The sequence below is a fragment of the Takifugu rubripes genome, chromosome 3, assembly GCF_901000725.2.
Source record: "Takifugu rubripes chromosome 3, fTakRub1.2, whole genome shotgun sequence".
NCBI lineage: Eukaryota > Metazoa > Chordata > Actinopteri > Tetraodontiformes > Tetraodontidae > Takifugu > Takifugu rubripes.
This window is the reverse complement of record NC_042287.1, coordinates 15,054,543-15,188,343: the sequence shown is the minus strand read 5'-3', so window position 1 is coordinate 15,188,343 and position 133,801 is coordinate 15,054,543. Positions and strand designations below refer to the sequence as shown.

Sequence of the window (133,801 nt, the reverse complement as noted above, 5' to 3'; positions counted from 1 at the left end):
CGAGGCTGAACCCCCCCCCCCCCCCCACAAAGAGTCTGTACTAACGGACTCAAGATGTCCAGTAAACTGACAGAGAGGGCAGAAAAAGGCAAAACTCAGGAAACTTAATGTTTCTGTTCTGTTCCCCCTTCAGCTCCAGCGCCCGCCGACAGAGTCGCCCATTCTGGCGCAGAAGGCGGACGAGCACCACATCGTGAAGAGGGACGTCCACAAGAACCCGCTCGCTCACCTGACCAACCTGGTGAGATGCTGACAGGTTTGGGCGTCGCGTCAGAAAAAGCTTTGAATGGCGCGTTTCTCATCGCTCGCTCCGTTTTGGGACTCCGAGCTCCTGGGATTGGGTAATTAGGTTATGATGTCATTAAACGGGAAAGGTCAGAGGTGAGCGGTCGCTCCCTGTGGAAGCCTGAGATGTGCTCATTACAGCCTGGCTGCTCTTTCATTCTGCCCCCCCCCAGCTCCTCCACACACTGGCCTTATTGATGGACACAGCTGCAGGTGGCCGCTGTCGCCGCCGCCGCCCGTGGCTACCTGCCTCCACTGAGGAGCTCTTTGTCTGCACGCTCGGCGGCGCTCGTTTATCACGCTCGCTCAGACGCGTCAGTCTGAAGGAATCCTGCTTCTCTTGTGTCAGCACTTCTTTTTGCTTTCACCCAGGAAGCGTCTCCGTTGCTCCACTCTATGGATTGTGATGGATTGAGTGGTGGTTTGGGCACGTGTACGTAGGTTTGCTGCTCCGGCTGTCAGTCGGGTCAGACTGTTGTTCTACCAAGCTGTGGGAAAGGCCGCCACACCCCACACGGTCCAGTTTATCCCCCTGTGGAGGAGAGACGGGACTCTTGATCCACATTCATTCATGTCACCAAACCGCCGTTACCCAAATGCCCCCCCCCCCGGCGTGACGAGGGTCTGCTGGGAGGAAACGGACCGATAGCGCTTCCTGTCTGTCTGAATATCCTAATTAAGTCTGAGCCTAAAGGAAACGGCGCTGTCTCTCCTGAGCTTTCCTCAGAGATCTGCGCCACGTAAACTCGTCCTCTTCTGCTGAATCACCAAGCGCCCGTCTGGTTGGTGGTCTCAAGACAGCAGTAGCTGTGAACTAAAATGTTCTGAAATCCAGAACACACCAGGCTGTGTGATGACGATGTAATTAATGCTGTGGTGTTGTACATTGGGAAAATGGGCTGGTTTCTGTGGTCGGGTAATAATGTGACAAGTGGTGCACGCAGCATTTTTACAATCTCGTGACATTCCTTTAATATAATTTGAAGCAGGCCTGGGATCGGGATCATAACATTGGCCTCTTTGTTACATTTATTTGACCTGCAACATTAACAAGGCTGTTATTTGTCCTCCCCATTTGTTCTGCTACTTTTCCATTTTCCTTTTATTTTGTGTGCCCATCAACAAGATTTTAAGAATGACGGCAGTTATGAGCAGAAGCGTGTTTAACGTTTTTCCAACGCCCTCCTCTTTCTTCCTGCAGTCCTGTTCCAATTCAGACTGCTGGACCCTCCGGTGCAACGTGGGTCTCCTGGAAAGGGGGACCACAGCAATCCTTAAAGTGCGCTCCCGCGTCTGGGCCGAGACCTTTGTTGAGGTTTGTTGCGAAAGAGCTTTGCCTTCCAAAGTCGTGTCATTGTGTGCAAACATATGTTCTCACCAAGCAGAGGAGAGGAAAGGACTGCATGCTCCAGATTAGTCCATTCCCACTGTTGCCTGCCATGTATCTCATGTCAGTGTTTTGGCAGGAAGCACACAACACACGTCGTGGCGAAAAGGAAATGTTACTTTTTCAGCTTTAATGCTGATAAATCCTGATAAATTGTTGACATTAGTGCAACATCAGCAGTAGATTCTGCTTGTGTATGCAGAGAGGAATCTGATTCCCACAGAGAAAACACACCACAGTTCCTAGTTTTACACGTTTACTTAAATCTATCACATCTGCACGACACACTGCTGCTGTACAACAATGCGCTCAAATGAGCCTTTACATGTACTCTGTCTCCGCCTAGCGGCCTTTCGGTGAATTACATATTTATTTGTTTGTTTCTGACCTGATTTGGTTCACAGAGGGCGTACAAGCAGTATGTGTTGGAGTGTCTGGCCGGATACAGTGTGAGGAAGATGCCTTATCTCATTCTACCCAAGTATTATCCCAGTGGGGAGGAAAAGGTATATACGCTCAGGCTTTCCTTAATCCCCAACAGACACACACACACACACACATACACACCTCTGCCTTTGTCCTTAGGTGGTGACACCGTTGCTGTGGAATAAGCCGGATCTAGAAAACTCCGTCCCGCTCTGGATCATCATCTTGGCCATCCTGGCTGGTTTACTGCTCCTGGCTCTCCTCATCTATGTCCTGTACAAGGTGAGTTAAACACACCCACCTGAAATATCCCCTTTTGAAAACCCCCCCGCAGCCGCTGCTATCGTCTCATTATGACGTGGGACCTGTTTTTTTTAAAAATATTTGTAGATTGGATTCTTCAAGCGATCTGTACCCTACGACATGGCCATGGAGAAAGCCCAAATCAAGCCCGTCTCTGAAGCCTAGAAGACGACCGCGATGACGATATCCGGCGAAATGACTGCAGCAGAGGAGGGCGACGGAAGCTGAGGAGCAGATCAGAAAGCAGTCGTAGAGCGAAGGAGAGACCACTGGAACTCCACTGTGCTGCACTAGATGAAGACAAAAACATCCCAATGATCTCTGAACTGTATGAATGTTTCTTAATTAGTTCTCTTTTTTTTAAAAAAAAGTCTTCTTTTTTTTTGCGTCCCGTACTACCCCTCGTTCTGGTGCTATTTAATAGTTCGTTGTCTGCTCACATGGACCGTGTGGCAGCCGGGAATGCTGTGAATTGTGCAGTCTGCCGAAGCCGGACAGCATTTCTTTATTGACGGACGATCGGTAAACAGGTTTCAGGTGAAAACGGTTCTCTGGCTTTAGAAAAGGCGACGCCTGTTCCACATAGTAGATCCAGCTGAAGCCTGTCTGATGTGCTCCTTTAGTTCTGTCTAATGCATGCTGGGATAGGATAACCTATCCTGGAAAATGGATGGACGGATGGATGGATGGATGGATGGATGGATGAATGGATGGATGGATGGATGGATGGATGGATGGATGGATGGATGGATGGATGGATGATCTCCCTCTCTGCCTCAGGTTGGTGGACAGGGCTCGGCTGACTTAGTTTTTGCACTCAAAGGAAATCTACTGATATAAATGACACCAGGACTGACGGACTGACTGACTGACTGACGGACGGACGGACGGACGGACGGACTGACGGACTGACTGGCCTTCCTTTGGGGTTTGCTTCAATTCCTACTGATCACTTTGTTTGAATCTCCGTCCGGTCGCCCGCGGCGACGCTCGACTGGGACGGGAACGCCACAGATCTGGGAGACCGCGCGTTGTGGTTATCCGTCCTTCGGTCCCGCATCCTCGTGCGCGTTCTTTGGGTGCGCTTTGAGTTCCGTGGCGATTTTAAAAACCAAAGATGGGACAATCAGCCTCATTGTAGCCGTAGCAACGAATGACAAAAGGCCACAGGGACTGAACGGTAAAAGTATTATCTTGGTTTTATTTGTCGTGTATACTGACTTCTTGTGCCTTTAATGTAAATAGTGCGTGCGTGCCGCAGCGAGGGCCGCGTGCTCGCACGCACGCACGCACGTGTGTGTGTGTGACCTCACGCATCTGTATGAGCGGTGTATTTATGAATGTTTGTTATGAATGGATCAGTTGTTAGCTTCTCGGAGGCTCGGCCACCTTTATCCCCGTTACCTCTTTAGATTGAGACAGTCGAGGTTAAACCCTTCTGGGTTGTTCTGAGTCGCCATGGCGACAGAACTGTGGGACTGAGACCACCAGGATATTTTTATACCTCCACTGCAGGGATGAAAAACGGCCCCTGGAAGCTAACCGGTGTTTGGAAGTGCAATATTTATATTCACTCTTTTTTTAAGTGCTTTTCATATTTACCTTTTTTGTGATGAGTTTTTGAGTTTGATGGACCGGATCCTTCGCCAGGTTCTGGTTTTTCACTGTCAGTTGCTTTTCTCACAATTTTTTTTCCTCCTCACTTCATCGCTGGGCCACTTTTCTGACGTTTTGACACATATTGACACAGAATGATCAAATGCAAGAGAACTTGTGCGAGTTGAACGTGTTGCCCGTGTGTGACCCGTCCAAACAGCGCCATTAATCGTCTTTAGGACACTTTTCTCATCTGTCGCTCTGGTCCGATCCTGATTTACTTTTGGTCCCACAGAAAGTCCCTGTTTGAACATTTAACAGTGTCCATCATCCCATAATTCATCAAGTTGGGAACATTTCATGACTTCTTCAGTGGTTGCATCAGGAAAAGACGCTGTTCCTTATTTTATTATAATTATTTTTCAAAAACCGTGACCCAGTTTCACTCCAGAAAAGTTGTACATATTTATGAAATGGAAAGTATTTCTGCATCAGATTGCTGATTTGTGAGGGTTTTTTCTTCACCCCATATTGGGGAGAACAGTTTTGTCAGTGGGGAAGGTTGGGGGCCAAATTTGAGGTCAATTTTTACCTGTTATTGTTTGTACTTTAAATAAAATATTTGGCTTTTTACAAATTGTCACAAGTTTGTTTTTATTATTAACAAAAACACACATTAGAAGTAATATTTTAGGCAATTCATGTCCCAGTTTGTGGCCCCAAGGCCCAAAAATATATGCTCAATTTACTTTAATGTGAAAGAAAAGTGCAAAAAAACTGACCTAAGTGAGTATCAGTGTCAAATACATGTGCTGGTGGAGGGATTCCCCACAGACGGAGTACAAAAAGGGGATTCTTGCCCCAATGTCCGCGTTGATGCCCGACATCCGGCGGGCGCCGAGTGTCTCTCGCCATAAATAAGAGTACGAGCCCCGAGCGTTCTCTTCCTCCACCTCGGTCAGCAGAAGGTGCAGCAGCCTAATCTGTGTTTGGGTTTTCCAGCGGGAACGCTCGCTAACATTCCAACGTCCGTGAGAGCTGCGTGAGTTTGCGCTGGTTGTCGATCACCTTCAGGTTCTGGACGTAATGCCTGATGTTGCTGGGGCTCCGTAGCAGGAGGCCGTGCTCCGAGCCTGGAAGAACAAGGACCAAGTCAAGCCCCACCCTCCGCTCAGATTTTACCAGAGGAGACGCTGCGACTCACAGGTGGACATTCGGGTCGTGGGCCCGTCCAGGAACATGCGATCCGCCAGGCTCCGCTGAGGGGACGACGGTGCTGCAGACAAACAGAAACCCTGAAGCTGCGGTTCGAAGCCGGGAGGCGTTAAAGACTGCTGGATGACTCACTGTAAGGATGACTCCTGCACCCTCGCACGACCTTCACCGTCTTGGCGATCATTCGCTGCGGGAGCACAGAGACAGAGCTGGAATGGGTCTCGGGCGGCGGCTGATATTCGGCAGAGATCAATGTTTGGGGCTCACCATTTTCTCAAAGTTGACCAGTTTCTCCAGGTAGTTTGGGTTTCCCTCATTGATGAACGTCATGTCTTGGAAGAGACCACAGAGAGGACGTCAGTGAGGATGAACCTGAAACCCACCTGGACCCTTTTGGGACACTTCTGTCACCTTTGAGCAGCAGAGGCATGAAGGGGATGTACGGGGGGCCCAGCTTGGCCACAGTCAGCCTGTAGGCCCTGTGGTTGCGTGATGGATCCTAAGAGGAGCAACAGAGCAGCGTTACAGCGCTGGAAAGCTGCAGGGAGGTGTATTCAGAGTACGAAGCCTTTACCATCAGCCTCTCATAGGAGCAATAGATCCTTTTGGTCTTGCTGGGAATCCTCTGAAACAGACCAAAGAGGGTGAACATCTGCAGCGGGCACCAGTTAACGTGCGCTGTGGCTCTCACCTCCCAGGTTTTGTAAAGTCTGCGCACCGCACTGTTGCTCAGACCGAACATCACGGCGAAGAAGGAGTTGAGATTCTTCTGCTCCTTTAAGCTGCGACGGACACGGGTCTTATTCGGAGCTCTGTTTTCGTTAGTAGCCGTGTTATTATTGTTACGAGCTCTTACACTGAGGCGATCTTGATGAACTTCTTCAGCAGCACCGCCCGTTTCACCAGGTCTTCACACAGGCACAGCTCGGTCACCACCCAGTGCTGCACCTCGTTGAAGCGACGCACAAACCGCTCCAGGTTGGCCGTGGTGGCGCCGGGGAATTTGTGGCGGCCAAATACGTAGTAGATGAGCTCCGCCTGCAGGCAAAAGACTTTGTTTGCCTCCAAAGAATTGAAGTTATTTTGGTGGAACCCTGTGAAACAGGCAGCTCACTGCCAAGATATAGCAACAATTTCACCAAAATCCAGACTCTGACGGGCACCTCGTGCATGGCGGCAAAGAGCTCCCAGTCGTAATTGGTGAGCTCGGTGGCGATGTCTTTAGAGCCCATCTGTCCCAGGATGTCAGCTGTTCCTCGCTCTGGCCCCTGCTGTTCCTTCAGAGGGAACTTGGAGAAGAACGCGTTGTTAACGTGTGTTTGGAGTCGGATTTTCTGTCTCTGATTTGAGGAGAGAAAAAAAAAGCGCTTCTCACCAGTTTCTCCACTTGGCTGCTCGTGCAGATGAAGAGTCTCTCGTTGACCCCCAGCGCGGTGTAGACCGCAGCGGCGTCCAGCTTCAGCTGAGCTCTTTCTGTGAGAAATGAATCCACAAAAAATGAATCTCCATCGCGCCGGACTGACGGAACGCTGGAGCAACTGCCCGAGCACCGGTGACAACGTGCAGACCTCCTGCAGAGTTCATCTTGACCAGGACGTGGTCTCCTCCGGGTTTCACCACCGCTGATATCACGTCCTGGACGGTGGTGTTGACGGGCAGCATCACTGTGAGGGCTTTGCTGTCTGCTCGGCAGATCTCGTACAGGACTGCAGGTGACATACAGGTCAGTGCTGATGCGCCTCGTCCGCTAACACTCGTTTAAGGCGGCGTTGCTCACCTTTATCGTGCGCTCTGATCGGCTGTAGCCTCCCCACCGGCTCCTCGCAGTGTAAAAACCAATCGAACTTCTGGTTCTGTTGACGGCATCAGAGTGACTCAACATGTCAGTCACAAGTGGCAGCAGCATTTGGAGTGTTTTGGGTTGTTTTTTTCCTAAAAATGTGTCTGTGCTGTTAATATTCTGCAGACAGGAAAAGCAGCTTACCCTGCATAGAGACTGATACCCATTGTCCAGTCTGCAAACACATTTATGCATTAAAAACAAAACAGACTGAGACGTTTAGGGCATCTGTCTTCTTTTATACGACCACTATCAATCATCTTCTTACATTCTTGTTCTCCTTCTTTCCCGAAATTGTTCTTTCAGGATGCCGGAGAGGCGATAATCAGCTGCCACCTCTTTCTTCAACCTCTGTTGGTCAGAAAAAAAAAATCTGATTAAATCCTGAAATATAATCTACATCGTTTTTTTTTTAGTGGAGACTACAATCTCACCTCCAGAAAGTCCAAAGCCACGGGGTCCTCTTTCAGGAGAAGGTCGTAGAGCGCCACCCAGTGGCACACTAGCTTCACTACCTTTCGTTTTGCTGTGAGAATGTAGGAAGCTTTCTCCTGGTCTGAGCCCTTGCTCAGCTCTGCCTGGTATGTGCGGTCACGGTTAAAAGAAAATAACAAAATATGATGCAGCACATGCTAAAAGAACTATTGTTTGCTAACTAACTGTTCCGTTTGCCACAGGATATTGGTGCAGGAGCGCCGAGCACAGCTGACTGGAGGACATGAACACTTTGTGGGTGAGCAGAAAGTCGCTCACGCAGGGATCTGCAGGGAAATGTGACAACAGCAAACACGGTCAACAAAGAGGCGGAGGGAGACACGCCGCGAGGAGCCACAAATGTGCCCACCTATTCCGTCGTTTCCATTAGAGTCCAACTTGATGGTTTCCAGGAGGTGTTCCAGGATTTTCTCAGGCGTTCCTGACATGACGGTGTACCTGCACAGATGATGACACCGTTCTTCCTCTGCCTATGTGTGTTTCTGGTATCATCTGATGTGTTTTGTTATTAGAATTTGCCACAACGAGCTCTTATTTATGTTCACCCATGAGTGTTTTTAGTGATTTTAAGTGACGTGAAGCCTCTGTTGCCTCAGAGATGTGCGCCTCCCTCACTTGCTGTTGTTTCCAGCTCCTGTTTGTTCAGCCCTGTCGGAGCTCTTCTCCAGCACCAGCACAGTTTTCCCATGTTCTTCAAGTCGCACTGTATTCGCTTCAACATCCTGAAATGGACAAAAAACAGTGTGTGACGACCTGATTGTTCCTTTCGTCGTGCACAGAATGGCCTTAAATGACTCCACACCTTTAGGATGCGTATAAAGTCCTGTTTATCAACGCGGAGGAAGTGACAGTTGTCTTCTCTCAAGATGATGGTGGCAGCTCGAGGTGCATCGTTCAGCAGGGCCAGCTGCCCGAAGTCCTCGCCCTCGTGCAGCGTTGTCACCAGGCCCTGTGCAGACCCCACGACGTGAGTCCAGCTCCATGACAACAGGACAGTGTACACATGCTATTTTACTCCAAATTACCTTTCCGTGCGTGATCACGTTTACTGAGCCTTTCCATATGATGTACCAAGAGGTGCCTTTGTCCCCCTGACTGAACACTGCATCACAAAGACCGTCAACACCAACGGTGGTCATTAACACATCTATGAGTGAATAGTGGATGCTACATGCACAGATCATTTAAATGAAGAGCTACAGTGTCGTTGTGATGAGTATTCATGATGTTACACGTGATCTAAATGCAGGATCTTAAGAGGAAATTTGTGCAAATGCAGAAGGTGTTGTAATAACACAGCAGATGTGTGTGTGTGTGTGTGTGTGTGTGTGTGTGTGTGTGTGTGTGTGTGTGTGTGTGTGTGTGTGTGTGAGAACACAGAGGCTTCTAAAACTGTAGAGCTGTAACGTCAGCAGATCTGTCACACTCACAGACTGTTCCGGCCTTGGCATGTGATTCAAAGACCAGCACGGCTGCCAGCTCCTTACGCACCTACAGACACAACAGGACAATAAACCAGCCCGATAACGACCCTCTGTTTATGGCCGATTGTTAAGAGTCACGTCTTTGAAGCAGGGTCTCTTTTATTCATTTACTCAGATTTAGTGTGCAGAGTTTTAGTGACACCTGGTGGTGACTTTCCGAACTGCTACCAGCTGGAGTCTTGATTCTTGCCTAGGTTGTGGTTACATTTGAACAGAGCCCAGAATGGCTGCTTTAATGCGTCCCAGGTCACTGTTTCTTGCTTTTAGACGGACTGTTAGAGCAGCTTTAATCATTTGTGCAGTGACTGACCGAGGTGGAGAGATGAGCAGCAGCCTTGACGTGGAGCAGCTCCTCGTAGATGACCTCCAGATCCTCGGCGCTCCTCTGACTGGGGCTAAACACACAAATGTTTGTGTAACCGAACACAGATGTGATTTCAATGACCCCGACTTTGCTTGTTCACACATCCAGCAGATGCTATTTACCATTTGCGCAGAATCATAGTGAGCAGAGCATCAGGGCCCAGCTGAGACAGCAGCGACAGGCCCTCCTGGAGCTCATCCTCCGCATCTCTCTCGTTAGTGACGTGGTTGAGGCCACACTCGGAGTCCCGGAAGCGGAAGAACTGGGTGTCCTTGTCATGGAAGTTCAACTCCTGTTTTACTTGATTCATACGGAGCATAGAGGAGAGAAAGAACCAGTACGTGACCTTGTTATTCTTAAACTGACACAAAACTGTTGGGTTTTTTTGTAAAAAAAAAAAAAAAAAAAAGAGCAAACGCATTCCAAATGATGCTCTTCATTTGATTATGAAGCACTGAGATCCTGATTGTAGTGTTCTCTTCTAGGAAAAGAATGTCCTTACCAGAGGGCACTCGACAAGCAAACAAGTCGAGCACTTCTGAGAAAGTCTGCAGTTCCAGACTCCGAGGTCGGAATATTTTAGCTTCTGCTGGATCACGGCAGAATTTCTGGTGCGTTTCATTTCTTATGATTTCACGTCTTACCATGAACGAGGATTCCTTCGTCCACCAAGACCTGCCACATTCCCACCACCTGGCTCCTGGATTGCAGGCAGTCGCTCTGCTTCATCAGCCAGTCGACCAGCTCTTTCCCGGAGCAGCACTGCCTGGTGGAGACATTCACTCAGGTCGCCTGTTTGAGCTTGTCAGTGTGCACGTCGCGGTAGCGCTGGTACCTGTAGGTCTTCAGGTGATACTTCCTATCCCGGATCAGACCAGGGTTCTTCTCAATCATAACGCTGTAAACTGATCTCGCGGCCTTTACGACGCGGTCTGAAAGAAACTTAATAAGAACAGCGAGAAAACGCAAAAAGTATTATTTCAAACGGACCAAACAGGGAGAGAAACTGTGTGTAGTAATAAACTATGAAGGCGCTGGACATTAAAGAAGGAGGAAGTGTAACAGGTGCGCCGGTGGGCTGGAGGAGTCGAGCGTGTTGGGGGAAGAAGCGAGTTTATTTCCACTCCATGTTTTGCCTGCTGACACGTCAGCAGCATGAGGGAAGATTCCTGTGGGCGCCGAAGTGTAATGTGGTGGTTTGTGAGTGGGTGTGGGGGGCGGATTGTTGCAGGGAGGTGAGACTTAAAAATGTTTTTCCCACACCTCGCTAAGTTTTCAGCACCTACAACTCAGACTTTCACTTTCCGACCACCCGCGGTGTGTTTTCCTTCACTCTTTCAGCCCCCTCGCCGCCGCTCGCTCACCCCCGGACACGTGGAGCTGGTCTAAACCTCCAACTAGACCAAAACCCATGCAGATAAAAGGGCTTATGCAACACTTGCAGCAAGCAGCACGTACAGTATATCCAGGCTTTAACACCTGCTGCTTTAACATTTATCATCTAAATCTATTTCATTTTGCCCCCTCCCCCCCCCCACCTTGTGATCCCACGAGTGACTCAGATGTTCTCTGGAGTTTCCAGCTATTTGCCTGAGGTGGGAGCAAATAGCAGCGACGACCATCTCCTCTAAGTTAACAAATGACTGCTAACAGCAACGCACCGCTACAACTGCCAGAGCATCGCAGTGCAGGACCCCCATCGAGAACTCACCCTTATCTTGGGCTGTTCCCAAGACGTCAACAGGATAAATGTGCCCTCAAGACGTCTGCAGTGCCGAGCTGGATTTATGTTGGCACGAGGTCGCCGCCGTTCTCAGGGGCCCATTTCCCCCCCTGGGACTCCCACAGCCACGTTCCCAGGCCTGACACACACCAAAATGCATTTTCCATGACCTAACTCATTATGAAAACAGCACCGTCATTCTGAGCCCCCCATGACTAAACCTGTCAAACACAGAGAGGCTGAGACCTTCTCTACTGTCTGCAAACTGGACTGATCTTCTCTGCATGTCGGTTAGCTCATTACCTTCTCAGGGAACTGGAGTCCACATGTGACCTCCGCTGACGCTTGAGTTCATACACACAGTAAAAACCCTTTTTATTGCTTAAGTCAATGGCGCTATGAGGTCATTTTACGATCAGGAGATCCGAATGTGAATGCGCTGCGCCCTTTTTTGCAGAGCTACTGTCGCTACTGAACATCTGCTGCGCGGTTTGCTCAGACACATGAGAACAAACAAGGCTTTCGCTTGGAAAACAGCTGTAATTGTCGAGATACCATTACAATATGTGTTTTTCTATGACTATTTTTAGGCTAAAATACGACCAAGACAGTGAGTCAAATGCTTGTGAGGCCGGTGTGTGGTTTGAATGTTGTCTAGTGGGCTCTAGTTATCCGCTCTGCGTCTCCACTGCAGCAGAGATATTTCAGTCTTTGGTGCTCTCGCGTCGACCTTGGATGGTCTGAGCTGATTGAGATGCAGAACCCGGAACTCTCATAAGTGTGTATAGAAGTTGGCGCCCAGGCGAATTCTGGATATTAAAAACAATCTGTCTTGCGTGTGGACATTAATGCCAGTTAGAATCTTGACTGAACAAAAGCAACAAGCTCTCTTCCTCTGACACGATTCCTCAGCATAATTTAAAATGATTAGGGGATATTACTCAGCTTGTTTTTGCACTGACCCCTCGTGTTAAAGACAAGGTGAAACCAGCCCCTACCTGTCCCAGGGGGGGCGACCGCTCATTTTCCCTGCACCGTTATCGGGGTTTTAAAAGCTTCTCTTCTCACCGTGCTGTCAAAGAATTTGAAATAAAGCTGTCTAAGGAGGCCTGAGCTGGGCGAGGCAGGGCAAGAAGGGGAGGGTCAATTAACTGTGTGCCCGTGAGCAGCCTTTAGACTCCCTGTGACTGCCTGCCTGGCCAGGAATGTGTTTATAAGAGTCGCTTGAGTGGTGATGCAGGGCATAATGGCAACAAAAGAACAAGTTCAGCACTCCACCAGGATGTAAACACTGCAGCTCAGAACCAGGGTCAGGTGTCAACAATGTCAAATTATTAACAGAGACTGACATGAGCATGCGGGGCGAAGGAGCAAACTCCCCCAGACCACCTTCTGCAGCAGAAGTCCCCCAACACCCCCCCACCACCACCAGGAGAGCAGCGGGGTGAGTCAACAGAGGCTACACACCTGCTTCATCGTGTCTTTGGAACCCAGAGACTCTGGCAGCGGAGTCTGCAGGAAAGAGGGAGAAATGTTACAATCATCTCTGCATATCTGAAACATACAAAGACAACAGCAGACGGCTGACTTTGGGGCAGCATTCCATAGGAACTAGCCGGACTAGTCACTGATGGTAATCTCGCTCAGCAAAGAACAACCAAGTGGCTTCTGAGAGGAAAAATGATTTTTCTTCCACTGGGATGAAGGTCAACGCGCTCACATTAGCCCAATCTGCGCTCCGTTACCATTGTCTCCGGTGCGTTGTGGGTGGGTGGGTGACAAGTGTGCGTAATGAAGTGGGAGGAAAAGAGCGAGGAGCGGAGGACAGAGCAGAACCGGCCACCACAGTTCCTCTCATCTTTTGATATGAAAGTCAGCGTTGATGGATGGCCCGACTGACGCATGCTGCTGGGGCAATAGAGTCAGATCAGCACTTTAACTTGCTGGCAGGCACAAATCAACATCCCCAAGGCTGCACTGTGGTCAAAGTTCCTCTTTCTGGCTTCGTTTTGATGTTTTTATGATTCCCTCTCCACAAACCGTTCCCAAGAAAGTCGTGTCATGTGAAGACTGTTGTTGCTCCCTCCTTCATCCAGAAATCCCTCTCGCCTGAGATGATGCCGACACTGGGAGTGAAAGGCAAACAGAAATGTTTGCATGTGCTCAGAAAATGGATTAGCTGCCAGTTCTGCGATATCACCCCTCACTGAACAGACACAGGACTCCATTAGGCAGAAACTTTGACTCAGCATCTCTAGCGGCGCTGATGAATACTGAAGCTAGTTAGACAATCAGTCCTCCTTACTGGTGCTGAGCACCCTTTCCCAGGATGTCCTGTAGAACCAGCTCCACATCCAAGTCTCCTGTCCCGTCCCGTCCTGTCCTGTCCTGACATTTTATGCATTTATTGTGTCTTTTATGATAAGGACACTGTTGCCGTCGATGTGAACTTTACACTTTGCGTAAATCTTGGTGAGGACACATCTGTGAGCGCTTTAAAGCCTGACTGAAGCCTTTTTACGTAAACTCTTTTGACATATGCGTTCGGCTCGTACCACCGGGAAGTTCAGGATGTCGCGTGTGAGTCGTGCAGCTGTGTTTGACCTCTTGATGCTTGACATTAAACTCAAAGCAGCCTTGGAACTGCTGTGACCTGGACACCAAACCCTGACATTTACATTCTTCTACAAACTCTTCTGTAAACTCCAGGGGTGTACTGGAGGACAATAAACAATGCACTATTTATAACCCCGTAAGGTTGATGTGGCACTTTCATGTGACCTCCCCACACCCAGTCTACTAAAACAATACAGAACAAGACCTGCAGACCGGCAGTCACATTCAACAGCTCCTGCAACTCCAGACGTTTCGTCGAGCATCAGCACAACACGTTTCCTCTCGCGCCTGAGCCTGGATGTCATTTTAAGGAAAGCTCTGGACAAACACAAGGCCTGTTTACACTGGACAGAAACTTCTGTCCATGCTGCCCTTTCAGAGGAAATTATCTTGTAATAACAATTTCACAGCTTTTGTGCATTTTTGACGTTGACTGGACATTTTTTCGTCTCTATTTCTACCTTATATGTTATATTGCTACTGCTACGTTTAGACATTATCCCTTAGGTGCAATAAGGCATAGTTTAACTTAAATGAGTGGACCTAGTCAATGTAAATAGCACAATAGTCCAATGTTTAGGTACATTAGGTATTTTCATTTTGGGTTCTTCATATTTCTATTTTTGATTTTACATTACCGAGGTAAAAACATCATAGGCTAATACGGGTATTATTATATACATCATATACAATTCTACATTTAGCCCAAACTACATTTACTATAGTTTGATTACGTATATTTTTAGTGATTATTTCCCCCAAGATGATCACGTTTCCTTTTTTGAAACGGAGGAGTTTTAAGATGAAAACAACGGCATCATACCCAGCTGATGCCTCTGATGGTCGGGGTCTCCACTGACAGGCGGTCCGGGAAGACTTGGTACTGGTGACTCCGAAACAAATGCATCTCGATTCAGCTCTGTTCACCTTGAACAACCGGGCAACTTTCCGCACACGGGCCTGGTGGGTTCCAGGCATTATTCACGGCGCCATCAGCGGCTCGTTACCAAACGCCGCAGCGGCACAGTCGGCTCAGGGCTCCGCATTGTGGCACTCCAGAATCGGGCAAGGTTGTGAGCGGCGCGCCCTGGATCCAAACGCGCACCTCGCCGGACGCGCCTGCGACGACTGAACGCGTAAATGCTCAGACAGGGATCCCTCACGGAGCTGACGCGCGAGTGCGTGCGTCCGTGCGCGCTCCTCCGCTTTGGAAAGGAACTAGACGGGCAGAGGTCCTCCCCGCCACTTTTATGTCATAATTAAACACGTCTGATTTATCGTGTTTGACATGGAGCCCCGCAGGCAGGTGCATGACCGCAGGCAATGACGCAAAAAAGCGCAATTTAAACAACGATTTCACATCAATTTTGCCATTTTCCAATAATAATATACGCCGTCATTTCAAGCGTTAATCCCCTTAAAACATTTATGTTTATAAGGACATCATAACAACAATAATATAGTGGATTTTTCTCTATGTATTCCTAAGCTCAGCGACGCCGCACAACCGAATCACAACCCCCTGAATTTTTCACCAATTCCGCCTCAGCTCAGACATAGTAAAGGTTAATTTCTCGGAGACATAATTTGAATTGGATGGTGCTTTTCACAGGAGCAGCAGAGCCCTAAAAACACACTTATCAGGTTGTCCAGCTGTGTGGCTGGACTGTGGACACCGAGATAAAATGTAGACAACAGTTGAGGTGGGACGAGAGTTGCTGGTCCGTGTTTAATTGGTGGTTTAAAACTGCACATTAAATGCACACATGCAGCAGTAAATGAATTATTTTATTTAACTGCGTGGTTATTAAATGATGTTAGATTCTAAGGAGCAGATGACTTACTTCCCTCATCACTGGTGTGTATCGTCTTGGTGGATAACAGATGGATTTGACAATGTTCTCCATAGCTGTGCAGAAAAGGGACAACAGTTGCTTTATTTAAGAGTCAAGGAAGTAAATAGGAACTGTTCTGTATCCGTATCCACAGTCTAATCGATAAAGACCAAGCAACAAACATGTAAACTGTAAAAAGGGGACAAGGGGACCTTCTGTTTAACTGTGCACTTCATGCTAAACTGTGTGCTGCAGGCTGGGCCAGTTATGTAAGAGTTGTTTTAAATCCTAGCTATTGTTCCAGTGCAGAGCTGCCCTTCCTGTACTGATGGCAAAGCTTGTTTTGCCATGGCGCTCCTCGAGACACAGATCAAGATGTAAACATCTGCTTTCTTGAAGCACCACGACGAGCTCTGCATCGCAACTCTGCTTTCAACTGAATGGCACGATGGAGGTTCACCTGCATGCCCGGGGATTTATGTCAGGCATAGACAGAACAGAGGTCAAAACAGCTTCTCACCAAGTTTAAACCTCCATGGGTTCATGATGGCCAGATAAAGAAAACTGTAGGGAAAAAAGAGCAGTCAGGAGGCAGATGATGTGTTTGGCACTCTGGCCGGGTGTCTCCTGAAAGGCTGACAGTGTTACAAATCAAGAATGTTCGCTATGAAAGAGCCAGTTTTCCTTCTTATGACCTGAGAGGATGTAAATATAATAGTGTGGCTGATAAGAAAGCCAGCTTTGTGTGATTGCTAGAATCTTATAGAATGAGTATTGGCTTTGTGTAAACGGTCCCAGCATCACTGAGATTAATGCTAGTCATATCAATAAGATGTTAGATAATTGGGCAACATTGCTTCAGCTTCAGCTCTGAGCATCTGAGAATGGAAATCAACTCCGCATAAGCAACACCTCCACCTGTCCGCTGATTCCTGCATCGCCGCCCTGTCCAGCAGTTTGAAGCTGAATAGCGCCCTCTACTGAGAACAAAGATGAGGTGCGATCCGTATCAATCATGGGGAGAGAATTCAGTAAATTCCAGAAGCAAATATTCATCTAAAATATTTAAATGTATTACTTACTTAACTTAAAAATGAAGTAATTAATTAATACTGCTTTTGCTTATCGTGTGTGTGTGTGTGTGTGTGTGTGTGTGTGTGTGTGTGTGTGTGTGTGTGTGTGTGTGTTTCTATTTGGGTCCTCTGAGGATGGGAGTGGGATTTCCTGCAACACATCCCCAGTACACCCATGGAATGTGTTCTTTACCAAGCACTTTGGTGGCACACACACACACACACACACACACACACACACACACACACACACACACACACACAGACACACACACACACGAACAAATACACCTTTTCCTTCCTGTCCCCTGACAGGCTTAAGTATGGTTTGTATGGTCTGTTGACTGACCCCATGATCAAAGCAAGCAGACAAACACTAAATCAGACAGTATTAATTGTCAACCTTCCAAAACTTCAGTTCCAGCACATCCCTCTGAAAGAACCTTTTCCTGACAGTTGTCATTACGTCATGGTAAACAGTAAAATAAACCACCCGTTCATGATTGTGTGAATGTGGGGATGCAAAGAAGCGACCAGTTGGAATAACACACTCAATTATCGGGGCTGTAAAAGTTGTTTTTTTGCCCCTAAATTTGCATATTTTATGAAAACTAACTAAAATGTCTATATTTCATGTGCATCGTCAACCATTTCAAGGCATTAAATGATAAGTGGTCAAGTGTTCTGTCTGAAAACCAGAGTAAAATCATATGTAAAACAAAGCAAAGAGAACAGACTAAACTTACCAGTTGAGGATTTCCACTTCTGGGCTTTCTGCTGGTTTCCAGCCTTTCCTCTGGTCATGTGTGAGATGGTGAGTTCTCAGACTTTGCAGTGACTGAGCTGTGAGCTGTGTTGCTGGCCACTGCCTCCTGTATCTATCTGGTCGGTCATGGTGCCTCAGGACATGGGCTGAACATCGTGATACAACAGTGTTTATGCATGTGTGAGAGAGTGGAAGGACAAGGATGGAATGCTCCATGGAAACTACAACTAGAAAATTGCATGCATGTTATTTTTACTTTTGATATACTGTTTTTTTTTTATCTTCTAGTCCTGCTGCACAGTTAATTATTAAAACCATATGTATGTATTCACAAAGGAGATTGACTTATTTTACTTACATATGACCATGCTTAATTGGCTATTTCATCTGATGAGTAATGAGTGAGGTAATACGCGTAAATAAGAATGATGCAGTAGTAATATAAAGCATTGAGCACCTTTTTCCCCCCCTTGCAAATTTTTTTTTTCCCCATTACTAATTTGAATTTGGAGGTTTCTAAATTGTATTGGGACACTTTAGATGACCAACTAAGCAATAAACTTTTATGGTTATTCTATGTGTTTATCATTCCTTTGACTCCTAATCTTATATCAGTTTATATGTAAGAGTGTTTCGCAGAGGCGCAGTTCCTTCTGGCGCCACCAGGGGCGGTATATGAAAAAGTTGTCGGTTTTCTTCTGTACAAAGATGTTTTATGTAAGATAATGGACTACTGTACCGGAGAGACGTGTTTTAAAATGAGCTAGCGAATTTAGAAAAGACCTCATAAAAATATCAACAACTTAAAAAATGGACTGAGTGCTGTATATTTACTTAATTTATATCTGTATATTAATTATTTTTTTATTTTACCAACAATTAATGCTTCGACTACGGACGGGAATCCGTTGTGGTGTTGCTTCTTTTTTTGCCAGATGCGATCTTTGCGGTACACAACAGATAAACATTCATGTCGCTGTGTTGTTGCTACCTGTTGGCTTAAAATATATAATTGTGTGTCATCGGTACTTATGTTTAAATAGAGATCTACACCGGTGCATGTTGAGCTGTTGTTGTGGGTAGATTGGCTGATCGTGTTGGACATATTTATTTTCCGCAATTTCCTTTTATTTCCCGTCAAGGATATTACATAATGTGTCCATAAGCTAAGCCGCTGTTAGCTCGACTACATTACCGTTTGTGCAAACACTTTTATTATTTAGGCCCAGTACAAACTTTTGGACAGCCCGTCTCGGATTTCATAATGGGAGTCAGCAGAATTTATATTAGCATAGGATATGCTACCTTTGGGACCCTGGTTGGACTCTCAGCTTTCTTGGTCTGGAATATAGCCTACAAACAGCCGTGGACGGCGGCCATGGGCGGCCTGTCAGGTACTTTTATGCACTTTAGCGTAAACCTCTGGTTTAAATGTAAGATTATCGCATTTCCAAGACCAGGCCTTTATAGTCTAACATGACATATTCAAGAAACAGTTATAAGTCCCACACCTGCTGAGTTATTCAGATTTTTGTTCTTGAAAAATGATGGTTCTTCCTCTTCTGGGTCTGTACTAGCTTCTTGTGCTGTCCCATGTCCACCAGGTTTTCACTTGTCCCCAGTCAGAATATAGGGTTGTATTATTTATCACTGTGGCATTCCCCTTGATGGGGGGGGGGGGGCAGGTAATGCCACCAGAAGAACTCCTGTCCCATTCGACTGTGCCTTCACGCCTTCAGTTTTACCAGTGTTTCTGTTTTGTAGGGATATTCCACTAATTGTGGTTTTGTTGTGTATGAACGTTACTTGATGATGTCTCGTGTCTGGCAGGGGTTTTGGCGCTCTGGGCTCTTGTCACACACATCATGTACGTGCAGGACTACTGGCGCACCTGGCTCAAAGGCCTCAAGTTCTTCATCGCCATTGGTGTGTTCTTCTCAGCTTTGGCAGTGGCCGCCTTCATCATCTTCCTCACTCTTGCCATCACAGAGAAACAAAGTAATTCTATTTCCTATGCTCCTAGTCTATGCTGCATTCGTAAGTAGAAAAAAAAATAAAAAATTCAATGTTGTTTTTCTTTACACAGCTCCTACCGACCCACGGAGCCTCTACCTCTCCTGCGTGTGGAGCTTCCTGTCTCTCAAATGGTCCTTCCTCTTGGCCTTGTACTCGTATCGATATCGTCAGGAATTTGCCGACATCAGCATCCTCAGTGATTTCTAGTTCTGTTTCTATATAGAGGATGATAGACTTTGAGAGGCGTTAGGCACGCTGAAAAAGCCACTAAAATAGCATTTGTAACAAAGAAGAAAGGCAGGCAGATTGAAGTCCTCTGACGTTCACCACATGGAGTTGCACTTGTTTAAAAAGCTCTGTGTTTGTACTGTTACTTGCTTTTGCTACCTTTACCGACCTGTGGATTAGTGTCTGAACCTCTGATGACTGGAGCTGCTTTTGAACAAATTACTAAGCTTTTATTGAAGACAAAGTTGGTGTTCAGAGTGTTTTTTTTTTTTTTACTGTGGCTTTGTTAAAGACTAAAAGAACTGTGAAGGAGATTAAAGAACGTGGGGATAGGCCTTTAATTCATTTTCTGCCAACAGGTGAAAACTCCTTAAAAGTAAATCTCCTTTGTGAAACCACTTAGCTCCTGCTGTGTCAATAGTGTTGGGATTGTCTGAATGTCTATCAAAACTGCAGTTTTGAATAACTATCTCAGAATTTGTGATGCCGACCCTGGTAGTTAGCATTTTCACTGTAAAACATTTAACTTGAGCCCTGGAGATTTCTTCCTTTTCATTGAGTTCCACCAGGGGGCAGTTCCATCCCTTCTGAAAGTCATGACATTCCTCCGAAGAATTGGACAAATAATGCACTTTAGTCTTGATGTTTTGCACACAGCCAAAAAAGAAATGTCATGCTATGAAATGTTTTACACTCCCTCTCTGTCGCGTCCACTTCTCTGTTCCTTGTTAGGTATTTATATGCTTTGTTTATTTTGCCAGTACGATTCCTGTAAATGGAGTTTAATTGCGCTTTCTAAGTGTCGTTCACTTCCTGCCTGACTTTTACAGAGGCACATTTTGCAACATACTTGTGCTGGTGAGTGAATGGTTGTGTAAACTGCCACATCTATGTAGAACCTTAACTTAATAAAGTTACATTTATTGTTAAAAAATCATTTGTTGCTGTACTGAATACGTCTTTAGGTTGTAATGGTCCCACATACAGAAAAGCATAAGAACCATGTTTGGGTTTGGAAAAAAATGAAGGAATTCTGACTTTAAACGCTGAGTTCTGACTAGTTTTTCCAAAGGATAAAACCCAACTGGTCTAACTGTGCTGTCCGTGGGATGGCTGAGAGGAGACCCAATGAAGATCTGACAAAGGAAATAAAAGCAACATTAAATGATCCTTCTTCTCTTCGGTGGCGCTTCATCTCCGAGCGGCCCTGACGAAGCTTTGAGGAAAACAGAAGAGAACCGACCCAGAGTCTCATCCAGAGCCACTGAGACGGTTCTGGTCTGTTAGCGGCAGTGCTGATGTGGTTGCCTCTGCGGTACGACAGGATGAAATGGCCCCAAGAGTTGAGGCGGACTTCTATCAGAGGCAAAAAGGTTCTAGTTGTGTTCTGAGCTTCACTGCAGGGTCACTGTCAACAGGAAACCAGTCCATGTATGACCCGCTGGGATTTCTGGGTTCTTCCTGATGAAAAATCTTTACAGCAGTTCGATAAGCAAGGACGCGAGTGGGACGAGGGACGTTGCAGTATTGGACCCTAAAGTGCAGCTTCATGTACAGATGATGTAAAATGTGATCTAATCACTGAATGAGTTGACCAAAATTAGAGGAAAAGAAAGTTTAGCAGATTTTTGTTTCATATCATTCAGTTTCAGTTCAGTTTGAGAGGTGCAAACTTGGATGATGCAGCTTTATTCAGTTTTACAATTGTGCATTTATTATAAACAAGACAGAGAACGTTAAGAAATTTCAACTGGTCCTTAAAATATAAAACTAGACGATTTTTCCTTGCTTCTTCAGAGTCAGGCTGTTTAGTTCTATCAGGTTGAAATCGAGCGCCCGTTCTTTCTCATGTAGTCCGCTGAGCTTAGTTTGGATTTTTTCTGCATTGATTTGGTGCGAACACAGCAACTTCTGCACATCTTTCAGCTGCTCTTTCAGTAACTTATATTTCTTCTTGTCCTTACTCATTTTCCTCAGCTCATTCTCGTGGGTGCTCTGTCCCGGACCGAAGAAATTAAGGTACCTTTGATGAATTGAAGGACGGGTTTTCTCGATGATTTCCTCGCTGGTCCTTATTTCTTGTCGGAGCTCTAACAGTTCTTTCTCATGGATGTCTTGGATGTCACGATGAATGGTAATGATATTTTTAACCACATTCAGCTCATTTCCCAGGTTTCTGGACTTTTTTAACACCTCCTGTTTCTCTTGGATAAGAAAATCGATTTTCCCTTTATTAATCTCTAGTTCTGAACGGAACAAATTCCCAATTTTTTGGAACAGTGAAAACTGCTTCTTTTTCTTCTTGTGTTTGATCACCTTAACTGAATCCTGAAAGCTGTGGAGTTGCTTTTCAAGCTCGCTGATCAAATTGGTGTAGTTGCTGAAATCCTTCATCCTCATCAGCTGCTTGTTGAGATTGTCATCCAGACCTTCGACTTCCATCCTCTCTTCCAGGAGCGTATTGAGCTCCTCCTGATATTTGTTCCTCTCTGCCTCGAGTTCGGTCTGTGCCATTAAAAAGGAAGTAATCCTGTAGCTGATGGGGGATTGGTTCTGCAGTTCGTTCTCCAGCTGCTTCACTTTCTTCTGAAGGGCTTTCTTTTCAATGTTTATTTTCTCTATAACAGCCTTGTTTAAATGGTTACGTTTTTTAAGCTGTTTCTTTTGATTTTGGAAATCATTGATGCGCTGCTCAAGGGCCTGAAATTTTGTGAGCCTGACCTTTCCCCCACCCTCCTCCGTGTCCTCCTCCATGTGCCCCCCCTCCTTCGTGTCCTCCTCTTTCTCCATGTCCTCCTCCTCCTTTGTGTCCTCCTCCTCCTCCATGTCCTCCCCCTCCTTTGTGTCCTCCTCCTCCATGTGCCCCCCCTCCTTCGTGTCCTCCTCTTTCTCCATGTCCTCCTCCTCCTTTGTGTCCTCCTCCTCCTCCATGTCCTCCCCCTCCTTTGTGTCCTCCTCCTCCATGTGCCCCCCCTCCTTCGTGTCCTCCTCCTTCTCCATGTCCTCGCCCTCCTCCATGTCCTCGCCCTCCTCCGTGTCCTTCCTCTCCTCCATGTCCTCCCCCTCCTTTGTGTCCTCCTCCTCCTCCATGTCCTCCTCCTCCTTTGTGTCCTCCTCCTCCTCCATGTCCTCCCCCTCCTTTGTGTCCTCCTCCTCCATGTGCCCCCCCTCCTTCGTGTCCTCCTCCTTCTCCATGTCCTCGCCCTCCTCCGTGTCCTCCCCCTCCTCCATGTCCTCCCCCTCCTCCGTGTCCTTCCTCTCCTCCATGTCCTCCCCCTCCACCATTGGTTCATGGTCGCTTACATGCGGCGTCTCCTGGAGTTCATCTGCCTTCAAGATCAGCTCCTGCTGATGTTTCCCATGTGATTTTTCTATGTCCTGCATGTCTTCAAAGAAGTGGGCAATCTTTATTTTAAGATGGGCGTTATTCATCTCTAGCTCCTTAATCAGTCTGGGTGAAGACTGAGCGAAGTGTTCAGCAAGCGGAATTGCATCAAAATGTTTGGCGATGCATTGATTTAATAGCATTTTTGCCTCGTGTGGGTCTGTTGTAAGTTTAGTTTCATTGTTACAACCAACAATGCGTTTCTTCATGGCGTTGCCGTTGTTGTCAAGTGACGTGTTTGGTTCTTCAGGGCCTTCAATACAGAACTCAGTAAGCATATTTACGCTGCTGCTGTTCAACCTATAGGAAATATGTTAACCGTTTGAGTCTGCTGATGGTATGCTTGCAGAGACATAACTGTTTTTTGAGTTCATAATCAAAGCCACACAACAAAGGCTTTTATTTTGTATTTTAGGACCTCTGGACCAATTAGTACCTTTCAAAGCATGGGCCGTTGTTGTGTTGTTTCCTTTGTTCCTTTATATACCGGCCGTTTTATCTACTGAGGGAATTTACGGCAATTCTGCTGGTCGCTGTTTACATCCCACCCAGCTCGAACACCAGCGACAGTCAGCGTACTCTTTTAATCCATCAATGACCAACAGACAGCGCATCCAGGTGGGTTTCTCATCGCTGCTGGTTACTCCAACCAAGCAGATTTAAAGGGTTTCCTGCCTCAGCTGCATCATCATGTGGACTTTCCCACTAGGTGAAATAATACACTGGTGTACACTAACAACAAAGGAGCATACAAGCCTCCCCCCCCCCCCCCCACCTGGGTCTCTCTGACCACATTACCATCATGCTGATACCAGCATAAAGACCAACCCAGAAGGAGGTACGGGTGTGGCCAGTGGGGGCCTGTTCTGCTCTTCAAGACTGCTCCAGTACAACAGACTGGGACATCTTCAAACAGGCCACCGCTAACAACAACCGTGCAGACATTGAGGAATACACGAAGGCAGTCACAGCATTACAAAGTGTTTCAAACCACAATACAGCAAAAAGAAAATATCAGGACCCTCATAACAAACCATCACCATCCGTGCTAACCAGAAACTATGGTTGACATGAGACGTCCACAGGCTCCTGAGGGCCCGAGACTCAGCCTACAGGGATGGAGACACTGTAGGGCCAGCAACAGTCGGAGCCAACCTGTCCCTTGTGAGCCTGACCTTTCCCCCATCCTCCTCCGTGTCCTGCTCCATGTCCTCCCAATCCTCCATGTACTCCCCCTCCTTCGTATCCTCTTCCTCCTCCTCCATGTCCATGAGATTGTCATCCAGACCTTCGACTTCCATCCTCTCTTCCAGGAGCGTATTGAGCTCCTCCTGATATTAGTTCCTCTCCGTCTTGAGTTCGGTCTGTGCCATTAAAAACGTTGTGCGTATCGCCACCGTGCTGGTCCCTTTTTCTCCACTTTGTGGGTCAAAGGGATGTTAAAAGTCAGAGGGATCTCATCCATGTTGGTGATGTGGCTGGGCGCGGTTATCTTGTCGCGGCTGTAGGTGCGGAAGATGGCCACCCTCTCCTGGTTAGGGTTAGGGTTAGGGAAGATGGCCACCCTCTCCTGGTTAGGGTTCGGGAAGATGGCCACCCTCTCCTGGTTAGGGTTACGGAAGTTGGCTGCCCTCTCCTGGTAATCCGCGGGCAGCCGCTGCGCAACAGTTGTCCTCGCGCGTATGGAGAGATGCCGCCTCCTCATAAAGCAAAAACAATAAGATTGCTCAATTGCCATTTTCAGCCGCATATTCAATGTCTTGCAGTTTAAAGTAAGCATCATTCATGCGCGTCTCACTTGACTGGCGCCATTTTAGGGGATCGTTACGCGTAGATGTGCCGCTAATCGATTGGCGGAGCGTTTAGCATAGTGCACCCACCAAAGACGCACAGCAGATTTTGGAACTCAGTCCACACACAAGGCGCACCATATTATAAGGCGCACCGTCGATTTTTGACAAAATCTCAGTGTTTTAGGTGCGCCTTATAGTCGGGAAAAATAGCATATAGCTATTGCATATAGCAATAGCATTTTTGCCTCGTGTGGGTCTGTTGTAAGTTTAGTTTCATTGTTACAAACAAGACAGAGAACGTTCAGAAATTTCAACTGGTCCTTAAAATATAAAACTAGCCGATCTTTCCTTGCTTCTTCAGAGTCAGGCTGTTTAGTTCTATCAGGTTGAAATCGAGCATCCGCTCTTTCTCATGTAGTCCGCTGATCTTAGTTTGGATTTTTTCTGCATTGATTTGGTGCGAACACAGCAACTTCTGCACATCTTTCAGCTGCTCTTTCAGTAACTTATATTTCTTCTTGTCCTTACTAATTTTCCTCAGCTCATTCTCGTGGGTGCTCTGTCCCGGACCGAAGAAATTAAGGTACCTTTGATAAATTGAAGGACGGTTTTCCCGATGATTTCCTTGCTGGTCCTTATTTGTTGCCGGGGCTCCAACAGTTCTTTCTCATGGATGTCTTGGATGTCACAATAAATGGTAATGATATTTTTAAGCACATTCAGCTCATTTCCCAGGTTTCTGGACCTTTTTAACACCTCCTGTTTCTCTTGGATAAGAAAATCGATTTTCCCTTTATTAATCTCCAGTTCTGAACGAACAAGTTCCCAATTTTTTGGAACAGTGAAAACTGCTTCTTTTTCTTCTCGTGTTTGATCACCTTAACCGAATCCTGAAAGCTGTGGAGTTGCTTTTCAAGCTCGCTGATCAAATTGATGTAGTTGCTGAAATCCTTCATCCTCATCAGCTGCTTGTTGAGATTGTCATCCAGACCTTCGACTTCCATCCTCTCTTCCAGGAGCGTATTGAGCTCCTCCTGATATTTGTTCCTCTCTGCCTCGAGTTCGGTCTGTGCCATTAAAAAGGAAGTACAGTGATCCCTCGTTTATCGCGGGAGTTGCGTTCCAAAAATAACACGCGAAAAGTGAAATCCGTGAAGTCGTCAGCTTTATTTTTTAAAATTATTTTACAATGCAATACTGAACTATAGAATGAAACCAAAAATCAAAACCTGTTTTAAAGCCCAAAATGTGTTTAAAACAATAATTTTTGGAAACATTGTTACTCGCGTATTTCACAGTCCCAGCTGTGCCTCTTCGTCCTGACTCCGCTCCGCTGTAGCGTCTGTTTCTACTGAAGGCGCAGGAGTCTTTCTCCGAGAGAAGAACATTGTTATGGGTAGTTGTTGGCGCTCTTTCTTTTTCTGAGCAAGAAGATTTTTATAAACGGATATGCCACCTTCGATTATATTTGAGAACTGCAATGAACGACTCATCAGTACAACAGCTGCACGGTACAACAGTAAAGCCCCTGAGCCAATCAGGATTCAGAGCACAATGCACTGTAAAAATATCCGCACTGTAAAAAAAATCCGTGAAGCAGCGAAGCCGTGAAAGATGAAACGCGATATAGCGAGGGATCACTGTACCGTATTTTCACGACCATAAGGCGCACTGTATTAAAAGGCGCAGTCTCAGTTATGGGTGCTATTTCTGTATTTAAAACATACACAAGGCGCACCGTATTATTAGGCGCATGCTGAAACATACAGTAAAAAATGACAACGGAAGTAAAACAGTGAGTTTTGACACATTTATTGAACAAAATATTCATTCTTCTGCCACAAAACCATCAAAGTTTTCATCTTCTGTATCTGAATTAAACAGCTGCACTATTTCAATGTCCAACATCCCGAATTCCTCTTCTTAATCATCTGAATCGGACTCACCGACCGGTTCCGGTTCAGCGTTGATTTTGTGAAAGCTCTTACAATACATGAAGACGGTATCATAGCCCATGCGTCTACAATCCACTCGCATATGGTGGCATAACTTGCCCGCCGTTGCCTCATAGTCTTTGTGAAGGAGTGTTCGCCTTCCGTCATCCAGCACTCTGTCCATTTCCGTGGCAGCCGAGAACCACGGTGAACGACGACTTCTCGTGCCCCGTTGTGCGTATCGCCACCGTGCTGGTCCGTTTTTCTCCACTTTGTGGGTCAAAGGGATGTTAAAAGTCAGAGGGATCTCATCCATGTTGGTGATGTGGCTGGGCGCGGTTATCTTGTCGCGGCTGTAGGTGCGGAAGATGGCCGCCCTCTCCTGGTAATCCGCGGGCAGCCGCTGCGCAACAGTTGTCCTCGCGCGTATGGAGAGATGCCGCCTCCTCATAAAGCAAAAACACTAAGATTGCTCAATCGCCATTTTCAGCCACATATTCGATGTCTTGCAGTTTAAAGTAAGCCTCATTCATGCGCGTCTCGCTTGACTGGCGCCATTTTAGGGGATCCTTACACGTAGATGTGCCGCTAATTGATTGGCGGAGCGTTTACCATAGTGCACACACCAAAGACGCACAGCAGATTTTGGAACTCAGTCCACACACAAGGCGCACCATATTATAAGGCGCACCGTCGATTTTTGAGAAAATCTCAGTGTTTTAGGTGCGCCTTATAGTCGTGAAAATACGGTAATACTATAGCTGATGGGGGATTGGTTCTGCAGTTCGTTCTCCAGCTGCTTCACTTTCTTCTGAAGGGCTTTATTTTCAGTGTTTATTTTCTCTATAACAGCCTTGTTTAAATGGTTAAGTTTTTTAAGCTGTTTCTTTTGATTTTAGAAATCATTGATGCGCTGCTCAAGGGCCTCACATTTTGTGAGCCTAACCTTTCCCCCACCCTCCTCCGTGTCCTCCTCCATGTCCTCCCCCTCCTTCATGTCCTTCCTCTCCTCCATGTCCTCCCCCTCCACCATTGGTTCATGGTTGCTTACATGCGGCGTCTCCTGGAGTTCATCTGCCATCAAGATCAGCTCCTGCTGATGTTTCCCCTGTGATTTTTCTATGTCCTGCATGTCTTCAAAGAAGTGGGCAATCTTTATTTTAAGATGGGCGTTATTCATCTCTAGCTCCTTAATCAATTTGGGTGAAGACTGAGCGAAGCGTTCAGCAAGCGGAATTGCATCAAAATGTTTGGCGATGCATTGATTTAATAGCATTTTTGCCTCGTGTGGGTCTGTTGTAAGTTTAGTTTCATTGTTACAAACAAGACAGAGAACGTTCAGAAATTTCAACTGGTCCTTAAAATATAAAACTAGCCGATCTTTCCTTGCTTCTTCAGAGTCAGGCTGTTTAGTTCTATCAGGTTGAAATCGAGCATCCGCTCTTTCTCATGTAGTCCGCTGATCTTAGTTTGGATTTTTTCTGCATTGATTTGGTGCGAACACAGCAACTTCTGCACATCTTTCAGCTGCTCTTTCAGTAACTTATATTTCTTCTTGTCCTTACTCATTTTCCTCAGCTCATTCTCGTGGGTGCTCTGTCCCGGACCGAAGAAATTAAGGTACCTTTGATAAATTGAAGGACGGTTTTCCCGATGATTTCCTTGCTGGTCCTTATTTGTTGCCGGGGCTCCAACAGTTCTTTCTCATGGATGTCTTGGATGTCACAATAAATGGTAATGATATTTTTAAGCACATTCAGCTCATTTCCCAGGTTTCTGGACCTTTTTAACACCTCCTGTTTCTCTTGGATAAGAAAATCGATTTTCCCTTTATTAATCTCCAGTTCTGAACGAACAAGTTCCCAATTTTTTGGAACAGTGAAAACTGCTTCTTTTTCTTCTCGTGTTTGATCACCTTAACCGAATCCTGAAAGCTGTGGAGTTGCTTTTCAAGCTCGCTGATCAAATTGATGTAGTTGCTGAAATCCTTCATCCTCATCAGCTGCTTGTTGAGATTGTCATCCAGACCTTCGACTTCCATCCTCTCTTCCAGGAGCGTATTGAGCTCCTCCTGATATTTGTTCCTCTCTGCCTCGAGTTCGGTCTGTGCCATTAAAAAGGAAGTACAGTGATCCCTCGTTTATCGCGGGAGTTGCGTTCCAAAAATAACACGCGAAAAGTGAAATCCGTGAAGTCGTCAGCTTTATTTTTTAAAATTATTTTACAATGCAATACTGAACTATAGAATGAAACCAAAAATCAAAACCTGTTTTAAAGCCCAAAATGTGTTTAAAACAATAATTTTTGGAAACATTGTTACTCGCGTATTTCACAGTCCCAGCTGTGCCTCTTCGTCCTGACTCCGCTCCGCTGTAGCGTCTGTTTCTACTGAAGGCGCAGGAGTCTTTCTCCGAGAGAAGAACATTGTTATGGGTAGTTGTTGGCGCTCTTTCTTTTTCTGAGCAAGAAGATTTTTATAAACGGATATGCCACCTTCGATTATATTTGAGAACTGCAATGAACGACTCATCAGTACAACAGCTGCACGGTACAACAGTAAAGCCCCTGAGCCAATCAGGATTCAGAGCACAATGCACTGTAAAAATATCCGCACTGTAAAAAAAATCCGTGAAGCAGCGAAGCCGTGAAAGATGAAACGCGATATAGCGAGGGATCACTGTACCGTATTTTCACGACCATAAGGCGCACTGTATTAAAAGGCGCAGTCTCAGTTATGGGTGCTATTTCTGTATTTAAAACATACACAAGGCGCACCGTATTATTAGGCGCATGCTGAAACATACAGTAAAAAATGACAACGGAAGTAAAACAGTGAGTTTTGACACATTTATTGAACAAAATATTCATTCTTCTGCCACAAAACCATCAAAGTTTTCATCTTCTGTATCTGAATTAAACAGCTGCACTATTTCAATGTCCAACATCCCGAATTCCTCTTCTTAATCATCTGAATCGGACTCACCGACCGGTTCCGGTTCAGCGTTGATTTTGTGAAAGCTCTTACAATACATGAAGACGGTATCATAGCCCATGCGTCTACAATCCACTCGCATATGGTGGCATAACTTGCCCGCCGTTGCCTCATAGTCTTTGTGAAGGAGTGTTCGCCTTCCGTCATCCAGCACTCTGTCCATTTCCGTGGCAGCCGAGAACCACGGTGAACGACGACTTCTCGTGCCCCGTTGTGCGTATCGCCACCGTGCTGGTCCGTTTTTCTCCACTTTGTGGGTCAAAGGGATGTTAAAAGTCAGAGGGATCTCATCCATGTTGGTGATGTGGCTGGGCGCGGTTATCTTGTCGCGGCTGTAGGTGCGGAAGATGGCCGCCCTCTCCTGGTAATCCGCGGGCAGCCGCTGCGCAACAGTTGTCCTCGCGCGTATGGAGAGATGCCGCCTCCTCATAAAGCAAAAACACTAAGATTGCTCAATCGCCATTTTCAGCCACATATTCGATGTCTTGCAGTTTAAAGTAAGCCTCATTCATGCGCGTCTCGCTTGACTGGCGCCATTTTAGGGGATCCTTACACGTAGATGTGCCGCTAATTGATTGGCGGAGCGTTTACCATAGTGCACACACCAAAGACGCACAGCAGATTTTGGAACTCAGTCCACACACAAGGCGCACCATATTATAAGGCGCACCGTCGATTTTTGAGAAAATCTCAGTGTTTTAGGTGCGCCTTATAGTCGTGAAAATACGGTAATACTATAGCTGATGGGGGATTGGTTCTGCAGTTCGTTCTCCAGCTGCTTCACTTTCTTCTGAAGGGCTTTATTTTCAGTGTTTATTTTCTCTATAACAGCCTTGTTTAAATGGTTAAGTTTTTTAAGCTGTTTCTTTTGATTTTAGAAATCATTGATGCGCTGCTCAAGGGCCTCACATTTTGTGAGCCTAACCTTTCCCCCACCCTCCTCCGTGTCCTCCTCCATGTCCTCCCCCTCCTTCATGTCCTTCCTCTCCTCCATGTCCTCCCCCTCCACCATTGGTTCATGGTTGCTTACATGCGGCGTCTCCTGGAGTTCATCTGCCATCAAGATCAGCTCCTGCTGATGTTTCCCCTGTGATTTTTCTATGTCCTGCATGTCTTCAAAGAAGTGGGCAATCTTTATTTTAAGATGGGCGTTATTCATCTCTAGCTCCTTAATCAATTTGGGTGAAGACTGAGCGAAGCGTTCAGCAAGCGGAATTGCATCAAAATGTTTGGCGATGCATTGATTTAATAGCATTTTTGCCTCGTGTGGGTCTGTTGTAAGTTTAGTTTCATTGTTACAAACAAGACAGAGAACGTTCAGAAATTTCAACTGGTCCTTAAAATATAAAACTAGCCGATCTTTCCTTGCTTCTTCAGAGTCAGGCTGTTTAGTTCTATCAGGTTGAAATCGAGCGCCCGTTCTTTCTCATGTAGTCCGCTGATCTTAGTTTGGATTTTTTCTGCATTGATTTGGTGCAAACACAGCAACTTCTGCACATTTTTCAGCTGCTCTTTCAGTAACTTATATTTCTTCTTGTACTTACTCATTTTCCTCAGCTCATTCTCGTGGGTGCTCTGTCCCGGTCCGAAGAAATTAAGGTACCTTTGATGAATTGAAGGACGGGTTTTCTCGATGATTTCCTCGCTGGTCCTTATTTGTTGTCGGAGCTCTAACAGTTCTTTCTCATGGATGTCTTGGATGTCACGATGAATGGTAATGATATTTTTAAGCACATTCAGCTCATTTCCCAGGTTTCTGGACTTTTTTAACACCTCCTGTTTCTCTTGGATAAGAAAATCGATTTTCCCTTTATTAATCTCTAGTTCTGAACAGAACAAATTCCCAATTTTTTGGAACAGTGAAAACTGCTTCTTTTTCTTCTTGTGTTTGATCACCTTTCAAGCTCGCTGATCAAATTGGTGTAGTTGCTGAAATCCTTCATCCTCATCAGCTGCTTGTTGAGATTGTCGTCCAGACCTTCGACTTCCATCCTCTCTTCCAGGAGCGTATTGAGCTCCTCCTGATATTTGTTCCTCTCTGCCTCGAGTTCGGTCTGTGCCATTAAAAAGGAAGTAATCCTGTAGCTGATGGGGGATTGGTTCTGCAGTTCATTCTCCAGCTGCTTCACTTTCTTCTGAAGGGCTTTGTTTTCAATGTTTATTTTCTCTATAACAGCCTTGTTTAAATGGTTACGTTTTTTAAGCTGTTTCTTTTGATTTTGGAAATCATTGATGCGCTGCTCAAGGGCCTGACATTTTGTGAGCCTGACCTTTCCCCCACCCTCCTCCGTGTCCTCCTCCATGTGCCCCCCCTCCTTTGTGTCCTCCTCTTTCTCCATGTCCTCCCCCTCCTTTGTGTCCTCCTCCTCCTCCATGTCCTCCCCCTCCTTTGTGTCCTCCTCCTCCATGTGCCCCCCCTCCTTCGTGTCCTCCTCCTTCTCCATGTCCTCGCCCTCCTCCGTGTCCTCGCCCTCCTCCATGTCCTCCCCCTCCTCCGTGTCCTTCCTCTCCTCCATGTCCTCCCCCTCCACCATTGGTTCATGGTCGCTTACATGCGGCGTCTCCTGGAGTTCATCTGCCTTCAAGATCAGCTCCTGCTGATGTTTCCCCTGTGATTTTTCTATGTCCTGCATGTCTGGCTCCTTAATCAGTCTGGGTGAAGACTGAGTGAAGTGTTCAGCAAGCGGAATTGCATCAAAATGTTTGGCGATGCATTGATTTAATAGCATTTTTGCCTCGTGTGGGTCTGTTGTAAGTTTAGTTTCATTGTTACAACCAACAATGCGTTTCTTCATGGCGTTGCCGTTGTTGTCAAGTGACGTGTTTGGTTCTTCAGGGCCTTCAAGACAGAATTCAGTAAGCATATTTATGCTGCTGCTGTTCAACCTATAGGAAATATGTTAACCGTTTGAGTCTGTTGATGGTATGCTTGCAGGGACATAACTGTTTTTTGAGTTCATAATCAAAGCCACACAACAAAGGCTTTTATTTTGTATTTTAGGACCTCTGGACCAATCAGTACCTTTCAAAGCATGGGCCGTTGTTGTGTTGTTTCCTTTGTTCCTTTATATACCGGCCGTTTTATCTACTGAGGGAATTTACGGCAATTCTGGTCGCTGTTTACATCCCACCCAGCTCGAACACCAGCAACAGTCAGCGTACTCTTTTAATCCATCAATGACCAACAGACAGCGCATCCAAGTGGGTTTCTCATCGCTGCTGGGGACTCCAACCAAGCAGATTTAAAGGGTTTCCTGCCTCAGCTGCATCATCATGTGGACTTTCCCACCAGGTGAAATAATACACTGGTGTACACTAACAACAAAGGAGCATACAGGCCCCCCCCCCCCCCGCCCTCCCCCACCTGGGTCTCTCTGACCACATTACCATCATGCTGATACCAGCATAAAGACCAAGGGTGAGAGTCATCAGACCAACCCAGAAGGAGGTACGGGTGTGGCCAGTGGGGGCCTGTTCTGCTCTTCAAGACTGCTCCAGTACAACAGACTGGGACATCTTCAAACAGGCCACCGCTAACAACAACCGTGCAGACATTGAGGAATATACGAAGGCAGTCACAGCATTACAAAGTGTTTCAAACCACAATACAGCAAAAAGAAAATATCAGGACCCTCATAACAAACCATCACCATCCGTGCTAACCAGAAACTATGGTTGACATGAGACGTCCACAGGCTCCTGAGGGCCCGAGACTCAGCCTACAGGGATGGAGACACTGTAGGGCCAGCAACAGTCGGAGCCAACCTGTCCCTTGGAATCAGGGAAGCAAAACAACAATACAGCAAGAAGAAAATATCAGGACCCTTTAACAACACCAGAGATGCACAGAGCCTGTGGAGGGGCATCCAGACCCTCACTGACTACAAACCCCCTCCACAAACATACAAGAGCGACATCTGACTGCTAAACAGCCTTAATAAATTCTTCCGACACTTTGATACAATGAACAACACACCAGCACAGAAGACAACACCTCCTCCAGACGAGCAGACTGGGTGTCTCTCTCCCGTTAGTGTGAAGAGGGCCCTTTCCAGGATTAACCCATGGAAGGTGGCGGGACCAGACAACATACCTGGACGAGTCTTGAAGGACTGTGCTGAAGAGCTCAAGGATGTCCTAACAGACATCTTCAACCACAATAATCCCAACTCCTAAGAAACATCAACCATCCAGTTACAATGACTACTGGCCAGTAGCACTGACATCCACCATAATAAAGTGCTTCGAGTGGCTGGTTCTACAAGACATCAAATCCACCCCCTCCCATGATCCATTCCAGTTCGCATACAGGACCAACAGGTCCACTGAGGATGCCATCTCTGCTGCTCTGCACCCAGCCCTTACGCACTTGTATTCTAAAGACTCCTATGTGCAAATGCTGTTCCTAGATTTTAGCTCAGCATTCAACACCATCATCCCCCAACAGCTAATAAACAAAATGTGAAAACTTGGAATCAAGACCACTCTGTGTACCTGGGTGCTGGACTTCTTAACAGAGAGGCCACAGAGTGCACAGACTGGCAGCAACACCTCCAAGACAGTCATGCTGAGCACAGGGGCCCCACAAGGATGTGTGCTCAGCCCACTGCTCCTCACCCTGCTGACCCACGACAGCGCACCCAGCAACAACACCAATCACATCATGAAGTTTGCGGATGATATGACTGCGGTGGGCCTCATCGCCAACAACAATGAGGCAGCCTACAGGTGTGAGGTGAGCCAACTGGTCCAGTGCTGTAAAGATAACAATCACTTCCTTAACATAGAGAATACCAAAGAGATGGTTAATGACTTCAGGAGAAGGCCACCACAGTGTCCCCCACTGACCATCAACGGTGCTGCTGTGGAAAGGGTGAGCAGCACCAAGTTTCTGGTGGGAAACATATCTGAAGACCTTACCTGGACAACTAACACAACACAGCTGGCCAGGAAAGCTCAGACACGCCTACACTTCCTCCACAAACTAAGGACAGCACATGTCCCACTCTCCATCATGTGCTACTTCTACAGAGGCACCACTGAGAGCGTCATCACTCTTGATAGTTGATAATTGGCTGAGGGTGGCTCGCGCAAGACGCCGCCAGCATTTCTTCTTGTGCCGGCAAGACAAACTCCTGCTGATCTTTCCTCTGTAAGTTTTCAATTTCCTGCAATTTCTTAAACAATGTGCCATTCATTATTTCCAGCTCGGTGTTCTTCAGCTTTTTCTTCAGCTTCCCTTTCACTCTGTAGGGAAGAAGAAATCTTAGGAAAGCTCAAATGAATGTTTGGTGTCTGGTGTTAGGAAACCAAAAAGCTCATATACAGTATAAAGCTTCGTAAAAAAATCGCTTTTCCTTTAATATTCCAAGCACGAATGATGTCAGCGTGGCTCTGCCATAAACAACACATATATTTTCAAACCACAGACTTCAAATAAGATAAGATAAGAGACAAGATAAAACTTTACTGATCCCACAACGGGGAAATTCACGAAATAAAATGTTAACGCCCGGTTTTCTGCGGTTCTTTGATGGTGCAGTCAGCCTTTGGTTTTGCCATCAAGTCTTCAGACATATACCTTTCTGATCTTTTGCTTCTTCAGAGTCAGGCTGTTTAGTTCTATCATGTTGAAATCGAGCGCCCGTTCTTTCTCACGTAGTCCGCTGATCTTAGTTTTGATTTTTTCTGCATTGATTTGGTGCGAACACAGCAACTTCTGCACATCTTCCAGCTGCTCCTTCAGTAACTTATAGTTCTTCTTTTTTTTAGGCATTTCCTTCAGCTCCTTCTCCTCGGTGCTCTGTCCCAGAGAGAAGAAATTAAGGAACCTTTGACAAAGTGAAGGAAGGGTTTTCTCGATGATTTCCTCGCAGTTCCTCACTTGCTCTCGGAGATCATCCATTTCTTTCTGGTATGTGTCTTGGATGTTGCAGTAAACATTAAGAATATTCTCAACTACCTTCAGCTCGTTTTCCAGGCTATCAATCTTTTTTCTTACCTCCCGTTTCTCTCTGATGAGGAAATCAACATTCACTCTAATAATCTTTGATTCTGAAAGGAAGAATTTCCAAATTTTTTTGAACAGTGAAAACTGCTTCTTTTTCTTCTTGTGTTTGATCGCTTGCACCGAATCCCGAAGGTTGTCGACTTGCTTTTCAAGTTCGCTGATCAAATTGATGTAGTTGCTGAAATCCTTCATCCTTATCAGCTGTTCGTTGAGATTCTCATCCAGACCTTCGACTTCCATCCTCTCTTTAAGGAGCTCATTGAGTTCCTCCTGATATTTGTTCCTCTCCGCCTCGATGTCAGTCTTTGTCATTAAAAAGTAAGCAATCCTGTCGCTGATCGGGGATTGGTTCTGCACTTCGTTCTCCAGCTGCTTCACTTTCTCCTGAAGGGCTTCATTTTCAATGTTTATTTTCTCTATAACAGCCTCGTTTATACAGTTAAATTGTTCAAGCTGTTTCTTTTGATTTTGGCTGTCAGTGATGCTCTGCTCAAGGGTCTGACATGTTGAGACCAAACATTCCTTCAACTCATCCACATTCATGTCCTCCACATTGATACTTGGCTGAGGGTGGCTCGCACAAGACAACGCCAGCATTTCTTCTAGTGCCGGCAAGACCAACTCCTGCTGATCTTTCCTCTGCAAGTTTTCAATTTCCTGCAATTTCTTAAACAATGTGGCATTCATTATTTCCAGTTCGGTGTTCTTCAGCTTTAGGGCCTCGATCGCATCTCCAAATTCGAAATCAACATGAAGAGGCGCAAAATAATGTTCAATCGGACCTTCATCTAGAATCAGTGCCTCACCTGAAGTTGGAAGGTGTTTTGTTTTGTTTTGGAAAGCAAAAATGAGTTGCTTTAAAGCATTGCAGCTGTTGACAAGAGTCCTGTTTTTACAGGTAAGACTTTCAATCAAGTGTTTATCTACCATCTTCCTTTTTCTGTGGCTCAACTGAGGAGATATTATAATAAGTTAGTGTTAGGGTTACAGTGTTAGTACGCCTGCAAGGACTATAACTTTTGTAAGTTCATGATCAAAGTCATCCCTGGCTTTCATCTATATCAGAGTCACTATATACTACATTAAACAAACCAAACTGTGTTATGGGTTTGAACATGTCACTTTTAATTTTTATAAGGTAGATCAGTAAAAATGAGACATTGTGCTCATTGCGACTCTAGAGCACTTCTTCTAGAATCCCACTATCATCAAACAACCACAAAGAAATGGAAATAAAAATGGAAGTGGTGCAACAAATAAGAGCTTTTGGGGTGAAACTGGGGTCTCCGAGGCTACTTTTAATTTGAATTGTCCTAATTGAAATAAAGCTCTAAAGTGATGATGCAGACACAAAGCCTGAGCTTCTGTTGGATCATGCGCAGAATGAGCTGAGCTCTCAGCTGGCTCAGCCTTGAACTTAGTAGCAGATGAACTCGCACTCAGAGTCAGGCAGCAGCAGTTCACACGTGCACAGGTCGATCGCTGACTCTCACAAAGAGCTGCCAGCAAGGACGGGCCAGAGTCCAAACTCCTCACGATTCACAGCTCACTGAATTTCTGACAAACTTTTTTTGGAGGATTCCGTTTCTCTGCTAAAAGCTGCATTTGCTCCATGAAGATATGCTGTGTTTCAGGTAGGAATGAAGGCGTTCTGACTCCAAATAGCATGTCAGCGTGGCTTTGCCATAAACAAAACATCTATTTTCAACCCATCCATCCATCCTATACCGCTTATCCGGAGTTGGGTCACGGGGGCAGCAGCCTAAGAAGGGAAGCCCAGACTTCCCTCTCCCCAGCTACTTCTTCCAGCTCGTCCGGGGGGATCCCCAGGCATTCCCAGACCATTCGAGAGACATAGTCTTTCCAACGTGTCCTGGGTCTTCCCGGGGGCCTCCTACTGGAGGGATATGCCCTGAACTCCTCATCAGTGAGGCGTCCAGGGGGCATCCCTCCGGTACCTCTTCTTAAAAAGAGGAACTACCACCTCAGTCTGCCAATCCAGCGGCACCGCCCCCGATGTCCACACGCTGTTGCGGAGTCGTGTCAACCACGACAGCCCTACAACATCCAGAGCCTTAAGGAACTCCAGGCGGATCTCATCCACCCCCGGGGCCTTGCCACCGAGGAGTTTTTTCACTACCTCGGCAACTTCAGCCCCGAAGATACGAGACCCTGTCCCCAGGTCCCCAAGCCCTGCTTCCTCACTGGAAGGCGCGTTGGTGGGATTAAGGAGGTCCTCAAAGTATTCCTTCCACCGATCCACATCATCCTGAGTTGAGGTCAGCAGCACATCAGCGCCACTATACACAGTGTTGACAGTGCACTGCTTCCCCCTGCTCAGATGCTGGGTGGTGGTCCAGAACCTTTTCGAAGTCGTCCCGAAGTCGTGCTCCATGGCCTCATTGAACTCTTCCCATGCCCGGGTCTTTGCCTCGGCAACCGCCGTAGCTGCACTCCGCTTGGCCTGCCAGTACCTATCTGCTGCCTTAGGAGTCCCACAGGCCAGTAAGGCCCAATACGACTCCTTCTTCAGCCTGACGGCATTGCCGCCACGACAGGCACCAACCACCTTGCGGCCACAGCACCGGTAAGCCGCCCCAACAGTGGAGACACGGAACATGGTCCACTCGGACTCAATGTCCCCTGCCTCCCCCGGGACATGGTCAAAGCTCTCCCGGAGGTGTGAGTTGAAGCTCCTTCTGACAGGAGACTCTGTCAGACGGTCCCAACAGACCCTCACAATATGTTTGGGTCTGCCGGGTCTGTCCGGCATCCTTGCCCACCATCGGAGCCAATTCACCACCAGGTGGTGATCAGTTGAAAGCTCTGCCCTTCTCTTCACCCGGTTGTCCAGATCATACGGCCGCAAATCCGATGACACGACCACAAAGTCGATCATCAATCTGCGGCCTAAGGCTTTCTGGTGCCAAGTGCACATGTGGACACCTTTATGCCTGAACAAGATGTTTGTTATGGACAATCGGAGACGAGCACAGAAGTTCAACAACAAAACACCACTCGGGTTCAGATCAGGGGGGCCGTTCTTCCCAATCACACCTCTCCAGGTCACACTGTCGCTGCCAACGTGAACATTGAAGTCACCCAGGAAGACGAGGGAGCCCCCAGAAGGAGCACTCTCCAGCACTCCCTCTAAGGACTCCAAAATAGGTGGATTCGCTGAACTGCTGTTTGGGCCATAGGCACAAACAAAAGTCAGGATCCGTCCCACCACCCGAAGGCGGAGGGAGGCTACCCTGTCATTCACCGGGGTAAACTCCAATATACAGGCACTGAGCTGGGAAGCAACAAGAATTGCCTGTCGCCTCTCAACATCGGCAACTCCACAGTAGTAGAGAGTCCAATCCCCTCTCAAGAAGACTGGTTCCAGAGCCCTTGCTATGTGTCGAGGTGAGGCCAACTATATCTAGTCGGAACTTCTCAACATCGCGCACCAGGCTCAGGCTCCTTTCCCACCAGACAGGTGACAATCCATGTCCCGAGAGCTGGTTTCTGCAGCCGAGGATCAGACTGCCAAGGTCCCTGCTTTCGGCTGCCCCCCAACACATAATGCACCCGACCCCCTTGGCCCTTCCTGCAGGTGGTGAGCCCACGAGAAGGGGGTCCCATGTTGCCTCTTCAGACTTTTTTCTTCAGCTTCCCTTTCACTCTGCAGGGAAGAAGAAATCTTAGAAATGCTCAAATGAATGTTTGGTGTCCAAAAAGCTCATATACAGTATAAAGCTTCGTAAAAAAAACACTTTTCCTTTAATATTCCAAGCACGAATGATGTCAGCGTGGCTCTGCCATAAACAAAACATATATGTTCAAACCACAGACTTCAAATAAGATATGAAATAAGATAAAACGTTATTGATCCCACAACGGGGAAATTCACGAAATAAAATGTTAACGCCCGGTTTTCTGCGGTTCTTTGATGGTGCAGTCAGCCTTTGGTTTTGCCATCAAGTCTTCAATTATATAACGTGCTAATCTTTTGCTTCTTCAGAGTCAGGCTGTTTAGTTCTATCATGTTGAAATCGAGCGCCCGTTCTTTCTCACGTAGTCCGCTGATCTTAGTTTTGATTTTTTCTGCATTGATTTGGTGCGAACACAGCAACTTCTGCACATCTTCCAGCTGCTCCTTCAGTAACTTATAGTTCTTCTTTTTTTTAGGCATTTCCTTCAGCTCCTTCTCCTCGGTGCTCTGTCCCGGAGAGAAGAAATTAAGGAACCTTTGACAAAGTGAAGGAAGGGTTTTCTCGATGATTTCCTCGCAGTTCCTCACTTGCTCTCGGAGATCATCCATTTCTTTCTGGTATGTGTCTTGGATGTTGCAGTAAACATTAAGAATATTCTCAACTACCTTCAGCTCGTTTTCCAGGATATCAATCTTTTTTCTCACCTCCCGTTTCTCTCTGATGAGGAAATCAACATTCACTCTAATAATCTTTGATTCTGAAAGGAAGAATTTCCAAATTTTTTTGAACAGTGAAAACTGCTTCTTTTTCTTCTTGTGTTTGATCGCTTGCACCGAATCCCGAAGGTTGTCGACTTGCTTTTCAAGTTCGCTGATCAAATTGATGTAGCTGCTGAAATCCTTCATCCTTATCAGCTGTTCGTTGAGATTCTCATCCAGACCTTCGACTTCCATCCTCTCTTTAAGGAGCGCATTGAGCTCCTCCTGATATTTGTTCCTCTCCGCCTCGATGTCGGTCTTCGTCATTAAAAAGTAAGCAATCCTGTCGCTGATCGGGGATTGGTTCTGCACTTCGTTCTCCAACTGCTTCACTTTCTCCTGAAGGGCTTCATTTTCAATGTTTCTTTTCTCCATAACAGCCTCATTTATACAGTTAAGTTTTTCAAGCTGATTCTTTTGATTTTGGCTGTCAGTGATGCTCTGCTCAAGGGTCTGACATGTTGAGACCAAACATTCCTTCAACTCATCCACATTCATGTCCTCCACATTGATACTTGGCTGAGGGTGGCTCGCGCAAGACAACGCCAGCATTTCTTCTAGTGCCGGCAAGACCAACTCCTGCTGCTCTTTCCTCTGCAAGTTTTCAATTTCCTGCAATTTCTTAAACAATGTGGCATTCATTATTTCCAGCTCGGTGTTCTTCAGCTTTAGGGCCTCAATCGCATCTCCAAATTCGAAATCAACATGAGGCGCAAAATAATATTCAATCGGACCTTCATCTAGAATCAGTGCCTCACCTGAAGGTGGAAGGTGTTTTGTTTTGTTTTGGAAAGCAAAAATGAGTTGCTTTAAAGCATTGCAGCTGTTGACAAGAGTCCTGTTTTTACAGGTAAGACTTTCAATCAAGTGTTTATTTACCATCTTCCTTTTTCTGTGGCTCAACTAAGGAGATATTATAATAAGTTAGTGTTAGGGTTACACTGTTAGTACGCCTGCAAGGACTATAACTTTTGTAAGTTCATGATCAAAGTCATCCCTGGCTTTCATCTATATCAGAGTCACTATATACTACATTAAACAAATCAAACTGTGTTATGGGTTTGAACATGTCACTTTTAATTTTTATAAGGTAGATCAGTAAAAATGAGACATTGTGCTCATTGCGACTCTAAAATAAATGGCCAGGATCTTAGTTATTATCTGTCTAATTATTGATAACCTCACATGCAGCATGATTAACCTCACCTGGCTTCTGTTTCAATAAATGAGTTTACAAAACAAGATGTGTATTAAATACTAAAATATACTCACACAAGCCATTCCACAGCTTGCTTCACCATATTGGACCTATTCAGTCCAGCTTCTCCGCCCTGGAACACTCTTATCCTGATGGAGGTGACATTGATGGAAGATCCAACACTAACATCACTTTTAACTAATATGGCCACTAATTAAGTCTGTTTTAATAAAATTAGGGAATATCTGTCACAGCACAAGAGGTTACAGGGATTTTCTATTATTGTACCTCCAAGAAATGGGACCAAAAAATAGCACACTAAAACAGTACAACTAGCCCTTATTTATGTTTTTCTGTCCTGAGTACTTCTTCTAGAATCCCACTATCATCAAACAACCACAAATAAATGGAAATAAATCTGGAAGTGGTGCAACAAATAAGAGCTGTTGAGGTCAAACTGGGGTCTCTGAGGCTAATCTTAATTTGAATTGTCCTAATTGAAATAAAGCTCTAAAGTGATGATGCAGACACAAAGCCCGAGCTTCTGTTGGATCATGCGCAGAATGAGCTGAGCTCTCAGCTGGCTCGGCCTTGAACTTAGTAGCAGATGGACTCGCACTCAGAGTCAGGCAGCAGCAGTTCACACGTGCGCAGGTCGATCGCTGACTCTCACAAAGAGCTGCCAGCAAGGACGGGCCAGAGTCCAAACTCCTCACGATTCACAGCTCACTGAATTTCTGACAAACTTTTTCTGAGGATTCCGTTTCTCTGCTGAAAGCTGCATTTGCTCCATGAAGATATGCTGCGTTTCAGGTAGGAATGAAGGCATTCTGACTCCAAATTGCACGGGACTTGTTTTGATTTGAGCATGAACTTGGTCTGAAAGTGTGGCTATTTATTTATTTGTTTATTTCATGTTTTTGTTGTTGCATGTTGTCACGTTTACAAAAGAAAACAAAGCGAGAGGAGGCTAAAGCTCCTCTAAATCTATTTAACAAGCAAGAGGATCTACCTGAGAAGCTCTTGAAATCCAGACAGTAATACACACAGTAGCAGGCTAACATGAAAGGGGGTGTAAGTGTGATACAAGATGATTTTAGTGTTGAAATCAGCATATTTTGAGCAGCATCTTTTGTTTTCAGGATCGCCCAGTAAAAAGCGAACCTACAGTACAGTATTTCCAAGTTCATAACAATACACTTGTATGAGGATGGCAACAAGCCACCAGGTCATTTCCTCTCCTGCATCCTGTCCTGCAACAAAAGAACCAAGTGTTAAACTCAGAAGAGATCCCCCGCTTCCTTCTCTGGTTCCTGAACAGGAAGTTCCACATGTTTTTTCCTCTAATTTCTATGTAAACAAGAACATCTGAATGCATATTTACAGCTGAAATTAAGGAAAAGCAGCATTATGGGTGTTTAGGATGTTCCTAGAATGCATAATAATTCCAGCATTGAGATCCAGGATTGTGTTTTTGTCATCAGGGAAACTGAAGCAATTCATCTTTCTGCAGGTGCACGAGAGGAAACAGTTTAGTGCATGTCTGTCGCTCAGGAGGTGCAACCTTCCCTGGACACCTCACTCAGGACATTCCAGTTTCTCCATTTCAATGAACAAGCAGATTCTCCTCCAGTTGGTCTAACTGCACCACAACAGGAGCAATAATCCTTCAAGATGGCAGCCAGTTCTCTCTACATTACTGCCGAGCCAGGAGCTGGTTCTGCTGAGGTGGACACATGCACCCTTGAGATTAATAGCAAGTATGAAGTCGTCACATCTATTGTCTGCTCTGCTTTCTTCTCGCTGGGTTTCATCTATTGCTTTTTTGGTACGTATAATGTGATGATTGTACATAAATTCCTGAGGCAAAGTTCTCTTTAAGTGCGTCTGTTGTGTCAGCGTTTTTCACCTGACGGTTTAAACCCACAGTTGAAGCTCTCAGGAGGGATAAGCACCAATCTGGAGGTGGCAGATGGACTGTCCTGTCAGAATTTGACACAGGCAGCATTAATGAAGAGCCACCTGTTGCACCAGTCCTATATTTCACTTGTTTAAAGTTCAGTGGAATCAGTTTATGTTTGTAGCTCATCTGACTTAAACAAGATTTTTTTTATTACTATTATTATTACTTCTATTATAATTTTTGTCATTGCTGTTGTAGTACTGTATGAGAAAGGTAAATTTACAAGATGCTTGTCGCATCGCAGTTAATAATAAATTGAACCAGAAATTATTCTTTCTTATTATTTTCTTACAATGCAAAGCGCCAGTTTAGGTTCAGCTCTAACCTCGTCTGGTTCCTCCTTCAAGGTTACCGCTGTTTCAAGATGGTGATGTTCTTTTCTGGCTTCACCCTCAGCTCAGCTGCCACGCTTCTCTTGTACCATAAGGAGCCAATTTTGGACTCCCGGCTGCGCACAGAGACAAAAGTGGGCATCAGCCTGGGTATGGGAGTTCTCTGTGGGCTGATGACCATGCTGGTGTCCACTATAGGACTCCTCCTGAGTGGGCTGCAGCTGGGGGGCCTTCTCTCCCTCGCGCTCCTGGTGGTTATTGGACAGTTTCATAGCCTTACACCAGTGTGGGTGCCCCTTGGCACCACGCTGGTTCTCAGCGTTGTCGCTGCCATCTTCACGCTTCACTGGCAGAAGTTCTTCACTGTCGTCTACACATCTGTGTTTGGAGCCGCTCTCATGATGCTTTGTGTGGATTACCTGCTGGGGACGTTCGTGCTGCCGGATCAGGTGCATGACATGCTTTGTGAAGTTGCCCCACGCCCATTCTGCTGGTTTAACTGGGTGATCGCAGGAATATGGCCCCTTATGAGCCTTGTAGGAGCGGCGCTGCAATGGAGAGTGACTGCCAGGGGGGTAACACACACAGGTGGGTTCAGTTGGTACCGTCGGAAGTTCCGCTGCATCAACATCAGTGTAAATCCTCTCATTCTGATACTTTCCAGCTTTACATTACAAACACAAAAAATATTCCAAGAAACATAAATACAGAGAGTCAAGAAGAAGACATCCGGCACACCGTCGCCGCAGACCTCCACCATTAAAGCGCTACGCCGGCGATGTGCTGGCCCCGGTCGGTCCCTTGGATAAATCTGACATTTACCAGATTTTCCTCAGTAATTGTAAATGCTTTCTTTTGGGTTTGCCTTTCAGAGTTATCTCCGCAGGCTCCAGGAGCACCAGATGGGAACAGGCTCGTCCACCAGCAGCGTCAGCACCATCACGCACACTCTGATTGACTTTGACTTTGAGACCGGCTCCATGGTGCCTCTGACTGCAGCCTCACCCGCCTTTACAATCTGAGGCTCTGCCGCCCGTCTGTCATCGTCCAGTCTAATCCAATCCAGGATCTTGGTTGATGTGCCCTTGTGTTCCGGCTTGTGTCTCTTTATCTGACATCTGATGTCTACAGGTTATGACAAGAATGCTTTCTGTTATTTAACATAACTGTCATTCATACACATGTGTCTGTTTCATGTTGGTTTGCTTGATGCAGTTTTACAGTAAATATTGAATCAATATCAACATCATCATTTGGATAAAGCACCAAAAACTAGAGATAATCAAATAAACTGCTCACAGAACAAACTGAAAATCTAAGCATATCTCTCCTTGTGTACGCATCATGGGTGTTTTGCATATAAAAACCTGTGAAATGCCATGTTTTTAATTTTGACCGTTTATTAAGTTTGTCTTTTTTAAATGTATTTTTAGCTCAAATAAAAATGAACCAGTTGCAGGCTAAAGGCATCAGTCGTTTTAAATATCTCCACAAATATTCAGATTACTCTACACAGCCCACTGTTTTCATTCCTGTAAACGGACAGAAGTCTATTTCAATCAAATCTGATCCGTTTTTATATTCTCACAGCAGAAATGTTGCTTACATTGTAAATACAAAATAAAAAAACTAAAATTAAGGTGGCAGAAGTTAAGGGGGTCTGACAGAGCTTATGCTAACTTGCCATAATGCGTTGAGTTGTTTAAGCTGGAAATCTTTTCTGAAAAATGATTTGAAGCAACAGTGTTTTGGAATTCTGAACAGTTTAGAGTTGAAACATTTGTGCTTATGAGGTGACTTTGTGCTTTTGATGCTTGGCAACCTTAAACTGAAGGAAAGGCTAGATAATAAAATACATGCCTGCAGAGGGGCAATTTAAAACTTAGGTTTTAAAGAGACGACTGCTGTGAGGAAAACACTTGCTTTTATGACTAATGATGTCAAAGGAAAAACACGCCAAAACAAAATTTACAATAACACTTTTAAAAGATGGATATATGAGAGACGTCTGTCCACCGGAGGCATCGGGACTGTTCCTGTTTTCATTGTTGCAAAGGTTTTCTCAAGTGAGTCTGATCCCCTCGTGATTTTTTCATTAATCAGCCTCCAGCTGCTGTAGCTCAGCCTGTAGGGTCTCTGCACGGCCCAGCTTTTCCAACTGATCCTTTGTTGGCTCTTTTATTTCCCCCGAGTCCATTTTCTGCTGTAACTCCTCGATTTGCCGCAGCTTCTTTTTTAGGTTTTTAATCTTCTTTGCCTTTTCAGCTGCTGCTTCAGACTCATCGGGACAAGCACTGGTCACCGCCGCAGCCATCTTGTCTGCAGACCCGCCGCCCTCTGAAATGGTGACGTCCTCAACGGCAGAGCTGAGAGAGTCCACGTCCCCGTCCTCATGGGGGTGCTGCTGCTGCTTTCGTTTTTCTTTTCGTTTCATGTTGCGTTTGGCAGACTTTGAGAGATTGGCCGTCTCGCATTCACCACAGCCGGGGATCTTCTGCTGCTGTTTCGCTGGAGCGGCATCAGACGCATTCATTCCAGGTGGCAGGTCTGGTTTGCTCTTAAAAAACTTCACATATTTGTTTTCGTAACTACAGCAGCAAGAAAGAGGGACACAATATTAAGCAGAAGGAAAACTGATACAACTTACATAAAATGGAACCTAATCCTGCCTTTTACGGTAATATACATTTGATGTTTATTTATTGCAAAAGTTAATTCTGTACATTTTGTGGGGAATAAACCCTATTTATCTACTGTACTTACACTGGAACTTCCTCCTGGGGGACATAACCATCTTTTACCCGCCTTGGTTTCCTCCATGTTCCATCAGGACGCTGAGTAGCAGCAATGTATTTCCCTAAAGAGCAACAGGAAAAAGGTTTAAAATAGCACTGATGTAGTCATTTGTATGTAATTACTACTGTGAGGTTTCAATCATTTTGTCACTTCTTGTGCAACTAATGTAGTGGGCTGGAAGGTCTTGGAGAATTTCTGTAAGTTTGTAAAAACAGCGAATGTCACTGTGCAACAAGTTTGAATTCCATCAAACCAGTGCAAAACTACTTGATTTACCATCATGAATGAAACACAAAACCACCAAATCTTTACATTCTTGGAGCTAAAAATCCAGACAAATCTCTGTGGCCATTATCTGTTCATCAAAATAACTGACAACAAAAAAATGAATCAAAGAAGAGCATCATTTTTTATACATATAAAAGTATACACATATACATACAAGTATAAGGCGCTACCCGGTACAGTTGTAAACATTTCTTTATACATCACATAGAGACTCAATATTAGCAAGAAGATTTAAGTGAATGCTGTAACTGTGATGGATCATCCAGTGATATTTATCCACAGAGCAATAGGTATTATACTACATCGATCTACTTGTTTTTTTATTTAGTTTGATCTTAACTTATTGTTTATACTATTGATACATGCAACAGTAACGCTTAACGGTTAAGTGTTACTGCGTTTAGTCGATTACGTCGTTTAAACTCGCTTTGTACAGAAGTTTGTTAAACAGTGAGCTCCGAGGTTATATAATACATCCATCATAACTGCAAAAACACCGTTATTGACCGTAGAACAAAAAATAAGCACCTATTGAGTGCCACAGATGCTAACTAGCGGCTAGTAGCTGTTTTAGCTTCGATTGGCACTAGTTGTCATTCATACATTCATTTTTTTTCCACAGATGATACAGTTGAGTAAGTAGAGGAAATGGCATTTAATTAGGCCTGAAACGTGACTGCTGGCAGAAAGATTTTAGCTCTAGAAAAAGGTCGGACCCATGCATTAGCCTCACCGGATTCATCTGTCACATAGGGGGTTGCCATTTTGGGGTAACGTGTTGATCCGCTTCAATTAATCTACGGCGGTTTTGCACGTCTGTCCCGCCGCTCACTTCGATCAGGCGTTGCAGAAATTCACAAAGTTAGTAATATCTGTTTGCTTCTGGGAGAGAACTGTCATTGCAACACACAGTTACTGATATAACCACCGGGCTGGGACGAGAGTGATAAGAGCGATGGTCCCTGCTCGATCAGAGCTCGATATGTACCCGGAACTTCATCTGCTCCGTAGCGCTTCTGCGCATGCGTTAAGATGTGCGCATGCTCAAATGTTTTTGCATGAGTTTGTTCTCCCCGCCTTTATTTATATCAAAACAATGAGCAATAAGAACCAAACCACTAATCTCATTTTTGAAAATGAGTTCAAACAGAATAACAGAACAACTAGATATTCCACTAAAAAGAAAGCATTTCAGCTTCCTAACACTGGAATTATTTGCTCTTTTCCATCTCGTAATGTAATATGATATACGTATATGTATATAAATATATGAACTGATCCTGAACTTGAACTTATTTATAACTGAACTTATACTTGAATATATTGACGCTCTCTGCACATGCTCAGAATGTACTCTGGTTCTCCGCTACATTTCCACCTAGTGGTCACATACTTTTGTGCACTGGCGGTTGAAACGAACATTTTTGGCAATTTTAAAATACTCATTAAAGCTAGGTCAAATTTATTGACAATAGTTGGAGATCTGTTTTGTTTCTGGGACGACTGTATGTGGGCCAGACCTCACTGGAAAAGCCCGACAGCATTTTATTTCGATTTCCATTAATCCTGGGAACTATTTCACGGTCTTTTTTTTTTTTAAGAAAAAAAAAAAATCAAAATAACTTTATTAACACATAGTCCGTGAGTTTCTACCTGAAGGGATAACTAAAAGAAAAGGACGTGAGCCTAAAACACAACCATATATTTTTACGAAGTTATGACTATCTTTTCAATGTTTTGTATCCACTGAAAATGTGATTTTGAGGATTTTATTGTCGTTTTCGTTTCCTAGTTCGTTCTATAGACATATCGGCTCGTGACACGGGGGCAGAAAGTCCCCGGAATCTGGGTCGCCACATGTCAAAGTTTGACTTAAACCAATGAAAATCTCCAACACTTTTTCTGATAACCAATCAGATTCTAGAATCTTGTTCGCGCCACTGCAAAGTATAAATAGCCCCACCCAAGCCGGACCGTTCACTGTTACTCACATCTCGCAAAAGACGCGTAAGGGTCTAACTGTAAGAGGGTTTCTTTTTCTACCTTTTTTTTGTTAGGACAATCTCGTATTTTGGCAAAATGGTGAGTACATACTAACGTCAAATGTAGTGCAAAATAGTGGTTAGGGTAAGGCCGAGTCGCTTGAAAATTTCGTAAAACTTAACCCTGAGTGTTAAGTGTTCGGACAGTGAATAAAACTATGTCAGCAAATGTAACTTTGGTCAATAAGTCTGAGTGCTAATGACGCAGTTTGAATACGGGTCCAGTCGAATACCCGCCAAAGGCTTTTATATCCTTCCTTCCACTGAATTCCTGAACAGCCGTTGAATAAAATCCTGCGTCACAGCCAACCCATGACTCCATTTTCAGCAAGTTTTCTCACACTATCTCCTCTGCGAGTGTTTCGCCGGTGGGCCTGTCTCCAACACCACAGGCTGGGACTAATATTTTTCATGGCAGACATTTACAATTTGAGTATTTACCGGTCCTCTGAGGAATGTGGCTGTAGCTATTGATCAGGTGACCTCAGTCACGATGATCCTGTATTCTGTTCTTTACAACAGCCCCTTCATAGTCTAGACTCAAGTGGTGTGTGTGTCCATCTTAAACCTGTAACCTTTTTAAACCAAAACCTTTCCTGTTTCCCCACAGCGTGAGTGTATCTCTATCCATGTGGGTCAGGCTGGGGTCCAGATTGGCAATGCATGCTGGGAACTGTATTGCCTTGAGCATGGGATCCAGCCTGATGGAAGGATGCCCAGTGATAAAACAATTGGAGGAGGAGATGATTCTTTCAACACCTTCTTCAGTGAGACCGGGGCAGGAAAACACGTCCCCAGGGCTGTTTTTGTAGACCTGGAACCGTCTGTGATTGGTAAATTTAGCTGTTCTACAACTGTTGTATCCCCCATCCATCAAACCCTGCTATAGGTTTGTTTCTTGCCCATAGATGAGGTGCGTTCGGGGACCTACCGCCAGCTGTTTCACCCTGAGCAGCTGATCACTGGCAAGGAGGATGCTGCCAACAACTACGCTCGTGGACACTACACTGTGGGCAAAGAGCTCATCGACGTAGTGCTGGACAGGATCCGCAAACTGGTGGGTTGCAAGTTCAACTCCAGGTCAACATTGCGTTTACATGATTTTCCCCTCATGTGTTCCACTGTCTCTTTACAGTCTGACCAGTGCACCGGCCTTCAGGGCTTCCTGGTGTTCCACAGCTTTGGAGGTGGAACCGGCTCTGGTTTCACCTCCCTGCTGATGGAGCGTCTGTCCGTCGACTACGGCAAGAAGTCCAAGCTTGAGTTCTCGGTCTACCCGGCTCCCCAGGTGTCCACTGCTGTGGTGGAGCCCTACAACTCCATCCTGACCACCCACACCACCCTGGAACACTCAGACTGCGCCTTCATGGTCGACAACGAGGCCATCTACGACATCTGCCGTCGGAACCTCGATATCGAGCGTCCCACGTACACCAACCTGAACAGGCTGATCAGTCAGATCGTGTCCTCAATCACAGCTTCTCTGCGATTTGACGGTGCCCTCAACGTAGATCTGACAGAATTTCAGACCAACTTGGTGCCTTATCCTCGTATCCATTTCCCCCTGGCTACGTACGCCCCGGTCATCTCTGCTGAGAAAGCTTACCATGAGCAGTTGACCGTATCCGAAATCACCAACGCTTGTTTTGAGCCAGCCAACCAGTTGGTGAAATGTGACCCTCGCCACGGCAAGTACATGGCCTGCTGCCTTCTGTACCGTGGCGACGTGGTCCCCAAAGACGTGAATGCTGCCATTGCCACCATCAAAACAAAACGCACCATCCAGTTTGTGGACTGGTGCCCCACCGGTTTCAAGGTGGGCATCAACTACCAGCCCCCCACTGTTGTGCCTGGTGGAGATCTGGCCAAGGTCCAGAGGGCCGTGTGCATGCTCAGTAATACCACCGCCATCGCTGAGGCCTGGGCTCGTCTGGACCACAAGTTTGACCTGATGTACGCCAAACGGGCCTTTGTTCACTGGTACGTGGGTGAGGGCATGGAGGAGGGTGAGTTCTCTGAGGCCAGAGAGGACATGGCTGCTCTGGAGAAGGATTATGAGGAGGTGGGCACAGACAGCCTGGGAGAGGAGGATGAAGAGGGAGAGGAGTATTAATGTGAAGGTGGCTGATTTGAGAAAGTATTTCAAAAGTTCTTGACTTGAAGTGTTTTATTTTAGACTCTAAAGTTCTTATGGGAGATGTTGCTACTTATGGGGGAAAAAGTGCATTTAAAATATCCACAATCGGTTCAGGTTCAACTGTATTTCAAGCTGACCCATGCTAAGAGCACAGTGGTTGTTATAAATTTGAACATATTCAACGGGTTTTTGTGCCTACAGTGGCTGAAGATGCTAAGAAAAACGGTTACAAGTTAAATGTACTAGCTTTAGAGGAATGCAAGTGGGCTACTTTTTCAACTACATGCACTGTATTTACAAAGGTTCAATAAATCATTTTGTCAATGCTTTGCTTTGGTCTGGATTTAATAAGACACCTTGGCATAAGTCCAGACTTGCTTTGGAACTTGGCAGCTCAGCAACTCAAAACATTTCTTTCCAAACAGCACTGCTGGGTGATGAAATAAATGAGTTAATATATATCTGTGCCAGAGGTTACGTCACAGCTGGTGCCTATCAGCATTACTGGGGTTTATCAGTCTGGTTGGGAACAAAACGGATTTCAAGAACAAATGCTGAAAATGGGCCAAGGAACGAATGATTAAATTTTGGTGCTGGCCCACGTTAAAAAGGGGACTTCGATCATGAAACAATGTCCTGAATTGTGTTTTATTACCCCTGCATACAGTATATATCTATATTGCTGCTTGGCTTTCTACGCTCCGAGTGCTTTGTAGCTTTAAATGTTATAAGAAAGGATAATTCTTGATTTCGGAGGTGTTTTTAGCTAGAGCCTGTTGGTCCTCCGGCCAGCAGGCGGCGCTGTGCGGCGCCACCGTTACTATTTGTAACCACCCATTAATCCGAAGAAGTGTAATAATGGCGGGACAGATGAGACGGACCGGCTGTTACCTGCGCAGGAGCGCAAACTATGTTGTTTTAGTCGTGCTGCTCGCTGCTTTACATCAGGCTTCACACCAGAATTCGGGTAAGGAGGGAGCTTATGAAGGACTTTCATTCTAAACGAACGCCCACAACAGAGCTGAGCCCTCTTGGCTTGTGTTTTGCCTGAGCTGAAGCGAGAATTGTTGCATTAAGGAATGTTGGCGAGGTTTATTGTGAGGAACTTCAACGCCAAATGCTTTAGTTCTGAGCACATAAACTACATACCTACACTGGCTGGTGTGAAACGCGTTAAAGATGCAACTAATATGGAATACTTACGGTTGTGTGCATGGTCATTTGAACATCTCAAACTAAATTCTCAGCACTGTTGAAAACATGCATTAACCTGGACACCTAGAATCACTCGATCCCCTTAACTAGGTACTCTACGATCACTACTCACGATCAGCTGTCCATTGACGGGCTTAAAGGCCATAAAATGCTATTTCAGATTAATTAAATGAGCGTGATCACTCTTAAATGTAGGTGCAGTCATTTGGCTTGTTGTGGTTGTAATTCACGTTGCAGGAAGCTTTAACACGCATAACATGCTTTTGATACTCGATCCAGGTCACAAAAATCCAGTGACAGATCTCCGGGATGGAGAGAACTATGTTTTTTCTGGCTCCAACAGATTCTGTTATCAGAATACCATCGCACCAACCTGGAGGCAAACGTGGACGAGGGTTCTGGTAGGTCCCTGTAAATGAGTTTGTGTATATTTATATACGACAGTTTAAATGTGGAAATAAATGAGCCGCATTGTTAATAACTCCATATTTTACCAGATCAAAGTATGGAGCTCAGAAGTGTTCAAGGTGGTTATTGTTGACGGTGAGGAGCAGCTGCAGGACTTGGAGAAGTTCAGTATTTGGGGCTGGTTTCAGAGCGTCTTACATGATCGTCACAATGAAACCATTATTAACATCGATCTGTTCAGCAAGACGACTTGCTTTAAGATTGATCCCGTCAAGAACTCTCAGTACACTGTCAAGTCCATTCGAAGTAAGTGAGCAGTGAAAGGTTTTAATTGATTCCATTCCTTAAATGTCTTGATGAAATCTTTTTTTTTTTTTTTTTTGCAGAGTTTGACATCTATTTGTTTTTGGTTTTCCTCGCGGGCATGCTGTTGTTCTTCCTCGCAGACTCCCTCAGCAGGTAATTTTCTTCATTTTCATGATTTCAGATATCCTTATTTTCCCATCCTAACCTAATTCTTCCTCTTCCATGAAGGAGTCACTTATTTTTCTACTCGGCTGGTATGAGCACTGGCATGATTACCTCACTCGTCATCCTTTTCTTTGTTCTGGCCCGTCTTTTGCCAAAGGTGAAGCAGTTTGACAAGCACTTGGGGTCCAGTTATCTTGGTGTCATGTGTGACATGTGCTCTTTCTGTTTGCTGCTCAACAGAAAAGCCCTTTTTATCTGTTGATACTTGGCGGCTGGTCATTTTCTGTCTATGCCATCCAGTTTGTCTTCAGGAATCTTAGTGTAATTCTGCAGGAACACTGGCATTTGGCATTAGGTAAGCTCCACAGCACTAAGCATTTAAAGTCAAACATAGCAAATTAATGATGCTTGACCTCTTGACCTGTATTCTGTGTGTTTGACAGGTTATTTAGTCCTGGTGGGATTCATCAGTTTTGCCGTGTGTTATCGATATGGCCCTCTGGTGGATGAGAAGAACATTAACATCTTGACGTGGACGCTGCAGCTACTTGGTCTGCTCTGCATTTATTTAGGGATTCAAATTCAGCAAGTGGCCTTTGCCATCATCATAGCGGCCTTGATCTCTAAGAATCTGGAGTACCCGGTGGCTCTGGGAGCTGCTGCGTGGGGGTGCATCTGCAGGTACGACTGAAAGCATCCAGTGACGCCAAGGTGAAACGGTGACGCTGAGATAAAGTCCAGTCCAGTTACACGTTGGTCTTCAATGTAGGAAAGTTCGGCGTGTTCTCCAAAAGCCCAGTCCACGGCGCCTGTTGACTGAGGAGGAATATCAGAAGCAGGCGGAGGAAGAAACCCGCCGTGGACTGGAGGAGCTGAGGAAACACTGCAACAGTCCGGATTTCAGCCCCTGGAAGACGGTGTCCAGGCTCCAGTCCCCAAAAAGGTTCATATCCGATGTGATCCTTGACGTTTTCAGGCCAAACCCGATGAAGGAGAACCCCAAAATACTCTTGAAGTACAGCTGTATGTGCACACCATGCTGACGTAGTGACCTTCCTCAACAGGTTTGCAGATTTCGTTGAAGGGTCCCCCCACTTGATGCCGAACGAGGTCTCTATGCACGTGCACGAATACGGCTTCGGGGGATCCCTCTTTGAGGGGGATTTTTTTGACACCGACGACGACGACGACGACAGCAACACTTACACAGAGGACGACGAGGTGAAGCTCTCAGCCAAGAGGCCGGATCAGGACCCCGGCGCCGGCGATGTGCTCAGTTATTCGTGTCTCAGACCGGCAGCCTGAAAACGGCCGTCGGTGGCTCCTGTACAGACTTCAGTACAGAGGGAATTCCAAGGACAAAGCACAATGGAACGACGTCGCTTTTTTAAGGAAAGATTTTCGTTGGTGCATCCCGACTCTTCAGACTATTCATTTGTTCTCCGTGTTCACACCTCTAAACGGGGCCACTGCAACAGGGCGATGCCTGTTTGTTGTTTCCTTTGTTGATCACTTCTGGGAGCATTTTCATGCTGTGATGGTTGTTCCTGCTTTCTTCTTAAAGGGGGAAAATCATAATGATTAGAATTCACTGCTTTTGTGTGATATCGAAAAATGTTTATGAATAAATAAAATGTTTGAACTGCAAAAGCATTGTTCTACGGTGCAAAAGTGAAGCTAAATTTAATTTGTTTTTAGGTATTAGCTTTAACCTTCTAACCTACCGGTAATTAGGGCTGGTATGCATTGTTTACTACAGCCCTCTAATCTGCAGCCACAGGTTTGTCAACAAAGAGGCTAATTTATAGCTGGAGTAACACCGGTCGCATTATGTCCAGACTCATTTTACTACGATGTGAATGTTGCCGCTGCCGCAACAAAATGTATTCTAATTTATGATGCTAAATTTGCCTCTGCCGTGGCAGCTATTTCTGGTTCGACGCCGTAAACAACGCGAGGTTCCATGCCGACGCGTCTGTGTTTTCCTGAGGGGGAAGATGAACCCTCTGCTGCCTCTTCATCTACAGATCAACGGCCTGTTGTAGCTGACGTCATGTGCAACATCAATAGAAATAAGTCCCTTCGGATTGCATCACCAACTCAGACTTCATCCTCTGAAGGTCAGTTTGACCTTTTTGCTGTCAAAGTGCTGACCTTTGCAGACCCCCCCCCCCCGCGCCTATGAAATCAATTTGTTGTTTTGCACCGGTAAGTTTCCAGCCTCGTCAGAAAGCCAGCAGACGTTTCGCAGGCACAAAATAAAACCCTCCCGCAGCAGCCGAGGCCAGATAGTGTTATCTGATTGCTAGATATAGTCCAGATCGTGTAGTAAACATTACGAATTTGACTCTGACATCAGTGAGCATATCTGATGACATTTGCGTCGGACACTCCTTTACATTCATTTGATTGTCATCCTCTGGGAAACACCTCTGACAAATGTTCCACTGATTAGACCTGTCCCTAATAGCACCTGAGGCTCCAGCAGTATTTGCATGTTTCCCATGTTTGGGAAGATGCCACAAGGAAATCGCTCATGGCTGCATGTCATCCATAGGGCGTCCCGACAACAGGGATGGCGGGGGACACCTCATTCCAATGCAAATGTGATGGCAGTACATGCTGATGGGGAATCCCATTGAAAGTGAGCAGATCTGGGCCTGTGGTGGTGGATTCTAAGGTTGTGGAGTTTCCCATGGTGGGACAGCTGACCCACAAACGAGTGATCACAACCCTTGATGTAGGGGGAATTTGACACGGATGGAAGATTGACGTTTATTTAAGGCGTTTGAATGCAAGGAAACAAATTCACATTTATAGTATCGACAGGACAATTGTACAGATGTGCAACAAGTGTAAAAACAGGAAAGCCACAACTTTGGCCTTCAGAAGCAGTGCAGCCAAATCTGCCTTTCTTAAAGCTTTCTGGCTTTAAATAACATTTCTGGAATGTTATTGATTATAAAAACCCTTTCATGAGACAACAGCAGCACCTCGACATTCTTTAAAAGCTGCACAAACTTTGTCAACTGCACAGTTAAGACAAACTGGACAATCTGTTCTTGTCAACTTCTGAGAGCCTCCTGAAGTTAACCAGTCAACCACAGTGGAAATGATCCAGTGTTCAGTCAGTTCTGTCAGTATTTGTTGATCCCAAATATCCGAACTCCATGAAACTGAGGCAATTTGGGGAGCAGGACGCTGAGGAGGGAGCAGGTGTTGATCAGGAAATGTGTGGGATCGTATTTTGTGTAGAAACTGGCAAGAATGTGCCTGCAAAGAGAGAATGGCTGTCAGCGTCTTACCCAATCGTTGAGTGACTGCTAGAGCCAGGAAGGAGTAGCAAGAGTTTCCCGATAATCACATCAAGCTTTATCGGCCACATGTGTGACGCGCTGCTATTGCATCACATGTACCACACGTCACCATAGGTGCACGGTATTAAAGTTTTTTTTTTAAAAAGAACCTGAATCCAGACCACATAATCCAGAAAAAGCAGCGTGATATATCATTTGCATCAAAATCTGTTGGGTAAAACTGACCAGTGACCACTTAGAAACCTGAAGGACACTCACAGAACTATTGGAGAGATTGTGAGGAACTTCCGTGAGGACGTGAACTGGACGCCGTAGTCCATCTGTTCCCAGTGTGTGAGCAGACGTGCTTTGCCTTGGTCGGGAGTCTCAAAGGGAGTTCCCTTCACTGTGTGTAGAAACAGGTACATCACCTGCAGGAGACACCACAAAGAGATAAACAACCACACCCAGTCCAGGAAGACAACGTTGCCAGGCACTTATCAGAAGCCACTCCGTTCTAAAATTGCACTCATGAAACAAATAACATATGAGTGTCTCCCACGGCTGAATAACCCAACAGCTCGAACTGTAACGGACCAGGTTGTGGATGACATTGGTCAGGGTCCAAACAAGTGGAACGGTGAAGAAGGGAATGCTGAGCAGGATGATGTGCAAGACAACGGTGAGAAGGAGATACGTGAGCCATATTCCTCTGCTGTTCATCACCCTGGTGTTGGGGTTCACCTCGCTGTGAGCAACGCCCACGTTCATGCTGAACAGACAGAAACATAATGTCATCATCACGGAGCGGGACGAAAAATAAATGATAACCTGTGATTAGGACAAACATCAAAAGGAATGAGCCTCATCATTTCACTTGGAAATTACAATAACAATAACAAAGGTATTGGCCTAATCCACAAGTTTAGTTATGCAATTCACTCATCGTGAAATGATCTTGACTAATATGATGTTCGTGATATTTTGATTTGCATCATTTTTCAGTGCAATCAATTATTTATTTTACCTTGTGCATTTTCCTCGCACATTAAACTGGCAAGGCGCCGCCCGGCTGCGCTGTGTCGTGCGACTAAACATGCGCTCCCACTAAATGTCAGCTAGCTAGGGTTACCGCAACATACGGACACTAACCAGGGGGAAAGTGAAATATCATCCGAAATATCGCCATTCAAGGAATACAAAACAACTTGGCCATAACAGACTTCCATAACTTAATTCTCCACGTCAAATTGTGAGCTTTTATAACGAAAACATGACTTTCGTTCGCAAGTTAGCCAGCTAAGGGCTGAGTTACCATCTAAAGCATTAGCACGCTAACATTACCGGAAGAACTTGAATCATCCCATATAAAAGTTATGCCAAACAACTCAGTGACGTGGTGCTAAACGGCACCGAGGATCAACGCTATTAAACGTGTTGTTTTTATCTAACTTTGCGTTTCCTCAGAGCAAACTTTACCTTCCTGTGTTCTTGTAGCTCACCAGGAAATTCCTTGTTTCCTTTAGCCCCGCCCTCCTCCGCGTGGGTCGGCCCGTTTCTGCAGCTTTCTGCGGGGGGACGCGCCGCACAGAATCTTAGCAAAAAAAAAACCAAACAAACACGCAAATCATCACTCTACCTTTGACATTTACCTCATGGGATTATCGTTCAGGAAGTGACTGGTACAGCCTCACATACAGGGAGGCTCCCACACGTCACAGGTCCAAGACATAAACAATGTAATGTTGTTTATGCTGTACAGTGCCAGGAGGAATGCAAGGAACTGTACATTGGTGAAACCAGACATCCTCTCCACAGAAGAATGGCACAACACACACATGCCACCTCTTCAGGTCAGGACTCAGCAGTCCACTTAGATTTAAAGGAGGACACTTTGAGGACAGCCAAGTATGGGTACTGGCCAGAGGAGACCGCTGGTTTGAGAGTCTCAGGTGACCACAAGGGCCATATTTTCAAGCTCTGTCCGCAGCGAGTTCAGAACTGAAGAAGCCTTCAAAAGGAAACGTCTTCAAAAGAGAAGAAAAACAGTGCAGTTGACAAAGAAAACTACCCTGGATAACTATGACCTGGATGATTAGGAATCTCCACTGACATATTCTTGACCTGAGTCACAGATCAGAATTGCCCCCCCCCCCCAGACCAGGCCAGAGGTCAGCATCACACCCACCTGGTAAAAATGTTTTGAGTCACATTTGATGATCATTATGATGATTATCACAGGCTTCTACAGAAGAGGTAGAGAATAAAATACAGTTGAAAATGATAGCAATTTAGGTTTTTTTCCCACCATACGTTCCAAATTTTCCAAAAGAAAAAAAACATGACTCAGGAAATAGAGTTTATGCTTAGATACTGAAAGGCTAGGAACCTTCATGGTGATTGTTTAGATTTAAAAAGTGCTGCTAATATGAACATATTGTTAGATGTTCTCCCACTGAAACACCCCTGACATTGACTGAGATGGTGTCTGCATCTCTCCTCCATCACCTAGTCCCACTGTTGCCATGGAGAAGTTTGATTTAATATTACATCATTACCAACCCTTTATTTAAAACACTTGTGCTCAAGATAAAGAACATGAATCACCATCTTAGAAACGGCAGAAAAAACAAATTTGAATTCTAAAACCCTGAAAGGTAAAACATTTAAACATCGTAGAGGCTGACAATATATGTTTTCTTCTATTTGAAACTTCCCTGGAATCGACAGAGGACCGGTAGGATCTCAGGGAACAGACCAACATGTCCAGAACACTCAGAAATATTCAGCTTAAGCCTGGGCTCGAGAAGCCTGACAGATGACATAATATAAGATATACATAATATACATATACATAATATAAGAGTCTTTTTTTTTTCTTTTAGTACTTTTCTGTATTGTACACCACGGGCTACCACTGTAACGTGCAATTTCCCCGATGTGGGATCAATAAAGTCTTTTATCCTTATCCTTATGAGCAAAGGCTATTGCCATAATGCAGAATGTCTAGAAACCACCTCTGTAGCTTTTGCACAGATAAATCAACAATTCTGATCAAACTGCTGCATCCTAACGACACAATGTGAGACTGTTCAGTTGTTAGTGGTCTAGATGTGTGAACATTATATCTTAAATGATGCAGAATTAATGAAATAGAGAGACAAACCCTTTTTTTATCAACAAAGTCCAGTTCAGCCTCTTGGCTTCATCGTAACTGGTTTTTTTTTAAGTTGATGATGATGTGATTTGTTATAACTGTGTGTAATTGTTCGTTTCCTCATTGCAATTTACACTTCGGCATTTTAAAACGCCTTCCTTTTTTGTGAATGACTGCTGAAGTGGCATTTTGTCATCAATGCGTCTCCTACAATAAAGAAGCTGGTGAGGAGGAAGTAGTCAGGAAATTGTGTCCCTGCAGTGCTGCAGGAATCTTTCAGGAAAGCACAGCTTCCTCCTTAGCTTTTAGCATTCTGGACAATATTGTGGAGATGTATTCACAGAAAAGATCAGTTGTGTGTAAAGGTGACTTCCAGATTTTCTCTAAAGAACTACATTACCAGATGTGATATAAGGAAGTGAGCTGGAAAAATGAACTCAAAAGTGGGATGATGTCATTAAAGGACTACAGAAAATGATGACGAAAGAATTGTTGCTCTGGCAGTTCTGTTTATTCCGAAAACATCAGGTTTAAATAAATATCAATACAATAAATACTCACGCAATAAATATTGGCTTATAATTAAATTTTGAATGCAAATAAAGGCAGAATAACAGGATTTTTGGTTATAACATCAGCTACTGAAGGCAGCGGCAGACTGGCCGATCAACATGATCAAGTAAAGGTCTTTTCTAAACAGGCGCATCGCTCTACTGCGTCTTGGGTTAGGCACATTTCTGAGGAGAATCGTCCATGTGATGAGCCGGATTCCCGACAGCAAAGATGCGGGCGGTGAGGATGGAGAAGGAGTGGAGTCTGTTCAGGGTGTAGAGACACAGACCCTCCTGCTCCCAGGAAGAGATGGTCTGGCCAGTGGTGACCTGTGGGTCAGGAAAGGAAACGGTTTCATTCTGAGGTAAATAGGCTGCTCCTCAAAACTACTCTTCGGTGACTTACCACAGGGGGAACGCTGAACGTCGTAACGTTCGCCATGGCTTTCTGGAGTTTGCCTAAGGTTGGTATCAGCGTTCTGGCCAACTTTGGACAGCTTTCCTTGTTGGAAAACCTCTCCAAAGCAGAGCTGTAGCTCACGGAGACAGTGAAGATCTTCGCAAGACACGACTGAGGAGGAAAAGAGAAAAATCAGAAAATGTGTTAATCAGGAATTGAGCGGCTATTATACACAGTTTTCCTCGTTGTGTCACTTACCTCAGGTGCCTTTCTGAGGTTCTCAGGATCACACTTGTCTTCTGACTCAATCCATCCAATCTTGGTGATAGCATCGTCAGCAGCTTTGGATTCTTTACATGCCTGATATTTGAGAAATGCATGTTTGGTTTTGTCTGAATATTCATGTTCTTTAATTAATAAATTGACATGAAGACATTTTTCACTGCTAGTATTTTTTTTAAAAAGATTTTTTTTTTTCAAGCCAGGTGGGGGTTAAGAAAATAGTTATTTTACATTCAAACCTTAACAGAACAGAATAAAAAATACAATTTACCTCCAGTAATGCGCGCCTGGCATCGTGATGAAGCTCCTGCGATCTGGTCCTCACATCGGCCCATGCACCTGGCGGACTGGACACTGGAGCGCCTGTTGTAGCCCCAAAGAGCAAGAAGAGAGCCGCAAAAGTTCGGAAACAAAAGTCCATGTTGCACAGTCTGGTTGTCCTGGTTGGTGAAGCTGCTGTTGTGCGTTTGTTGTGCGTTCTGATGGTGTCCTGCTTTTAACGAACCGGTGACATCATGCGCAGGGTTTTCCTGGGCATCCGCAGGTGAGTTCATCCTGAGTACAAAGCTGGACCCACGCACCGGGGGAGCAGTGAGTAGCAGAATTACGTCAACGCAGGTGACCTGGGGTTGAAAGGAAATTAACTTACATTCTTATCAGATTTAAAAAAAAAAAAAATCCACATGAAGGTAGTTGAGGCAATAAAAGTTTATAACCACAATTAATGTGCTTGTGATTAAGTTGCGCATCGAAGGAAATTGAATTTGTCTCCGTTTCAAGGGTAGTGGTGGACCGTTGAGAAAAACTTCCCGTGGATGTCCACAATCTGTCCCCCTTCTCTACCAGAGAAAAACCTTTGACGATTTTTTGAAAATAAATTAACAGTATATACTTGTGTTCCTTCCTCCATCCTTGCCTTTCACGTTCCGTTCTTTGGTAGTCGGTGGTTTAAACCACGATTTGATTCCTTATTGTACATTTTAAACTGTAAAACTCACACGATGTGACTCGAGTTTAACAATTAACAACAATTAACGCCTTTTAATTTATTGATGAGATTATCGTTCATCCATGTTTCCCCTTGTCGAGAACTAGTTGGTTAGATGCGTTTTCAACGGGGATATAATTGTTTTTGTATCAACTCTTTTAGTTTGCTCATAAACATTTGAGGGGGAAAAACCACAGCTGACCTACAAATGTGGTGAAGAAAGACAAAAAAATAGATTGATTCAGAACTATTCTAACTTGATTATCCAACGATTTACTGTCCGTACAAGTGACCCAAAACACAAAGATTATAAAACGTTTTTTATATTTATATTTAAAGTTTTTTTTTTCAGCAGCACTTGAACGCACCTCGTACTCCGGAAGTGTTTTGTTGTTTTTGTTGTGAATGTAACCACCATGGACTCATATGGGATAAATCGTATTTCAAGTAAAGGTTGGTTTAAAGTTTTAAATTAATATGAACAAGCTTTTGGAGTTTAAAATGAAGTGGCCCACCGTCATCACTGTCGCATCTTCAGAAAGCGACCGTTGTGGCGCTGCTTTTCATGATGCACAGTTAGCTTGTTAGCTTGTTAGCTTGCTAACCGCAAAGAGCTCCTAAGTGTGCATCCGAGAACATTTCAGTTTCTGCGTAGTTTCTACGTGTTTTATTTCAGCGTAAATCAATTCAGTTCAGTTCAGTTCAATTCAAGTATGCAGCCTCCAGACCTTTGCTAGCTGTTAGGTAAATTCCTTTATATCTGTCGCTACTATGCTAAGCGTCAACCTGTGTTTGTGTGTTCTAAGATAACATATAGAATGCATGCGTTCACAGTCTGGTGGTTGGGTTATAAATTCGCTAAATTATCTCCCTTTGAAAGGTTAATTTAGGCGTACCCATGATGAACTTCGACGGTCTCGACCCTGGGATGGGTGAGTACCCACCCAGCCTTCACGGAACTTTAGATGCGGGGATGGAGCCCTCCCTGGACCCCCATCTCAACCCGGGTTTACTACAGGGTGTGGAGCTCGACCCCGAGGGGCTTACTGTGACCGTCCCCGAGTCTGTGCACCTCATGGAGGGAATGTTTTCCGAGCTCCACAGTGTAGTCTCGGAAGTTGGCATCCCAGTCACTGCAACACACTTTGATCTCCAGGAGGAAATGCTCTGGATGGGGAACCACAGAGTAAGAGCTTCCACTGCGATGCTTCAGCTCCAATATTGTTTCCGTTTTATTGGGAAGGCTCGCATTCTTTATAGCCATTTATATTCCTCAACTTGCTCTTTTCTGCTAGGGTCATGTCACCTCATTCTTTGGACCAACAATGGATCGTCATTCTTCTTTCCAAGTGCATGCGACAGATGACGTGCGGCACATTCACAGTCTTGAAACAGGCGTTTTGTTTCTTTCAAAGTCCAATCTCAAATGCCACACGCGCGGGGGGCTCGTGATGTTTGACTACCCGTGAGTAACACACGCACAAAAAATTGGTTTTGTACTGTTTTTGTACCTATCGATTGTAGAAGCCATGTAATGTGTATGTTTGTTTCCCAGGATGGACGAAGGCGCTGACATGCACAGTCTCCTCATGACTGACAACAACTGTTTGCTGATGGGCGGACTGCAGAACTACGTGGTTGAAGTTGACTTGAACACTGTTCAAGAAGCTCAGAAGGTGAGAGAAGTTTGTTAAATTCGGATCGTGCTTCCATAATGTCCAAGGTCACATGACCAATGAGTAACACATCAAGTGACCCGTGTGTTTATTTTTCTGCTTTGTGTTGCCGACAGTTCACCGTTGAAGTCCCCGGTGTGGCGATATTGCGACAAAGCAATCGTTACTTCTTCTGCGGACACACTTCTGGCAAAGTAGGAGCTGGTGAAGCTGGTTTAAGAAACTATAAGACGTCTGCAAAGCGCTCACTCTCACACTGTCAAAAACAGATTACCCTGCGAGACTTGCGCACCTTCAAGATGGAGCACGAGTTTGACGCCTACTCTGGCAGTCTGTCAGACTTTGATGTTCATGGGAACCTTCTGGCTGCGTGTGGGTTCTCCAGCCGAGGTCTAAATGGCCTGTCGTGCGACCGTTTCCTCATGGTGTATGACCTTCGGATGATGCGAGCTGTGACACCACTTCAGGTTCACGTGGACCCGCTCTTCTTACGTTTCATTCCTACCTACACGTCACGGCTGGCGATCATCTCACAGACGGGTATCAGTCGGGGAACGTGGGCTTGTTTGATTGTGCCATCAACATTTTAATTTCCTGGATCTTAAGAACCGCTCCGCCTCCCCTTTCTTTAGGTCAGTGCCAGTTCTGCGAGCCCACCGGTCTCGCCAACATGGCGGATATCTTTCACGTCAACACAGTGGGCCAGTTGCTCATGAGCTTCGACGTGTCTGCCAGCAAACAAGCTTTGGCCTTCGGGGATTCTGGCGGATGCGTCCATCTTTGGTCGGACGCCCCAGAGGTTTCGTTTAACGACTATTCCCGTGAGACGGATTTTGCGGTGCCCTGCCACGTGGACACGCTGCCTCAGCTGGACTGGAACCACGACCTGCTGCCGCTCTCGCTCATCCCCATGCCGCTGACCAGCACGGAGCCACTGTTGTCAGACTGGCCTGCTGCACTGGCGACACCCAGCCCCAGGTAACATGGCAACAGCAGGTGTAGCAACGTTACACAAAAGAATCAGCTGGATTAAAAATACAACAATTTATTTACGTTAACTCAGTTGGCCCCTCGATCATTTGCCAGAAATATTTTAGACTTCTTCTTCATCGTTATCACTCCAACCGCACTAATAAAAAGTATCAAATAATGTTACAATAATATTACTGATCTGAGAACGATTGGCAAAATAGTGAAGTTGGAAATTATCAAACGTGAGACAGTAAAAAGGTTGGCTTTGGTCTTTAGTCGTGGTTTGTATACATAAGCAGAAATATGGAATGTTTCTGGCTCTAACTTGAAACTTGTGGTTTAATAATAAGCGTCAACACAAGACCTGTGCTTTTTTGTCTCAGGCAGAAGGTGGAACTCTTACTTCTCCCTCCTGCAGACAGTCGACGTTCGCTGTCTTGAAGACGTGACCTTTTGCTTTGTGGTCACTGATTTTGAGACACCCAAACAAATGAGGAAGGGAGGTGGTGCTTGTGGTTGATTCATTTAATCTGGTCTTTCCCACAGACGAGCTCCTCCCGCAGACCCTGAAATCCTGCGCACAATGAAAACAGTCGGTTTCATCGGTTATGCAGTGAATCCTCGCACCCGCCCTCGAAACCAGGCATGTATAACGACCCCGAAACGATCCGATTTTACCTCGCAGCACCCTTTTTTTTACACTCACAATGTTGATGAGCACAACCATAAAGACAAACTACAATAGCTTTTTTTCTTTGTGTGCTGTGTTTCAGGTTCCTTACAAACTGAAGGATCCAGAGCAAGATTATGACAACTACAACCAGATCCCAGAGTCACCGATTGGGCGCGAAGAAGAGCCGCACCTCTACATGGTTACCAAAAAATACAGAAAGGTTGGAATTTTTTTTAGCTTTTGATTTTGGTTTCCATAGAAATGGAAAATAGCAAATTTTGGGGTCTTTGTGTGCAATCAGGTCACAATTAAATACTCCAAACTTGGACTGGAGGACTTTGATTTCAAGCATTACAACAGAACCTTGTTTGCTGGCCTGGAGCCTCACATCCCCAATGCCTATTGTAATTGCATGATCCAGGTAGGAAACGTAAAGCTTATACGGTTTTAATTTTTTTAAAAAAAGAGAATGAATCGAATCGTTTGTTAGGTTTTGTATTTCCTGGAGCCAATCCGGTGTTTGGTGCAGAATCATCTGTGTCAGAAGGAGTTCTGCTTGGCCTGTGAACTTGGATTTCTCTTCCACATGTTGGATTTGTCGCGAGGGGATCCGTGTCAGGTAGTAAAATGACCTGTCTGTTCTTGTGGCTGCTGCCTTCTCCTGACCTAGCCCCACCCCCCCTCCGTGTTAAGGCCAGTAACTTCCTGCGAGCATTTCGAACTATCCCGGAAGCCTCGGCACTGGGTCTGATCCTCGCTGACTCGGATGAGCAAACGGGCAAGGCCAAACTGGGTCGCTTGATCCAAAGCTGGAACCGCTTCATCTTGGCCCAGCTCCACCAGGAGACCCAGGAACAGGAAGGCCCTCAGGCCTACAGAGGAGCCAGCAGCAGGTCGGCAGCGGGCGGGATTGGACGCTAAGACTGAGCATTAATAAGATCAGAGAAGATTTCATTTTCTTGTGTGTGTGTTGTTCAGTTCTCTGGGTTCCTCTGGTGAGTCGGTCATCGGGAAACTGTTCGGATGTGAGGTGGAGAACAGCAGTCTGTGTCGCTGCGGCAAAGAGACGGTCCGCACGTCGCTAACGCTGCTGTTCACCATGCATTACCCTGAACACAACTCTCAAGGTAGGATTCAAGCGTCCTCTCCATCATCAGTCTCCAGCATAAACTGTATATGAGGTCCCCGTAGTCCGTTTAACAAAATCATCCAGAGTCATCCAGCGTCGTGACAGGCGGTAAAAAATGTGCACGCTGACGGCGCATCAAATTTACTTTGATTCATCAGACAAAGTAAAGGAGTACGACTTTGCCGAGATCCTGAAGAGGAGCATCTGTCTGGAGCAGAGCACCCAGGCCTGGTGTGAGAACTGTGAGAAGTATCAGCCTACGGTGAGTCCCACCCCCCCGTCACTCAGAGGCAGCAGCGGGCCGTGCGTTTGCCTCGTGCGTTGAACTTGTGCGTCCTCGACTGCTCCAGGTGCAGACCCGCAACATCCGCTGCCTCCCCGACGTCCTGGTCATCAACTGTGAGGTGAACAGCGCTAAAGAGGCGGAGTTTTGGAGGGTCCAGGCTGAGGTAAACGTCACCGCTTGTGTTCGGTGGTGAGCGATGCCAATACAATAAAATAGTTTGGTCATCGTTGTGTCGGTTTTCTTCTCAGTACGCCTTCAATAAGGCCGTCCAAAAGGAGAAGACGGAACCTGCGAAACCTAAAGAGCCATCACCCATGCCCACCGAGTGGTGCCTGGAGTAAGAGGCCTTTATATTAGAACAATAAACCGTCTTCATAGATCATTATGATGTTATGAAACCTGTAAAATCAGAAATAAAACTGTGCTCCTCCTCAGTGGCGAGGAGATGAGCAGCATGGAGGGCTTCACCTTCGATACGCGGGTGGAGGACCTGCGCCACGTCTGGATTCCTCTCAGCCTCAAGATGTCCATCAGTAAAAATCAGGGTCTGGAGATCAACAGTTGGTCTGAGGGAGAAGAGGTGAGTTGGGAGCATTCCGTAGGTTCTAAACTTCCGATTTCGTCCCGCTGTGTCATTAACGCGTCCCCGTGCCTCCAAACAGCTGAGTGAGGCCGAAGAGGCCGAGGGCGCCTCCCTCTATGACTTGGTGGTCACCGTGCCACATATCCAGGACACGCGCACGGGTGGGAATTTGGTCACGCACATCAAAGTCGGAGAGACGTACCATCAAAGGAAAGAGGTGAGACAGAAGAAGGTTGGTGTGAGCGAACCACAGCGGAAATGTGGTTTTTTTTTGTTCTTCCAGGGCGTCACACACCAGCAGTGGTACCTCTTCAATGATTTCCTCATCGAACCCATCGATAAGGTGAACAGTTGCGTTCAATCAATATCAGTGAAATCTGTCTGCGGTGATGTAACGTTACTGTCGCGTTAAAGACTGAAGCCGTCCAGTTCGACGTGAGCTGGAAAGTGCCAGCCATTCTGTATTACGCCAAGAGGAACTACCACACCAAATACGACCTACGCAGTGAGCTGACTCACCCTAAAACCTTACAGGTCACTCATGTTCATGTGAGTCACCTGCGGCTCTCTTGTCAGTTAAAAATCCCATAGATGCCAGCGTGCTGCTGACAGAGGCCTCGCTGGCTCGGAAGCAGAGGAAGAGCCATGCCACCTTCATCCCTCTCATGGTCAGTGAGATGCCACAGGCCAGAGACCTGGTGGGCCTGGACGCCGAGTTTGTCACGCTCAACCAGGTGAGGCGTCTACTGGCTGCTTGATACACACGACAAAGCATCCGCTGACCATAAAAAAGTTGATCTTTAAAAATATTTGCATTGGGGGCAAATTAAACATTTAAAAAATATTCATGTTGACAAAATATACGCATGATAAATCTATATTTTCTAACAAACGCCATCTAGCGGGCAGTTGTGGTAATGTGATTTGTCGTGATGAAGCTAATCATAATGTAATTATATCATCGATCATTTTCAGAGATGTCACAACATATAATTGCAGGAAGAGGCAGAACTCCGCAGTGACGGCACAAAGTCAACCATCAAGCCGAGCCAGATGTCTGTGGCCAGGATCACCTGTGTGAGGGGGCAGGGGGCCAATGAAGGGGTCCCCTTCATCGACGACTACATCTCTACTCAGGAGCAGGTGAGGACCACGGACGGCAAAAGAAATCAAGGGGAAACGGTTAAACAGACATGAAATGTGTTTTTAAAAACTGCCTCCAGGTGGTCGATTACCTGACGCAGTATTCTGGCATCAAGCCTGGAGACTTGGATGCAAAGATTTCTTCAAAGCATTTGACCACACTCAAGTCGACGTACTTGAAGCTGCGTTTCCTCATCGACACGGGAGTTCGCTTTGTGGGTCACGGCCTGCAGAAGGACTTCCGGGTGATCAATCTATTGGTAGGATTTGTTATTTTTTCAGATTTGGCCTCTGGTGGGAGTCATTTCAGGCCTGGTATCGCGCAGGAATCTAAAATAGATCTCTTCTGTTTAGGTTCCTAAAGATCAGGTCGTCGACACCGTCTACCTGTTTCATTTACCCCGCAAGAGGATGATTTCTTTGAGGTTTCTCGCCTGGAACTTCCTTGGTAAATTGACACGTTTATAATTAAGATCTGTGTTGATTATATGATTGTCTTTGTGGCACTATAGGCCGGGTCACATGACAATCTCTTTCCTTTTTCGCTTCTCCCAGAACTCAACATTCAGGGGGAAACCCATGACAGCATAGAGGACGCCCGCACCGCCCTGCAGCTGTACAGGAAGTACCTGGATCTGAGCCGTGGAGGTGGGTCAGACGAAGTGAGGAAGGTCCTGAAGGGACTCTATGAAAAAGGCCGCCAGCTGGACTGGAAAGTCCCGGATTCTGACACAGGAGATGGTCAAGGTAGCCCCAAAAGTACGAGATAACGCTGATTTAGCACGTGGATGGGGATGAGGGTGACATGCAGATGTTGTGAGTGTAAGTGTTCTCCTTCCTCTCTCAGGTGCGGCTGTGTTTCCCTCTGTGATGGGACTGTGAGCAGAATTCATGAATCAGTGCCAGTTTAGTCACTGTCAGAATGTCCTACTTCTGTTTCCCTTTTGTGTTTGCACACACTGACTCAGAGTTGGAAAAGGTTTAGCTTGAGCGTTTTAATTTTGAATTTTGTACCGTTTTCTCCCATTTCAATAACTGTTTTAGTGCATTAAATAAAAAGTTCACACTTTCAGTTGTGTTTGATATTTAACTATCATTAATTTAAAACCTCTGACAGCTGGCTCAGAAAGAGGTCAGCAAACATGTCAGAAATGTTCATGTAGCATTGTGATGATTTTGCCGATGAAAACGTAAAATCTCATTTCTCCATCACCATTTTCTACCGCTACTTTGGTTGTTATTTGCCAAAAAGCTGTTCTTTTTGCAAACAAGACTGGATTCTGTCCATTTCAGGGTGTGTCTCAGTTTTTAGGGGGGGAAGCCCTCCTCGTCCTTACTTTTGCATGCGTCATTCATTGTGAAGAAATGTCACCTGTTACCTTTGTTTTAAGTTCGGGGGGGGTACTGTCCATTCATCACTGTGTGACATAATGTTTTACATACACTGACTGATTTGGGCGTGATATCACACATCAGTGGGGTGTTTGGTTTTTTTCCCCCTTTTTTAAGGAAGTACAACATGGCATCAAAAGTGTGAACATTTAACTTGAGTTGAAAGGCTATTCTGGTTTCATTTGGACATTTCAGTATTATCTTTCTCGATAAGGCACCTTATAAAATTCAATTAGTTTACACATTTCAATTATATCCTGAGAAAAGATGTGACGCAAGTCTCAGGAAACCGAATTTTAATCTGTACAACATCACCATCTAGAGGCCATGTAGGTGAAATATATATAGAGATAAATATATCACTTTAAATTTTGATTTTACTTTATCCAACAGGGCTTAATTAGTATGAAGTTAGTAAATTGCATTTCACATAAAATAACTACAAATGTGGGATACAACAGGATATCTTAGTGTAGCTCTTAACGTTAAGTTAATCTTGAAATGTGCGTCTCTACGCGCCTCAATATCCCAGGATTCCTTGTGGTGGTGCCCGAGATCAGACGTATTAAATAAACGTAGGCGCAAAGTCTGTATTGCAAACAGTTTATTCATAGTAAATGAAAAGTGTGCAATTCGGTGAGAGCAAGAAAGGGTGGAGTCGGGACAGTCGATGTCTTTGGTCCATATTTGGTAGAGATGAATGTGAACGGGTCGACGGGAGACAAGAAAAGGCACTTGAGTTTACAGTTGACTTGTCCTGGAGTCTACTTAAAAGGACGAACAAGCTAGTTTTAAATTCATTTTCTGACTAATATGACTATTGTGTACAAACTGTCCCAAGCGAGCACAAACTAAAGTTACATGGAGAGCGTGTATGAAGAGGGACCGGAGGAACGAGGGATGAGAGAAGCAACACAGATGAAGAGCTGGATTCATCTCCCTTGGAATCATTTGCAGGCAAGAAAGAAGGAAAAGATGTACACAGGGGGGAAAGAAATGACTTCTTTGGTAATTACCTAATCTTAAACCAGTCTGGAATGGAGTAAAAGAATAGAAATCCCAAAAATCTCAGATGAAACAGCTGAAGAGCTTGACCAACCGCAGCCGTTTATCAGATAAACAGAAGTCTGAGGCTTCAAATTTGGTAGTTTTCCCCCCTTCGACATGGCTCAGAGAGAAAAGCTTGGAACTAAGAATTAGACCTTAAAGATACTGATCCAAAAATAGGAGATGCTGCCAGTATGGATGTGTTGGACAATAATGAAGCCCGTTTGATCACCAAGGGATCAACTGGTGTTCAGAAAAAAAGCAGCATTTTTACTTCTTAAAATGCTGCTGTAAGGTAACATATGGTGAAAAGTAAGTTAAAGAGGGGGAGAGAATATTTCAGAATGATATTTTTGTCCCGAACGTTTGATCGAGGGAAGACGTGGAGTTATGAAGATGACGTGGCGATGCTGTAACCAGCAGTTTTACACTACGGCCTCTAATTATGTACACAAACGACACACACGGGGGCCCCACAAGGGGGTCCCTGTCCCAGACTGAAGAAAAAAAAACAAAAAAAGTTTCAAAATAAAAGCACTGAGGCATTCGCCCCTTTTTGTTCGTGACGAGAAAGAATGAGACGCTCTCAAAACAAAACAAAAAAAAAAGTAAAAAATGATGCATTCATCAGCTTGATCAATCTGAACGTTCACAGATGGGGAGTATCAAAAGGGGGGAGAGCACAAGTCGCAGCTCACACATCACAACTCCTGATCTACCAGGTTCTGATTGGAAAGCCGTGGTCGACATTTGGAAAAGGCAAATGTGAAATCTCTCTGTGACTAAAGGCAACGTACGTCATCCGTGCGCATACACAATAAAGCTGTGCACGTGGAAGAAAACCCATCCCGATAAAGACCAATAAACCAGCATGTGGACTAAATTTGTTGCGAGTGTAAAAAGGTGATAAACTGCGTCCGAGCTGAGGACAAAAGGACACGGTAACCCTGACAACCACTGGGATGGCGAGACGTCGCTGCCTGGAAGTACATTTAAAAGGAATATTCTAGGCTAAACCGGTTAGATGGGAAGCGGAACGTCACCGCATTTGAGCGGTCCGAGTAATTCCCGGATCATCTGGGACGCCCCCTGCTGGTAATCTACTATAGAATAAAACCCTCCCAGACTTGATTTTAAATGGCGCTTGGACAAAAAAAAAAATCTGCAAATAACCCCCCCTCCACAAGATGGCAGCAGGCGTCTGTGACACAGTCTGGCCGCATATTTAGGTCATGATGGCAGCTAACAAAGAATTAGCTTATTTCGAAGGGAAGAAGTCAGCCACCTTTAAACCATGCACTAAACTGAACAGCCACGTTTTTGTTTTAGTACGTTTCCCTTCATTTTACTTTGAAATAAAACGCGATGCAGCCTTTCATCCAACTCTGAGGATGTCTCACGTCTCCTTCATGAGAACGAATCATTTCTCTCCCGTTTGTAGCAGCCACTAGAAAAAGCTCTGGATTGTAGCTTGATATGTTTTCCTAAACAACAACAACAGTCTGTGGTGACGACTGAATGGTCAAAATTCCCACATTATTCCTACATCTACTGGAGTGTCCGTTTTCCACTGCGAGGATGTTGAAATGATGGATGGAGACGAACAAGAGGTGATGAGAGGTGAAAAACAGAAACCGTACCGAGACTTGAAATCCGTTCCATCCAGACGGTCTCTGATCGGCTGTACGGGCCGACGCCGGGAGCAGAGAGATCGATGAGATCGCTCAGGAGGAGGAGGGGGGGGGGGGGTCGAAAGGTCGCGATGGGGAGACGGCGAAAGAAAAATAAAGCACGACTGCGGAACAGCGAGAAGGCTTTAAGGTGGAGAGAGATGGTTCTACGGATCTGAAAAATGTAAACTGGTATGCTATTCTTCACTGAAAGGAGTTAGCTGGGGGGGTGGGGGTGTGGGGGGGGTTAGTAGACGTGTTGATCCCAGCCCGGGGTGTCCTATCAAGGGCAGTGCGTCCGCGGAGGCCTCTGGGGCAGCCCGTTCTGAGCGGGTCGGTCTTGGTGGTACGTGGAGGAGCGGGGGGGCCCTCTTGAGTTGTTGTGCGACGTTGGACCGGCAGAGGCGCCGTCGCTATGGTAGCGGTGGTTGGGGCGTGCGGCGCTCCTGTCGGCGTGGGGGCCGCCGTTGTACCGCTGACTGCCCGAGTGGTAGCCCTGCCCCTGGAAGGTCCGTCGGTTGCCTTGAAAAACCTGAAAACCGGATATTAAGAAGTCAGTTGAGCGCCGGCTTTGACTCACGGGACCGGAGCGAAGGGAAACTGTGGGCCGACCTGTTTGTTCGGGGGCGGACGGCTCTCGCTGGGTGGGTTCTGGGTCTGGGTGGGAGGACGAGGCGGCGCTGGCGTTTCCTGGAGGCTCGGGCCGGTAACAGAGGAGGACGTGGAGCTACAACGGGACCGATTTGAGTATCCTGTACGCGGGTGGTAAACTGGAAGAGAGGCAACAAGTGAGCCACAGCAGGAGGCGACGAGGTCATGTGACCCGAGGGCGGAGTCGACCCGAACGGCGACGACCCACCTGAGCCAAACCCCGTGATGCTGGACTTCAGCGGCTCCAGATCAAACGTAAATCTCACAGCTTTGCCGAGGTCCTCATCATATTTACGCTCGCTCACAAAATGCTGAAAACAAACAAACAAACAAACAAACCAAGCCCCCCCTCTCTTAGTCACCAAGCTCTGGGAGATACGTGGGGAAATGAACAAGGTCGTTCAATCACCTTGATTTCTGCGCGCAGCTCACTCAGCTGCTCCTCAGACATGGACGCCGATCGGTCCGTGAGCCGTCTGAGCTCCTCGGCTCTCTTCTGCCGAGTGTCCAGAGTCAACACTGAAAAAGAACACAGGTCACTTTCATTGTGAACATCAGCCCCCATCAGCCCCCATCAGCCCCCATCAGAGTTCATCAGACTCCATCAGACTCCATCAGCCCCCATCAGACTCCACCAGCCTCCATCAGACTCCATCAGCCCCCATCAGACTCCACCAGCCTCCATCAGACTCCACCAGCCCCCATCAGCCCCCATCAGAGTTCATCAGCCCCCATCAGACTCCATCAGCCCCCATCAGACTCCATCAGCCCCCATCAGACTCCATCAGCCCCCATCAGCCCCCATCAGAGTTCATCAGACTCCATCAGCCCCCATCAGACTCCACCAGCCCCCATCAGACTCCATCAGCCCCCATCAGACTCCATCAGACTCCATCAGCCCCCATCAGACTCCACCAGCCCCCATCAGACTCCATCAGACTCCACCAGCCTCCACCAGCCTCCATCAGCCTCCACCAGCCTCCATCAGCTTCCACCAGCCTCCACCAGCCTCCATCAGCCTCCACCAGCCTCCATCAGCCTCCATCAGCCCCCATCAGCCCCCATCAGACTCCATCAGCCCCCCTCCACCCTCCATCACCCCCCCACCACCCTCCATCACCCCCCCCCCAGCTCATCCTGCTCCAAATGAAGTCTAATATTTCAATAATCCCTAACCTCGTTTTCCTTTTCCTCCCAGCAAGTTTCATTTTCCCGTCAGAGCTTCGTTAGCCTCCTGCTGACCTGACAAAGTACATTATGCCAAAGTGCAGCTGACTCCGCGTTGACAGATAAACAAAGGTCACAGATAGAGAGTTTACGGCAGCTGTGCAAACGGTAACAACAGCAACACAACGGTCGAGGGATAAATGTCACAAGTTACATTCAGCCCACAAATGGAAGAAATGGAGTAAAACTAGAGCGTTTTCGCCGTGGAGACGGACCCCCCCCCCCCCCCCCCCCCCCCCGCGAGGCTGAGCCCACCTGCTGAAGTGGGCACAGAGATTGGATCTCAAATGGATCCTGCCAGCGTCTCAGGTGAGGCCGCCACACTTGGGATGAGTGTCCAAGGCGCACTTTAAAAACGGGTCTGAACAAGCTCAAAGTGCCTCCGCAGCTGTGCAAGAAACACAGAAATCCTGACTTAACTCAGCGACAGCGCCACTTTTGACCCCCTCGACTGTTAGCTTCACTCTGCCAAAACACCGATGCCTGGACCACCAGTGTTAGCCTCAGCACCATCCGTACCCCTGGAACCCGACGGGAAAAACCTCCCGTCTGAAGATTTTGAGCCGACTTTTCCTGCAGGAAATATTTAAGAGCAACCATCAGCGAACACCGAGTGAAGCTGGATGTTGCTCTGTCAAAGAAATATTCGTTTCTTCACTTTCCTCTCAATTCCCCCAAACAGGGCGCACAAAGACAGCATTGAGCCTCCCTCGACACCTGAGACTATTGGCCCTTTTCAGGCCTGCAACACACACCGCTGAGAGAATGGCCTACTTACACAAAAATGCAGTCCTGCTCTGTCATGTTACACGCGCATACAAACAGCAGTGTGCTGCAGGTATAGGGAGAACTGGAGGGCAAGCGCTGCCGTTTGCAGGAAACTGGGACTTGCCGTTTCATCAACTATCTCCTTTACTGCCTCTCTGGGAGCGATTTAGGTCAGGCTCCTGGAGCGAGGTTATCATGTGTGAAACAAAGTCCCGGGAGTGTCGTGGAAACGGGCCGTATTTGAAAATACTTACTGGTCTCCAATTTGACTTTGTCCATCTCTGTCAGGAGGGTCACTTCTCTGTCCATTAAACTAAAAAAAAAAAAGGAGAGAGAAGTGGTCAGTTTACCCTCGAAGTCGATACAAAGAGCAAACCAAAGGGTCACAACGGCGTCACGGCGACGCAGATCAGCTGGACCGACGACTCTCGTCCCAGACGGATCAGACCTTTCAGGTGTTTTTTGACTTTCAAACCCAACACATTCGGCATCATGTGTGAACATTAACAGGAGGAAAAGCTGCCAGCAACAACAAACAGCAGTTTCGTCACATACTGTATAACTACTCAATTCCCGTTAAAGAAACTGTATTTTTCCCCAGGAGGGCAAAGGTTCCAGCAACGCCCTCCGATTAGATGACTCAAGCTGACTCACCAGCTCTGAAGCTCCGCAAACGTCAGCTTCATCCTCTTGATTGAAGAATCCATCTCATCTTTGATCACCATCCGGTAGCGGGTCAGGGAGGCGGTGCAGCGCTGCAGGTCCTTCACGGAGCGATCGATGTTGGAGGCTGAGGGGCAGACGTCACACACAGCACAGGCGTCACACACACGTTTACTCCCCGTTTTGCCGCTCCGAACGCGGTGGGAACATCGCAAGTGTCTGACCTATCTTCTTGGCTGCTGATCCATGCTCGTTGATGGTGGGCGCTAATGAGGAAGCAGGCGGATGTGAACTGGAGCCATGCCTGTGTCGGGGCTTGTACCCTCTGGGACCCTGGTGATTCCTCCACCCCTGCTGCAAGCTGGGACTCGGCGCGCTACCTTGACTTTCTGCTTCTACACCTGCGAGAGGACAAATAGAATCACCAGAAATCATGAGTTGCGTGCGAGCGTCTTCAAAATGCTATAAAAGGAAGCAGCAGAAGAGATGAGCAGATTTGCTGTAGGTGTGAAGCTGCAGTCTGGCGCGGCTGCCCGCCAGTGTAACTACAAAGGCAACGAGGTTGTCTCAGCTATGCTGACGGAGGCAGCCAGACTGCTTTTAAAAGCATAAATCTCTCACTCGCTGTCAATCCTCCAACATCTTAAACTGTCAACAATGACTGTGGGAAAATAATCCACCGCCAACGAGCCAACCCAGATGTTGTAAATGCTGAGAGGCTCGAACAAACCCCGTTTATCAGAGCACTGGTTACCGGTGGTTTCGGATGAGGCGGGTTCAGAGTCCAGCTCGGCCGCATCCAGAGAGGCGGAGTCCAACTGTTCGCTAAGAGAGTCGAGAGACTCGCCGTCCATCACGGACCCGTTGGCGTGGAAACCGTTCATCTCGTCCTTGCCGTCCGCGGGCGGCGTGGCCTCAGGGGGAGCGGGCTCAGCAGGGGCCTCTGGCTGAGGCTTGGGCTTCTTTTTCTTCTTGGGCTGGACAGAAAGACAAATACCAGCGGTCAACATCTCCGTTTCAATCGTCTCATCGTGTCCTGGATCCAAACGACAACACCCATTTAACTTGGGGGGTCTGCTCACCTTCTTCTTGCCGGTGACATTCCACTCCTTCAGGATCTCCACCGCGCTACCTGAAAGTCAGAGGTTTGCAGCGGTGACAATCATACGCAGTGCAGCCGCATCACACCGTCCCCGCGCACGAGCGTCCCCGGGTGTGTTTCCAACGCAGCGCTAAAATTAGGAACAATGCGGCGTGACGCAACACCGCGCTCTATTATTACACTCATCAAAGTAAAGCTATGCAAACGACGTTCAGGCATCTGACTGCCAAGCACGGCAGGCATGAGGAGGGAAAGAAAAACCTGTTCTCGAAGGTCATGTTTCAGACACGGCTCACATGCTCTGACTAGCGCTGGTGACGTACACGCCGATAACGCCGGCGCGTACGTCACCTCCGCCACAGGATTTATGTCAAGTGGGGTGGGGGTCAGGCCGCGTTTGAGCAATTGTTATTTGCTTTTAAATCGGGGACGAACGGAGACGTCGTACCTTCTAGGAAAGCTTGAACGGCTTTGTCGACGCAGTTCTCAAAATGCTGCAACACCAGCACGATCTCGTTGTTACTTTTGTTGGGGACGACGGCCCTGACGGCGCTGATCTGCAGAAAGAAAAAAAAAAAAAACAGGAAGAGGACAAGAGTTTATTATTAGATCAGTCTGATTTACTGGTTTCAACTTTTATCCTATTTGGTTTGATCAGATGCCCTCGTGAAAAAAATTAGATAAAAATCCTAAAACAATATCTTCTCAACGGGTTACTGACGACAACGTGGGCGGAGAGGCAGGCAAAAGAGACCCCAACCTGATCAGTACAGTCACAGTACTTAACAGGTTACACAAGGCGGTGCCATTCTCGCCACTATATACCGTCAAAAAACACCCAAAGTTGAGTTGAAACCAACCTCGGGCTTTAATTCATGGACTGCAACCATGAAAGCAACAGATTTATTTAATGCAGACATTCACACACATTTAACAAAGTCAAATGTAAATATTTAGAATCCCCTTGTCGTAATTGGAGTTTTTAATGTATTAAAATAGAGATTCAATAAGATTAATAACCAGCGGCGAGAGAGAGAGGAGAGAGAGCAAGAGAGAATGCAAGGGAGAGAGAGAGGAGAGAGAGAGCAAGAGCAAGAGAGAGAGAGCAGGAGGTTGAATTAAATTGTCCAGGGTTTTAGGGACTTGAGCTCTTCTTTGGAAGAACTGCTGCTGACACCCCACCAGTAAAGGAAACTGGTGTCTAACTTGGACTTCCCTTTTAGTTCAAGTTTCAACAAAAGCTGTTTTCAGGTGATCCGACGTGGCAAAGAGCTGAAGGAAAAATGCACTTTATCAACTGGAGCAGCTGCTCACGCCGACATCTCGCCCTCTTTTGTTGCCAGAAACCAGCAAACTGGGAAACTGCAGCTCCCACAACTAATGAAAGGGAATGTCAGGGCTTAGCCGTAAATCCAGCAACATAGACACCAAGTATTTCGCAGTAGGATTAAAAACCTCTTGATACGGCATAACATTTGTGGTTTTAAGCTTCACATTCATCCAATCTGCAACAGTGTGGCGGGCGCTCCACATCCGATGTCTTACCTTGTCCTTCATCCTCTCGGTGGTTCCTCCCTGACACATGACCATCTTTGAACGCATGTCAAACACCACCCCAGACGTGTCTGCAGAAAACACAGGAAAACGACCTTGAGGCTCATTTGCAAACTGTCCTTGGAGGTCATTTGCAAATCAAAGCGGCCGACAGAGCGATTTCTTTGAAAGTGGTGCGCGTTCATAAGCCTTGAAAATGGACGACCTGGACTCATGAAGGCGTTTCTCTCACATTAAAAGGCCTCGACGTGAACAGCGTTAAGCTAAAGCGATGACGCCGACTGAGGCGTGGAGGCTGACCAAAACTCCGAAAAGTGAAGGAAAAGTTGCGCAAACTTTAGTAAATTTGGGAGAACAAGCTGATAGTGAAGGTGGATTCCCGTTTATCTCACTACTGCTCATTAAAGCTTAGATGGAACTTTAAAACCGCTCCATTAATGTTTAAAACGGAAACAATCACGCATATTTCGGTGGCCTGGTCTGCTCCCCTAAAACCAAACCTGGGTTCTGTAGCCATTAAAGAGAAAGTGTGCTCAAACTAAACATTCATTTGTTCACCGACACCTGAATCCTGACGTCTGTGTGCCGCAGGTTCAACACGTCAGTAAAATGCATGTGGAATTTTGCAGTAAATACTCGGGATTCTTCTGAACAAGCGTGAATAAAGCAGATACATACCTTTCTGACTGTTCTTCTTTGCCATGTTGTCACACACGTATCAGAAAGGCTTCCTTTAAGGCTCTGCTAATCTCTCCAGTGTCTTCAGGCCCTTTTTCAAATAAAGGCTTTGGGTTCCCCCCCCCCCCCAATAAAGCAGATGCCAGTAAAGCTCACAAAGTGGAGGCTCAGGGGAGTGAAGCTCAGAACAAGAATGCACCGTTTAGGCAAAGACTTCCTCTCCTTTCTGCACTTATGTCATCCAGATCTGTGAGGGGGGGGGGGGAAAGAAAACCAGCTGTTACTGGGACGACCGACTGAAAAAAGAGCCGTCATCAGAGCACAAAGCAGAAACAGAGACAGAGACACTGAAAGGTTGGTTTCAATCTAAAAGTCTGAATGCAAATCAAATGAAACGCAGCTCCTCACTGAATCAGAAGCACATTTTCATAAGTCGTCTCCTGTCCGGCAGCTGCAGGTTGAAATTAAAAAAAAATATCTGCAGTTAATATCAGTCTTGGCATGGTTGCATGCAGTTTGAAGACAGGAACACGTTCTTAAGGAATTTCCTTTTTCCTCATGTACAACGAGAGCGCATTCCCGATCCGAGCTCTCTGCCAATCCCCGAATTTGACACAGTAACAGCTGCTATTTTCTGCTCTTCCAACAGGCGTGATGAAGAAATTCCCCCTGAGAAGTTTACGCACAGCCATCCGGCGAAGACATCAGCACCGTCTCTGGGTGACACGTTTAGGAATTTTCAGTTAAAATGCGTGTCTCCTTTTTACCGTCAGGATCAAAGAATCGTAGTTTGTTTGACCACTTTACTGCTGCTCCATCCAGACTTAAAAATGCCTGTGCGAGCGAATCCGCGACCCCGGGTTTTATAGGCCAGCTGTTTTCCTTCCTTTGTAAGTTTCTCTTTCTGCCCCTGCTTCCCTTGAAAGGGAAACTTCAGACCTGCACAGCCCCACACCCTGCTGATTGGGCCTTGGCATGCCACGGTCATGGCTCCACACACACACACACACACACCACACCTTTGCAGACGTCAAAGGCACACACGCACAGTCAACAAGTGACGCGGCTGCGGCTGCTGACAGGAACACAAGGATGCTTTATGTTGATCAAGAGGGATGGAGCGCCGGCCCGAGAGGAGCCAGGTGCACTTATGTTGAGTGATGCAGGTGAGAAAAAGCTGCTCACTCAGCACAACAGTAGCTGCCTTTTGATGCAGCAACGTTATGGTCCAAGGAGCGCGCAGACGGGTGTGTTGGAGGGTGTTAAAATTAAATCTGCAGGTGGCTGCAAAAAACTGGTTACTGCAAGTAACCAGTTCTGAAAGGGGGTCCAATGGGATCAGTCAGTGTTCTTTACCACCATATTCTATATCTTTCTACTGGTCTGATAAAATTAAACGCCCGTTTTAGGTGAAACGCCGTTACCTCAAGAAAATCGCTATTAAATAATTGTTCATTTGCGTTTGATAATCAGAAGCTCGCTGCCACGTCAATCACGGAGATGCGCCCTGCAGAGGTCAAACTGGGCTGAGAATTTCATCCCATTTTAGGTCGTTTGGAGGGGGGAACAGAGGCACCCCGACTCGGCAGGTCTACAAAAACAACCGTTTTAAAATTAAATTGTCGTTTCGCTTCACGGACCCTTAAAGCACCGCTTCTTGGTAATATTAGCTAGATAACCCGGCCTAATGGCGACGGCGAATTACGGCGTGTACAAAATCGATCCCTCTATCATTCTATTGCCCCCCAGACTCTGATTCTTATCCTTAATGTTCTCTTCTAAAATGAGGTCGTTCACACAGCGTTTCATTTGTGCCTCAAGTCCGGAGGTTACGTATCAACTTAGCGTGCTAATGTTGCCTTACGTGATTAGCTTTGCAGGGACTTTGCGGGATAAATGCACCGTTTGAGCCAAAAACAGAAATAAAACACTGAAACCGAGGCTGCACAAGAATTACTGCAGCGCACGTACCGGCCGTCTCGGGGATGGAGCTTTAGATGGAGCCGTACCCGGAAAAAAAGCAGCTAGCAGAAGGTTTCGATGATGATCTACGGGCTCCTTTAGAGCTCGGGCTGCTCCACTAAACAGCACGGGCTGCGCCAATATTACAGCATTAATTGATTATTCCTTCAGTCTGCTTGATGTGGAAGAATAATTAAGGCTTACTTTAGGTTGGCCCGAAGAATGAATAGTCGATTCTGGAAACGGGACACCGCAGCTCCAACCGCCAGCCGCCTTTAATACCGAGGAGTCCGCTGTGGGCAATATTTTCCTACGGAGGACCCTTGCTGGGTTGCCAGGTTTGATAGAAATAATCTCCTTTTTTCACACCGTCTGACAACGGAGACCAATCAGCCAATCCACACGCACACACACACACACACACACACACACACACACACACACACACACACACACACACACACACACACACACTACAAAACAACCTGAAGGTTTATATCTTAGGTGTAATCAGAGATCCTACCTCCGCTACCTCTGGTGCAGTGATGATCCTTTTGATAAAAAAAAGGGACAGCAAAAAGTTTGGTGAAGCAATAATTTCATATCATAAACGTACATAAACGTGAATGATGTATTTTGTATGGATGATATTATTTATTTTTAGATTGGTGGAATTTTATTTTAATGATTGTTTTACATTTTTTTTTATTTTTTTTTTAGAAACGGACATTTCATTGAGATGTATAAGTCTATTAGGTACAACATCAAGGGTTGAGGAAAATGTAATTTACTGTTGTGAATCAACTAATGACTAACTTCGGTGTTGGAACGCAATAGTTTAAGGTGGGGGACACCAACACAAACCTGGCAACTCATTTATCCACGTCGTCATTTCCGAACTCGAGGCTCTAGTTGCGTTTGTTTTGCTGCCTTGTCCCGCCCGGTTCATTACATACAGCTCCGCGTAGGACGCTTGGGTCGATAATGTTTGGAGTTTTCAACATAGAGTGCAATATACAGTGACACCTACTGGTCGGGTTTATCAACTGCATCTTGAATCTCCAAAGAACCTGCTCAGTTAACTCCACTCCAGAGTTGAATAGACAGCTTTTGTTTAATATAACTTGGGTCAAATAAATAACGTTATTTTTAATTGGTTGAATAATTTAAGAAATCTCCTCAACGACTGCACAACCAACTGTTACCACTAGATGGCAGTGCAGCACACAACAATATATCGGGCCATATACTCTGCATGCGTGGAGAATCCTGCCAGTTAAAGGCTAAATAAGTAATCAGCTTTTACAAAAACTCAAAAGAGGTTTTTAATGATATTTTCCTCCATATTTCCACGATACTATGGAAAACAAAAAACCCAATTTCTTTAAGCACATACAGTAGGTGATATCAAGAAGCCGATGTGACACTTCCTGCTTCCGGAACGTGCCAAGCAACACATCCGGTCGTTACCCTGGTTACTGATAAAGGATGATCGCTTCCTTTCGCCGATATTGTTGTAGTCTTCCAGGATGGTTCGCCTTAAAACAAGGACTAATCCTTAGGTTTCCACTAATAAGAAAAAAAATTAAATACATTTTAATTCTGACAGGAAATGCGTTTTTTCGTTTCCTCTTAAAAGATTAACGTTGTCTAGCATTTTTCCTTTTTAAAATGAATGTATTTATCTACACACGTCTACTTACTTATTCTACCTTTAAATGTAGATGTTTTGTTAATTGTTATATCGCGGAAGTTCTGCATGTATATACAGGCCAAAACTTTTTTGTATTTTAGTTTTGTAAATACATGCATTACTAATAAAGCCAAAAAATATACATTTTCAAACAACTGGGGACAATGTATGTAATTTAAAGCACTTTGTTAGAGTTGAAACAGAAATATTCTGCCCTAGTAACCTCTCTCCTGTTGGAAGTTCCAAAGGCCGAAACTCATGTTAGAGTTGAAACAGAGCAGTAAAACCCTGCGTGAATCAACAAAAGACACAGACACAGGTGGCCTTGCAAGGGAGAGCAAGCAGCAGTTCACTCTGGAACACCCTCCGTCGCTCTGCTGCTCCTCTGCAAATCTCTTTCTTTATTCACATCAGCTTGTTATCTTTGTGGAATTCTTTTTTGGTTTCAGATAACAATCTCACAGTAAATCTGGTGCTCTGGACATGTGTACTAAATCAAGAGAGGTGAAAAACACTCTGTTTCTTATTTATCTACTTAGGTGCTAAACATACAAATGCATTTAAATGATAATAGAATAATTATTCTCACATTTCCCGCCCATTTATCCTTAAAGATAACTATGGAATGGTTCTAGCAGTCCTGACCAGTTTGCTGGTAGATGAGCATACGTGTTGTGCTTATTCAAAAGTTACAAGGGAAGACAATTTAATACTCCTCTCCATCTTCATCCTCATCTCCAACAGTATCAGCTCCCACCTCCTCATAATCCTTCTCCAGAGCAGCCATGTCCTCTCTGGCCTCAGAGAACTCACCCTCCTCCATGCCCTCACCCACGTACCAGAAAACAAAGGCCCGTTTGGCGTACATCAGGTCAAACTTGTGGTCCAGACGAGCCCAGGCCTCAGCGATGGCGGTGGTATTACTCAGCATGCACACGGCCCTCTGGACCTTGGCCAGATCTCCACCAGGCACAACAGTGGGGGGCTGGTAATTGATGCCCACCTTGAAACCGGTGGGGCACCAGTCCACAAACTGGATGGTGCGTTTTGTTTTGATGGTGGCAATGGCAGCATTCACATCTTTGGGGACCACGTCGCCGCGGTACAGAAGGCAGCAGGCCATGTACTTGCCGTGGCGAGGGTCACATTTCACCAACTGGTTGGCTGGCTCAAAGCAAGCACTGGTGATTTCGGCTACAGTCAACTGCTCATGGTAAGCTTTCTCAGCAGAGATGACCGGGGCGTACGTGGCCAGGGGGAAATGGATACGAGGATAAGGCACCAAGTTGGTCTGAAATTCTGTCAGATCTACGTTGAGGGCACCGTCAAATCGCAGAGAAGCCGTGATGGAGGACACGATCTGACTGATCAGCCTGTTCAGGTTGGTGTAAGTGGGATGCTCGATATCAAGGTTCCGACGGCAGATGTCGTAGATGGCCTCGTTGTCGACCATGAAGGCGCAGTCTGAGTGTTCCAGGGTGGTGTGGGTGGTCAGGATGGAGTTGTAGGGCTCCACCACAGCAGTGGACACCTGGGGAGCCGGGTAGACCGAGAACTCAAGCTTGGACTTCTTGCCATAGTCGACGGACAGACGCTCCATCAGCAGGGAGGTGAAACCAGAGCCGGTTCCACCTCCAAAGCTGTGGAACACCAGGAAGCCCTGAAGGCCGGTGCAGTGGTCAGACTGTAAAGAGACAGTGGAACACATGAGGGGAAAATCATGTAAACTCAATGTTGACCTGAAGTTGAACTAGCAACCCACCAGTTTGCGGATCCTGTCGATCACTACATCGATGAGCTCTTTGCCCACAGTGTAGTGTCCACGAGCATAGTTGTTGGCAGCATCCTCCTTGCCAGTGATCAGCTGCTCAGGGTGAAACAGCTGGCGGTAGGTCCCTGTACGCACCTCATCTATGAGCAAGAAACAAACCTATAGGAGGGTTTGATGGATGGGGGATACAACAGTTGTAGAACAGCTAAATTTACCAATCACAGACGGTTCCAGGTCTACAAAAACAGCCCTGGGGACGTGTTTTCCTGCCCCAGTCTCACTAAAGAAGGTATTGAAAGAATCATCTCCTCCTCCAATTGTTTTATCACTGGGCATCCTTCCATCAGGCTGGATCCCATGCTCCAGGCAATACAGTTCCCAGCATGCATTGCCAATCTGGACCCCAGCCTGACCCACATGGATAGAGATACACTCACGCTGTGGGGAAACAGGAAAGGTGTTATTATTAAAAGGATTTGCAGGTTTGACACACACACACACACACACACACACACACTGCATCACATGCTGAATGACTCTACACTTATTTGGAATATGAAGAAGCGGCCTGTTGTAAAGAAAAAGGGATCATCATGATCCGAAGCTACAGTCACATTTCCTTCATATCACTCATATAAGTCAGAAAAATGTACTTGAACGATGTATAATCAATATCATGCCTCCTCAGATTTATAAATTAATTGTCCGGGTAAACGGACCATTTTAAACACACTGGCAATTATTAATTTTTTTTTTTTTTGTGCAAACAGGTTTTGGGTTCAGAAGCAGTTTTCAGATGAAAGAACAGATGTGCCAGAGAAAGGACATGGGCCTTTTGGCGACTATGTCATCTTCATAGAATAAAGACCTGATAGCAGACCCCCTTTTGAAGCTAGCGGGGGACGATCTGAGACAACATACAAGAAAAATATTTTGTACTCACCATTTTTTTTCTAAGTATGTGACAACAGAATTAGTTTAAGTGGAAGAAGAGGGTTAAGTTCTTTCTCACAGTCGGGCCTGAACGAGTCCTTTATGAGAAGTAAATGACAGCGACGTGTTGGGTGGGGCCTTTTATAGTCTCTTCCTGACAGAACAGTGCTCTGGAACCGGATTGGTTGAGGGACAATGCATCTAGATTCTCATTATCCATAATACATCTTTTCACTTTAATGAACTTCAAATGTATTATTTCATTTTCCTGGACAATACATTTCTTATACTCAGAATTCAATGTGGGTGCAACTTAAGACATATCAAACAGTTCTTTGACATTATGCAGTGCATTAGTCCAATCGTCTTGTGAATCCCCTTCTTCTCCTTCATCCAGTAGAGGTTCTTCCATATGCAGCAAAGCACTAGTAACAGCCGAACCCAGGAGCCGATCAATGCAACCCCGAACAAGAGGTACGACACAACAAGTTAATATGGCTAATACTATCAGTACTGTCCCGATTACTGCCCCTGTCTTAAACAACAGTTCCCTCTATCTTAAAATCATGCTCATAAACCAGTCTAATGGGGAACTGCCGTCGTCAATCATTGCCTTCTGTAATTTGGTCAAATTCTTCACTGCACTATCTATCAACTGGCCATCTGCATCATTTTCTGCGATAAATGTGCAACAGTAGTCTCCCACCATCGTGCAAAATCCTTCTTTAGATGCGGTCAATAGATCTAAGGCCATCCTATTCTGCAGTCATTAATCTCAACGCAGTCAGTTATTCTTTACCTCCTGTAAGAGCAACCTTTGTCAATTAGTAAACACTTTCAGTCTGTAATCAACAGTTTCTAATCTTAACATGTTCTTTGCGATACCTACCCAAGGGAACAGACTGTTAACAACCTTTTCTCCCTCTGTCCAGTGTTTAAACTCTTGCGGTACATCTGTTCCCCATGCCGAGTCATGTGGTTTGAAATCTATATTTAAGTCTCTCCTGCGACGCGACTGTGGAACGGTTCTAGCGTTATTAGCATAAATTATGACTGTGTTATCACTGAGGTGGACCGGAGCGCACACTCCTGGTCAGTTTGCTGGTAGGTGAGCATACGCGTTGTGTCCACAAAGCCACCAACCATTGTTGATCAAACACATGCCCTTATGTCCTGGTGCACCTTGTGAATAGGTGCAAGTGCAATTATAGCCACTTGGGCACGATTGTGTAGTCTTGTTAAACATATAGGAATCACAATGACGATCTTGGACACATTCTTTATTACAGGTTGTATAATTGTAGTTGGTTCGCCTTAGACAGAATGGTAGGTAAATCAGCATTGTACTTTGTTTCCAATCTGGATCTTTTGTTACCTTGCAGGGCATATAGATGATCCTGCAAGTGTCAGCATTAAGCGTTCCTAGTTGTGTCTGACCTCGCGCATAACAGTACGGTATGTGTGATTACCCATTATCTGCACGGGGATTTTGTATTGCTCAATCTTTCCCGCCATTTCTCTCAGCGGTTCTTGAGTGCAATTTTTATGGATGTACTGTGTTCCATTGCTTAATTGAATCTTATACACCCCCTTTTGGCCCACTCCTATGTGAAAAAAACAACGCCCTTCCGGGTCCTTTATTGGTTTGGCGGTCACTCGTGGGGTGGGTACGGAGACCGGTAGCATTGAGCATGCGTAGCAATTTGAATGGTTTTGGTTGTGCGCCGTGACGTGAGCATAGCACCACCATGTGTTTAAACTGCAAGTATGCGGCAATTCTCTACTGGGATGTAACCATGAATGTTCTAATAGGAAAAACAATTAGATACATTTTAATTCTGACAAGAAAAGCGTCTTTTCTTTTCTTCTCAAAAGATGAACGTTGTCTAGAATTTTTCCTTTTTAGAAGAAATGTATTTATCTACACATGTCTACTTACTTATTCGACCTATAAATGTAGATGTTTTGTTAATTGTTATATATTGGAAAATCTGCATGTATATACAGACCAGATCTTTTTTTTATTTTAGTTTTGTAAATACATGCATTACTAATAAAGCCAAAAAATAGACATTTTCAAACAACTGGGGACAATGTATGCAATTTTAAGTACTTGTATCAACAACCCAAAAAGGGTTAGATAAACATAGGAATAAAAGCAGTTAGGAGACCAATAGGATAAGCAATCAGGCTTTATTCATAAGTTACAAGGGAAAGACAATTTAATACTCCTCTCCATCTTCATCCTCATCTCCAACAGTATCAGCTCCCACCTCCTCATAATCCTTCTCCAGAGCAGCCATGTCCTCTCTGGCCTCAGAGAACTCACCCTCCTCCATGCCCTCACCCACGTACCAGTGAACAAAGGCCCGTTTGGCGTACATCAGGTCAAACTTGTGGTCCAGACGAGCCCAGGCCTCAGCGATGGCGGTGGTATTACTGAGCATGCACACGGCCCTCTGGACCTTGGCCAGATCTCCACCAGGCACAACAGTGGGGGGCTGGTAGTTGATGCCCACCTTGAAACCGGTGGGGCACCAGTCCACAAACTGGATGGTGCGTTTTGTTTTGATGGTGGCAATGGCAGCATTCACATCTTTGGGGACCACGTCGCCACGGTACAGAAGGCAGCAGGCCATGTACTTGCCGTGGCGAGGGTCACATTTCACCAACTGGTTGGCTGGCTCAAAGCAAGCACTGGTGATTTCGGCTACAGTTAACTGCTCATGGTAAGCTTTCTCAGCAGAGATGACCGGGGCGTACGTAGCCAGGGGGAAATGGATACGAGGATAAGGCACCAAGTTGGTCTGAAATTCTGTCAGATCTACGTTGAGGGCACCGTCAAATCGCAGAGAAGCCGTGATGGAGGACACGATCTGACTGATCAGCCTGTTCAGGTTGGTGTACGTGGGACGCTCGATATCGAGGTTCCGACGGCAGATGTCGTAGATGGCCTCGTTGTCGACCATGAAGGCGCAGTCTGAGTGTTCCAGGGTGGTGTGGGTGGTCAGGACGGAGTTGTAGGGCTCCACCACAGCAGTGGACACCTGGGGAGCCGGGTAGACCGAGAACTCAAGCTTGGACTTCTTGCCGTAGTCGACGGACAGACGCTCCATCAGCAGGGAGGTGAAACCAGAGCCGGTTCCACCTCCAAAGCTGTGGAACACCAGGAAGCCCTGAAGGCCGGTGCACTGGTCAGACTGTAAAGAGACAGTGGAACACATGAGGGGAAAATCATGTAAACTCAATGTTGACCTGGAGTTGAACTTGCAACCCACCAGTTTTCGGATCCTGTCCAGCACTATGTCGATGATCTCTTTGCCCACAGTGTAGTGTCCACGAGCATAGTTGTTGGCAGCATCCTCCTTGCCAGTGATCAGCTGCTCAGGGTGAAACAGCTGGCGGTAGGTCCCCGAACGCACCTCATCTATGGGCAAGAAACAAACCTATAGGAGGGTTTGATGGATGGGGGATACAACAGTTGTAGAACAGCTAAATTTACCAATCACAGACGGTTCCAGGTCTACAAAAACAGCCCTGGGGACGTGTTTTCCTGCCCCAGTCTCACTAAAGAAGGTGTTGAAAGAATCATCTCCTCCTCCAATTGTTTTATCACTGGGCATCCTTCCATCAGGCTGGATCCCATGCTCCAGGCAATACAGTTCCCAGCATGCATTGCCAATCTGGACCCCAGCCTGACCTACATGGATAGAGATACACTCACGCTGTGGGGAAACAGGAAAGGTGTTATTATTAAAAGGATTTGCAGGTTTGACACACACACACACACACACACACACACACACACACACACACACACACACACACACACACACACACACACACACACACACACACACACACACACACACACACACACACACACACACACACACACTGCGTCACATGCTGAATGACTCTACACTTATTTGGAATATGAAGAAGGGGCCTGTTGTAAAGAAAAAGGGATCATCATGAGCCAAAGCTGCAGTCACATTTCCTTTATATCACTGATATTAAGTCAGAAAAATGTACTTGAACGATGTATAATCAATATCATGCCTCCTCAGATTTAAAAAATTAATTGTCCGGGTGAATTTTTTTTTATTTCTTTTTATTTTTTTGTGCAAACAGGTTTTGGGTTCAAAAGCAGTTTTCAGATGAAAGAATAGATGTGCCAGTGAAAGGACATGGGCCTTTTGGCAACTACGTCATCTTCATAGAATAAAACGGGAAAATCCTTAAAATTTATAGGATTAAAAACGGACATGTTCATGATGTTCTAGACTTTAGACCTGATAGCAGACCCCCTTTTGAAGCTAGCGGGGGACGATCTGAGACAACATACAAGAAAAACTTCGTACTCACCATTTTTTTGTGACGACAGAATTGGTTTAAATGGAAGAGGAGGGTAAGGTTCTTTCTCACAGTCGGGCCTGAACGAGTCCTTTGCGAGAAGTAAATGACAGCGGCTTGTGGGTGGGGCCTTTTATAGTCTCTTCCCGACAGAACAGTGCTCTGGAACCGGATTGGCTGAGGGGCCCACAATGGTCAATTCTTATTGGTCACAATAACCCACCACGAGCTATTCCGGAAGCGTCTCAGCAGCTAAATGTCAGCCATATATCAAACCGCTCCTTTTGTTTCATGTCGTATAATTAAACATTTTTATATGGAGTCAAATTCGGAATATAATTGAACAGATCAATGAATTTGTCGCTGGCTTTTGATGTAAGTTTATTGATATCCTTTCTGGAAGAAAAAAAAGCTCATTGCGCACTATTAAGTTTTATTTAAGAAGCTTTCACGAAAGCACGTTAAAATGGTGAATGTGGTTTGAAGACAATTGAAATGGATTTGATCAAAAGACGGTAATAATCATGTGAAGTTGTCGTGTATGTGGCCATCTGGTGGGTTTATGAAGCAAGAATAACATTTGGAAACCATTTAATTTCCGTTACTTTCTTACACAACGAATCAAAAAACACGAAAATCTTTGGTCTAGTTTGTTGTAGAATACAAATTTATTGGCCTTACATAAAACAACAGAGAGGATAACAAACTAGATTATGCCAACAATATTAAAAAATAAATGCGCTATTTAAATAGGACGTGGCTCTAACAGTTGTCATCGATGGTAAATATAGAAATTTCTTTATTGTTCAAATAAAAACTGCAAAATAACCTGTTTATTGCTGAGCAGTTGTCTGGTGGTTTTTGACTCCTTTCTGCAAAACCATTTGCCCTCCTGGGGATCATCAGGAGACCCTTGAACCTCATTGATATTTAGCTATGGTAGCTAAGTTTTACAGAGCTTCTTGCCATAATTATGTGACAGTGCTGATTCGTTTCCACAAGAAGTAGGTGAGAATACTGATGGTCAGGGTCATCAGTGTCCAGCAACACAGTTTCTTCACCTGGCCCTCCAGGCCCTGCTTCTCTCCAAAGCGTGACTCAAAGCCGCTCTGTCAACAACAACAACAAAACAGTAAAGGGAAGCTTCAATTTAAAGCAAACAATTGAGTGCATTGTAAATTAAATATGGGATGACATCTACAAAAGATCCACTGATCCTTTCATTCTCTATTCATTATTTCATCAGTATCTGTACAGCAGGTTTTCCACTTTACAAAATAAGTCAGTTACTCAACGGTACCTTGTTTAAAATAAAGATGAAGTTAAAATATCCGTGCCCAAAATAGCTGACAAGGTACCCCATTGCGGCTTCTATTACAGCATATTTGGAAGCAAATTATGATTGATAATTTGTTTCCAAATTGGCTATAATTTAAATCCTAGTTACTGCTGCGTGTCACCCATCACCGTGCAGACTCAAAAATCCACATTCTATCTGGATAGATAGACTCATGCTGTGGAGGAACAGTAGAGGTTTTATTTAAAAAAAAAAAAAGTTTTGTAGGTTTTAAATACACGCACAAGCTCTGCATCACATGCCGAATGACTATCCTTATTTAAGATGTAAAGAAGAAAGAGACTGTTGTCAAGAACAGAATACAGGATCATCATGACTGGAATCATCTGATCAAAAGCTTCAGTCACATTTCCTTTACATCACTGGTATTAGGACAAAAAAAGGTTCTTCAATGTTGTATATACAGATAAAGTTGAACCATCTGTGCCACACAGTTGTTATCAATGTATTCCTGTTGTTGTTTCCAGCTATTTATACTATAAGATTGATCATTTGTTTGAAAAATTGGTATAATTTAAATCCTAGCTACTGCAGCTGGCACTCATCACCATGCAGACTCAAAACTCCACATTCTATCTGGATCAACTGTTAAATGCCGGAGAACCTGCAGATATACAGTACTATAGCAGTGGCAGATTATCCAGACTTTAGCTCGCTGACATTTTGCAAAGGAGTTGCAAAGCGTTAATAGACAAACATGTTGCTGTCGACTCACCACCATGTTTTTCCAACTTTGGGATGTGAGTAAATCAGGGTGCAACTGGACAGTGATCCGAATGCAACAATATAAGCCAAAAGCTTTGTGTGTAATGCCCTAAATAGTGTTCTATATAGTAACATATGCTTCATCGTCATCGGCACATACTCACCCATCCACCCTTGTCTCGTATATGGGGGCAGATGACCCTCTCCACATAGGCCCCAACACACTCCTTCAGCTGGGGCAGGACCACCAGCATGCCCCTCTCTTTGCAATGAAGGGCCATCTGGCCGGAGAGCACATACACCGACAGCACAGCGCTCCAGGCCAGGTCTCTGCGTCGCCCTCCGGGGACGGGGGGGAAAAAGTGTTCATCCAAGATGCTCGTGAGCATGGAGCAGGCCGTCTTCTCTGTCACATCTTGGAAAACTCGAGGCCAGCGTCTGAAGAATATGGGAAATCGGTTGAGGAGCTCATCTCCAGCATGACGCAGGGCCGCTGTGCAGGCTGTCGGGGCAGGGCCCATGGTGCCATCTGAGCCTCCTGTAGTTATGTAGTCTATGTAATCGTGGGCCATAAGAAAAGCCTCCCTTACCAGCGGGTCAGGACTGTTCACACCCTCTTTTTTCATTGCTGACTGACACATGGCCCAAAATGCAGAATTATTCCTCAAAAATCTGTCTCCTCAGTAGTTCAAGATGTCAGTTTCATTGCAGAGTAAACAACGCCATTCTGTACGTCACCGTGGTTTGTCACTGTTAACACGAAAGACAGAGATAATCCCAGTAATTCGGGAAGAAAAACATGAGCATTTAAGAAACTCTAGAAATTATAACTCATCTCGCCTAAACAAAAACACCTTACCAGTAAATACAGACGTAGTGAGGGTCAAAGAGGAGAGAATACGTGTCGTGCTGGTCTGATTCTGTCTCCCAGTCCCCCAACTAGCTAAATATAGATCCTCTACTGCAAAGTGACACTGATCTTCACCCTCAGCCACTGTGTCAAAGGTTTCCAGCACAAAGCTAAACAGCACAACACCAGCAGAGTTCAGGCTCAAGATCACCTATTAAAATAGTTCAACTCAAGTTGAAGACAAGAATTCTCAAAATATGCAGTTATCAGTTACTTTTATTTCAGCCACTCCATTAACAGCAACTATTGCATTTAAGAACCAAATTTCTTCATCTCAGTTAAAAAAAAAATAATTCAACAATGGCAATACATTTTATTTTAAACAATCACATTGACATTTAACACTTCTCCCCGGGCTCATGAATAGAATAACTGCTGTGCTCTGAGCATGGGTCCAAATACATTTCACTCATGAGTTGCAACGTCTCCCATTGAGCTTTTAGAACTTTAGTCATGAAACACAAACGTGTAAAACAAAATACTTCAATTCAGCTTTTGAAATACTTTCTCAAATCAGCCACCTTCACATTAATACTCCTCTCCCTCTTCATCCTCCTCTCCCAGGCTGTCTGTGCCCACCTCCTCATAATCCTTCTCCAGAGCAGCCATGTCCTCTCTGGCCTCAGAGAACTCACCCTCCTCCATGCCCTCACCCACGTACCAGTGAACAAAGGCCCGTTTGGCGTACATCAGGTCAAACTTGTGGTCCAGACGAGCCCAGGCCTCAGCGATGGCGGTGGTATTACTCAGCATGCACACGGCCCTCTGGACCTTGGCCAGATCTCCACCAGGCACAACAGTGGGGGGCTGGTAGTTGATGCCCACCTTGAAACCGGTGGGGCACCAGTCCACAAACTGGATGGTGCGTTTTGTTTTGATGGTGGCAATGGCAGCATTCACGTCTTTGGGGACCACGTCGCCGCGGTACAGAAGGCAGCAGGCCATGTACTTGCCGTGGCGAGGGTCACATTTCACCAACTGGTTGGCTGGCTCAAAACAAGCGTTGGTGATTTCGGATACGGTCAACTGCTCATGGTAAGCTTTCTCAGCAGAGATGACCGGGGCGTACGTAGCCAGGGGGAAATGGATACGAGGATAAGGCACCAAGTTGGTCTGAAATTCTGTCAGATCTACGTTGAGCGCACCGTCAAATCGCAGAGAAGCTGTGATTGAGGACACGATCTGACTGATCAGCCTGTTCAGGTTGGTGTACGTGGGACGCTCGATATCGAGGTTCCGACGGCAGATGTCGTAGATGGCCTCGTTGTCGACCATGAAGGCGCAGTCTGAGTGTTCCAGGGTGGTGTGGGTGGTCAGGATGGAGTTGTAGGGCTCCACCACAGCAGTGGACACCTGGGGAGCCGGGTAGACCGAGAACTCAAGCTTGGACTTCTTGCCGTAGTCGACGGACAGACGCTCCATCAGCAGGGAGGTGAAACCAGAGCCGGTTCCACCTCCAAAGCTGTGGAACACCAGGAAGCCCTGAAGGCCGGTGCACTGGTCAGACTGTAAAGAGACAGTGGAACACATGAGGGGAAAATCATTTAAACTCAATGTTGACCTGGAGTTGAACTTGCAACCCACCAGTTTTCGGATCCTGTCCAGCACTACGTCGATGAGCTCTTTGCCCACAGTGTAGTGTCCACGAGCATAGTTGTTGGCAGCATCCTCCTTGCCAGTGATCAGCTGCTCAGGGTGAAACAGCTGGCGGTAGGTCCCCGAACGCACCTCATCTATGGGCAAGAAACAAACCTATAGGAGGGTTTGATGGATGGGGGATACAACAGTTGTAGAACAGCTAAATTTACCAATCACAGACGGTTCCAGGTCTACAAAAACAGCCCTGGGGACGTGTTTTCCTGCCCCGGTCTCACTGAAGAAGGTGTTGAAAGAATCATCTCCTCCTCCAATTGTTTTATCACTGGGCATCCTTCCATCAGGCTGGATCCCATGCTCAAGGCAATACAGTTCCCAGCATGCATTGCCAATCTGGACCCCAGCCTGACCCACATGGATAGAGATACACTCACGCTGTGGAGAGGGAATAAAGAATAAACAAGTTATTGTCGCCTCAGACACCAACACTATTTATCACACGATAAACCCATAAATTAAAACAGAAGAAAGACTCATCTGTTAGGAATTATGATACAACACATCACATGATACCAAACAAAGTTTCTCCAGAAAATTTCTTCTAAATGACAAAGAATGCAATCGGGTACATTCTTTAAGATATACGAGATTTATGGCCAGTTAGATCTATAGAAGTTTTGTGGGATTGCGCAACATATGACGAGGTTAATTTATGGGATCCCATGAATATTCAGTGGTGAATCTGTATAAAATTATATATAAATGCCAACAAAGTTTAACAAAAACTTCCTTTGGAAAATAACCAATGTACAGTGAGGAAGAATAAAAGAAGAAAACCTCAGTTAAGTGACACGAATAACGGTCGGTACCGCGCCCTTTTTAAAGTGGTACGTCTCACTCCAAGAGTAATGTCCAGAAAGTATACCAGACTTTAAGTAATTTAACTTATATGAACACCACAAATATAGCGTCTTAAAAAAAACCCACAAAAAATCCCAAATGAATCAAATGCGAAGAATCAAGTTCACAAGTGACAGGGAAGTCAATCACCACCCAAATCTCTTTTTTTCCCCGATTTAAACGTTGTATATGTGTCCGGAATTGAAACAAGGTTCGCATAAGTCGTCACAAAAGTATAGAAAGTCCGTATTGTACTCACCATTTTTTTAAACAATTCAAGTGTGCAGAAATTGACATATGCTTTCCGTTAGGCCGGGCTGGGCCATATATATATAACGTTCTGGCCGACACTTTTAATCTGATTGGTTAGAGAGGCTCACGTTGGTTCTATCCTCACTTCTCATTGGTCCAAATGTACAAATCAAACCAGTCAGGTAACGTCAGGAGGGGGAAAAAATATTTTTAAAAACTTTATTAAAACGCGTGCCACACCATAACAATGGTACACTCATTTATTAAGTATTCCTGCACACAACAAAAGAAAAGTCACACCTTCGCTGTAGACAACCGAAAAATAACTACAATTCTAACAAATATGAAAGAATGAAAGAAGTGGGGAATAAATAAAGGAAGAAAATTACAAAGAAAAGAATATAAGAGATGGGAAAAAAATGCATTTCAGTGTTGCCAGAAATGTGTACAATATATTTGCATGTGTATAAATGATCTGTTTCAAACAGTATAAACCAGAGCAAATTCATTTTGACAAGTAGACCGTGAATATATCAAAACGATATATTTTGCGATTAGATAGATAGATAGATAGATAGATAGATAGATAGATAGATAGATAGATAGATAGATAGATAGATAGATAGATAGATAGATAGATAGATAGATAGATAGATAGAAATGTCATCATCTCACATATGCAAAAAAAGCTGCTCACATTAAAATATCGCCTAACAAGTGCATAAATGTTGTCAATTCAAATTACTGTATTGAGTCATCTTTAAATCCACGTTGATCTCAGTTTCACTACCATCTCCTAACCACTAGAGATCCCCATATAACCATGTTAACCAGGTTAACCATGTTAAAGACGTGCGGTTGTTCACTTTCTCTACCAGGCAGTCCTGTCTTTCAGGCTTCTCAAAAGCCTTCTCAAAAGTTGCAACGTCTTCCTGTTCTCCATACATTGAATAACAAACCAATTATTCAGATTATCCTTAATATACACTATACCAGCCAATCTACACACTTTGATGGGATGTACAATGAAAGAGGCTATGTACATCAACAGGAAATATATTTCCCCTTAAGTATAAACATAACAACTGTCAAGAAGCATTTGCAACGCTCTCCAGTGTTTAGTTGACATTGCAACATAATCAAAACTAAATCCTAAGGAAGTGGGGTAGATTCTCTACAGACACTATCTAAGGACGCTCTACAGAATAATGTTAAGCTACTGAGTCAGTAGGGGAAAAGACAACTTGGCCAGGAAGTCATCTTTCTGCTTTGGCTCTTGGTGCTGAGATACGGGGGCCATGTGTGACACGAACAGACTGTCAGCTTAGATAAGAAGCAATGCTGTAGTTGGCATGAATTGTAAATTACAGAATCATATTTATTGATTACCAACTATATACTTTTTTAACCTCTCCACTAAAATTGTTAATGTGTTTATAAAGCAAAAATGTCCAAGTTCTCTCATTGCATTTGGTAAATAACTCTTAGAAAGGTTGAGAGGGGCAGTGAGTAATGTCAACATTATGCTGTGTATTTACTGTTAACACTTCTGCTGCAACATCCTGTAAGAGGTGATTTGTTGTACAACAGTTACATAAGTGCAACTGAGTGAAATATTTATATGGTATAAATCGGGCCCATATGATAGCAATATTTTTTTTCAATTTAAAAAAAAAATCATGAGCAGCGTGTCACAGTTATCTCAGGGCGGAACTGAGGGTTAAGATGAAGGACGATTGGCACTTATCGTGGGTGATTATCAGCTTCTTTTGAGGATCTAACTAACTTAACTGCCTCCTGCTTAAATACCACCATGTTTTACCGTCATATGCATGTAAACATATATGACAAATGTTGATCTGCACTGGCCCCTGTGAGCATTTCTGGGATAACAGGTTTAACGGTTTTTCCGGTTTTAAGTCACATGAGTGTCCTGCAGTGCTTGACTCCCTACCAGACGTCAGTATAAGCTTCAGAAAATGCCCCCTGAATCATTTTCTTCATATAGTAAAACATTGGGTGGGAAATAACTGTTGTAAACAGAATGTTGGCTTGGTGTGAGCAGCGTGAATGCTTCACTCTAAAGTAGAAGTAGACCCGTTTCAATGACTTAAGAAGCTTAAGAATGCCATATTTCCAACCAAAAAAGGAGCCCAGCTGCCTCCGGGCCAGAGGCGAATGTGGACGAGCCGCCAGCTCGTCTTGGGCTTCAAAGACAACCATCCACATGCACACCAAAGGTCAAATCATGGCTGTCAAGTCATTTCTCCCAACCCCTAAATGAAGACCATGCAAACTTCACACAGATAAGCCTCTGGGGGTTTGAAACTTCTTACTGTGAGCACATACTAACCACATTGCATACCCGTGCAAACATGTGGACATAGCTGGAAAAACCCTATAGTTAATGCTTAATGTATTCAGGTTTGGAACCATGAGTAAACCCATGATGGGGAAGACAATTTAATGGTTGTCTGAACTCATTTTTGGGATTGTTAACCATGAATCCCCATTGGGTTAGTATTGTAGGAGACTTCATAAAGGAATGTGACCCTTCCAGAAAGTAACAATAGCATTAGCAGATCAAAGGAGCTCACGTAGCTGTGCATGTTTGGGTCTTGGTTGTGGAGAAAAATGGAGTAGTCTGCTAATCAAGACCCTCTCTTTTCCAGTCTCCTTTGTCATTATTAGGTTTTAAGAGCACTGAGTAAACACTTCCATTGTCTAATGAGATTCGCGTGTTTTCCAACCACATGATGCCTTCTGGGGCAAAGCCTACGTCGCCCCGCCCACTTTAGAAAAACAGGCGTGGTTATGCTTAAGACGTCAGGGCATGTTTTCATCTGCCAGTCCAGCTTGCAACGGCAGCAGTTTTGTGCACCACGTTGCAGCTGTGGAAAATGGCTTTTAATACAGTAGCAGCCGTGTTCATCCGTGCGCTGCGCAGCGGAGGAAATGGCACCCCTCCTTTGTTGCGATCCGCCAAAATGAACGGACTGTCTGCGTCGCGCACGCTGTCTGGAGGAAATCAACAGGATCGCGAAGTAGCAAAAAGTTCCGACTCCTGCACGGACACGGACAGGCCTGGGAACGACGCGCCAACCTCCAGCGAAGCTGCCCACAGACCTACGCCTGCAGACAAGAAGGGTACCAAGGGCGCTCCCGGGGTTCGTGGTGAGCGGAGACGCTCCTTCACCTCCGCAGTTCCAGCAGACCCCAAGTCTTACATGTGGGCTCGTTACAATGACACCAAACGCCTGGTTCACGGTAAGATGAGTCCCCCAAACCTTTTACCAGCACATCCCCCACGTCCAACAGCCGCCCGCGCCCTCTGTTGTTTTCGCCAGGCAGCAACACTGTTGTTTTTACTCAGTGAAGACACGTTGGTCCGTGGTTATCTTCTCTGCCGACTAACTACGCCAAGCAGATGGCGATTACTGTTGCAGGTACCAGGGCCAAACACGGATTAATTAATTTTAACGCTCCGTAAACTTCAGCAACCGACACTTGAGAGGCCAGGATTTGTCTTCATGCACAGTTCCTCAATTCTCAGCCACCCTCCAGTTTGCATGGAAAAAAACAAATTAATTTTGTTCCAAGTTAGTTCATAGTGTTCTTTTTTAGACCGTATTTGAGATCGCATTCGTGTACTATCAATTCTCAGATACCATATGCTCAATACTGACCCGTGGGCTCCTGCTGCGATCGATCACATTTCCCAAAGAGGTTGCAAAGTTCTATTTAAATAACATATCTTGAGTTGTTTTAATTCCTTATCTCAGCTGAAGGTACAGAATCACAAAATCAGCAGTTATAGGGTAATTAATAAGCAAGATAGTAAAATAAAATGTTTATGTGCTTTTTATGTTCAATTGTTTATTGGAATTGTATTTGCCAAGATACACCAAACAAGACATAGTATTTTTATTTTAGTATTGGTATTTTTATAGTATTTTTATTTATTTAGATCTAAACATCAACAGCATGCAAGAGACTTAAAACTTTTTTTTGTAATTGCCCAAATGTGTTTACAGTTGTTATTTTGCACAACTTACTCTATAGATAAAATAGTGCATGAATTAGTTTTAAACCAAAACAGATCATGTCGTCTCCACCACCCAGCTGCAGACCTTGTTGTCCTCTCACAGGACTGAAGACCATGACCTGTTTTTGTCTAAGAACCAACAGAAAGGCGGACCTGTGTTAACATGTCAGCCAGGTTATTGGAGGCAGGCCTTCAAAGGGCCAGATTATTATGAGATTGTTGAACTTGTTTGTTTAATCTGCATCCATGAGGTAACAGCCTGACAAAGATAGTTGCCAGAAAATGATAGATTTGGTCTTTTGGATTTCCACTGTTGATATTTTGGAGACACACATTACACAACCTCAGATAAACGCCCTGGCCTCTGTCAGTGATCTCTGTGTGCACAGCGATGTGTTCAGGAACAAGAAACAGTATCGCAGCTCTTTTTCTCGAATGATAAGATGGACCTTGCCAATCTATTGTTCCCGGGCGTCTAATGGTTTTTACTCTTTGATATCAGTCTGATTGAATCCCTGTTTGACTTTCTTCATGGACAACATTGTTTCCCATCTCCTGTCAGAACTGATTCCTCCAGGCGCCTGCAACCTCCTCAACCCCTCTACTATTTACGCCAACAACGAGGTGTGTCTGTCTGAGGTGGACATCTACGGCTTTGACTACGACTACACTCTGGCCCTGTACTCTAATGCTCTCAACACAATGATCTTCAACATGGCCAGAAACTTCCTGATTGAACACTATAAGGTGCGTTTGCACTTCTGCCGTGAAGGTTGGGAACTTTAAAAATGATTCTCTCCTTTTTCCTCCTTCATGGCAGTATCCGGAAGGCATCCGCAAATATGATTACATTCCAAACTTTGCTGTTCGGGGTCTTCATTATGACATTCAGAAGGTGATAAAAAACACAAAGATGCCATTGCAGGAAATGTGTCCTTTGTTACTAATTAGAATCTGCTATTTCTGCCCATTTTAGGGTCTTTTAATGAAGATTGATGCCTTTCATTACATCCAGCCAGGAACAGTGTATTGGTAAGAGAAAAATTTTTTTTTTTACAGTAACATAAGAGGGGTTATTTTTTTTATCAGATGCAGTTTTTTCTTTAAATTTTTTTTGCAGTGTTCTGAGTCCCAAACAGTTCACAGCATCAAAACACACATCACCACGGTGATGATTTATGCCACAAATATCCCACATGCCCAAACAAAACACCGCCATTCACATGCGCAAACATGCTAATATACTGTGTCATAATTGAAAGCCGAAAATAAACACTTGTCTACCAGAAAACACACCTGAAATACCAAAAACCACTTTTTGTTATATGATTTCACAGGGGACTGAACCCACTGCCAGATGAGGAGGTGCTGCAGCTCTATGGGGGGACCTATCACGTCCCCCTGCAGCAGGACAGTGGCTTCTATGGAAAGGTGCGCAGGCCCCCATGTTTGTCAGGTTGTTTACTTCTCTGTCAAACTTCTTTTTGGAGCGGATGGGAGCAATATTCCCGCACATCTGTCGTAAGCTCATCGGTCTACTCTCCAGCAGGGATAAAATTTAGGATTAAATCTGCAACTGTCCTGGGACATTTGAAGTGCCTGGCTTTGCCCGGCTTTACAATTACATAAGTACCCAAGTTCAATCTAGTTTGCCTGTTCTTCCCATGGAATCAGTTGGAGGCAATGTTCTGGCGCCTAAAAGGCCTGAAATACTCTGTCCACAGTGAGCCATTTCTCTTCTGTATTTTATCAGCTTCCTTAAATCAGTTAAGGAATGTAGAGTTCCCCATTGTAGCTGACACTGACAAATGTTCATCCGGCCTGTTATGCTAATTAGCGGCCATTCAGCCTGCGATGTTTTGACTATTTAATTGGCTTTTTGGTTCAAGTGCATTCCTGCTGCTAGAAGATTGTTTCTTTTTCCTCTAAAATCTGCCTGAAAGGTTCTGATAAAGATGTTTTGGTGTGCTTCCAGTCCCATTTGGCGATGTGGCTTTGTTTTCATGGTAGCGAGGCCCGACTTTAGAGCTCAGAAACATCCGCAAACATGATCGTTTGTTTCTCCCTGCAAAAGGCTTCAGCAGCAAGGGGTTGAAATGTTCTGCATTGTCTTCGATAGGGGCCGAAGGTGAAACAGTTCATGGACATTTTCTCCATCCCAGAAATGAACCTCTTAGCTGTAGCAAATGACTATTTCATCACAAACGACATTGAATACGACCCAGTTCACCTGTTCAAGGACGTCTCGGTGAGTGATTCTTCACAAATATTACTCCGTATCCCAGGGCAGCATTTTCTTTGGTTTACTGTTTTCATTCAGCTGGATGCTCAGGAATCTGCTGAGCTGAGTAAAACTTGACTCTTTTGGGCAGAACAGAAAACAGTGGTAACAAATTTTTTTGTTTCTGTGCAACAGGAAGCGATTGGAATGGTCCATCTTAAAGGTTACATGTACAAATGGGTCATGGAGGATCTGGGTAAGAAAACCCACAAATCAGATTAGCGTTGATTATGACACACCACATATGAAGTTACAAGGAATAAAGAAAGACTCTTAGCAGAGAGAGATGAAGACAAACATGCAGATTCATATTTCCAATGAGGAGCCACCAAAGTGCAGCAGGAAGCAGCCGCTGCCACCTCTTCCTAACATGCACCTCAAACCAAAGCAGGACCTAAATGAAAGAGGAAACATGCACAGAAATCCACATTCCTTTGCTATTGTGAACCTTTCAGACCTTGCTAGATCCTCTAGGAAGTAAATCTTTCTTAACAGGGGGGGAAAAATCGCTCTGTATATACACACATATATACGGCTATATGTGTATATATACATTTAAAAAAAATCAAAGGCCTTAAACCAACAATTTGGGATGTGATCCTCTTGGTTTTCTGCGTTGTTTTTCAAGTGTCGGCATGGGTCACAGGGTTCCTGGGATTTTGCTATAACTGATCCTTGAATCCCAGCAGTGGTTGAGTGGGAATATTTGCTTTGAGAAGTTTGGATCTGACTCTGGTGGCGTCATAGACACGCCTGTGAAGAGAGAGCAGAGGAAAACCTCAGATTAAATCAGATCAGATTACCCACGGAGCTTTGCAACACGAGGGGAAGACCGAGCAGTGACAAGAACAAACTGTGTACACATTTAGGAAAAACAGTTTGTAGTTATTGCCACAGATATTTCTGCAGGACATTTGGGAAAAAAAGTATTTTTTTGCATGTGAACTAACTTCCTGTTTTCTTCACAGATAAATTCATTCTGAGAGGAGAAGAGACCGATGCCGTTTTACAACGACTGGTTAGTCATGGAAAAAAACTCTTTCTCATCACTAACAGTCCCTTTGGCTTCGTGTAAGTGTTGGAGCACGTCTCCACCAACCAACCCCAGCTCTGTGCGTGGCAGAACTACATGCTCTAACTAATCTTTCCTGTGTGCAGTGACAAAGGAATGACTCATATGGTGGGAAAAGACTGGAGAGACTTTTTTGACGTCATCATTGTTCACGCTGAAAAACCTCACTTCTTCACCGATTGCGTCAAGTGAGTGAGTCAGTCTTGCAGAGTAGACAGTTAGAGGACCGGTGATCCTCTGACCTCTGATAAACGGTCACATTTACTCGCTACACGCCCCAGGTATTTGTTTTATGGAGCAACGTCCCTCAATGTTTTTACTCCTACAGGCCGTTTCGGCAGTTGGACAACAATGGAGACCTTCGGTGGGAGAAAATAAACAGTTTGGACAAGGGGCACATATACAAACAGGTCTGCATTTTCAGAATTGATGCATTCTGATTTCTCTGAGAAGCCAGAAAGTTTGAATTCATTCTCTGTTAATCGCTGTTACGGGGTGGAAATATCAGAGTTTGACTTGTTGCATCCTCTGGGTCTAAATGTGCTGGCCTGTGCTTTTGTTCTCATCTTTTCCAGGGAAACCTCTTTGATTTTCTTAGACTGACAGGTTGGCGAGGTTCAAAGGTTCTTTATTTTGGAGACCATCTTTATAGTGACCTGGCTGTAAGTTTCACCGCACGCAGCAATGAAATGCTACTTTTTCCAATATTTTAGGTGCAGTTAAATTTAATAAATATAAAAGCCACCATGTATTCAAACATCTGACATTAAATCAACATGTGTTACCTTGTCTTATCGTGTAACAGGACTGTAATTATATTATTTCAAGAATTTAAGGAACTAAATATACTAAAGTATAATATTTATTAATGTATTTGATACATTTTGATGTTTAAATGGTTGTTTTTCTACTAAAGGCCGAATGTCTCTGCCACTTTTTATTTCATTTTTCTGAAAATCGCCCACGTGGCATATTCAGGAACGTCACAATAACAGTTTTGAACACTAGATGGCAGCATCGACTTCTTAAATATGGAGCAGCTGCTGTGTGGAGGGCAAGCGAGGCCTCGTTTGCTAAAAACACGCATTTTACCGTTGTTCTATGTAAGGCTGTCTCTTTCAAAATATGTTTAACCTGCTAAATCAACATGAATAAAATGTTTAAGTTGAGTCCTTGATTGTTAATGTGAAGGTGCTGCGTTGTGTTGACCAGATTGAAAAGAGCCTTTTCGTGTGTTCTTGCAGGACCTGATGCTGCGACATGGCTGGCGTACAGCAGCCATAGTGCCTGAGCTGGAGCAGGAAACCAACGTGGTCAGCACAAACCGCTACTCTCTGAACCTCACCTGGCTCCAGGCTTTAACTGGCCTGATGGAGCGCCTACAGGTGGGACGCTGATCCAAGCATCTTCATCTTCACTCGATACGTTTCTCTTAATTTCCCTCTGTATTATTCCAGACTCTTCAGGACTCGGAGTCTAAAATGATTTTTCATGAATGGCAAAAGGAAAGGGAAGAACTTATGTGAGTGTAGGTGGGCGTACATTTAAATTAAATGGACCTGCTGGATTTAAAGATCATCCTTGTTATGTTTGCAGGGTGATGATGAAGAACCTGTTCAACCCTCAGTTTGGCAGCATATTCCGGACGTGTCATAACCCCACGTATTTCTCCAGACGTCTGTGTCGTTTCTCAGACATCTACATGACCTCCGTCAGCTGCCTGTTGAATTATGACCTCAACTACACCTTCTACCCCCGCCGCACCCCTCTGCAGCACGAATCCCCGCTCTGGATGGATCAGCTCTGCACAGGCTGCTTGAAGATACCTCATCTGGAGGAGATGTCTCACATACGCTGAGAAGTGAGCTCTCCCTTAGAAAGCTGCTTGGATTTTACATTTTAGGTATGGTGCACACATGAGATTGACTGAGGATTTCTGATAGGAAGGTTTACATTTGAGCAAATACGCACAACTGCAATACGCACACAAATCAAGTTTCTCATTCTCCTCGACCCCTTGGCACACTACGAGAAACAGTACTTTCTATCCAGAGGTCATTCATTTTAACATGTTGCCTCTTGTTATATTACCCTAAGCTTTTATTGTACAGGTTGATGGTACATAAAAAAAACTTGTTTCCTCATTTCATAAGGGGAATTACATGGAAAGTTTCTTGTGTACATTTACATGAAATAAAGTAAAATCTTGAAAATGTGTTTATTTATTCTGAACTCCACAGATTTCATGACATGTTAAGTTTTTAATGTAGTTTTTGTCTTTTCCCTTTTCCTTGCCTCGGAGACGCAGTGGTTGCCATGCCACGATTGGCGAGCCTCTTGCATGTCTCTTTCCTTTTTGACCTTTGGGATGTAGCAGAACTACATGTCTGTTCTTTTAACGTGACCTAAAAGGGGTAAATTGCCCCAAAAACCTGGTGGTCATTGGGGCTCTCGAACCTACAGGTGCTGGGTTCATTGCAAATCAAATTTGAATGAGAATGTTTAGAATGTTTTGTCATTTGGGGTGCACAGTATGGTGGAAAAATATCAAAAATATTTTTTGGTAGCAAGCTATTAAAGTATAATTATCAAGCACTCACGATGCCAGAGTGGAATTTATAACACTTAAAATAGGCCTAAATCCAGAAAAGATTTAAATAAAACTTTCTATTTTAAGTGTGCTGTTATGAAAGAGTACAATACTTAAAAATATAATTTTTAGGATGCATCTGCATTGATAACACATTAATTTTCTTTCTTTTGTTGCGAGTCGTTGATTTTTTTTTTTATTTCTAAATTTTCTGATTGGTTGACGGGTTGCTAGGCAGCGCGGCATCCGTTCATCCTCAGCGCGGCGTCACGACCTCCCTGAATTCCAGCCGCCCTCCTGAAGACAGCAGCGAAGGTACTGTCTTCCCAGTCTGTGATTAAGTGTTTGCATGATAGCCAGTAAGTTATGATGAAAATCCGTTTGTAGACAGTTTAATGAAGACGGATCATCCCGACATTTGGCAAGTTTTGTTTTATTCATTCCGGGGACTTACAACGAGGTTTAAATCATGTTGTAGGCTATACGTAATATTGACACCTTTTGCCCCATCTTAAAAATTGATTTTACACCTTTCTGCATGTTAAATCTAACAGTTTACTCTTAATTATATCTAATTAGTTTGTTTTTAAAAACAGGCCTTTATCAAATATATGAACGCAGAATGTGGTTCTGGGGTCATAATGACTCTTTAAACTTGAAAGAACAGGAACAAATGATGGAGATGCCTTCTTTTTACTTGTTTATTATTGTATGTATTCGCTGAAATAGAAAACGTTTTGCTTGTGTTCTAATTGGGATATATATGTTTAATTATATAATTCTCGCTTAGGTCGGGCAAGCAATGTTTGTCCCTCCTATTCTAGTCAAATGTTGAACAACCAAATGTGACATTTTATTCCTCCTCCCTTATTTATCAGTGTTTTGGAAAAGCATCCAGGTGCGTTTGACATTCAGGCAGTAATGTCACTTCCAGAGTTATATATGCACAGTATAAATGGTTTTTTGTGATGTTTGATGACAGAATGACATTTTCTCTAAATGCAGATGGAGATTATTTTCTCAAGGCCTTGAAAGGAAATCTGAGCATCACATTAGTGCAGAGTGCTTTCCTGTTGTTGAGTGCTGGGCTGAGTGTGTATCAGTTAAAATGAAAAATAAAAGGCCTACAGAAGCAGGGGATTAACTTCCGATCTCTTTTCCTTCATCACTTTGGGAAGAAAGCATCACTTTTTCAATGCTGCTCAATTAGAATCCAGTTATATTTACGCACTCTGTGATCATGCAGATTTAGATCTTTCTAAAATGATCTTGCTGTGTGAGCGTCCCCCAGTTCTTTCCTTCATCCTTTTCCTTTCATCTTTCTTCTCCTCCACTTCCCTCTTATCCTAAATCTGCCACTGGTTTCCGTGTGCAGCTCTTCTCTCCTTTTCCAGATGAGTGCCTCTGTCTGTGCCACTGTGCACTTCCTGGTTTGTGTGCAGTCCCTCTGCACAGCAGCCTCTTCTATTATTAAAGCTAATTAGACCCTGACTTTTTCAGCAGGGTGATATTTGGGTTTCCGTGTGCTGTGTGGGAGGATTTTTTGGTTTCCCTGCAGAAGATTTCATCCATTCTTTCAAATGAAGCTCAACAAACTTTGTTTTTGTAGATCTTCCTCGTGGTTCATTATTTGTGTTCCCATTTGTCATGAAGTGATTAAAAGTCAAAGGGAACATATGAGGGGCTACAAGGTATCAGCTAATTGGCTGTTGAAATTGCCCCTGAGTGGAAGTTTGAATTCACTGTTGAATAGTGATTAATCAGATCTCATATGATAGGTAATTGGTCTCTAACTAATTAGGTTAAATCATCATTAGCCCAGATTAAGAAGGCTGTATTTATGGACAGCAGGTCTGACTGGATCTGATCCCTGTCGATGTTTGGTGTTTAAACAGAGCTGATGGGGGCATTTCTGCAATTTCTGTGCCCTTAAACCACCAACACAAAGGAATATGTGAATCACTGCGAGATCTTAACGGCTCTTCGTATCCTCCCTGAATCCATATTGGGCCGAGAATGTGAAACAATTTCAATTATTTAGCCAAGGTAATAAATATATGAACATTCCCTTCCATGTCATCCAACAGGATCTTAAAACCATTCACTTTTACTGAAGATTAAGTAAACCTGAAGACGGTCCCCATTCACTAGAACTAGATGCCAAGAAAAACCAGCACAAGCTTTTGGGCTCCATCCTGTCAGGTTCCTCGCAAGCTTTGCCAGGTTTCACATGGATTATTTATGCGTCGGTGTGTTCGAGGCCATCGGCTGCTTTTACCGTCACACATGTGGAATGCCCCTCTGGCTCTGTGTCAAACATACAAGTGTGTGAAGATGCACCATTTCTACTGCTTTTCCCCCCAGCTGCAGTCTGATGACTGATATGTTATTAGGCTCTTCCGTAAATTACAGCCCTGCCTGTAATGTCGGTCTGTAATTAACACAGTGAGCTGGACAGGCTGTGATGGAGGAGCTGGTTGAGGGCAGCAGAGTAAGATCAGATGCTTCACTGACAAGATTCTGCTTATTTTTGTTGCACCCTCCTAATTGTAGAGCAGTCGCGGCGGTGGTGCAGACACAGCAGCAAACAAACAAAGCGAGGGTGGTTATAAGGCATTTATTTAGAAATTGGATGCATGATTTTCCTCCCTGTTGAATTATTCATCTGCACGCTGCATTCGTGAGGCTTCTGTGTTCAGCTGGACCACTGCAAACTGCTTATTAGAGCAAAAGTGTGTTGCCTCTTTGACGGGCCTCTCTGAATGAGTCCCCCATCCCTCCCCACCTCTGTATCTGTGTTTTATTCTTAATATTCATCGCAAGCTGGCAATCACGCAGACATCAATTCGGCTTTTCATGGGTCTGCATGCATAATCGCTGGATTTTGTTTGAACTGGATTACTCACATCCATGACAACCACGTTAATATGCTTAACATTCTGCAATTAAAATAGATAGAATTCAGTGACCCTTTAATTTCTAATTTTCATGACCTCTCTTGCAAAGCAATACAAACAAATAAGAATCTTAAGTATTTATCCGTGTTATACGTCAGGTTAAATTTACCAAAGCACTTGGGAAAAATCTGATGTAGCCCCGTCACTGGCTGTGTATTCTTCACCTCTCTGGATCAAAAGCATAAAAAGACTCATTCATGTGCAAATTGTAGCCGAAGAATCGCGGTGAGGCTGGATTACCACTGACAGGAGTGAAAATTTAAAAGGTTTGTTGTATATATGGCAACAAATCAGAGCAGATTTCTATTATTTCATGTTTTTGGAAGGGAAGCAAAATAAATGTTCTGGATTAGCCATGAAATCAGCACTAAACTCAGTGTTTTTTTCTCTCTGTAATGACTTAATATTGTATCTTTTCTGCTTCACTGAGCTGTATAATAACAGAGATGGGGACTCTGCTTTTATTGATTGGGAGTGGCAATAAAATTCCATAAATTGCTGATGCAGAATGGAATCTGGCTACATGATTCCTGACTGTTTTCTTGCCTGTTTTGCTTTTCTCTGGCTGTCACATGCAAAGCTTTGCTCTGATGTTTGGACACCTGTTGTTCCCAGGCATCAGCTTGCGGCTCGTCTTTCACCCCCTCTGTCAACTCTGTTAGTCCTGTTGTGCAACTTTTACAGTTTTGGTCATCGGCAGGGTGTGCAAGGACCAAAACTTAAACCAGAATTGTGCAAATGAAAGCGTGACCAAGTTTGTTTGATGACAGAACAGCCGTGGATTTGAATTAAATTGTAATTTCAATAACATATCTTTGGCAACTGTTACTTTTTTCTGCACATTTGTTGCCTGATATCTAAGGTGAAATGCTCTACCACTGAAAGAGAGATAATATACAAGAGTATAAATGAACTTGATGAAATGAACTTTAATTTTTCTGCTGTAGAATAGCGAATCTAAGTTTAACATAATTTATGTGAAAGACCAGCAGGCGGCGCAATTGGGCTGCATTCTTATACCCTTTGTGCTACGATCATTCTTATTGACTTTCTTGTCAAGAATTACAGAATCCTCACCTGGAATCAGTCTTGTCTGCATTTGTGATCTAAACCCCCGCCTCAAGCAACTCAATATTTCTCGCTTTTAAGCCTGTGTGTCGTGGCGATTCCCCTGGCGGCCTCCTGACGTGAATCCCTCCATCCATCACAGAGCTACCTGGGCCACAGCAGAGCGATAGCATGACACTCCGGATCCATATAAAGTGAAAGAGATGATTATCTGCAACACAGATCAATAGTGATATGTCACCACTCCGCACTGGATCATAATTGGCTGAAAAAGATAGACTGTTGGGATTGATTTGTTTTAAAGTGGCTGCTTTCATCAGGTGTTAGGAGCTTGGAGGTATTACCAAACATCTCATATGATGCAGGTTTTAACCAATAAAGCGAGGGTACATGGAGCAGCTTAGCGGGATTCAGGTTGAGCAAGCACACGCCTGCTGTAATGTTGTGGTCCTCTAATGAGAAGCTATGAAAGGCCCCACAGTGTGCATGTGTGTATGCATGCGTGTGTGTGTGTGTGTGTGTGTGTGTGTGTGTGTGTGTGTGAGCTCGCCTTGTTGGGTCTTGACAGGCACATGACTGGATGCTGGACTCAACCCATTCTTTGAACATGTCATGATTATACAGAAACAAAAGGAGAATTAATAAGTAAATTGGGGGAAATGTGGTTAAATATGATTTAGATATATTAACAAATTTCTCCTCACATCCTGCGTAGTGATCATAAAGTGTGATAAAGTTATTAAGCATCCTAATAGAGCTTCTGTTGTTTCTGTTGCTCTGGCCTTCAGTAATGACATCGGCCACGGCTTCAGTCCGCTTTGTCCGCTGCCTATTTTTCAAACCAAAACGCTCCTTCCGGATAAAGCTCCCTTTATTTCCCTCTGCTTCAAAGCACAATTGACCTTTGAATGTTCGCCCCCTTCAAATATTTGTATGGCACCACTTCCTCCTCAAAGTCACCCTCTTTAAACACCCACCTGTATGTGTCCTTGTTCAGTAAAGCATCTGCAAAATATTTTGAGTATACACACCGGCCATAGGTGACGTGTTCATGACCATACTGGATAAATATTGTGGAATGATTAGGACTTAAGGGGCATTCACTGATCCTCTTCAGGGCTCTTTAAATCGAAACATTCACCACTATAAGTTGTTTCCAGTGGTGTTATTGTTATTATTACTAATTCAATTATTATTGATTTGTGCACGCTGTGTTTTTCCTGTGGAGGGTATCCGCAGTAGATCACCTTTAATCTCTCGTCACGACCCGGGGTTGGATTAATTGGACAATGATTTGATTTTTGCAGATATAATTCTCCCATGATGTCATCACTCAGCTCGATTCTGATTGAATTCCTGGGTATAAATTACTTTATCCAGCAGAATAAGTCATATTTGACCTTAAAACAAAAAGAATGTTACCATTTGTGTAAATGAAAAGCTGCTGAATGGATGCTTACAGTCAGGCAAGTTGCAGGAATTTCAAAATAAAGACATATCTTAGAACGATGTCAGCCAATAGTTGCTCTTGATTTAACTGATATTGCTCATTAAACATGTTGATATAGACTGATTATTACACCATAATATTTATTTGCTTCCAGTTTTGATTAAATAGCCAGCTTGAATAAACATTTGATTAATGTAAAGAAAACAAGATGGTCTTCTTTTTATTTCTTTTAAAAAAAAAAAAACTGCTTTGTGTAGTTGTTTTTTGGGGGGGGTGTTGGTTCTGTGTTTGTACGGGCTTATCAGTAACATCTGACAACACAGATAACAGACACACAAGCTCCACTTATTTGGTTCCTCTGGAGACTCTTCTTGTCCACTTCCTTTAAAACAAAAGAGCAGCCAAAGCTCCAGGCCTCGCTCCTGAAGTGATGTGATTAAAAGCTGCCGTCTGGGCCGCTACCGTCCGAATGCCAGTTAATTAAACTGTCAGGACAACAGACAGGACTAAAAGCAGGACTACGACTGACCTTCTGGATCAATACAGTGGCACTTAAATAAAGGCAACGATTAACTGGCAGCCTTGGAATAAAGTGGCTGTATTGTTTTTTTTTAACTTTGTGGATACAGACTTAATAGTGCTGATGATTTGGTTTAGGTTTATTAACTTTTGGGATATGATGCAGTTTGACCACACAAACACAGAAGTATCAACTCTCACGTCAGAATTCCCCACAGCACTGATTTATCGTTATTAGAATTCAGACTGACAGTTCAGATTATTGAACTGTTTCGACGCACACAGTTGCATCACTGAGATTTTCTGCGCAGTGCATTATGGGTAAGAAAAGGACTGATAAAAATGGGCCCTCATAAAAATTCTGGCTGCTAAAGGATTCCGCTCAGATGGTTCCGATCCATTTCAAGGTCTTTCCTTGAGCCAGAATCTCCTGTCTGGTGTGTTGGAATGCCTCCAGGAGGGGCTGGTTCAGGGTCGTTACCACCAACGGCGTAAACGGACTGAACGACCGAGATGAAATGTCTTTGGGAAATGGCAGAAATGGATGCTGTAAACGTGAAGAGATGATGTCATCCTCTATCAGCCTGATTGTGCTTGTTTGGTCGACACATTATTTAATTAAGTGCTTGTCTGCTCAGTTTGAGTGCTTTGCCTTCAATGGGTGAAGACTCCATTGGCCAGCGCGGAGGGATTAAGGTCACGGGCAGATATTTTTTTTATTCCATTCATCATTCACAACTAAAGACAAAATTAACAGCTGTCAGCTTACAAGGTTTTTAAGACACACGACTCCTGTGTGACACAGACAGGAAACAGCTTCTAATATAGTACAATTGCTTCGGATGTGACGGCCTGCTTGATAATTGGCTGCCGCTCCAGATTACAATCCCTCTTTATTAAATAATCCACAGCAGCTCTAATGCATGGTCGTTGCCAGTTTCGCAGCCTGCTGAGGAGTCTGTCTCAAGGCTGCGTGCCAGCAAAAGCACCGGGAGAGATGAATGAACAGATTAGAGATGTGTTTAGAGGTCATTGCTGACAGCATGCTGCAGTATAAAGCTTCTAACCTGGGGCACGGCCCTGCGATTAGGGCATTTGTGAAGACTGACGTTTCTCTGATGCCTACAGCTTGTTTGACCAGCTGCCTGTCACTGACAGAGAGCAAGAAAACTGTTGCAGAACTTGTTTTGAGCAAACCGACACATTGGCGAGTACTCTGAATTTTTCCTCAAGGTGTTTCCAATGCTTAGATAAGTAAACACTACCTTTGTCTCTACATAAATAAAAAAACTCTACATAAATAAACAAAACACAAAGGAGGTCCACAAAGGTGAGGATGTTCAGAAGAGCGCTGCTCCTCTCCGGGTTCCCAGGGAGACGGAGGCGTTCGGCAGCCCCTGCTCCTGCCCATCCCCCGTCCTCCCTCATCCTCTTGCCTTTCCCGTTTGTGAAGGAGGCGTGTGAGCACGGAAGAGGCAGGGCGCATTAGCTGCATCTACGGGAGTGGAAGTCAGACGACAGGGAAAGCATACGAGCGTACGCACACAGACACGCACACACTCTCTCTCTCACACACACACACATGCTCAGTCAGCGTAAGTGAAACAAGTGCTGGCTGCGTTCAGCGCTGAGTTCCCTGACTCACTGCCATCCATTAGCCGGCATGCCGCAGAGAAAGAGGAGTTTCACTTTTGGAGCCTATGGAGGGTAAGAGTGTCTATTTTGATCATTTCCAGGACAATTAAACCCCCCTCCGCCCACAGGCGTCTCATTTGTGTGATCGGTAGTGTGTGACATTGGCGCTATATCTGTTTTTCCCCTCTGTTTGTTTGATGACAGTGCAGATTCTGCGTCTGTGTTGGTGACCACATGGTTGAAATGCCATTACATGAAAAGCTTTTGTCATGATCGTCTGGTTCATTTGCTCTGACAATGTCGGGCTCACTGGCCAAATGTTCCGCTCTGTACTGTCGCGACAAGGTGTCAGAAGTAGAAACATTCATAAAAAAAAAAAAAAAATACAAGGCGAAGAGTGGAGGAATATATCCCAGGAGCCGTGACTGCGTGTGTGTGATTAAAACCCAGCTAGTTGTTCTGTCTGTCCAGACTTTCCAGGATTGTGAGGGACGGACACTCAGCAGAGCAGTTCTCAGTGGTCAGGAGGTGAACAGGTGTCCCGACATAACAGCATGCCTGACTATATTTAGTGGTGTGTTTTGTGTCTGTTTTCACATGCATTTGTACGAGCTCGTCCCCAGAAGGTCTGAAAATAAACCATTAGCCAACATCTAGCAGAGACGGCACTTCAAGATGACTCGGCTCAGCTGTGCAGCAATCTCAGCAGAGTTGCTGTAATTGCTGTCAGTTCGTGTGAGCTCCCAGCCAGGTGGAGCGGCTGACAGACACCAAAAACATCTATTATGCGGCAACGGCGAACCTGAACCGATGTCAAAGTGGTCGTGTTTGGGCTGCACCGTCGTGGCTGCAGGTGGAAGCTGACAGTGATGCAGTTTTCTCCCATTTGGCCCCATTTAGATGTTTGTGCGTGGCTACAGCTGCCTATGATATATGTGCTTGTATATATGTGCAATCCTGCAGCCAGAGCAAGTTCCTGGGAGGTGTCCCTGTAACACCAGACACTCCATTAGCACCAATCCTTCATGAGGGATGAGCCCATTATGGTTCCATACCACAAAACCCAGGGTTTTTGTCGTGGGCTGGAAAATAACGTTTTTGTTCTTGTGACCATGTTTTGATGTGTCACGGTGGTTCTTTAACAGGTGATCCGTAGAACACGGATCTTCTTGGTATCATCCAAACAAACTCAGGCTGCCCTGAATCATCCTTAAATACAGCAGCGATTCGTAATTCCAGGATCCAAAATTGTGTTTTACTGGATGTTGTAAATACGGGCTGACCCCGATGTTAGCGCTGTAATCTCTCATAGATTAATGTCTTCCTCTGAGTCTACAAGCTAGTTTAATATCAGATGTAAGAGCTCAGATCAGATTTAACAGCTACTATGCAAAACAGCCCCAGGAAGGAGTCAGACTGTTCAGTAATGTGTACAGACTTGTAGTTGCAATTCTCCGGTCAGCTGATCTGAAAGTGTCATTCCTCCAGATAAACAAGACAACAGTGGAATATGTGTGTTTCTGCACCGTTAAACGAGGCGCTTGATCCACAAGACTGTGTCAATGTGAGGTGCAGGAGAGGTTTAGGTTTTTCCCACCACACTTTAGTGGCCGAACATTGTCTGAAGGTCCCTCGCAGCAGCCGAGCAGTCGCACACAGGGCTCCTTCTGTCCAACGAAAGCAAATGTTTGCATTACAAAAGATGATTAGAAAGCACGGCAGGGCTTCTCGAGCACCGGAGGCCACACAAGTGCCCTTCGGAGGGCAGGGGCAGAGCAAACAGGAGATGTGGGGCGTCCAGAGAGCTCTTCAGGGCCCGCTCAGCAAGCCCAGCTTGACATTCATATTCACACTGGTAACTCATCCATGAGAGGGACAGCAGGAGCAGGAAGATAATTATCTTCACGCGTCCACAGCATCTGTGACCGCTTTTTGCTCAGTTTAGTATAAGAGTTTGCTAAAAGTTGATTAGTTGATTCCTATGAGTGTGTGTCTGCGTGTCTGTGTGTGTCTGTGCTATGTCACACACTGTGTCTTACTGTACTGTAGCTAAATGTCCTCATTCAGCGATTCCACATCAACCTTTTTGTCAATAGCTTCATTCAGGCCAAACTAAGTCACTGTTTTTTTCTTCAGCCACTAAATTTGGACAGTGTTATTTAACAGTATTTCTTATTGCATCACGATTTTATACAGTATAAATATACTGTCTGACATTTAGGGCTGTAAATGCTTTACTCTTATTTGATGTTTTTTATTTGTTTAAATTCCAAACTTACTGGTTCCTTTTTTATTCCTCCCTGAACGGCAGCTTTAAACACTTCCAGAACTTCCAGAACTGGTCCTGAAACCATTCTGGAGGGAAGAAAAGAAGTCCCGTCCTTGGTTTCTTAGGATTATTCCATCGTTATCCACGCTGGGAAAACCAACCACATTGTAAAGCGAATCGGCTGTTGTTCGCTCACTATGTTTTTGTTTCAGTGCTGTGGATGAGGGATTTTTTCAGTAATTAGACTCGCAATGCTAGTTATTACAGACAAAAGTCAATCATACGACGTCCCAATACACAAGCAACAGGGTTGTTTTCCCCGATAATTATGACACAGCCACGAATAAAAACTTCAAACGTTCCCCCTGACAAACAATTATCTCAAATTCATGTTAACCTCGTTTTTCTGCCTGCTCCCATAATGCAATAATTGAAGAAAGCCAAACCCAACCCAACCAACAGGCTGGAGCTTCACTCTGGAGTCATCTAATATGATTTGTATTTGACATAAACGCGATCGTGTCCGTCTGAGTCATAATTGCTGTGCTTCTTATATTTCTGACACAGAATTAGCACTGCAGGAACATGTTACAGCTGATTAATACCCAAACAACACATTTATTAAGATGGATTTCTTTCCAGCCAACTCCTCATTCTGGTTTAGTGGCCAGATGGAATAAATGACGGAGCCACTGACTTTAAATGTAAATATGGGCATAAATGCTGAGCTAATAAAACAGTTTATCAAGGTTGGAAGAGGGAAAATGTGGCTGCCTGCATTGTTTGAGGAGTCTTTCTATATAGTTATTTAAAAATCCCGACACCTGAAAGGTCATCGACCTGTACATGACCTTTTTTTAATCTGCCCAGCAAATCAGACAGCAATGCGGCTCTTATTTTCTGATTCAACCAGACATTTTTCTTTTTATCTCTTACCTCATTCCATCTGCGTTAGATTAGCACCAGCAACACGCCTTTTGTGCTCTTAATGAATATTTCATGCATGTTTTATATCTTACTCAACAGCAGCCTTCAGCGGCTCGGTCTCGTCCGTGAGCTTGTTCCTGGTGTTTCTGCTCGGAGCCTTCATTCGGATACAGACACACCCAGGTTGATTTTATTTGATGGGAATTCTGTGAAACGTGAGAATAGATTAGCCCCGCAGGATGAAATTACGGAAATTGCAGACTGAGATCAAATTACACGTGAAAACAGCTTAGCCTCTTTATGCGCAGGAACAGGAGAATCGTTAAAAAAAGAAACGTTATTTTAGTATTTTCTCATCTGTATTCAATTCACAGTGGAATTAAATAGTCGTTTTGGATCAGGCTCAGTGAAATGATCGCCGCTGGTGCATTTGACATGTAACAGCATCATGAAATCCATCTCTGTGACACAATCTGTCATGTGGAGGTTGGGGATTGAGACTGATGAGCAGAGTTCTGCACTGAGGGAAATCAGGCGACGACTGACTGTAACAGCACGAGTCGGTTGATTCCTGACTCCACAGTACAGCGAACAAACAAAACCTCTGGGGCCTAATTGCTCCCACTGACACACTTAGATTAGGGAAGTTTTAAACTCTCATTCATACTTTCAGAATTAGTCACCACCAAAGCTGAAGTGCAACCTCTTTTTGGTCACAACAGCACTTTGGGGATTTCTCACATTTCATGAAGGCTAGAGGCTTGTTTCAGGACACAAGTGGAAGATTGTTCTTTAATTATAAAGGCAGTATCCTTTCTTTCATGGGCTGGTGTGTCATGGAAATTTGTAACTGTCAGGATGACGGTTCGTCTGTGACATGTGGTGGATGGAAAATCAGCAGTTTTGGCTTCAGGGATGAAGCTGTTATTGTACAGAGGGACACATCACTGCAAGAGGAACAAACAGAGCATCTAAAATGGACCTCACAGCCTGAGGATTGTATAATGTGATACCACTGTGCTGCAATATCAGCCTGAGAATTTCCAAAGGGGTCACTGTCGCTACCGCAGGCGGCTGCAGGAGCAGCCAGAAATATATTAGACACTATGTTTTCTCTGTGTCAACACCAGCCATCACAAGAGACCAGCAGTCATGAAGTTGTCAAGTGTCAACAATATTATTAATGGAAGATTTAAATCTGAACACATCCAGCATGGGATAATGATCAATGTACTTTAAAAAAAAAAAAAAAGAATAACAGCATTCAGTAATTGATAATAAGATTGTCTTAACTTGCACTGCGGTCTTCGTAAACACATTTCTACTTGTTAATAGGAACTGCTGAGGTGCAAATTTGTTGTGAATTTCATTCAGAAGAAACCAGGTGCGACGTGTCTCTTTTACGAACAGCGCCCTCTGCTGGCGATGACGCCGCTCTGGCATTTTCATCATCTGTGGCTGACGTCATGGCTGATTACTGCCTCAAATAGTTCATCCAGAGTGACTTAAGGACAGTGTGCCGCAAAGAAAAGATTCGGTTTGACTCTGGGAACACACGTCTCGTAATCATCCTTTATCCTTGGAAATGCTGTTTCACCAGATGGCTGGGTTTATTCAGGGAAACGCTGCCCACTACCAAACCAGTCTCCCCCATTTCAGTGCTGTTTGCATCTCATACTTTAATTAGTCAGCACTTCTTTCCCCTCCTTTTGCATATTGTTTTAAAAAGCATTCTATCAATATTCGTTTTTATAAGAATTTAAAACTCACTTTAGTGCCAAGAAGAAACTTTGTAAACTTTGCAGACACATATTATTATGCTTTATTTCTAATTTCTGTACCTTTGTGTGTTTTAGAGTGGACAAGACTTTCTCCAAGGCCAGAAGTCTGTGGTAAGTTTCTTTTTTTCATTCTCATAATAATGTCACAGTTGATTTTTCAGACCATCACAAACTGCACTGATCTTTTCCACTTTAACATAAATAGTGTTCCACATTATATAAAGAGGTTTCCTGGAAACTGAGCGGCTCTTCAAAATACTTAACATAGTACAGCATCTTTGTTTTTTACCATCTCCTTTAGCTAAGGATGAAAATAAAGACACTGAAGCATGTTTTTCCTTTTTACATGAGCACAGAAATGACACACATTTGCACATTGTGTCACTGTTACTGCAGTCACTGTTGAAAAGGATTTCTACCTGTTTCTGTTGGTCTGTTTAAGTCACCTTGGAATCCTGAGTGTAAATAATTATATTGCACTGAAAGATTTAATTTTATTTGTCTCGTGATCTCATGTTTTGTTCTCGTTTGGTCTCCTTTATTGAAGTAGCTCAGAACTCATCTGGCAGAATTTCTTTTCTTCTTACTTGTCCCCCTGAATTCTCTTGCTTCCTCTCGTCTACACTCAGTCTTTATTTTTGTTATTCATCAGAAGTTTCTTCTTTTCACATTGTTGCGTTTGATTTAGCGTCCTGTGGCATAGATAGATGGATATTAGTGCAGAAGCATCGTTCTCTAAGCGGGTGTTCAATTTCACTGATACAAGCAGGCCTGTTTGGCTTAGTAAGGATGATAAATGAGTCAGTGGAGGGTGAAGCAGATGGGCAGCGCTGGGGAAACAGATACCCAGTCTCTCCTGCCGTCTCTGCAGTGCTGGCACGGTTGGAGTATTGTTGTGTGAGAGGCACGTGCAGCCAGGCAGGAAGCTGAGCACGCAGCACTCACGCCAATGCAGATATAGCACCTTCAGCACAGTTGAGGTGCAGCGTTATGAGTGCTCGGCTCTCTGCTCCCTCTGTCTGACTGCAGTAGGTTAAATAGTGCCTTGCTGCAGTGTCAACAAACCTTCCCTCTGGAATACAGATACAGGAGGATCTCTTCTGACTGGGCCTTCTTAGCAGGGGCTGGGTTTGTTTGCAGAGACTGCAGTCTGCCCTTCGGGATTGCATCTGGCTTTAACAGAGCTGCAGCACACACAAAGGAAGGGGAGAGAGAGAGAGGGGACAGAGGACAATCTAAAAGAAGATACAATATCACAGAAGATCACATTTGCTGGTGCAAAAGGAGCAGGAAAGAAGAGATGGAGCGAGTGACGGGGTGTGATGATTCAGCACAAGCTCTGCAGAACCGAAGTTATTTCGCTGTCACATCGGCCTCTCTCCCCGTTTTCATCTCCATCTTTAAAGGAAGTAGAAATTCAGCCAGTTCCTAAAAGAGTTTGAATCCCATTACCTCATCACGGCAGGATGATTTCTCACGAGTAAATGTGTGATATTTGGATAAGAAAGGGGCAGCAGGTGGTCAAACGGGGAGCCCAAATCAGAAAAGCTTCTTTTAGCTGAGGTGTGTTTTGGATGGAAGTCAGAAACCATCAGAACTGCGTCGGCACATCCCAACAAAATGCCGTGCTCCCCTTTCCGATTCGGAAGGCCAAGAAAATTCTGGTGAGTCCTCTTTTAACCTGCTTGAAGTGTTGCTTTGTTGCCGCTGCATCAACTCACAGTTGAGGTCAAAAATAGTGGTGTATACAACACAATACTCACTAGTGATGTTTCACTGTTTGTCAGTATGTTAAGAAAGCATTAAAAAATGCAACTGAAACTGCTGTTATTGTTCATCTGGTCAACAGAATGCATTTTGTTTGTCTGCGATCATGACCCACGAGCAGTGGCAGCGTATTTATGACTGATACTCAGGGTTTCTTTAGTTTTGATCGATCTGCTCTTGTTGATGGGGAAATATGAAACATTCATCTTGCATGTGGTCATTGTGGGTCACGTCCAACAAACGAATGATCCTCAGGCCGCGCCGTGCTCTCCGGGGAAGCCTGTAATTGGTGGTAATCCTGTCTTCCTAAGCTCCCCTGATGGGAGGAAATGGCAGAGGAGAGTTAGTGTGGATAATGGCCACACTCGTGTTGTACAGCCCTTCTCCATGCACAGACAGACGTACGCCCTGATGCTTCACCGTCTCTGGAGCATGATAGATTATTGTTCCAGGGTGACCATTTTATTACTTCCTGACCAGCTTTTAATCCATCGGGCTTATCTATGCGGTGGAAAATTCAATGGGGTAGAAGTTCATTTTATGATGTCAGAATTTCATTTCTGACGTTTATGTTGTCTCTCAGAGTACATTATACGCTCTAAAACACAGTGTTCCTGATCTCTGCTGATAACTCTCAGCTTCCCGGCACAAAGGTCCATAATTCCTCCTGTATGATTCCTGTATGACACATTTGGGGGGAAATCATTTTGTAACTCTTAAAACATACTGAATCAGTGCTATTCATATCAAATTGTGATTGACATGGCTTGTCATTCATTTTATTTGATGCTGTCTTAATTTCGGGCCCATTTTGTCCCTTTCCTCTCCTTTTTTCCCCACATCAATATTAAAGAGGTAACCCTAAAAACACACTTCTGTCATATCCGCTGATTTCCCAAGGGATGTCGCCCTGCATCAAGCTTCGCCGTGCGCAGCCACAGCGCCACAGAGCCGAGGCGGGCGTCGCCTCACCTGTGCATGCTCATCATATGTCGAGCCACACTGTCAAGAGGAGGGGACGTGGAGGGAGAGAAACCTGTCAGGCTGGATTAGACTATACCGACACTGCCTGAGTCTCCCGCTGTCGGACCAAATATAGCTCCGAAGCGACAAGTTCGCCGCTGCGCCCACCAGCCTCAATAATCCAAATCCTCACACGTCATTTACGGACAAGCGCAGACGCCAGATGTCTTAACACCCCAAAACTCGGTGGTCAGGTGACAGCAGGCTGAGGAGATGAGCAGGTTTAGTGCCAGACTGCTTCGGCGGGAGTCTCTCACTTCATCTACCTGACTCCCTCCATCCCTCCAGGGATGCTCTCTATTCACTATTTCCCTATTTCCATGGACGTGCACATCTCTGAGTATATACGTTGGTCTGTGTTTATGTCTCATGGACACCTGTTATGATGGGGCTGGGATGTTGCCCGATCAGATGGCTGTTTTCCCCGATGAGGCGGATGTCTGCCTCATAGATCATTCTGCATGAGGTTAAATGTCAGTCGGTTCATCTCTGATAATGAGGAGCACATGATGTGCCCACTGCGAGTCACTGCTGTTGAGAAGGCACATCTGCATGGATGGCTTTCCCCGGGGGGGGGTGTTACTTGCAAAGTCTGGCCGGTGACAGTGTGCGCGCAACACATTGTGAGGAAAGCTAGGTGGAAATAGGGACTTATTGGCACAGAGAACATGGTTTATTCAAAGACACCTGCTGTACTGGGCCGCCTAATGCATACTGAATACAGGCCAACTGTCAGAGGCTGAGGGTTCAAGAGAACCCATCACAGTCTCCTCACGCTTCACATATTTTATTTTTAAATTCCAAGCGTGTGGCATTTGATTCTAAAGCCATTTGGTATTTTCCAAAGCAAAGAGTACTGTGAGAATGTCCGGAGTGTTTATCCGCACATCAGGGAGTGAAGCACCGAGGATGATCATTTGAGTCTCATCGGAATGAACAATATGAATGAGGAAAGCATTGAAATGCTATTGATTATCAAGAAATCTCTTTTATCAGACTCGATGAGTTTGTTTGTGATGGTAATGTCTGGAGAGATGATTTAAATGTGTCACAGGAATTCAGTTTTATTTGTGTAAGATACTATTTCACAGTTTGCTATAGATGATGGTACCCATTTACTCTCTGATGAGACCAGAACAATAAAGGCTCACAACATATTGTACAGATTTTATATGTACAATATCAGCTGCACAGTCCAGTTTTTACAGATTCTCCAGCTGGAGAAGATTTCCTTTGAGAGTTAAAGTGCAGCTGGATGCACACAGAACAGGTCAGTAATACGAGCACCGCTGGGAGAAATGGATTCACACCAGAGGCAAACACTCTCCCCTCTGAGTGTTCAGATCAATTTGGGGTGGGGGAGAGTCCTGAGAAAAACGGCAATTCCAGGGTCCATTTGTGTGGTAATTCAGTGCACACGTGTTTGGTGTAGCCCCGGCTCTGTGCGCACTAATGTGGGAGCAGGTGTTTTTCTCTTTGTGATAAGAGGTCAGTCTCTAATATACAAACTCTCAAGTGCCAAGACTGTAATATAATATACGTTGACCGGAGGAGTGTAGCACCAGGGGGGTCACTGAGTCACAGCTTGGTTTATTCTCTAAAATTCAATTTGATTTTAAAACAGCAAACAGCATCGATTTTAGTGATCCCTGACATTTTAAAGATTTTTCCTGTAAATGTATTTATGGTACCTGAAGAACCACCCGCTCCCCCATTGATTTGGCTTCCATCAGGCCAAGGTCTGTTTTGCTTTTGGATTTCATACCAACACTTGCTGGCAAATCTTGCAAAAGCACCTGTTTTATGAAATATTCCTCACGATTCAAATGAAAATCGGTCAAATCCCCACAGCAGAGCCAGGGGTGGGAGCACTTTGGCGCTCTGCCTTTGCCTTGCAAATAAACTCACGATGAAATGCTGTTGATTTGTTTAAAAGAGGTTGGAAGGTTTCGAGAACTCAAGACCAACAGACTCTTCACCTATTTAATATTAACTAAACAGCTTGTGGACTCATCAGAGGTCAGCCATGGATAAGTACCTTTTAACCTCTGGGATAATTGGTTCATTATGCATTGACGCATTATTGCAGAACAGCAACCTCCAGGAGACCTTTGACATCCGTCTTTGTCAGGAGCGTTAGACCTTCACAGTAACGGCCCCCAGAGGCCTCTGGCCATACTCTGCGTTCACACTGAGGAATTTCATCAGGAGATTTTACCAGGTCTTTTTACTGGCAGGATCACCTAACAGCAGGTTTGAGAGACCGTCGGGTGGAGCCCCTGTTGTCGGGGTTGTATAAATATCACGCCTCTTCATCCGGGGTTATTTATCATCATCACTGCCCGGCTGCACAGTGTTGCCGAGGTTCTACTGTAGGCAGACCCAACCCTCTCCAAAACAGCTAATCCCCCCCCCATGATAATAACACCCGGCTGGATTCATCTTATCTGACTCGACCCCGGCGACAAATAACTGAAAACCAAAAAGTGACACAAAGGCCGAGAAGAGAGGAGAGTTTCAGGGCAGCGGGACTTCTCTGGAAATAAAGGTGTGAGTGGGAGAGGAGGTGGGGGAGCCACAGGCAATTTCAGCAGGCTAATGGGAAGGGAATCCCTGCCAGCGAGGCCTGGTCTGGGGGGATTTATTGCAGAGGACGCCGGGGCTGTCGGGATATTATTAATTGAACAGCAGCTATCTTCCTTTACAGGACAGAAAGAACGGAGCGCATGTGTCCAGGATCTCATCCTGTTGTGGGATTAGAGAGTTTTGCCAGTGTCGACTGCTCAGACCGCCACCCTCAACGCCGCGCGGCTCTCATGTGACGGCAGCTTTAACGATGCATGTCGACACCCTTCAACATGCAAAGTCTGGCCCTCTTATCTGATTTTTAATCTGTCAGCATTTCATTTTTTTTTTCAAACTCTGATCTAATCTCTTCCGAAAAGGAAATCCTTTGTGTAACATCTGCATCCTTTGCTCAAGGGTTTTATCGTGGGAGAGAGTGAGAGATTATTGTCCGTCTGTTGCGGGACGCCGCCATAAATGACGGCTAATCTGGACAAGTTTTGGCCGATGATTTAATATGGTTGTTTTCACTGGTGTGCTTTGGGCAGTGAGAGGATTATCAGTCGTGTTTATCACAAAGCAGTTCCTAATGGTGCACAGTATGATGGCCGTGGCGTAATCCCTCGTTATCTTTTCAGATACACTTGAGTTCAGGGCACTTCATTCGGGGCTGGTACAGGTGAGTCAACACGCTTGCTGTTATTTTGCAGGGATTTATTGGGGAAAAGGCAGCATTGGTGGCATTAGTGTGGGACTGCGGATGGTGGCTTAGTCCAGGAGAAGCACATGTCACTGGGGATTGAATGAGACTCATTACAGTAATTAAAAAGCTTTCCACACGTGCTTTATCATCTTGTACAATGAGGAGGCTGTAAAACCTGCTCACCTTTGGGGGCTTAATGTTGGACATAATCACCATGTTCTAGTCATATCGTCATGAACATGGGTGTGTGCTGGATGGCAGTTTTACCCGACACATGACCAAGGTTGTTGCCACAGCAACGTCCCCAGCAGGCTGAGGAGAGCGTGTGAAGATTAGAGGAAACTCCGCGTTACTCCAATCTCGCCCTTTTTCTTTCAGAGCAGTAGACTTCAGCTGTCCCCGAGGACGGCGATAAGGGGGGCGTGCTCTGCTTTCAGGGGATGAGGATGCTAGTGGCTGGTGGATGCGCAGTTTGGAGTTCCGGGTTTTCAGCCAAGTGCCACATCATGTGTGTGAATAGACAAAGAGGGTGGAGAAAGAGGAATTGAGAGCGCATATGTGTGTATGAGAGACTGTGTGGGAGGAGAGAGACAGCGAGTGAGAGAGAGAGAGAGAGGGAGAGAGGGGGAGGGAGAATCAGCAGTGGAGAGGATGCTCACTGGGCTTGTGTGGCAGACCAAAGAGCCGAGAGTGAGACCAGCAGGTGCACGGCTGACGACAGGGCAAGTGAGCTGGCTGACACTCCAGAGTGTGAGCGGAGAGGAGCAGATTACAGGGAGCAGAGGGAAGGAGAGGAATCCAAAGCCTTGGCCGGAGGGGGAGGCAGTGACTCACCCATCCCGCCGCTGCCGATCACTGTCTGGACTCCGGATGCTGGGAGAGTAAGTTTTGCCATTGTGCTCCGCGCAAGACATCAGTTCACCCGGATAACGCCCGCGCCTTCCCCACACGGCTGATTTGTGTCGCCCCTCGCTACCCAGCTGGGTGGGTTATGTAATTTGTTTTGGTGTCAGGATGTAGCTTAGAGCTGCAGCTCGATCAGCGGGAAGGTTTACGTGGTAACGCCGCAGAGAGCAGGCAGGTGTGCGCGCTCGTGCGCGTGCATGTGTGTGTGTTTGTGTGCGCGAACAAACAAGTTGGAATTTTTTCTGTCACTTTCTCTCTGATGTGCGCTTTGATCCTGACACATTCGTTTATGTCTTTGCGTGAGGTACAGCGTGTCCTTTCTATTCCTGGGGAACGCAACCAAAAAGAAGCAGTTTTCATCCGGAGGAACGATTTCTTGCCACTAAGCTCCCTTTTCTGGCTTCTCTTTTAGATCTTCTTTAAAGCTCTTTGTGGTTTGTCAAGCAATATGTTTCTGTTATTTACTGACTAATTAAAAAAGTTACAGTCTCAGTCAAAATGAAGAACAGAAATAGAAACTGTGTGTGCACATTGTGTGCGTGTGTGTGTGTGTGTGTGAATTGCGCTCATCTATTGTGTATTAGTTATAATTAAGAGTTCATGGCAGCTGATGCCCAATCATGTCCTGACCCCCTCCCCGGGGAAAACTGCTGCCAGGGCTCCTCTCCTGCCTCACATGAATCAGCCCTCAGTGAGAAAATGCTGGTGTTCTCCGTTATTACCCTTCATTTCATTTCCACACTTCTGGACCTTGTTTGACTGAAGACGCTCTCGTTGTGTAACAGCTGAATGTTAATGATTTATGATTCCCCTTCTCTTCACCATGTGATCCTGCTGCACCAGATTCAATAACTTGGCCACTTTCTCTCTCGCGTTGCTCTACATTTGCTCATGTAACTGATTTCTGTGTCAGCAGCATCTTAGAAGGAGGATTAATCTTTGAAGGTGCACTGAAATGCTCTTTCAGCGCGCGTCTTTATTTGCATGTGGAGCGTGGTGCAGCACCCAGCAAGCATGGGTGTTGTACATCGTTCATCATGGCGGGTGCTCCCTTCTTTGATCATCCCACGGAGCGCTACGCATTTTTCACTTTTCATTATCACACTCCTCTCAGGTCGGCTTTTGTGCTTATCGACTGGTCTGTGCATTTCAAATAGATTGCATTAATCAAACAAATTGAAAGCCTGCTGCGCAAACGGGCCAGTTGTCAGTGTCAATAAGGGCTCCATATGCAGCGGGGGTATTGATCAGTGATCCCGTGGAGATAAAGCCGTCCTGCCATAGATATTGAGTTTAATGCCAGGGCTGCATTCAGCGCCGCTCGACTTTGGGAAGAGAGATGTTCCCTTTGAATGAGAGTCAACAGTGGGAATTGGGTCCCTCAATCCCTGAAGTGGCTTTTTAAATCTGAAGACTGGCACTGTGGAAAATAATTCCCTGTCTAAAATAAGACACATGTGGAATAGGTGGAATAAAACATTTTGATATGAGTGTGTGCGTTACAGATCCAACAGGTTCAACACTTTATTACCAGGACTCAACAGAACAGATGGTTCCCTGGAGTCGCTGGCTGTTCCTTAAATATGTAGCCTTTTCTTGATTGGCATTAAAGTCCAGATTTGAGCATATTTTGCTGATTTTTATGCACCTCCTTTCTTGGAGGGAAGATCATGGAAAATGTGGTTTTTCTCTGGCGCTAAACTGATTGAAATGCACCCCACGAGTCTTCATTCTGCGGCTAAATAAGACCAGCAAACGTTTCCCGGGGTGCCTCCTTTTGATGTTGGTCGTGCTTGATCTCAAGCTGAGCAACCTTCTCTGACCGAACGTTCTTCTGCATTTGTCTCATTGAAGGAAACAAGATGGGACTGACTCGAAAATTTCTGCGACGCTAGAGCCGCAGCTGCTCCAGCCCACGCTCTCTCACAGCACATCACCAGTCCAAAAGGTAGGAGGAGGCTGGGGGGGAGGGATGGGTGACTTGAACTCTGACCTTTGACGTTATCCGAAAGACCTCCACGTGACCCTCCTTTGTGTAACGTCTGTTAGATGTCAGCGCTCTTCTTCTCTCTGCACCTGCCTTGCGTTCTGGTGTGTTTAAGCACCACTGATCACGCTTTTTATTCTCATCTCGCGATGATTCAGTTTTCTCATTTACTCAGTTGATGTTGAACAATTTTTAACATGAATTTGACGGCGTTTTATTTTTCTTTCTCCCAGTTCTCATTCTATCAAAGCAAACAGCCTCTTTCCTGCAATCGTCGTGCGAATCTGAGGTTCTTCCCTCCTCCATCATCCAGTCTCTAATTAGTCTGCTGTGGAGTTCTATTTAAATATCTTAATTACCGTAGCGTTTTCTAATCTATATACCATAAAATGTCTGCTCTTCTCAAGTGTGCACGTTTGGTCTTTCTTTTTCTTCCCATTATTCTTCCTTTAAATTAAATCAATCTGTCAGGGTTAATAATAAATCCATCTCGCTGCCACAGTCTTCATCCCTACATCTTAACGTTCTAAAAGCCCGGCTGCTGGGGTATTTTTGGAAATCAGAATCTGAGCAAAGCTGAGCTCGGTGATGGAAGTGGATAAAGCCTCACTTATGTCAGATTGTTTTAATGAAGTCTCACACACCCTGGATGTGCCCTATACAATTCTTGCCTTCTGACTTTATCTTGGTGGTGCAGAGACGGAGGAGGAGGAAGCGAGGCTTTAGAAGGAGGATCTAGAGCTGGGGCTTGTTTTAAGTGTCACTCCTAAAGCCGGCTTCACACGCCATCTGTAGGTGCTTCAGACATACAGGTTTCACCCAGACAGACACAAGAAGCAGGTTTGTCAGATTTCCATGAAGTTCTCATGCCAGATTTGCGTCTCACAGCAGCGTGGGCTCTTCCAGGGAAATCTTTTCACTGTGTCGTTATTTTTATTGCATGGGTCAAAACTGCTCAAAGATATTTTAAAATCATAGGGCTGGAGCGATGAAAACACTTATTTTCCCACACAGTGGTGGAGGGGAAGCATTAGTCAGAACGCAGCCCATTACTTGAGCCCGCTTTTATTCAACTTGGTTGATTTGAAGGCGTGAAGATAAGCATGGTCATGTGATGAGATATAAGGCTTCATGGGATAAGACCCAGAGGTGTGTATCTCTTTAATCAGAGCCGTACTAAAATCAGGTCAACCTGTAATTAACCTCAGCAGGTCTCTGTTTAATTGGAACCCCACTGAGACATTGTACCATCAGATCAGAAATATCAGTTGTGACATTTTGCGCTTTTTAAATTGCATTTCTGCATGCCGCATGTTGTCGCAGTAACAACAATTTATGTCATTTAATCTAATTTACATGCGTTAAAGGGGCCAAAATGACCTTCAAATCAAACTGAGAAGCAGAGTTTGAAATATGAGCCTGTGGAAGGTTAATCACAGGCAGTGAAAATTGCAACCGTCATTTCTGGAGGCAAACATGTTGCCGGGTATTTCCAAGACTGCTCGGTAGTAAAAAAAAAAAATCTGAAACCACCAAAAGATAAATATATAAACTGTTTATCCACACATTCATAAATCAGCTGTCTCATAAAAAACACCAAACTTGGCAATTTTGAGGCAAACATTCCTTGACAACAGAGATCCGGAGGTATTTTTGACCTGAATTTAAAGCCTCTATTGCATCAGGTTGTTAAATCTCCATGGCAACCAAAGATTTTGCTGTTGAAAATAAACAGGTGTGTCAGATCACCTGATTAGAATGTCCGAGTTTCTCCATTGTTATTTGAGGGTCTCTTTTTTCAGTCTCAACTTTCACCCTTTACAACGCTGCCATTTTGACATGCCGAGCAGGTTTTAGCGCCTTCAAAACGTGGCGTCTGCGCGATATCTCTTGGCTCTTGTCTCCCCGGACGTGTCCTTCCCGTGTAGTTTTCTCCAACATTATGCTAACTTATTGGCAGTTTAGCTGCTGGTTGCTCAGCGCTGGTTGGGGTCTGCCTGCTTGTCCTGTCTCGTTCTGGGTTTTACGCGGCTGATGTTGTCGACTCACACTCATTTGATAGTGTGATCGCTCGCAGTTCATCTGTGCCGGAGTCTGTTTTTCATGCTGCTCTGCACCCCCCTTGGTCACAATTGGTTTTTTTGACAAAGACACACATGAGGGATGGATTTCTGGTTGTAGTTCCTGCTTAATTAGTTCCTAAGCAGGAAATGCAGCGAGCCACTTGCCTTTGCATGCAACCTGACACTCGCCCTGACACTATGTGTAGAGCACACACTGAGAGAGGCTGTGCATCTTGTCATGAACATTTTGTCAGGCATGGGTGCAATTATCAGCGATGCAGCTTCCCTTTCAGGTGTCATGTTGGGGCACCGTCACCTGTCTGTTATTTGACAAAGGTGCAGCAGCACAAGGGCGAGTTTAAGCCAAAGCTGTTGAAGCAAGTCCAGCCAAAACATCTCTCCAAGCTGCGGGACGCCGCTTTGAGGAATGTTAACAATGGCTGGATATCATGAGAACCACTTCAGTGCTGCAGTGGTGACAAAGGCACACTGGAAGAAACCCAGCAATGTAAGTAGCTTCACAGGATGAAGGACATCGCTTACATTTAACAGCAGCTTCAGCAGTCGCTCCAACCTTGGATCACAGATCCAGATTAAGTACCTGTCAGCTGAGTTTTGTTCATGATTTAGTCCAATAAATCACCTGTAGCATTTGATTTTTAGGGCTCAATATCATGACATATTGCTTTATGATTCTAATACTGTCTAAAGATAGCATGTAGCCCAGTACTGCAGTTCCTTTTGTTTTAATCTTTGGTTAATGCTGCTGAAACAGCATTATTTGCTTTCAGGGTTTGTGGTAGACTGTTGTTTGCACAAGGTGGAGGACTTTACTCAAGCTCAGGCTGAACGCTAAGACAAGATTGCTGTGTACACAATGTCTTTGACTATATGTCAGGCTTGACTGGCCTAACCTCTCAGCCTTGACTCGGCGACTCCGGCATTTTCTGCAGGAGTAAGAGTTGTCGGTTTCATCTGATGGATGCAGGTTTGCGATGTCAAATATTTAAAGAACACCCTCACAGCTACGATATATTTGGAATAAATAGTAATAAGCAAGCATTCGCAAGCCTTAATCAGACAGAGGGTAATAAACTGAAGGGCCTAGCATCATAAAACAATGACAATGTTAAATATTTGCAACACAATTAATGCAGAAATTTATCAGGATGCCTTTTTGGGGTTCCTGAAGAGACTAGAGCACTTTTAATTAATCTTACCTTCAGGATTTACTAAATTTTCACTTCAAAATCAGACAACAGTCAGGACAGGTTTTGGTTTGGGAGTTTTTAGTGTGGCAAAACTTAAACTATTGAAATGAGGTTATATTTGTCTAATCAACATTTTCTAAATAAAACCAGAGTCATGATCATTTTTAGACTAACTGAGTCTGTCATGAGCAGACACAATTTGGACATAAAGGCAGCGAAGCACACGGCTGGCAACACATAAAATGTGCTTTTTTTATGTCCTTCCTGGCTGCACGGCTCCCCACAACGAGCCGGTCTCAGTCTAATAATCACCCTCACTGCTGCAGAAATAAATTAACCTGAGCGTCCAGCGAAAAGCAACTCAAACATTTCATCTCGCTCTCCTCTCTGCAGACCTCAGCTTTATTTGAAATGATTGAAAAGATGCAGGTAAGATGGCTCATCGATCTCCGTGCCCGATATCGCCTTTTTGAGCTTTTACTCGCCGCAAAACTAACCTGCGTGTCTCCTCCTAACTCTGCAGCCTTGGCTGCAGTTTCGGTACACTCTGTACCCACCGACTGTTGTCTCTGGAGGCCGCAGAGGGCAGATTCCAGTCTAAGATAGAACGGTCAAACTGTTGTTTCAGCGTGTCCCTTCAACCACTATCTCCTGTTTGCTGCGGCTCCTACAAGGATGTTTACCTCAATCATGCGTTCCCAAACACCACCGTCTTTTGTGTCTGTAGTAATTAGTTCATCAATGGTAGAGTCCATGTCACAAGTATGAATAATACGGTAATTAAAAAAACACTCGACCTCAGTGTTACTTCGTCTCTTTCTCTGCGTCACAGATGCACACACGTGAGGCCCAACGGTCCAGTGGGTGTTACAGTGTCAGTTAGCTGAGCATCTCTGAGATCCCCAGAGTGTCATTAACGTCTCCTTTGCAGTGGCTCCCGAACGTCTTCTCTCTGGCCTCTGTTAACTACCTTTCAGCGCGGCCTCTCTTTGAATGTGTTTTATCTCTTTCTTGCATCTTCCCTCCTCTCTGGTTATGTTGCCTGCTGCATATCTCCTGAGAAAACACATTGTTGTTGTTGTTATGCAATGATGTCATCTTTCTCTCCCTTTGATTCGCTGTGGTCATACATGAATGTGACCCGGTTCTCTGTAGTAATTTGCATCTGTGCATAGTTTCTCTCATTTCTTATCACACCCTCTCTTTTAGGGCAACAGGATGGATGAGCAGAGGGTCACCTTCCCTCCTCCACTCAAGGTACGAGCATCGTCAAGTTGGGGCGGTCATGGTCCCCGCCATATCTCGCTTGCCTGATTACTTTGCTGCACATTAGCGCAGCAAAATTCAAAGTCCTGCTCTCAGATCTCACCGTTAAGTTTACACTGTGGGAGGGTGTTTTCTTTGTGAAAAGAAACAGAAGGTTCTGACAGGATTGCCATGTTATAACAGCAGCGTAACACTTTTATTAATCAATTCAGTGATTCACTGGAGCTGTCGGGGGATCTTTCTTGCATAACCGTTATGCAATTCATCTGAAAAGGCGTCACTTGGGACTGTAAAAATGGACACTGTGGTTATTTTTGTCCTTTTTGTTTATGAAGAAGCAAACCTGCTTTTTCTATTTTCCCAGACTGAGGAGGACTATATTCCATACCCGAGTGTCCATGAGGTAGGACAATAATGTTTAATTTCATTTATGTCTTGGAATTATTTGCACATTGATCTTTTTTCTCCTGCTCTTTTCCTTTTGGGGATAGGTGTTGGGCAGAAAAAGCCCCTTTCCTCTCATCCTCCTGCCACAGTTTGGGGGTTACTGGATCGAAGGGATGAACCATGAGCTCAGCGACACAGCAGACAGCCAACAGCTGCAGCCGCTGTCACCGACCACACGCACCAAGCTGGAGTGCAACGCCTCGGCTACGATCTACCGGAAACACTTCTTAGGCAAGGTTAGCCCCTTCGTGCAGCGCAGGGCAGGAGATCATGCACACTATATCCTATATAATGCATAAAAAATGCTACAGAACTAAAGGGTTTCGTTATCCGGGGGTTCTGCATGCACTTACTCCCACTTGCTCATTCATGGGTAGCTTCGCCCAGTTTTAATCAGCTCTAGTTTCAGAAGCACGTTTCTCAAACTCTCACGTTTCAGAAAATCGGGAAAATCCTTATCCATGATTTTCTGTGTGCGCATGAAACCCTGGAGCAAATCCAACCAGCGACCCAAGTACTCGATAAAGCAAGGCCGCACCCAGAAGCACTTCAACAAATCCTATTTATGCTTTTATCAATGACTTCAAATGGCCAGAACTTGTTTTTTTCCCTCACTGACATCAGTTTTACTGCGCAGTCTGTTTTCATAGATGTCAGCGTAATGATATGAATAAGCCATAAACATTACAGTCAAATAAAAGACGTCCTCCTCGCCTCCCTGTTCTGCATCTCGTCCATATTGCAGCCATTGCTGCTGCGTTGGGCTTTGCCACCTGTTCTCACACATGCATAATATGAAATCATCTTTTCCTGCAGTAGAAGAGAAACAACGTAGGAGGGAAAGGTTCTGAGACCTCTGCCCTGTGTTGCTGACAAATACTAATGGCTGTGTCTCTGCCCTCAGGAACACTTTAATTATTATTCCGTGGACAGCGTCCTTGGACACCTGGTGTTCTCTTTGAAATACGACGTGATCGGCGACCAGGAACATCTCCGATTAATGCTCAGGTAAAGCTCATTTGTGTTGCTGCTGCAGTGTAATTTATTTTAATTTAGAAAACCTGTTTTAAAAAACAACCTTTGTCCTCACCCCCATTCCGAATCCTCAATGGATCATTCGAAAAATAGCAGAAATTGCACCATTAATCTACGTATTTGTTCTTTTTTTTTATTCCTAAAATGCTGAGTGTTAAGTGAGTAAATGCACCCTCCCGGAACAGGTGTTATCATAGGAACCGTAAAGCTGCAGAGTGTTAACAGCACCATCGTTCCCGCTGCAGAGTAACAGATGGAGTATTTAGGGCAGTGCGTGGGTGGGGATGGAGGGAGCCAGGGACAAGCCAGACCAGGGTGGGGAAGTTTTGACGATGAGCTACGTCGGATCATTCCTTCCCAGCTGATCGTTTCTGTTGCCCGACATTAAAAGGTTTTGATGTGTGTTCTAACTCCACCAGGAACAAGCTGAAAACCTACCACGATGTGATCCCGATTTCCTGTCTGACGGAGTTTCCCAACGTGGTGCAAATGGCGAAGGTAAGAAGAGATCAACTCAATCTGTAGCCGATTTACCACATCAAACATGGTCTGATGTTTCCTTGTTTATTTTTTCTTCCAAGCTTGTCTGTGAAGATGTGAACGTGGACCGCTTCTTCCCTGTCCTTTACCCAAAAGTAAGATCCTGTTTGGTTTGTATGTAAATTACTTAGTTTTTCTTCTGGACCTGGATTTAAAAAGAAAACCCGTAGAATCAAGAGCACATACAGCTTGACTCACTTCGACCCAGTATTAACTCAAACAATTACAAATAAAACCTTTGTTTTTGCTTATTTACAGGCTTCGAGACTTATTGTTACCTTCGATGAACACGTCATAAG

The 133,801-nt window shown here is 45.0% G+C and overlaps 18 protein-coding genes across 45 annotated transcripts in view; 8 read left to right on the top strand and 10 right to left on the bottom strand.

The window, feature by feature from the left end:
- Window positions 1-4,630, top strand: part of itga5 (integrin, alpha 5 (fibronectin receptor, alpha polypeptide)) — a 26,265-nt gene extending 21,635 nt beyond the window's left edge. The window contains exons 26-30 of the mRNA XM_003963515.3: window positions 134-241; window positions 1,487-1,600; window positions 2,077-2,178; window positions 2,258-2,380; window positions 2,489-4,630. Of these exons, the coding sequence (XP_003963564.2) occupies window positions 134-241; window positions 1,487-1,600; window positions 2,077-2,178; window positions 2,258-2,380; window positions 2,489-2,566 (525 nt within the window). The 3' untranslated portion in view covers window positions 2,567-4,630. The remainder of the gene's footprint in view (window positions 1-133; window positions 242-1,486; window positions 1,601-2,076; window positions 2,179-2,257; window positions 2,381-2,488) is intronic.
- Window positions 4,631-4,634: 4 nt separating this feature from the next.
- Window positions 4,635-17,516, bottom strand: rapgef3 (Rap guanine nucleotide exchange factor (GEF) 3). 4 transcript variants are annotated; one of them, XM_011602701.2, is made up of 28 exons: window positions 17,389-17,516; window positions 15,579-15,643; window positions 12,586-12,630; window positions 10,231-10,337; window positions 10,040-10,161; window positions 9,518-9,695; window positions 9,342-9,426; window positions 8,978-9,038; window positions 8,573-8,649; window positions 8,350-8,496; window positions 8,163-8,269; window positions 7,897-7,985; window positions 7,735-7,813; window positions 7,487-7,637; window positions 7,321-7,403; window positions 7,197-7,227; window positions 6,990-7,065; window positions 6,781-6,918; window positions 6,588-6,685; window positions 6,376-6,501; window positions 6,069-6,250; window positions 5,904-5,994; window positions 5,787-5,837; window positions 5,624-5,711; window positions 5,480-5,544; window positions 5,345-5,399; window positions 5,202-5,273; window positions 4,635-5,130 (listed from the first exon to the last, which is right to left on the bottom strand). In XM_011602701.2, exons 1-28 carry the CDS (start codon window positions 17,444-17,446, stop codon window positions 5,012-5,014), a joined length of 2,646 nt encoding a protein of 881 aa, XP_011601003.2. In that variant the 5' UTR covers window positions 17,447-17,516; the 3' UTR covers window positions 4,635-5,011. The 4 variants fall into 4 exon arrangements, with proteins under 4 accessions (XP_011601003.2, XP_011601002.2, XP_029689449.1 ...); XM_011602700.2 differs by lacking the exons at window positions 15,579-15,643; window positions 17,389-17,516 and adding an exon at window positions 14,558-15,009; XM_029833589.1 differs by lacking the exons at window positions 12,586-12,630; window positions 15,579-15,643; window positions 17,389-17,516 and adding an exon at window positions 14,558-15,011.
- Window positions 17,517-18,325: 809 nt separating this feature from the next.
- slc48a1a (solute carrier family 48 member 1a) lies at window positions 18,326-20,586 on the top strand. Its single transcript, XM_003963459.3, has 3 exons — window positions 18,326-18,802; window positions 19,239-19,406; window positions 19,495-20,586. The coding sequence occupies exons 1-3, from the start codon at window positions 18,673-18,675 to the stop codon at window positions 19,629-19,631; spliced, it is 435 nt and encodes a 144-aa protein (XP_003963508.1). The 5' UTR covers window positions 18,326-18,672; the 3' UTR covers window positions 19,632-20,586.
- Window positions 20,587-35,111: 14,525 nt separating this feature from the next.
- LOC115249180 (chromosome partition protein Smc-like) lies at window positions 35,112-36,700 on the bottom strand. Its single transcript, XM_029833924.1, has 2 exons — window positions 36,573-36,700; window positions 35,112-36,432 (listed from the first exon to the last, which is right to left on the bottom strand). Exon 2 carries the CDS (start codon window positions 36,361-36,363, stop codon window positions 35,326-35,328), a length of 1,038 nt encoding a protein of 345 aa, XP_029689784.1. The 5' UTR covers window positions 36,364-36,432; window positions 36,573-36,700; the 3' UTR covers window positions 35,112-35,325.
- Window positions 36,701-42,079: 5,379 nt separating this feature from the next.
- Window positions 42,080-45,180, top strand: LOC101071411 (transmembrane protein 198-like). Of its 4 annotated transcripts, XM_029833966.1 has the most exons (6): window positions 42,080-42,233; window positions 42,372-42,494; window positions 42,563-43,248; window positions 43,731-44,303; window positions 44,380-44,507; window positions 44,588-45,180. In XM_029833966.1, the coding sequence occupies exons 3-6, from the start codon at window positions 43,095-43,097 to the stop codon at window positions 44,735-44,737; spliced, it is 1,005 nt and encodes a 334-aa protein (XP_029689826.1). In that variant the 5' UTR covers window positions 42,080-42,233; window positions 42,372-42,494; window positions 42,563-43,094; the 3' UTR covers window positions 44,738-45,180. The 4 variants fall into 4 exon arrangements, with proteins under 4 accessions (XP_029689826.1, XP_003979963.2, XP_029689825.1 ...); XM_003979914.3 differs by lacking the exon at window positions 42,372-42,494 and having other exon boundaries at window positions 42,934-43,248; XM_029833965.1 differs by having other exon boundaries at window positions 42,372-43,248.
- Window positions 45,181-45,620: 440 nt separating this feature from the next.
- On the bottom strand, window positions 45,621-47,818 carry pym1 (PYM homolog 1, exon junction complex associated factor). Its single transcript, XM_003979913.3, has 3 exons — window positions 47,533-47,818; window positions 46,479-46,572; window positions 45,621-46,303 (listed from the first exon to the last, which is right to left on the bottom strand). The coding sequence occupies exons 1-3, from the start codon at window positions 47,561-47,563 to the stop codon at window positions 45,811-45,813; spliced, it is 618 nt and encodes a 205-aa protein (XP_003979962.1). The 5' UTR covers window positions 47,564-47,818; the 3' UTR covers window positions 45,621-45,810.
- Window positions 47,819-48,729: 911 nt separating this feature from the next.
- LOC115249138 (tubulin alpha-1C chain-like) lies at window positions 48,730-51,306 on the top strand. The gene is made up of 4 exons (XM_029833591.1): window positions 48,730-48,881; window positions 49,452-49,674; window positions 49,750-49,898; window positions 49,977-51,306. Exons 1-4 carry the CDS (start codon window positions 48,879-48,881, stop codon window positions 50,952-50,954), a joined length of 1,353 nt encoding a protein of 450 aa, XP_029689451.1. The 5' UTR covers window positions 48,730-48,878; the 3' UTR covers window positions 50,955-51,306.
- A 355-nt stretch (window positions 51,307-51,661) lies between these two features.
- nemp1 (nuclear envelope integral membrane protein 1) lies at window positions 51,662-54,738 on the top strand. The gene is made up of 9 exons (XM_011602698.2): window positions 51,662-51,945; window positions 52,473-52,594; window positions 52,691-52,907; window positions 52,988-53,060; window positions 53,136-53,229; window positions 53,313-53,427; window positions 53,516-53,753; window positions 53,842-54,015; window positions 54,137-54,738. The coding sequence occupies exons 1-9, from the start codon at window positions 51,837-51,839 to the stop codon at window positions 54,375-54,377; spliced, it is 1,383 nt and encodes a 460-aa protein (XP_011601000.2). The 5' UTR covers window positions 51,662-51,836; the 3' UTR covers window positions 54,378-54,738.
- Window positions 54,739-55,822: 1,084 nt separating this feature from the next.
- ormdl2 (ORMDL sphingolipid biosynthesis regulator 2) lies at window positions 55,823-57,952 on the bottom strand. 2 transcript variants are annotated; one of them, XM_011602697.2, is made up of 4 exons: window positions 57,848-57,952; window positions 56,966-57,140; window positions 56,648-56,799; window positions 55,823-56,345 (listed from the first exon to the last, which is right to left on the bottom strand). In XM_011602697.2, exons 2-4 carry the CDS (start codon window positions 57,137-57,139, stop codon window positions 56,210-56,212), a joined length of 462 nt encoding a protein of 153 aa, XP_011600999.1. In that variant the 5' UTR covers window position 57,140; window positions 57,848-57,952; the 3' UTR covers window positions 55,823-56,209. The 2 variants fall into 2 exon arrangements, with proteins under 2 accessions (XP_011600999.1, XP_003963507.2); XM_003963458.3 differs by lacking the exon at window positions 57,848-57,952 and adding an exon at window positions 57,396-57,752.
- Window positions 57,953-60,016: 2,064 nt separating this feature from the next.
- Window positions 60,017-61,749, bottom strand: LOC105416289 (uncharacterized). Its single transcript, XM_029833914.1, has 6 exons — window positions 61,651-61,749; window positions 61,264-61,381; window positions 61,030-61,121; window positions 60,735-60,836; window positions 60,483-60,647; window positions 60,017-60,406 (listed from the first exon to the last, which is right to left on the bottom strand). The coding sequence occupies exons 1-6, from the start codon at window positions 61,666-61,668 to the stop codon at window positions 60,251-60,253; spliced, it is 651 nt and encodes a 216-aa protein (XP_029689774.1). The 5' UTR covers window positions 61,669-61,749; the 3' UTR covers window positions 60,017-60,250.
- A 360-nt stretch (window positions 61,750-62,109) lies between these two features.
- Window positions 62,110-69,280, top strand: pan2 (poly(A) specific ribonuclease subunit PAN2). 2 transcript variants are annotated; one of them, XM_011602696.2, is made up of 26 exons: window positions 62,110-62,199; window positions 62,627-62,932; window positions 63,042-63,211; window positions 63,302-63,422; window positions 63,539-63,616; window positions 63,692-63,962; window positions 64,055-64,400; window positions 64,941-65,037; window positions 65,168-65,287; window positions 65,369-65,488; window positions 65,558-65,686; window positions 65,761-65,960; window positions 66,046-66,194; window positions 66,355-66,458; window positions 66,547-66,645; window positions 66,731-66,819; window positions 66,918-67,062; window positions 67,145-67,282; window positions 67,349-67,408; window positions 67,480-67,570; window positions 67,642-67,799; window positions 68,065-68,208; window positions 68,289-68,468; window positions 68,563-68,656; window positions 68,764-68,955; window positions 69,056-69,280. In XM_011602696.2, the coding sequence occupies exons 2-26, from the start codon at window positions 62,645-62,647 to the stop codon at window positions 69,088-69,090; spliced, it is 3,618 nt and encodes a 1,205-aa protein (XP_011600998.1). In that variant the 5' UTR covers window positions 62,110-62,199; window positions 62,627-62,644; the 3' UTR covers window positions 69,091-69,280. The 2 variants fall into 2 exon arrangements, with proteins under 2 accessions (XP_011600998.1, XP_011600996.1); XM_011602694.2 differs by having other exon boundaries at window positions 68,764-68,967.
- Window positions 69,281-70,186: 906 nt separating this feature from the next.
- On the bottom strand, window positions 70,187-81,277 carry spats2 (spermatogenesis associated serine rich 2). Of its 3 annotated transcripts, XM_029833557.1 has the most exons (14): window positions 81,127-81,230; window positions 79,369-79,411; window positions 78,961-79,207; window positions 78,274-78,353; window positions 77,177-77,285; window positions 76,709-76,758; window positions 76,381-76,603; window positions 75,851-76,027; window positions 75,618-75,753; window positions 75,218-75,276; window positions 73,378-73,487; window positions 73,177-73,279; window positions 72,930-73,087; window positions 70,187-72,849 (listed from the first exon to the last, which is right to left on the bottom strand). In XM_029833557.1, exons 3-14 carry the CDS (start codon window positions 78,983-78,985, stop codon window positions 72,601-72,603), a joined length of 1,479 nt encoding a protein of 492 aa, XP_029689417.1. In that variant the 5' UTR covers window positions 78,986-79,207; window positions 79,369-79,411; window positions 81,127-81,230; the 3' UTR covers window positions 70,187-72,600. The 3 variants fall into 3 exon arrangements, with proteins under 3 accessions (XP_029689417.1, XP_011600994.2, XP_029689418.1); XM_011602692.2 differs by lacking the exon at window positions 79,369-79,411 and having other exon boundaries at window positions 81,127-81,277; XM_029833558.1 differs by lacking the exons at window positions 79,369-79,411; window positions 81,127-81,230 and adding an exon at window positions 80,932-81,092.
- Window positions 81,278-82,950: 1,673 nt separating this feature from the next.
- On the bottom strand, window positions 82,951-85,401 carry LOC115249092 (tubulin alpha-1C chain-like). The gene is made up of 4 exons (XM_029833403.1): window positions 85,330-85,401; window positions 84,602-84,824; window positions 84,378-84,526; window positions 82,951-84,299 (listed from the first exon to the last, which is right to left on the bottom strand). The coding sequence occupies exons 1-4, from the start codon at window positions 85,330-85,332 to the stop codon at window positions 83,322-83,324; spliced, it is 1,353 nt and encodes a 450-aa protein (XP_029689263.1). The 5' UTR covers window positions 85,333-85,401; the 3' UTR covers window positions 82,951-83,321.
- A 2,092-nt stretch (window positions 85,402-87,493) lies between these two features.
- On the bottom strand, window positions 87,494-89,804 carry LOC101079025 (tubulin alpha-1C chain). The gene is made up of 4 exons (XM_003976766.2): window positions 89,688-89,804; window positions 88,822-89,044; window positions 88,598-88,746; window positions 87,494-88,519 (listed from the first exon to the last, which is right to left on the bottom strand). The coding sequence occupies exons 1-4, from the start codon at window positions 89,688-89,690 to the stop codon at window positions 87,542-87,544; spliced, it is 1,353 nt and encodes a 450-aa protein (XP_003976815.2). The 5' UTR covers window positions 89,691-89,804; the 3' UTR covers window positions 87,494-87,541.
- A 520-nt stretch (window positions 89,805-90,324) lies between these two features.
- On the bottom strand, window positions 90,325-92,729 carry bcl2l16 (BCL2 like 16). Of its 2 annotated transcripts, XM_029833404.1 has the most exons (3): window positions 92,597-92,729; window positions 91,902-92,487; window positions 90,325-90,784 (listed from the first exon to the last, which is right to left on the bottom strand). In XM_029833404.1, the coding sequence occupies exons 2-3, from the start codon at window positions 92,376-92,378 to the stop codon at window positions 90,647-90,649; spliced, it is 615 nt and encodes a 204-aa protein (XP_029689264.1). In that variant the 5' UTR covers window positions 92,379-92,487; window positions 92,597-92,729; the 3' UTR covers window positions 90,325-90,646. The 2 variants fall into 2 exon arrangements, with proteins under 2 accessions (XP_029689264.1, XP_029689265.1); XM_029833405.1 differs by lacking the exon at window positions 92,597-92,729 and having other exon boundaries at window positions 91,902-92,588.
- A 118-nt stretch (window positions 92,730-92,847) lies between these two features.
- LOC101067763 (tubulin alpha-1C chain-like) lies at window positions 92,848-95,507 on the bottom strand. The gene is made up of 4 exons (XM_011602691.2): window positions 95,403-95,507; window positions 94,456-94,678; window positions 94,232-94,380; window positions 92,848-94,153 (listed from the first exon to the last, which is right to left on the bottom strand). The coding sequence occupies exons 1-4, from the start codon at window positions 95,403-95,405 to the stop codon at window positions 93,176-93,178; spliced, it is 1,353 nt and encodes a 450-aa protein (XP_011600993.2). The 5' UTR covers window positions 95,406-95,507; the 3' UTR covers window positions 92,848-93,175.
- Window positions 95,508-98,216: 2,709 nt separating this feature from the next.
- nt5dc2 (5'-nucleotidase domain containing 2) lies at window positions 98,217-105,006 on the top strand. The gene is made up of 14 exons (XM_003963510.3): window positions 98,217-98,662; window positions 100,003-100,187; window positions 100,261-100,335; window positions 100,417-100,472; window positions 100,778-100,871; window positions 101,560-101,688; window positions 101,857-101,917; window positions 102,690-102,792; window positions 102,880-102,981; window positions 103,122-103,203; window positions 103,369-103,455; window positions 104,038-104,178; window positions 104,251-104,315; window positions 104,390-105,006. The coding sequence occupies exons 1-14, from the start codon at window positions 98,296-98,298 to the stop codon at window positions 104,649-104,651; spliced, it is 1,809 nt and encodes a 602-aa protein (XP_003963559.3). The 5' UTR covers window positions 98,217-98,295; the 3' UTR covers window positions 104,652-105,006.
- A 7,796-nt stretch (window positions 105,007-112,802) lies between these two features.
- Window positions 112,803-133,801, top strand: part of rap1gapa (RAP1 GTPase activating protein a) — a 29,691-nt gene continuing 8,692 nt past the window's right edge. For 2 of the 17 annotated variants that reach the window (XM_029833384.1, XM_029833380.1), the window contains exons 1-10: window positions 124,180-124,928; window positions 126,808-126,901; window positions 130,608-130,643; window positions 131,424-131,471; window positions 131,845-131,883; window positions 131,972-132,163; window positions 132,832-132,935; window positions 133,382-133,460; window positions 133,544-133,597; window positions 133,761-133,801. The exon at window positions 133,761-133,801 is cut by the window's right edge and continues 43 nt beyond it. In XM_029833384.1, the coding sequence (XP_029689244.1) occupies window positions 124,612-124,928; window positions 126,808-126,901; window positions 130,608-130,643; window positions 131,424-131,471; window positions 131,845-131,883; window positions 131,972-132,163; window positions 132,832-132,935; window positions 133,382-133,460; window positions 133,544-133,597; window positions 133,761-133,801 (1,004 nt within the window). In that variant the 5' untranslated portion in view covers window positions 124,180-124,611. Of the gene's footprint in view, window positions 113,085-118,064; window positions 118,101-118,959; window positions 119,654-124,168; window positions 124,929-126,807; window positions 126,902-127,002; window positions 127,045-127,173; window positions 129,512-130,607; window positions 130,644-131,423; window positions 131,472-131,844; window positions 131,884-131,971; window positions 132,164-132,831; window positions 132,936-133,381; window positions 133,461-133,543; window positions 133,598-133,760 lie in introns of those variants that run through there. The other 15 variants (XM_029833386.1, XM_029833385.1, XM_029833395.1 and 12 more) reach the window with 14 other exon arrangements.

What these genes read in the sequence shown, in the direction of transcription:
- rapgef3 (XM_011602701.2), bottom strand. Translation starts at nt 17,446, where the DNA reads ATGACCAGAGGAAAGGCTGGAAACCAGCAGAAAGCCCAGAAGTGGAAA. An exon ending in GATCAGAGCGCACGATAAAG is followed by an intron (nt 6,919 to 6,989) that starts GTGAGCAACGCC and finishes TGTCACCTGCAG; the next exon opens with TCCTGTACGAGATCTGCCGA. An exon ending in TGGTCAACTTTGAGAAAATG is followed by an intron (nt 5,400 to 5,479) that starts GTGAGCCCCAAA and finishes GTGCTCCCGCAG; the next exon opens with CGAATGATCGCCAAGACGGT.
- slc48a1a (XM_003963459.3), top strand. Translation starts at nt 18,673, where the DNA reads ATGGGAGTCAGCAGAATTTATATTAGCATAGGATATGCTACCTTTGGG. An exon ending in GGCCATGGGCGGCCTGTCAG is followed by an intron (nt 18,803 to 19,238) that starts GTACTTTTATGC and finishes CGTGTCTGGCAG; the next exon opens with GGGTTTTGGCGCTCTGGGCT. An exon ending in TGCCATCACAGAGAAACAAA is followed by an intron (nt 19,407 to 19,494) that starts GTAATTCTATTT and finishes TTCTTTACACAG; the next exon opens with CTCCTACCGACCCACGGAGC.
- LOC115249180 (XM_029833924.1), bottom strand. Translation starts at nt 36,363, where the DNA reads ATGCTGGCGTTGTCTTGTGCGAGCCACCCTCAGCCAAGTATCAATGTG.
- LOC101071411 (XM_003979914.3), top strand. Translation starts at nt 43,095, where the DNA reads ATGGCAGCCAGTTCTCTCTACATTACTGCCGAGCCAGGAGCTGGTTCT. An exon ending in CAGGGGGGTAACACACACAG is followed by an intron (nt 44,304 to 44,379) that starts GTGGGTTCAGTT and finishes GATACTTTCCAG; the next exon opens with CTTTACATTACAAACACAAA. An exon ending in CCGGCGATGTGCTGGCCCCG is followed by an intron (nt 44,508 to 44,587) that starts GTCGGTCCCTTG and finishes TTTGCCTTTCAG; the next exon opens with AGTTATCTCCGCAGGCTCCA.
- pym1 (XM_003979913.3), bottom strand. Translation starts at nt 47,563, where the DNA reads ATGGCAACCCCCTATGTGACAGATGAATCCG. An exon ending in CTATGTGACAGATGAATCCG is followed by an intron (nt 46,573 to 47,532) that starts GTGAGGCTAATG and finishes GTTGCTCTTTAG; the next exon opens with GGAAATACATTGCTGCTACT. An exon ending in CCCCAGGAGGAAGTTCCAGT is followed by an intron (nt 46,304 to 46,478) that starts GTAAGTACAGTA and finishes TTGCTGCTGTAG; the next exon opens with TTACGAAAACAAATATGTGA.
- LOC115249138 (XM_029833591.1), top strand. An exon ending in CCTGGAACCGTCTGTGATTG is followed by an intron (nt 49,675 to 49,749) that starts GTAAATTTAGCT and finishes TCTTGCCCATAG; the next exon opens with ATGAGGTGCGTTCGGGGACC. An exon ending in TGGACAGGATCCGCAAACTG is followed by an intron (nt 49,899 to 49,976) that starts GTGGGTTGCAAG and finishes GTCTCTTTACAG; the next exon opens with TCTGACCAGTGCACCGGCCT.
- nemp1 (XM_011602698.2), top strand. Translation starts at nt 51,837, where the DNA reads ATGGCGGGACAGATGAGACGGACCGGCTGTTACCTGCGCAGGAGCGCA. An exon ending in GGCTTCACACCAGAATTCGG is followed by an intron (nt 51,946 to 52,472) that starts GTAAGGAGGGAG and finishes TACTCGATCCAG; the next exon opens with GTCACAAAAATCCAGTGACA. An exon ending in TGGCCCGTCTTTTGCCAAAG is followed by an intron (nt 53,230 to 53,312) that starts GTGAAGCAGTTT and finishes GCTGCTCAACAG; the next exon opens with AAAAGCCCTTTTTATCTGTT.
- ormdl2 (XM_003963458.3), bottom strand. Translation starts at nt 57,466, where the DNA reads ATGTTTAGTCGCACGACACAGCGCAGCCGGGCGGCGCCTTGCCAGTTT. An exon ending in CCAATGTCATCCACAACCTG is followed by an intron (nt 56,800 to 56,965) that starts GTCCGTTACAGT and finishes TGTCTCCTGCAG; the next exon opens with GTGATGTACCTGTTTCTACA. An exon ending in ACAATCTCTCCAATAGTTCT is followed by an intron (nt 56,346 to 56,647) that starts GTGAGTGTCCTT and finishes CTCTCTTTGCAG; the next exon opens with GCACATTCTTGCCAGTTTCT.
- LOC105416289 (XM_029833914.1), bottom strand. An exon ending in CCCTGCGCATGATGTCACCG is followed by an intron (nt 61,122 to 61,263) that starts GTTCGTTAAAAG and finishes GGGCTACAACAG; the next exon opens with GCGCTCCAGTGTCCAGTCCG. An exon ending in CGTTCAGCGTTCCCCCTGTG is followed by an intron (nt 60,407 to 60,482) that starts GTAAGTCACCGA and finishes CCTGACCCACAG; the next exon opens with GTCACCACTGGCCAGACCAT.
- pan2 (XM_011602694.2), top strand. Translation starts at nt 62,645, where the DNA reads ATGATGAACTTCGACGGTCTCGACCCTGGGATGGGTGAGTACCCACCC. An exon ending in GGCGATCATCTCACAGACGG is followed by an intron (nt 63,963 to 64,054) that starts GTATCAGTCGGG and finishes CCCTTTCTTTAG; the next exon opens with GTCAGTGCCAGTTCTGCGAG. An exon ending in TTACCAAAAAATACAGAAAG is followed by an intron (nt 65,288 to 65,368) that starts GTTGGAATTTTT and finishes GTGTGCAATCAG; the next exon opens with GTCACAATTAAATACTCCAA.
- spats2 (XM_011602692.2), bottom strand. Translation starts at nt 78,985, where the DNA reads ATGGCAAAGAAGAACAGTCAGAAAG. An exon ending in AGCTGCGCGCAGAAATCAAG is followed by an intron (nt 73,280 to 73,377) that starts GTGATTGAACGA and finishes GTTTGTTTTCAG; the next exon opens with CATTTTGTGAGCGAGCGTAA. An exon ending in GTCCGCCCCCGAACAAACAG is followed by an intron (nt 72,850 to 72,929) that starts GTCGGCCCACAG and finishes TCCGGTTTTCAG; the next exon opens with GTTTTTCAAGGCAACCGACG.
- LOC115249092 (XM_029833403.1), bottom strand. An exon ending in CCTGGAACCGTCTGTGATTG is followed by an intron (nt 84,527 to 84,601) that starts GTAAATTTAGCT and finishes TCTTGCTCATAG; the next exon opens with ATGAGGTGCGTACAGGGACC. An exon ending in TCGACAGGATCCGCAAACTG is followed by an intron (nt 84,300 to 84,377) that starts GTGGGTTGCTAG and finishes GTCTCTTTACAG; the next exon opens with TCTGACCACTGCACCGGCCT.
- LOC101079025 (XM_003976766.2), bottom strand. An exon ending in CCTGGAACCGTCTGTGATTG is followed by an intron (nt 88,747 to 88,821) that starts GTAAATTTAGCT and finishes TCTTGCCCATAG; the next exon opens with ATGAGGTGCGTTCGGGGACC. An exon ending in TGGACAGGATCCGAAAACTG is followed by an intron (nt 88,520 to 88,597) that starts GTGGGTTGCAAG and finishes GTCTCTTTACAG; the next exon opens with TCTGACCAGTGCACCGGCCT.
- bcl2l16 (XM_029833404.1), bottom strand. Translation starts at nt 92,378, where the DNA reads ATGTGTCAGTCAGCAATGAAAAAAGAGGGTGTGAACAGTCCTGACCCG. An exon ending in TACGAGACAAGGGTGGATGG is followed by an intron (nt 90,785 to 91,901) that starts GTGAGTATGTGC and finishes TGTTGTTGACAG; the next exon opens with AGCGGCTTTGAGTCACGCTT.
- LOC101067763 (XM_011602691.2), bottom strand. An exon ending in CCTGGAACCGTCTGTGATTG is followed by an intron (nt 94,381 to 94,455) that starts GTAAATTTAGCT and finishes TCTTGCCCATAG; the next exon opens with ATGAGGTGCGTTCGGGGACC. An exon ending in TGGACAGGATCCGAAAACTG is followed by an intron (nt 94,154 to 94,231) that starts GTGGGTTGCAAG and finishes GTCTCTTTACAG; the next exon opens with TCTGACCAGTGCACCGGCCT.
- nt5dc2 (XM_003963510.3), top strand. Translation starts at nt 98,296, where the DNA reads ATGGCTTTTAATACAGTAGCAGCCGTGTTCATCCGTGCGCTGCGCAGC. An exon ending in TCCTGATTGAACACTATAAG is followed by an intron (nt 100,188 to 100,260) that starts GTGCGTTTGCAC and finishes CCTTCATGGCAG; the next exon opens with TATCCGGAAGGCATCCGCAA. An exon ending in ACAGTGGCTTCTATGGAAAG is followed by an intron (nt 100,872 to 101,559) that starts GTGCGCAGGCCC and finishes TGTCTTCGATAG; the next exon opens with GGGCCGAAGGTGAAACAGTT.